This window comes from Ambystoma mexicanum, chromosome 2p, assembly GCF_040938575.1.
Source record: "Ambystoma mexicanum isolate Mex_15411 chromosome 2p, UKY_AmexF1_1, whole genome shotgun sequence".
NCBI classification, from domain to species: Eukaryota; Metazoa; Chordata; class Amphibia; order Caudata; family Ambystomatidae; genus Ambystoma; species Ambystoma mexicanum.
This window is the reverse complement of record NC_090923.1, coordinates 1,161,364,040-1,161,508,218: the sequence shown is the minus strand read 5'-3', so window position 1 is coordinate 1,161,508,218 and position 144,179 is coordinate 1,161,364,040. Positions and strand designations below refer to the sequence as shown.

The 144,179-nt window shown below is 46.3% G+C and overlaps 1 protein-coding gene across 1 annotated transcript; it reads right to left on the bottom strand.

The window, feature by feature from the left end:
- Nucleotides 1–35,708: 35,708 nt before the first annotated feature.
- Nucleotides 35,709–142,652, bottom strand: LOC138567266 (selenide, water dikinase 2-like). The gene is made up of 8 exons (XM_069645298.1): nt 142,333–142,652; nt 127,184–127,287; nt 126,997–127,104; nt 125,413–125,567; nt 124,959–125,049; nt 121,759–121,858; nt 87,865–88,077; nt 35,709–36,896 (listed from the first exon to the last, which is right to left on the bottom strand). The coding sequence occupies exons 2-8, from the start codon at nt 127,277–127,279 to the stop codon at nt 36,664–36,666; spliced, it is 996 nt and encodes a 331-aa protein (XP_069501399.1). The 5' UTR covers nt 127,280–127,287; nt 142,333–142,652; the 3' UTR covers nt 35,709–36,663.
- Nucleotides 142,653–144,179: the final 1,527 nt, after the last annotated feature.

Below are 144,179 nucleotides of genomic sequence, written 5' to 3'. Positions count from 1 at the left end.
CTATTACATTGCTACCGGCACCCTTTTTTCTGGACCGCCATACTTATAATGAGGTCCTATATCTAGTTCCAATTGAGCGGATCCTTTATCTGGAAGTGGGTTGGTTGTGCTTGAAAAACATTTGAGAGTAGATTTATCCCAGCCAACTCCCATCCAAGGACTTCTCATTTAGAATAACAAGTTACTTCCCAACTGTAACGTTCTTTTGACTGGATGTTCCTCCCACGTATTCCTCATCTTAGATATATTCGCCAGGCTGGTGCTTCTTTCAGAATTTTTTTTCACCAGAGGGCGCTGTGCTCGAGGCCGCGTAGCTTGGTCCCTCGAAGGCCGCCGTCGACGTCATCCATCGTATAAAGCGCTTAAGCCGCGCCCGTTGGTTCAGTTCTGTTTTTCGATGTTAAAGGCCACATCAGTTGTATTTTGTGCCGGCAGATGTCAGGCTCTTAAGGAAGTACAAGTGCAAAAAGTGTAAAAACTGAATGGAGGGGTAGGTTGGGAGGGTCGATGAGGAATACGTGGGAGGAACATCCAGTCAAAAGAACTTTAAAGTTGGTAAGTAACTTGTTCTTCGAATGGATTGTGTCCTCCCACGTAGTCCTCATCTTAGATACACTTGTAATTTGGTGGAGAGAGTACCATAGGTTTTTTTTATTTTTATTTTTTTATTTTTTTTTTATTATGCACTGACTGAAGGACAGCTTTTGCAAAAAGGCCTCCTTGGTAAGAGGTAGTGTCTAAATAATAATGTTTTGCAAAAGTGTCCATTGATGACCAAGTGGCCGCAGGACAAATGTCCTGCACTGGGACAACCCTCTGAAGAGCCGTGGAAGTTGCTATGCCCCTGGTTGAATGAGCCCTTAAACCATCTGGAGGCTCCTTGCCAGCCAATTTGTAACATTCAGATATTGCTAGGATAATCCATCTGGATAATTTTTGTTTGGACACACTAAGTCCCAATTTGTGTCCAGTGTAACCGACAAACAACTGATCTGTTTGTCTAAATTTTTCCAGTCTAGATATGTAGAAACTGTGAGCCCTTTTAGGGTCTAGTCTGTGGAATCTTTCCTCCTATTTACTAGCGTGCGGCGGAGGATAAAAGGACGGTAAAGCGATCTTCTGTGACAGATGGAAATCTGAAACTATTTTAGGTAGGAAAAAAGGTTTGACCTTTAAAACAACTTTATCGTTGTGGAAAATCGTGTGAGGAGGCTTACAAGAGAGCCCCTGCAACTCACTCACCCTGCGGGCTGGCTGAAGTTAGAGCTACTAGTAAAACAGTTTTTAAAGTTAGGAGCTTTAAAGGACAAAAATGTAAAGGCTCAAAAGGGGCACACAAGAAATTTTAAAACTAAATTTAAATCCCAAATGGGAACTTGTAAAGGTGTAATAGGGAACACATTTCCCCTTTAAGAAATGGGATAACTAAAAGGCATTTTGAAATGTGAAACTTCTTCTGAACGACGTTTGAAGACGGATAGCGCTGCCAAATATCCTTTAATAGCTCCAAGGTGGAGCCCCAAGTTGTCTAAATGTAATAGAAAGGAAAGCACCATGGGAGTGGTACATTGGAAAGGATCCACATTCTTATCCCTGCACCAGTTACTGAATTTCTTCCGACAACACTGGTATAAGGATTTTGTTGCTGGCCTTCTGACCATAACGGCATCCGGGAGGTCCCAATCCTTGTATCTCAACCTCTCAGAAGCTAAGCGTGAAGGTTGAGTGCCTTGACCTCTGGATGGAGAACCCAACCTTCCTCTTGCAAGAGAAGATCCTCTCTTTGTGGAAGACATATTTGAGGACAGATGGACATGTCCAGAAGGTCCGGACATGTCCAGAAGGTCCGGGTACCACGTCCTCCTGGCCCAGGCTGGGGCAAACAGGATCATGGTTCTACTGAACTTCCTCAACCTCCTGATTACTTGAGGAATCACAGGGACTGGAGGAAACGCATAAAGGAGTGGAAATATCCAGTCCACTACGAACGCATCCCTTAGAGCTCCTCTCGGGGGAAATTCCCTTGAGCAATACAGTTCGCACTTCCGGTTGGCACCAGTCGCAAACAGACCCACTTGAGGGGTTCCCCAAAGGGCGAAGATCTCTTGAAGGACTTCCTGAGCTAGCTCCCACTCATGGGAGACTGCTCTGAGCGTCCACCGCCGTGTCCAACTATCCAGCTAGGTGAACTGCCGATAGAGAGATTCCTTCTTGCATTGCCCAGAACCAGAGCTGCATCACCTCTCTGCACAGTGGGAGTGATCCTACGCCTCCTCTTTTGTTGAGGTAGTACATGGCCAGTGTGTTGTCCATCATTATCAGGACATTCTTTCCTGTAGAGAGGGCAGAAAGGGTTTCAGCGCTAGTCTGATTTCCCTCAGCTCCAAAAGGTTGATGTGTAGTTTGGACTCCGATGGAGACCAACGACCGCTGATTGTCAGATCGTTGGTGTGGGCTCCCCACCCTGTGAGTGAGGCATCCGTCACTACAGTTATCTCCCGCCATGGTTGCCAAAAAGGTTCTCCTCTGAGGATCTTCTCCTTGCGAGGCCACCATAGGAGATCTTGAGCCACCTTGGATGGGATTTGTAGAAGATCTGACATCTCCCCTGAAAACTGGGACCATTGAATTCTGAGGGCCCATCGCAGGGATCTCATCCTCAGTCGAGCCTCTGGCACCAGAAAAATGCAGGATTCCATGAGGCCTAGAAACCTTAGGAAGTCGAACGCCGGTAGATGCTGGGCATTCTGGAATTTTGTTACCATCTGCAGAATGTGGTAAGCTCTTTCCTCGGGAGGCAAGGCTTTCCCTGAGGTGGTGTCCAGGACCGCTCTGAGGAATTGGGGTCTTTGGCTCGGAATCATTTGTGACTTCTTGTAATTGAGGGAGAAGCCCAGTTTGTGTAGGAAGTGACAGGTCATGGCTAGATGTTCCTGGGCCCGTTCGGGTGAACCTGCCCTGATTAGCCAATCGTCCAGGTAAGGGTAGATGTGAATTCCCTCCCTCCTGATACTCGCTGCCACCACCGCAATTAGTTTGGTGAAGACCCTCGGGGCGGAGGTCAGCTCAAATGGTAGAACTCAAAACTGATAGGGAGATCCGCCAACTGCAAAAATCAGGTACTTCCTATGCTTGAGATGGATTGGCACATGAAAGTAAGCATCCTGAAGGTCCAATGAAACCAGCCAGTCCTGAAGCTGAAGAGCCTGAAGGATCTGAGAAAGGGTCACCATCTTGAACTTCCTGAGGAATTTGTTAAATGTTCTCAAGTCCAAGATGGGTCTCGATCCTCCGTCCTTTTTAGGAATGAGAAAATAAGGGGTGTACCAACCCTTGTTCCTCTCCGCTACAGGTACATGTTCTATTGCACCTTTCTCCAGCAGGGTTAAAATCTCCTGCAGAAGGAGCGGGTCTGGAATTTTGACAGAGTTGGCTCCCGGTGGATGATCTTGAGGTCTTTGATGAAAAGGAAGACAGTAACCATGGGGCACTATCTCTAGTGCCCAGATATCTGACATAATGCCTGCCATTCGTCCAGATATTGAGTGATTCTACCTCCCACCGGGGTCTTGTGGGTTAAGACCTCAAAGTGGCTTTGCAGTGGCTGAAGAGGTAGTAGCTGCTGCTGTGGCTGATCTAGCGCCTCTCCCTTTTCCACCACAAAAGGGTTTTCTTTGTTGTCCTCTCTGGCTGGCCTGCCCTCTCCCTTTTCCAAAACAGGAATAGAAGCGAAAAGGGCGATTCTTCCAGGAAGATGAGCCTGCGTAAGGGTGTTGCTGAGGTTGCCTTATAGTAGCGCTGAGCGATTTTGCTGCCGCTTTTGAGGTCTGCAGCTTTTCCAAGCTCTCGTCCGCCTTGCTGACAAACAACCTCAAACCGTCAAAGGGCATATTAAGTAATCTAGACTGTACATCAGATGCAAAGTCAGATTTCCTTAGCCATGCGAATCTACGAAAGACTGCAATAGATGCCATGGATCTGCTTATACTCTCTGCAGTATCCAGTCCTGACTTGAGGCATTCCTCCATAGCCTCCTTCCCATCCTTTACTATCACCAGGAAACCATCCCGCGCCTCACCCTCTGGGATGTGATCAGCCGCTGCATCTAAACAGTTCCACAGGGTGTAAGTAAACTTAGCTAATGTACACATTAGTAGATTTAAGGGCCATACTACCGGAAGTAAAAGCTTTCCTCGCCCAGGCATCAATCTTTTTGTCGTCCCTGTCAGGTGGCATGGAGGGATAAGCCGATTGTCTATTTGCAGTCGCAGCTTGAATAACCAAACTTTCAGGTGAAGGGTGTTTTGACAAATATTCTGGATCCGAGGGAGCAGGTCTATATTTTCCTACAAATTTCTTGTTTACAGCTGGTAAAGACTAAGGGGTCTCCCAATTTGTCATAACTCTCTTTTGAAGAACTTTGTGGAAGGGAAGGACTGGGTCTTTCTGAGGTCCTTCATCAATAATATCAGTTAAGTCGTCCCGGTCATATCTTGGAGACAGTGACTTCTACCCCATAAAATCCATCACTCTTCCCATAAGGTTCCTATACCCCGGTTCAGCATGGTCAGTGGGGTCAGGTCTTTCAAATTCTACCTCTGGTGAGGTATCTAGGCCACTGGCCAATTGTAGGCAGTAATAAAGGTCTGTCATTTTTTAATTAGTTTCTACTAGTTCCTCAGGAACCTCTCATGTCCCAAATCTAACACCAGCTGATGTAATCTCCTCATCAGAGGTTTGTTCCTCAAAAATAGCAGACATAGATTTAAATAATTCCCGCCTGGGTGGGAAAACGTTTCTGGTAAAGGTGGAATAGACCTAGTTTTAGTTCTAGTTGTCAGCAATGGAATCGACAATGGCTTCGATATGCTCAAAGGAATCCCCGAGGTCATCGAGGAGGGCTTCGATGTCAAGTAAGGTTTCGATGGCGAAGCCGAAGGTATCAATGCCATTTTTGGCTTCGACAAAGTCGTCAAAGGACGCGTCGAGTCGATAGCTGACGATGCCATTTTGTCCTCTGGCAACCTCGATTTATGCACCGAAGGTTTTTGTATAGTCTCATGAGGCACTGGAGAATCATTGTCCGAGGACGCCCTTGACTTTTTGTCGATTTAGTGCGAGACGTTTAAGATTTCCCTCCGTCACTTTTAGAGTGGACAGGGGCATGCTTTTCACGCAACTTTTTTGAGAGGGTCGGGGCTGCATTCTCAAAATGTTTTAACATTGAAGCCCTAAAGGTCTCCCATTTTTTAGGGGAATCATGTTTTGAAGGACAAGGAATTAACCTGTCGGGCGAGGAAGAAGAAGAGGACGAAGATCTATGACATCGCTTTTTTTTATTTTTTCGATGAAGAGGAAGAGGACTTCCTCAAGCGACTTTTCGACCTCAATTGCCTAGACTCATGATCAGATTTTTTTCTCGATTCTCCCGAGTCTTTTAGTCTTTTTGCAGACTTGAAACACTCTTCCCCCACCGCTAGCTTACCTTGGCGTTCCTTAAAAACCTTGTTTGACATCGCCTGACACGACCCGCACTCGTCGACTTGGTGATCAGGACTAAGGCACCAAAGACAGTTGCGGTGAGGATCCGTAATGGGACATCTTTCTTCCACATTTCAGACACTTTTTAAAACCAGTCTTGGGTGTTGTCAGAGTTGAGGAAGATGACATTTCTCGATGAGAAAACTGACGCGCTGTTTCGATACACGAAGCAGAAGCTCGGAAAAACAGAACTGAACCAACGGGCACAGCTCGAGCCCTTTATACGACGGATGACGTCGACGGCGACCTTCGAGGGACCAAGCTACGCGGCTTCAAGCACAGCACCCTCTGGCGAAAAAAAATTCCGAAAGAAGCAGCAAGCTGGAGAATATATCTAAGATGAGCAATACGTCGGAGGGCACAATCCATTCGAAGTGCACGTTTTAATCCTGAAACAAGCAAGTATTTTTCCAACTCAATTAGCAACTCTCATGGGGAAATCAATGGGTGTGAAACCAGGGTTAAGATGTCATCAGCAAACATCACTAACTTGTACTCCTTTCCTTCAAATGTAATCCTATGTATGCTGGGATTCTTCCTTACTCTCTGTGCAAACTGTTCCACAGTTGGAATAAACAAAAGGGTTGTACATGCCTGACCCCTTGCTCAATGGCAATCTCCACAGATAGACATTCATTTATCCTGGTTTTTGTAACTGTATTACCATAACACAACAGAACCCCACGTATAAACTTCTCCCCAAATCTAAACTTTTTCAGGATGAGTTCCAAGAAAGCTTCAAGTGTTAGCAGGGCATCTATGCTTTAATGCCCATTGCCTCCACCTGGGCAGGCTGGTTTTGGGGCCTGTATGCTCATCTTTGGGCACACTGGTGTTGTTGTTTGCGTTGTGACCTGAAAGCGTCCTTCCCTGCTTCTCAGTCCTGTGAGGTTGTCTTACTATGACAAAGCACAGTAAAAAACAAAAAAGCATGTCATAGCCTCATTGTAACAGTCAAAACATAGTAGCAAACCATGGGAAATGTGTGCCGTCTGTCACAGTACAGAAGGCCAGACAACTGGCCTTCTCTCCCTACCTATCCTGTTTGGTTGCATATACACCTCTGCATTTCAGAGCCATCACTTTGGTGACAGTATACGCACCCAAGAAAAACCAGAATACGTTTTTTCAAACTTTAAGGGAGGCATCAGCCCAATATAGTTATAAAGAGATGTGAATACCTTGATAGGGAGCTTGTGCTATATTTTCCCACTAAACTGCTACTGTATTGCACTCTTTGCAGGCAACTCATCACACAATATCCGGAAGATGCAGGTTATCCAGGAAAATGCCCTTTGAGCAGCACTTACTATTCCCAAACTTGAACATATCTCAGCCGCAAGAAGAGATGCCTACTGGCTGCCAGTTCGAGAACGGGTCATGTTCAAAACCTTGTCTATCAAATACAGATGCCACCCCAATGTTGCTCCACCCTACCCTTCACAGAAAATCACAGCATATTCCTCCAGGCCCAGCAGATCGGCCTACGCACACTGTCTCATCCAGCCAAAATGTAAACATACAATAGTTGGAGGCTCTGGTTTCCTGACTTTTGCAGCAAAACAATGGAATTACTTCCGCCTGCCTTGAGAGTCGAACAATCATACTGGGCCTTCCGGAGAGCCCTTAAAACTTGGCTGTTTGCATAAACACTGAGCCTGGAGCATCCCAATTATACTGACTTTTTTAGCACTGCCTGTGAGTGCCTCAATGCCCTTGGGGTTAGTGCGCACTATATTTGAAAAAATAAAATAAATAAAGGCGGCAAGTATTACTATACTTTGATATCCTGATTCCAAGTAAGGCACTTGTGTGCCTCGCAGCAATCTAAAGTATAGCACAACATATGGAACAAACTCAACCTTTTTGACATCAAGGTTTCAGGACATTTCCTTGCCTTTTGTTACCAACAACATTCACTTTTATAACAGTTGATCTGCAACCAGGCCCAATCTTGGCATTGGCTTGGCAATCGCAGAATTAACATTCTGGAGTTTGACATGAGGTACAAAGTATAGAGATGTCCAGGCAAAGAAGTGTGATAGATCAGAATCGTGAGGTAGACAACTTTGTGAAGGTTTTTCAAAAGATGCCCTTTTATTAACTCAAAAGGTTGGATAAACACTGCACTATCCCTACCCTAACGAGGATTACCCTGCCTATCAAAATAAACTAAAGGAAACACTATAACAAAAAGGTTTCTGTCCCTCACACCTTTACATATAACAACTTAAGAAGGTAATGTATGACAGTTTCAATATAACAGAAATAACAGTTATGTTCACAACCTGGTAACTGTTTCTCCTTATAATCTGGGGAATTCCCCTTCACCAGGTTCTAATAGGATCTTAATCGACAGTTCAAAAAGGATAAGAAAATCCTGTCTTGCAGTAAAGTTCCAATAAAGTTCTTTTGTACCAACTTGAATTTCACCAACAGTTCACAATGTTCAACAGTTTTTCACCGTTCTACTTAGTCTTGTCTTATGAGTAGAAGTTCCTTAGGATCAATGAAAATGTCTTTGTCAGGATGTTTCTGTTACAGTTCATAAAGTACAATAGCAGTTCTGCCACTTTTTCGTCAGTACTTTTAACCACACCACAGTACTTCAACCACTCATCTGCCAGGCCTATACTACAAGGTCCTTTTGTCCTGGTGTACTCCCCTGCCAGGACTAATGAAACTACTAAACTACAAGTACTTCTGTGGTAAAAGTCTGCTTACATTTTTTTGGCAAGGTCTCTAAATTTGTCTATAAGATAAAATGTGACCACTTCTTTATGGAAGACAAGAAACACATTGGTGCTGTTTATTATACACTTGTGAGCGCCACACGCAATGCAGGTTATGCTCCTCTCCTTCTGAATATCTCCTGTCAGAAGGGCAGCTTTCCTGCCACTCTTGTTTCCTCACTTATGTATTAACCAAATGCTGATAATGTTTTTCTCTCACTCTTAACTTCTTTGGCAATGTGGGTTTAGGCCAGTTGCTCTTATAGCCTCTTTTACACACTGGCTATGAGATTTAGAAACATGTGTATTCTTAATTGCCCTCTCTTGGCTTTGGCAACACTGGTTCTTTATAACTTGCCTGGATATTATTCTCTTTTGTCTTGGGCAATAGTTTATATTGGTATTGCGTAATATTGCCCTCTCCTGTTGCTGGCAATTATTCTGACCCACATAAATATAATCACACCTCTCTGGTATGCTTGGCAAGCTCTTATTGTGCCACCTGCTCCTTTTTGAGTTAGCTTGGTTTTCACAAGAATTATTACATCAGTTTGGTATTCAAATTAACGCTTATTTTGCCACTTCACTCGCTTCACATTAGTTATGAACTCAATGCACCCAGATTTGGCCAGCACTGCGGTGTCACAACACACTAGTGAACTCACCCGGTCTGGCTTCCAGAAGACTAAGGTCTGGATACCCCTGGCCATAATATACCACTCCACATTGAAGCCTATGCACTCAAATACTACTACAGTGCTGATTTGGTGTAATATAAACGCATATTAAATCATATTATCGAAGGTCTGGAGAAAAATGTACAAATCCCTACTGGTCAGAATCTAGAAGCAAAGGCATAATCGAATTAAAGTGGGATGTTAAAACATGTGTACATGATGTCACAAATGAGCAAATTACTTGAGGGCAATGAGGAATCTGTGGGAGGAACATCCATCAGAAAGAACATTACCAGGTGTAAGTAATATGTTCTTCTAATGGAGTGTGCCCTCCCACGGATCCCTCATCTTTCATAGTCTCCCAAAGCAGTTTGTAGATGGAGGCAGGATCAAAAATGTGCTATTGATTTACGCTGTGAAGGAAAGCTTTGCCAAATCTTCCTGACCTGACACAGAATCAAGGCAAAAATGTTTCATAAAAGTGTGCAGCGAAGACAAGGTTGCAGCATTACAAATATCCTGCACCGGTACCCTTCTTTGAAGGACTGAAGTTGTAGCAACTCCTCTTGTAGAATGTGCCCTTAATTTATCAGGGACATCCTGCCAGCTAAAGTGTAACACTCCGTTACATAAAATGATCCCTCGAGATACATTTCTGTTTGGTAACAGCCTGTCCCAAACTATCACCAGAATAACCAACAAAACGTTGATAATCTTGTCTAACTTTAGCCGGCCTGTTACTCTAAAAGCTTAACGCTCTCTTGGGATCTAGACAATGCAGTCTCTCTTCATCCTTGGAAGGATGATGAGGTGGATAAAAGCCAGGTAGAAATATTCTTTGTGTCAGCTGAAACTCTGACACCACTTTAGGAAGACATGAAAGGCAAACCCCCCAAAACAGCCTTTTCCTTATAAAAAGTGGTAAATGGTGGCTTGCATGACAAAGTGATCGCTATGAGAAAAATAGTCTTCAAAGTCAACACCCTAAGCGGACATGAATGAAGAGGCTCAAACGGAGCACCCATTAAAAAATGTAGTACTAAATTAAGATCCCAAGCCAGGACTAGGAAAGGTACTGGTGGAAAGATGTTAGTCGGTCCCTTAAGGAACTGAATAACAATGGGCTTCTTAAAATAAGGGCCTTGTTCAGGCGAGCTCTTGAAAATGGATAGCGCAGTCAGATATACTTTAGCAGTAGACACATGTAGCCCGATGGGCCAGATGTAACGAGAAATATAACACTAAGGAAGTGTCACAAGTGAAAGGGTCAATGATGGTCAGTGAAGGCCTGGAGTCCAAGCCCTTGGTTGGTGTCTCTGCCAGTCCCTTCCAACATCCAGGGACCGGCACATGCAGGCTGGCAAGATTCAAACATTGCTCTATCCCATCTACCGATGCAGAGATCCAGCAACTGCTAAAGATGGCCCAGACCGCGATTCTAGCCCCACTTGGTTCCCAGTCTGCCCTGCCGTGTGTTCACCGTGATTGAATGAGGCTCCCTGCACCTGGAGCCTTAGCCCCAAGTCGGGATGCACACCCAGCCCACAGCGCAGGCCTGCAGTCAAGGCCCTTGATTGGGGTCTCTGCCGGTGATGTGGCACAGCGACTACCCACCTCAGCTGGCCCACCTCTGGCCTTTATCATGGAACTTCTTCTCCAGGTAAGCACTGCTCGTCATTACCGACGTCGGCATCGGCTCTGAAATGTAATCGTGATTCTCCTTTTTGTTATCTGTCGTATTCTGCACATATTTACTACTGATGGTCGTCGGTCGATCTTTGATTATGCCCACCTCCCACTTCCGATCGTTGGCACCCATTCTGCTCCTCGTTGTGCACCATCACTACAGCTTTACCTATCTTGCTGTTTAATCTGACCCGATTTCACCTACCGCTGCGTGTTACTGATGTTTTCGATCTTGTATTCTACTTACCACACTTGACCTGTGGCCTGCTGCTGCTTTATGCACCTGATATTTGCCTGAAACACACGAGACTTAACACACAGCCTTGTGGGGTTCTTAACCCAACTTGCTTTCTCACATACGGATCTTGAGCCATAGCTTAGCACTGCATCTGTATTTTCACTTGCCTGTATCGTACCCAATTGATCCCGTAGCTTTATGCTATTTACTTAACCTAACATGGCTACAACATACTGGATTGGACTTGCAGCCTCTTGCTGTACCCTTAACTTATTATGTCTGCAACATACCGGATTGGACTTCCTGTCACCTAACATGACTCTTCCAGCCTTGCACAGATATGTGCCTTTAACCCACTTGATATGACTCTTTCAGCCCTGCGGAGTACATGTGCCTGTAACCCAGTCAATTTGACTTTAAGCACTACGAGTAACATGTTTTATAACAGCGCCTTGATGCCTGAGGGTTTAGTGTGCTTTACAAATGTAAAAATGAATAAATATCTTTAGCTCTGCATCAGATCAGCTGCAAAATTTGTTAAAAACGGCAGCGGTATAGAGCTTTCGTTGCTGGCCTTCTGACCGAAACAACACCTCCAACACACCTTCCAGAAGACCCCAATCTTTGTATCTTCACCTCTCAGAAACCATGCGTGAAGGTTCGGAGTTTTGATTTATGGATGGAGAAGACAGCCTTCCTCTTCCGAACGTCAGTCCACTCTCTCGGGAAGACGGTATGAAGGGCAGATGAACATGTCCAGAAGGTCTGGGTGCCACGTTCTCCTGGTCCAATCCGGAGAAATCAGGATCATTGACATCCCCGCACTTGCTCAACTTCTTGATGACATGAGGAATGACGGGGGCAAGCAGGGGTGAGGATGCGTACAAGAGTGGAAAATCCCAGTTTACCACACACGCATGCCCCAGAGCTCAACGCTTGAGGAAATTCCCTGGAGTAGAACATGTCACATTTCCTGTTGATACTGGACATGAACAGATCCACTATAGGGGATCCCCAAAGGACAACAATCTCTAAAAGGACTTCCTGAGCTCACTCATTCTCGTCTGAGACTGTGCTCTTCCTGCTCAGAGTGTCCGCCATCGTGTTCTGTTCTCCAGCTAGGTGAATGGCCGACTGAGAGAATCCCTCTTGAAGTGCCCAGAACCAGAGCTGCATTGCCTCCCTGCACAGAGGTAGTGACCCTACACCTCCTCCTTTGTTGAGGTAATGTATAGCCACTGTGTTGTCTGTCATTATCAGGAAATTCTTTCCTTGCAGAGAGGGGAAAAAAGGCCATCCGTACCAGTCTGATTGCCCTCCGCTCCAAAAGGTTGATGTGTCGTTTGGACTCTGACAAAGACCAACAACTGCTGATAGTCAGATCATCCATGTGAGCTCCCCATCCCACGAGGGAGTAGTCCACGACTATTGTCACCTCCAGCCATGGTTGCCAAAAAGGTTCCCCTTTCATCACAGTCTCCTTGCAGGCCCACCACAGATGATCTTGTGCGACCCTGCTCGGGATCTGAAGAAGGTCCGTCATCCTGCCGGAGAACTGTGACCATTGGGATCTAAGGGCCCACTGGAGGGATCTCACCCGAAGACAGGCCTATGGCACCAGGAAAATACAGGATTCCATAAAGCCGAGCAACCTCAGAAAATTGTAGGCTGTCAGATGTTGGGCATTCTGAAATGTTCCAACCGTCTGCAAAATATGCAGAGCGCTTACTCCGGGTGTGGCAAGTGGAAAGCTTCCCCGAGGAAGAGTGCAGGATCGCTCCAATAAATTGAAGCTTTTGAGAATGTGTCATGTGGGACTTCCTAAAATTGAGGGAGAAGCCCGGTTTGTGGAGGGAGTGGCAGGTACTGCTGAGATGTTCCAGAACCAGTTCAGAAGAAGGAGTCCTGATCAGCCAATCATCCAGATAGGGATATATGTGAATCCCTCCCCTTCTTAGATTTGCTGCCACCACCGCCATCAACTTGGTGAAAACCCTTGGGCGGAGGCGAGCCCAAATGGCAGAACCCAAAATTGAAAGGGAGAACTGCCAATGGCGAACCTCAGGTACTTCCTGTGCTTGGAATGTATAGACACATGGAAGTAACATCCTGAAGATCGAGTGACACCATCCAATCCTGGAACTACAGGTCCTGGAGCATCTGCAAAAGAGTGACCATCTTGAATCTGCCCTTTCTGAGGAACTTGTTCAAGTGTCTCAGGTGCAAAATGGGTCGCAGACCTCATTCCTTCTTGGGAATCAGAAAACAAGAGGAGTACCATCCTTGGTTCCTCTGCGCTACAGGTACTCTTTCTATCACACCTTTCTCCAGCAGGGAAATCATTTCCTGCAGAAGGAGCAGGTCTGGTTCCCATAAAGATTGTTTGTTTGGGGGACAATTCGTGGGCCTCTTTAAGAATGGGAGACACCGTTTGCAGTACCCAAGTATCCAAAGTAATGCTTCACCATTCATCTAAATGTTGTGTTAGTCTTCCTCCCACTACCATCTTGTGGACCAAGGACTTAGAGAGGTGTTGTTGCTATGACTGCACCAGAGGGTAAACAAGCAGAGGCTCATCTGCGAGACATCTGTCCTCTTGTTCTGCCAAATGAAGAATAGTACCGAAAGGAATGACCCCTCCAACTTTGAGAGGCTGAACGACTTTGTTGTGGTTGGTGAATCTCTGCTCCCAGTAACTTAGCAGCTGCCTTGGATACCTGCCGCTTCTCCAAACTCTCATCTGCTTTTGTACCAAATAATTGAAAGCCATCAAACGGCATGTCTAATAGCCTTGCCTGAACATCAGGGGAAAACCGCAACCTGCGCAGCCACGCAAGTCTTCTGGCAACAGTGCCCGCTGCCATACAGCGCCTGACAATTCGAGGAGTCTAATCCTGATTGCAACACATAGCGTCCTTCCCATCCTGTACGATGTTGAGAAATCCTTCTCCTTCCCCTTCAGGAATAGGCTTTGCCGCCTGGGCAACCACAACCCACAAAGCATAAGAGATAGTCAGAGCACACATAGCATTAATGGCCTTCAGGGCCATGCTTCCCATAGAAAACACCCTCTTTCCTAGGGCATCACATTTCTTATCATCCCCGTCAGGAGAGATCGTTGGGTAGGCCGCCGCCGCCGCAACCTTCGAGATAGACATGGCCACTTCACCACCAGACTCTCCGGCGAAGGATGTCTAGAAGGAAACTCTGGGTCCACTGCTGAAGGCCTGTACTTTCTTGTCAGCTCTTTATTAATGGCTGGGGTGGTGTCTGGCTTTTTCCAATTTTCAAGGATCCTGTTTTTTAAAGCAGTATGAAACAGCAAGACAGGATCCTTAGGGGTATCTAGGATGCCTTTATCTAGGATATCTGTCAGATCATCCTTTTCCATCTCTCTAATGGGACAACCCCAGCCCAGGTACTCATTCACCTTAGCTATGACAGACCGGTAGGCGGCATCAGCATAAACAGCTGAATCCGGGGAGGCAAACTCCACTTTGAAGGGCATGTGTCCTCCGACGTATTCCTTATCTTTGATGTTATCCAATCCAGCTTGCTGGCCTTGGAAAAAGTTTTCAGTAGAGGGCGCTGCGCGTTGACGTCCTTCGAGCCGGTGTCCCTCGACAGCCTCCGTATCGGCGCCGACATCATCACGAGTATAAATAGACTCACACACTTCCGTTCATCAGTTCTGTTTTTCCGCGCTTCAACGCTCGGTTCCTTTCTTCAGAAAAACCTTCTTATACTTCGAAGATTATTACCATTACAACGATGGCTTCTTCATCCGAACCATCAACTCCACGGTCCGGTTTCAAGAAATGTCGTGACTGTGGGAAGAAAAAATGTCGTTAACGGATCCTCACAGGATCTGTGTGTGGTGCCTGGGATCGGAGCATCACTGTTCGGAATTCGAGGATTGTATGTCCATGACGGCGAAAGCCTTGAAGGAGCGTAAGGGGAAGTTAGAAAGAGGTAAGGACTTTAAAACTCCTACTCCCTCGAAAGTTTCTTCGGCTGAGTCGAGACATTAGTCTCCTCGTCGACAAAAGAAACATTCCTGTTCAAGATCTTGAAGCGGTTCTTATCAGTCTTCGAGATCAAAACACTCTAAGAAGAGGCGTTGTAGATCTCCCTCTACATCCCCAGAAAGGGTCACCTGCCCCACGAAACACAGCTCCCCGGCTAAGTGGGAGGAATTCCGTAAAAAAATGCTTAGCGTCTTCGAGAAAGCCGCCTAGACCCCCTCGGAGACATCTAAAAGGTGATACCCTGGGTGAAAGACCCGAAAAATCAAAACGTTGCGAGTCGTTGAACCCGGCGAGAGAAAGTACTCAAGAGCGTCATGAACCCTCAAGTAAAAGCAATGAGACTGCATCATCGACGCCGTCGCGAAGGTTCCTTCTACACATAAATCGGTTTCATCGATGCCGTCTTCGACGCCACTGTCGACCCCGATAAAAGACAAACCTACAACTGTCACTATGTCACAGGCAAGCTCCAACCACAACGTCGAGGATACCATGACGCCGAGTAGGATTCCGATCCTCTCGAGTGCATCAAGGTCTTTTCAAACTTTTGACGTCCACGTCGACAACCTCGAAGTTTTCTCAGGCGGTGACAACATATTTAGCTCCTTCTGCTCAAAAAATGGGTTTTAAACCAAATCCTAGGTCTGACTATTTTAGAGCCTTGTCCTCTGTATATGAGGAAGGGGAGGATTCCGACAACGAGAGACCCTTTGGTTTGCAAAGGACTACAATACCCATGCCAGAGGAATTAATCTCTGAGGAGAACAGGTTAAAATACCTTCAAGAGTCTCTACATGAGGCAAGTGGTTCACATACTTCTCCAGAAGTAGAGTTTGCTAAACCAGACCCTGGAAAGCATGCTGAGACTCCTTATAGGATTCTGATGGCCAGAATAATTGAATTCATGGGGTGGACTACACCTTCTTTTCAGCAGGATGACCTTACTGATATTTTAGATAAAAAGGTCCACAGGAGGATCCCGTTGCTTTTCATACTGCTCTGCAAAGAAAAATATCTGCTATTTGGGAAACTCCTGAAGTTATCCCTGCAGTAAATAAAAAACTTTCTGCTAAATACAGAGTATCAGCTTCAGATCCTGAATATCTGAGCAAGCATCCAACTCCAGAGAGTTTTATTGTACAAGCAGCGACTTCCTCTAACAGTATGTCGGCATACCCTACTATTCCACACGACAGGGATGATAAAAGGTTTGATGCCATGTCAAAAAAAGTCTTTTCGGCATGTAGCTTGGCACTTAAGTCCATCAACGCCACTTGCACGCTAGCAAGATTCAGCCACACACTTTGGGAGTGTGCTTCATCTGCAGCTGACTGTCTCCCAGAAGGAGAAGAAAGGGATGCATTCTTAAACATCACCGGGGATGGAAAGGATGCAATGTGCGAGTCCCTCCAAACAGGCATTGATTCTGCTGACGGCATCAGCAGGGCCACGGCGGCAAGAACCACAAGCCGCAGATTCGCGTGGTTGCTGAAGTCTGGTTTTGCTCCAGATGTACAAGCCATACTTCTGAACATGCCCTTTGACGGTACTTCTTTATTTGGAAAGAAGGCGGATGACAGCCTGGAGAGATTACAAACTTCCAAGGCAGCAGCGAAATCTCTTAGGGCTGCAATCCGGCAGACTCCAAATCGCCCCTCAGGAGCTTCCTGGAGGGGTAGGTCCTTTGGCTTTTACTCCGCATTCGGAAGAGGCAGAGGACAGCCAGCTCAAAGGGGCCAGAAACGATTCACCCGTGGTGGACGGGTAAAAAGTACAAAATCTGCAGCAGCAGGTGCCACTTTACCCTCGGCATCTGCGTCAGCCACTTCTAAACCCCTCTGAGGTCTCCCCTCACAAAACACCAGTAAGGGGCAGGTTAACTCAACATCTGGCAGAATGGCAGGTTATTACGTCAGATGCTTGGGCATTGGAGACAGTTGCCCAAGGTTACTGCCTGCCCTTCCTACACACTCCTCAGAGTCATCCACCGGTGAACAACTCTTTGAAGCTTCCAGACCCACTCCTTATGCAGGAGATTTTAGACCTCCTAGAGAAGGGTGCCATAGAACCGGTACCCGTAGCGGAGAGGAACAAGGGTTGGTATTCCCCCTACTTCCTAGTACCAAAGGAGGACGGAGGACTGAGACCATCTTGGACTTGCGAGAATTGAACAAATTCCTCAGGAAAGACAAGTTCAAGATGGTAACCCTTTCTCAGATCCTTCAGGCCATCCAGCTTCAGGACTGGTTAGTATCTCTAGACTGTCAGGATGCTTATTTCCATGTGCCAATCCATCTCAAACACAGGAAATATCTGGGGTTCGCAAATGGCAACTCTCACTATCAATTTCGAGTTCTGCCATTTGGGCTGACCTCCGCCCAGAGGATCTTTACCAAGCTAATGTCGGTAGTGGCTGCAAGTCTAAGGAGGGAAGGGCTCAAACGTCTACCCCTACCTGGACGATTGGTTGATCAGAGCAGTATCTCCGGAACAAGCTCATATCCAGCTAGATTATTTCTGCCACTTCCTTCACAAGCTGGGCTTCTCCCTCAACTTAAAGAAGTCTCAGATGATACCATCACAGAGAATCCAGTTCATTGGAGCAGTCCTCGACACTTCCCTGGGAAAAGCCTCGCCACCAGCGGTGAGGGCTCAAGATATTCTACTGTTGGTCACCAAATTTCAAAATGCCCAACGTCTATCAGCCTTCGACTTTTTGAGGTTGCTAGGCCTCATGGCATCCTGCATCTTCCTAGTGCCAGAGGCTCACCTGAGAATGAGATCCCTCCAGTGGGCACTAAGAACCCAGTGGTTGCAATTCTCAGGAAGAATGTCAGATCTCCTACAAGTCCCAGACAGAGTAGCTTGAGACCTTCAGTGGTGGGCCTGTCGGGAGAACATCTTGAAAGGAGAACAGTTTTGGGACCCATGGCGGGAGATAACAGTAGTCGCGGATACCTCACTCACAGGGTCGGGAGCCTATGCCAACGGCTTGACCATCAGCGCTCGGTCTCTATCGAGACTACACATCAACCTGTTGGAGCGGATAGCAATCAGGCTAACGCTGAAAGCATTTCTGCCATCAGTACAGGGAAAGAATGTCCTGATAATGACGAACAACACTGTGCAGAGAGGCAATGCAGCTCTGGTTTTGGGCAATTCAATAAGGAATCTTTCCATCAGCAGTTCACCTAGCCAGAGAGAAGAACTTGATGGCAGACGCTCTGAGCAGGCAGAGCAGTCTCCCACAAGTGGGAGCTAGCTCAGGAAGTCCTTCAAGAGATCTTCACTCTCTGGGGAACCCCTCAAGTGGATCAGTTCGCCACCAGCATCAACAGGAAGTGCAATCAGTTTTGTTCAAGGGAATTTCCCCAGAGAGGAGCGCTAGGGGACGCATTCGTAGTGGACTGGGAGATTCCACTTCTGTAAGCATTTCCTCCAGTCCCTGTCATTCCTCAAATGATCAGGAGATTAGAAGATTCCGGAAAGCCATGATCCTAATTGCCCCAGATTGGGCCAGAAGAACGTGGTACCCGGACCTTCTAGACATGTGCATCTGTCCTTCGATTCGTCTTCCGCAGAGAGAGGATCTTCTCTCGCAGAAGGAAGGTCAGGTTCTCCATCCAGACATCAGAACCCTCAACCTTCACGCTTGGTTTCTGAAAGGTTGAGATACAAGGATTGGGATCTCCCGGATGACGTCATGGATGTGTTGCTTTCAGCTAGAAGGCCAGCAACAAAGACTTTATACCGCTGCCGTTGGAACACATTTTGCAGCTGGTGTAGAGAAAAAAATATTGAACCCTTTACATGCAATACACCAATGGTGTCATCTTTCTTGCTTTACTTAGCAAATTCAGGTCTGCAAATTGGTACGATCAAGGGCTACCTCGCACCGCTGTCTATCTTTAAGCGTACTGCTGAGGAGCCTTCATATTTCAAACTACCCGTAGTAATACAATTTCTGAGGATTAACAAATGTCTATCCACCAAAACCTTTTTAGTTTCCTTTGTGAGACCTAAATCTAGTCTTAAAGTTTCTAATGGGTACTCCTTTTGAACCACTTTATTCTTGTTCACTGAAATTTCTCACTCTTTTTCTAGTTTTTCTAGTGGCCTTAACTTCCGCTAGAAGAGTGAGCGAATTACAAGCTCTATCTTGCAAACCTCCTCATACAATCTTTCATAAAGACAAGGTTGTCTTACAAGTGAAGCCCAATTTTCTCCCAAAGGTGGTCTCTGAATTCCATATTACTCATAAAATAACCTTACTTTTGTTCTATCCTCCTCCCCGTCCAGGGAAAGAGGAAGAGAGATTACACAGGCTGGATCCAAGGCCTGCCTTGAGTTTTTATATTAGCAGACTTGCTAGGATAAGGCAAGCAGACCAATTGCTTGTAGGATATGAGGGCACAAATTATGATTGCCAATCACAAAACAGACCATTTCAAGATGGATCATTTTAACCATTCTAGAATGCTACAAATGGCAGGAAAAGAACCCCCTCAACATTTTAGTGCTCATTCAACCAGGCGTATAGCAGCCTCTTCGGCCCTCCAAAGAGGGATTCCAATTAAAGATATATGTGCGGCTGCCACATGGTCGTCCGCACATACTTTTACCAAATTTTACAGCCTGGATTCCTCCTCTAGCCCCTCCCATCCACCCCAGCAGTAAAACTTCCCTTGTAGTTGCAGCTTACGCTCCTTCAGGGTTACTAACCAATGAATGCAAAGCAAATCTGAACTTCAAAATGGAACTGAGCAACGGACGCTGCGCAAGTCTATTTATACTCATGATGACGTCAGCGCCGATACAGAGGCTGTCCAGGGACACCGACTCAAAGGATGTCGACGCGCATTGCCCTCTACTTAAAAATATTTCCGAGGCCAGCAAGCTGGAATGATAACATCAAAGATAAGGAATATGTCAGAGGAACATCCCATCAAAAGAACGTTACCAGTTTGGTAATTAACTTGTTCTTCTGGCAGTGTCCAAGCCACATATATCCTTTAAAGAAACAACTAGGTTAAGTAACCTAGAATAATCAGAAATTAGTTCTTGTGTTACATTTGGCCATAGACTTGAAAAAGTCCTTAGACCAGGGCTTAAAACTCTTCAAGGGTTCCGACGAAATCGGAGGCCTCGACATCGACTCCCTCGAAGGAGCCGAAGAGGAAGGACGTGGCTTCAACTTCCCTCAAGTTGCTGCATCCATCGACGCTTCCCAGACTCAAGGCCCGGGCTCTTAGGTGCGTTAGTAGCAGTCTTCAAGGACTCCCTGTCGGCCTTACAAGGCGCAATAGGATCAAAAGCCTTTTTAAGTTCCTTCAAAGAACATTTCAAGCATCTGGAGACAAAAGTCCTCCTAAGTTTTAGATGCCGATTTGCCTGGGAAACAAACCCCTTTTCTGTCAGATGAGAAGACAACGAATGTTCACTCCGCGATCTGTAGCGCTTAGATGTTTAGAGCACTTCTTAGCTCTCCGAGGTGAGATGCCGCTCAAGCTTTTTTCATCGGATGATCTCTTTTTTGATGGGGTGGTTGGAGATTTAGATGGTGGTCTACCTTGGGAAAGCTTCCCCCTGCCTCTCCTTTAAGGCTTTAACGGTCATCAACCTCGTGGCCCACCCCTAGACACCAGAGGCATATCCTGTGCAGATCTGTAATCAAGATTGTTTCGATCCACAGTGCACACACCCCGTGAATCCGATTTTCGGAGTAGACATATCTCGAGATTTTGAGAAAAACAGTTGAAAATCGCTGAGGCGATCGAACCGTTCAAAGCGGTGTGCCATGGAAAAACAGAATTGACGCAATGGGCGCGGTGCGTGCCATCTGTACCAGTGTCAACATCATGGCCAAGTGAGGGATGGAAGCAGCTAAGGGACAGAGTTGATGACGCACAGCACCCTCTGCTGTCGAAGTTTTTCTGAAACTGCAAGCATGATATTGGAAATATCAAAGATGAGGAATTCATGGGAGGACATGATCCATTAGAAAAGTAGTGCTATACGTTTGTAGAAGCTGCATAACTCTATTCTGCCCAACTTTCAGGATAAAACTCCCCAAAGTGTCTTTCATCTCTGTAATGGAGTTAGATTGTGAAAAGGCATTAAACAACCTTCTTAAGGTAACCACTAACCTGAAGGTTTTATAAAAATAGGCTGCAAGGCCGTCTCACAATGGATACTTCTGTTTCAGAGAGGTATAGCTTGCTCTTTCTTGATGTGCAGTTCCAATGCTCCTTCTGCTTCACGGTCAACATGGGGAGATCAGGCTTCTCTAGGTAATACATTTGGTTTGCCTGATTCACCTTTTGGCCTTCTATAATTCTGTATAAAACTCTAAATGCCTAGAGCACCTGGCCATTTTTAACTGTAGGCATAAAAGGCAGATGAGCTCTAGTTCTCATCATGCTGGCGAACATTGTATCTGGTCTGTTGCCTTTTGCGTAGAAAGAGCATTTTTGAATCAGAATAGCATACTTTGCTTTTTTAATTTGGAGCATTATTGATTCTGAACATCTTGTATTTTATCTATATGCTACCTCACATCCAGTTTGCTTATATTTAACCTCCAGGGCAGATAGTTGAGCTTGTAATACATTGGGCATCATCTTTCTTACTCTATCGAGGTGAACGGCTACTGCCAGCTGGCAACAGCAGATTTACAGTCCAAAGGCATGCCAGGCGACTTTTGGGGGACAGAGGGGAGAAAAGAGTATCAGATTGTGCCAATTTGTTAAGAAATCTCCTCCCTCACCACCTTATCTTTCAACACATAGCGAGGCAGTGACCAAGTGGGTCTCGGTATAAAGGATTTCATTATCTGATATGTTAGTGTGAGTGGGGGGGAAAAAAAGGGAATACTCAACGTTGTGTAATTTCTTGAGCATCTTATGCCAGGCACATAGCGGACTGCCCCAGCAGTCAAACATAACACAGCCATGGCCTGTAGAGGAAGTTCCATTAAGCACTCTTCTACCCACCGATTGCTTTCAGTAGCACTAGCCTGAGCCACTTTGAAAATTAGGTGGACGTAGCTTGACCCTTATGAAGGTGGCCATTAGCATTGGTGAGTGCCGAAACTACTTAGCCCTTCGTTCTACCATTGACTCATTTCGCCTTTATCTTTCAAGAAGATTAGGACTATACAATTTGTTATGTTGGGTCATTTTATGGTTGTGTCTCTTTTGACCACACAATGGTAATATATTTGTATAAAGTACTGGAGTGTGACTAGGATTTGATGAACGGCTCTACTTGCATTGCACTTGTTTGTTTGTATTTTCATTAAAAAAGTGACATTCTTTCCATGCCACTGTGAGCATATAAGTAATTGCCCCTTTAAGATACATTTTCTTTATTGCGACTTAATAAGCACATACTATACAGTTATTGGCATTTTGTATATTGTTACACTTAAGTATTCCACCCCGCCCTAATGTCCCCGCCCCCGATACTTGGGTTTATAGTGAGGGTTTTTCCTCCCTTTTGTTTGGAAAGTTAGTGCGAGTGGTCAGTAGTCGGACAATGTGTATGGTTCAATGACAATATTCTGAACATAAGGGATAATGGTAGCACTAAAAAGAAATTGATCAATCCAAGTGTACAATGTATGTCATCATGCTTGTCTAAGGTTTCATCTGGTGGCAGCACAGAGGTAAATAAAATCCCTCATTAGTGCCAGGAGATCAGTACCTTCTGTACCCGCCTTCAAAAAGGTCACTCCCAGCTTGTCGATATGGGAGAATTTATCAAAGTCATCACGCTAGTCTAATAAGTGACTAAGAGAAGGCTCGTTAAGCATTTTGGGCATCTTTTTGCTTAAATCTGTAAAAGCCTCTTATTCATATGAGCTCTCTTGCCCAGGGATTTGAGCTCTAGGTGTGACTTTACGAGCACTTCCTTCTTGCAATGATTACTGTTAGGAAGGAAAACAGCTAAAAGAAAATCTTTCTCTAGACCTCATTAGGACACAACTTTTTGCCAGTTTTTAACATATTCTGACTTCTGGAGGCCAGGAAGGGCTTTTTACTTCACTGGCCTTGCTATGCTCCTCGGTTTTCAGGGCACTGATAATTTCATATGGCTATGAGTGCAGGGGAGCTCTGTTCTCCATAGTACAATCCCGTTTATTGTTCCTGCACACCTTAGAGTGAAGCAGAGTATGGATACTATGTCCCTATAGCTTGGTTATCGGCAACTTTTTGGTTACTAACTTGATGTGTCCAATATGTGCTGGAAGCAGCTGATACTTTTTTTTTTACTGCTCTCTTCTGAATAGACCTGTGCACTTTCAAATGTTCCCGCTAATGCCATTTAGAGTACTATATACACTAAAAGGGGCGTGCCATGAGATTGCCTGTCTTTGACATCTTGTACTTTGGCCTTATTCCTGCTCTCCTACGGCTGGATTTTCCATATATATGAAGCAGGGAAGGTCCTTATGCACTTGGTGGGAGACAGGTGTAGGCGGGCACAGCAATATACTTTCTTACTGTTAAATATGTAACCCACCTCTTACCAGTCTTCAGCAACCCCTGCTTACCTGTGCCCAAGATCACTCTAGGTGCACCTATGTGAGAAGCAGACGTGGGCAGGAAAGGCAAAGGTTAGGATACCCAAATCCCAGAGGAAAGAAACGGACTATAACAATGCAAATCACACACACGGAAAGGCAGTCAAACGCTGGTGTACAGTTCCTTTAGTTGTTGTTTGCAATATACTTCCTTCTACCCAGTACACCAGCAGTTGTTTATAAAAAGAGCAGAGGCGACCTTCTTGCTCTTCCTTAGTCGTTGTGCTTTGGGTTTTCTCATCAGCGAGGGTACCGGACTCACAGCGGGACCCGGTGTGACCTGTGATCGGGTGACTGCTGCAGCAGTCATGGGTAGACCATCCACGATCATCCCCAATTCTACCAAATAATTTCTTACAAATGTTAGCAGGTACAGTGTCCTGAAACAGGACAGGAAGCTTTGCTGTCTTGTCTCCAATCGTAATGTTGACTAGGGCTACAGGCGATAATTTGGGAGGCCCACCTGCTATCCTCATAGTTCTCAGAGGAGCAACTACATAGTCCTCTGGCTTGAGCAGGGTCCTGTCCACCGCTGTCATGCTTGCCCCAGTGTCTCTCAAGCCAGTAGACAGCTGGCCATTCAAGAGGACACTTCTCAAAAACCTACGGGTGTTGTGGGGGATTGTCGCCAGTACCTCTGTGTACTGGTCCCAGGCCCTAAGGGACACTAGGGAAATCTCTACAGGAGCAGCGAATAAGATTCCTGTAGAGGAGGGGAGGACAGTGGCCTCCACCTCCGGTACAGAGTAGGGGTAGATCAGGCTGACAGCCTGGACTCAAAGTGCCTTACCCTTACACTTGGGGTCACCCCTTTTGTGGTCCAGAACCCCACAGTCCCAACAAGTGCCAGGAATACAGGGTACGGTACTGGAACGACTGGGAGCCTGCTTTGCAGCAGGTGGACCACTACTCTTACCCCCCCCACAAAAGACTTATCCCCACTATATTTTTGGGGTTTTAGGAGAGGAAGGTTTTGAGAGGTCCCCTTTTCTTTGTCCTTGTCCTTCCCACTGGAGTCCTTAGGGGACACCCGGTGGGAGACCCACTTGTCAGCCAGCCTGGCCAGCTTAAAGGGATGAAAAATGTTCTGGTCAGCAACATACTGATGCAGCTCCGGTGAACAGGCTTCCAAAAGTGCTCAAAAAACAATAGGTAAAACAATTCAACAAACTTTTTCACTTTGTAACCATCAATCCACACAATCATGTTCATGTGCACAGCACTCAACCAGTCAACCCAAGACACATTCTCTTGTTTCTTAAATTCCCTGAACCTTTTAAAGGTATTGGGTCGGTGTCTTGCCAAACCTGGCAATTAAAGCAGACTTTATGCACTCATAATGACTCCTTTATTCCACACTCCGTTTCAGAATACAGTCATATCCAGTCTGAGGCACTCTGCTTAACAAACACTTAGCCCAATCTCTCTTGTCAACATCATGGATTCCACAAGCCATCTCAGACGTGTCAATCCATTGGAGGATATCAGAACCCTCTGCATACACACCGACCAAATCTATTTCCAGCATCACAGTATCCTCGCTAAACGGCTGTCCCAGTTGCTCCCGACACTGATGATAGATTATTTATAACGCGCTTAATACCCAGAGGTTTCTATGCGCGGACACAGGGATCGAACCTGTGTTGCTCCGTGTCGTCTTGCGTCCAAGGCGAGCACATTGCCCCTAAGCTATCCTCCCGAGAACTGTGCCTTTTCTATCGCAATCAATGCAAATTTCTAGCCAGAACTTTGATAACACTAGGCATATATGATATTTGATTGAAAAGGCATTGCTAAAACAGATAACCACTGTATTGATATTGTTGGATGCCAAAAAGGCATTTGACTTGTGTCGAATGCCCATTCCTTTTCTACACCCTAGAACATACAGGAGTCCGTGCTAATTTCATACGGATGATACAATCTAACCATAACCCCCTGATATGACCATCAATTAATACTCCAATATCTAGATCCATCCCTATTCATAGAGAAACGAGGCAGGTATGTCCTCTGTCCAAGTTACTTTTTGCCCTGTACCTGGAGCCTTTACTCATCAGCATCCACTGTACATTCATCAGGGGTTGTACATTTTTGTCATGAGCACCGAGAAAGTCCCCAGAAAAGTCTCCAAGAAGACTTGGTCTTCTGCTCATCACATGGATTGTGTGTAGGCATTACAGTGTTATGGGACAGCTATGAGGTAGTCACTTCCTGACTATCCAACATGGCCACCCAATTGTTCTTCTGGCTGTTACAGTGCTGGTCTAGGCGTTTTTGCTCATTCCCTATTTAAGCCCCTACCCTTGTATGCTCTGTGTTTCACGTCATTCTGCTTTTGCAGTTAACATTTAGCGCAGGTCCGTTCTGGTCACAGTTTAATTCTAGTGTAATTATTCCTAACTGCTTCCCTTAGCGTTAGTTCCTGTCAGCTTTAGAAATCCTTATCTGAAGGAATTGTCCAGTTTCATTTCCAGTAGCTGAAGGCATATTCACGTCTCCTCAGATAGTGCCATTTTACGAGCAGTAATTCCTGTCAGTCTTCGTCCGCAGCAAGTATCATTTACATTTACTGCTGTCACTTCCGAGTTTGCCATACAGTTAGTTTCTGTTGTTGTGTCTCCGTGGTTTATTACCAGGACTTCTTGGTGCCGTTCACATTTCCTTTCAGCACTCAGTAAGCTGCTCCATAATACGGATGTTACAATAGCCTTCCTGGTGCATTTCTTTACTTGGCAGCACACAGAGCTACGCTCTCAGCCGTGTTTATTTTCCTTTGTTCAGGAACACATTCAGTCACGAACACGCCGCATCACACAGTAGGCTACTCCGTGTTACGGTTGTTATCATTCATGTCCTCCCAGTCATTCACACGTAGCACAGCACTGCGACAGAATTCTCTTCAGTAATTAGTTACCTTATTAAGGATTAGTGTCCAATTAGCAGGGTGTCATACCATCCAGTCGCAGCATGTTTTCACAGAATTAACTATTTGAGGTTAATACTCAGAACTTCATTTCATTCACACATTAGCCACAGCATAGCGCATGCACGCTTCCTGATAGGGCTCTTCCTCCCAGTTCTTAATAATGTTCTCCTGTATGTTAGTGTGCTAGTGTCACCGCCCTGCCAATTATACATATATTAAAGATAGAATCTTCCCATACTCACCATAAGAAGAGTTCCATCCGAATTAAGATCTTCAGAACAAGCGCTCCTGCGCAGAAGCAGGATGGAGAGCCCACCATAAAAGAACAGAAGGTAAAGAGTGAGAGTGTGTCTAAATTGAGAATCAGAAAATCCAGTTCACCATTGCAATAACTCAGAAAACTTGGAATCTCCTCACTGAGGACTTTTCTGTGCATCACTATAGAAAAATATCACAGTAGTAGAAGAGTCTTGAGAAGAAATACATCGCTAGCTAAGAAGAGTCCTTTTGAGAATAGTTCTGAAGTGGTGTTCCCGAAGAGTTCAGGTAAGCGTTACAGAACACGAAGCAGTGCTGGAAATACTTTGCCTGAACACCATGGGAACTCCTGAGGTTGATCAATTGGCACAAATGTTGGGGGAGCTAAAGGCTGAAGTCTATGCAGCTCGTTCAGAGACCAGTGCCCTTCGAAGAGAGGTAGTGGTGAACAGAGATCGAACGGAGGAACTAGCTCGCCAGTTCCTACAGACCCAAGCAGGTCAGGTTCCATTGCCTGCAAGTAATCCGCAGGTGGCAGCTCCTACAGCAGCACCAGTTCCTGTTCAAGTGGTAGTACCTGAAAATATTCCATTGGCGCCTCCGGAGCGTGTCACAGGAGATCCAAAGAAATTAGCCGTATTTTTAAATCAATGTAGATTACATTTTCTGTGCAGACCTGGAGTTTTTCCTACAGATCAATCTAAGGTGGCCTTTGTGTTATCTTACCTGGGCGGCTATGCGGCCGACTGGTCTGCTCCCCCTATCAATAGAGACGATCCTGTGTTGAGGAATTTTCAGTGAGAATTTGAAAAACTTTTCGCTAGCCACACTCAATGACAGGCACTAGACAATGAGTTGTTGTCACTTCAACGAGGCAATCAAGAATTACTGGCATATGTGGCGACCTTTAACAGGTTGGTGTCTAAAACCAACTGGCCAATGGAGAAACGAACAACCTTGTTTTATCACGGCTTACAGAGTGAGTTCAAGGATGTTTTAGCACAAGTGGTAAACCCGCCAGAGAGTATCACTGAATTCATAGACCGGACTATTCAGTTAGATCATCGTTTACAGGATTGTAGAACTGATCGTGCACGCCCACCAGAGTCAAGCATATTTTGTTCGCACAAAGGAACCAGTGGGAAGATTGGGAACAGAGACTCATCCTGAACCCATGCAGTTGGGTGGAATACGAGGCCCAATTTCTCAGGCGGAAAGAGACAAGAGAAGTCAACAGTTATGTTTATATTGTGGAAAGGCAGGTCACATCCTGAAGGATTGTCCAGTGAAACTATCAAGAAAACCTTTGGGAGGAGTCAATCAAGCCAAGAAGGAACAGAGTCCGGAAAACTCAGTGCCCGACAAGTATAGAGGTCAGCTTGTCGAGCGTGGAAAAGGTTTCTGTGACCTCACACTTTGTGTTTCCCCATCATCCTATTTAGTCATGAGCATCCCACGAGAAGATATGCGTTGAACGCTTACATAGACAGTGAGGCAATTGGCAACTATATGGATCTTCACCTGGCTAGCAAATTAGGATTCTCCTAGACAGAAAAGTTGGAAGCCAAGAATGTTTCTGGGGTGGATGGCACTCCATTAGTGTCAGGCCCTGTAACACAGTGCATAACCAATCTTATTATTCTCTGCCAGGAGGGACACAGGAAGAGGTTTCCCTTTGACCTTATTCGAGCCCCACAGTTTCAGATCATCTTAGGAATTTCCTGGTTGGAAAGGCACAACCCTGTTATTTGGCGTTCCAGAACTTTGACCTTTGCTTCGGATTGTGAGAACTCGTGCAGGCTAATGGAAGGTTTGGTGGAGATAGTGCAGCCCGAGCAGACTACAAAAATCACCTTAGGTGCCATAGGCTTGTTGCCATCTGAGTACCGGAAATTCTAGGATGTTTTTCAGGAGGAAAAGCAAGCTGTAGTTTTGCCCCCTCATAAATCATGATTGCCAAATTGATCTTGTTCCTGGAGCTCAGCTTCCTTGCAGTAGAATATATGCACTAACAGAAAAAGGAAAATATTCATCTGAAAACATCTCGATCAATACCTGGCCAATGGTTTCATCAGACCATCCAAGTCCCCGGCAGCTTCACCTCTTTTTTTTGTCCCCAAAAAAGAAGGAAATCTAAGAACCTGCATAGACTATCGAGCCTTGAATCAAATTACTGTGAAGAATCGATACCCACTTTCACTTGGTCAGTGAAACGGGCACAAATCTTCACAAAGCTTGATCTTAGAGGTGCCTATCACCTAATCCGCATCAAGGAAGGAGATGAATGGAAAACGGCTTTTCGAACACGGTATGGACTCTTTGAATTCCAAGTGATGCCTTTTGGGTTGTGCAATGCCCTGGCAGCCTTTCAATCCTTTATGAATGACATCTTCAGGAAACTATTGGATATCTGTGTGGTGGTCTACATGGATGATATTCTAATTTTTTCTGCTAATCCTCTGGAACATGTAAAGCACGCGATATCTGTTCTTCAGAGACTCAAGGAAAATTCTCTGTACGTGAAGTTGGAGAAATGCCATTTCCATGTTCCTGAAGTCGAATATTTGGGATTTATTTTATCGTCACAAGGAGTGAAGATAGACAACAAAAAGGTTGATGCAATCCTTACCTGGCCAGCACCCACATCTGTTAAGGGAGTTCAAAGTTTTCTGGGATTCGCAAACATCTATCAGCGATTTCTATCAGACTTTTCTCAGTTAGTTCATCCCATCACGTTTGCTCCGAAAAAAAACAAAACATTTAATTGGACTAAGGAGGCGGACAAGGCCTTCCAGAAGTTAAAGGAAAGATTTACTGAAGCCCCAATCTTACAACACCCGAGACCAGATCTTCCCTTCGTGGTTGAAACCGATGCGTTAAATGTGGCCATGGGTGCCAGCGCAATCCAGACTCTCAAGAGTTACATCCAGTGGCATTTTGGTCAAAATAATTCTCCACTGCAGAACTTAATTATACAGTCACAGATAAAGAGCTGTTGGCTATCAAATGTGCATTGAAAGAGTGGAGACATTATCTGCTGGGGGCTTTCTGAAGGTAAAGAGTGTCTAAATTGAGAATCAGAAAATACAGTTCACCATTGCAATAACACAGAAAACTTGGAATCTCCTCACTGAGGAATTTTCTGTGTATCACTATAGGAGAACATCACAGTAGTAGAAGAGTCTTGAGAAGAAATACATCGCTAGCTAAGCAGGGTCCTTTTGAGAATAGTTCTGAAGTGGTGTCCCCGCAGAGTTCAGGTAAGCGTTACAATTTTCTGTTGGTGCGTCATACTCATAGGCGATGTATTCCAAGCAAACACACCCCAGGTCCTTCCAATGTACCCTGAACAGTGCGTCTGTGGTCACTCTCCAAGGAACACCTGTAACCATCAATGCTGCTTAGGCTAAATTCATAGGCATCTACTTCTTACACTCATGCTAATCTTCAACTATATGATCAACTTCATAAATCTGGTTCTTAAAACCTTCGGCCTTCAATTGTCTGGACCCAGTAGTAATTGGCCATCTCTGTAGAGAGTCGAGTTCTATCAGGTCCTGGAACACTTCATTCGTAAGGTCCTGCCTGTGTGGGATTTTATATATATTAAATGCGCTGAACATCATTGGTTTCTGGCTTTTGAATTTTACCAAATACTATGAGGCGGCAGAATTAAGGGCGTTGAGGGAGTGGTTCTCCGACTTACTATAGGGCTGTATTACACAAGTCAATATAGTGGCTGAGCAGCCAGGATTATCTTTGGAGGGAGTTGTGAGCTGTAGAGCAGTACAAAGAAATCAGTTCATACAGGGATCCCAAAGAAATTCTTGAGGCTAGTTGGTCCCTCCAGCCCAAAGGAGGAATTCGACCTTGGCGGAGCATCCCTGTCGAGATGAAAACAGGGTCAGCACAGCTGTAGGACTTCACGGGTACTTAGAAGGTGCTGCTGGCGTCTCTGGAACACGGCATCTGAACCAGAAGGCGAGCAGTGGTCAACTCTGCCTGTAGTCCAAAAATCCTCGCCTTTTATGCTGGAACCCATTCATTCACTCCTATGGAGCCGTCAATCACCTGCGGGATGGCTGTCCTGCAGTACGGCCAGCCTCACAGTTAAAATTTGTTTTAGCCAGGCACACCTACATCCAGCTTTCCCTCCCAAAATACCTCCTGCCAGAGTCCTTCGGTCTTCTGGCGCCAACTCTTTACAGGTGAAACATTTCTAAAATCAGAGAGTGGGAGGTAAATCCCTTTTCTCGGCTGGCTCCTCCCCTCAAGACTTCAGCAGGATCCTCAAGTTCTAGAAACCTCTCAAGACTTGCCTTTTCTCGTCTTCCTTCCCTCTCCCCTGCCCCGTCCCATGCTAAACTCTCCATCTGCTGCTGCAACTGGGGCCTGGTCCCTTCAGAGCCATACAGGGGACAGACCCCCCCCCCCCCCCCCATCAGACCCCGAACATCCTGTGCCAGCACTGCCTTCGGGCTTCCTTTCCCATGCTAGCCTAACCTGGTCCTCCCTGTGCACTGCACTCACCCTCCACTTCCCCCCAACCCCCTCTTCCCCGGCACTTGCCACCTTGGCCCACCCAGCACTTGCCCTCCTCCACCCCTAGGGGTACCCCCACCCTGGCATTTCTCCCTCTACCACCTCCCCATGCACTTGCACGGTAGGATTGTCACAAGGCCAATATAACTTTTTGGTTGTTCTACTTTTTGATTTCCATGTCCCCCCTGACCCTTTGTCTTGTGGCACCTGGAAACACCTGTGTATAGGAGCCATACAAATGTCCTATAAAATAAAACAAAGGACAGTGAAGCTTCGGGACCCTCCCTCATTTCCTTCCTTCCAGACACTGGAGCCTGGGTGGGCGTCCGGTGTGAAGTGCGCCAAAGACAAAACTCACAAAGGACACAATCCTACATGAAATGATAGGAAAGCCCAGAAGGAACTGGCAAATTATAAATGGTGAAAAAAGAAGATGGGGGCCAGTTTGAGAAAATGGTCACACATGGGTGCTGTACTGCAGCAGAGAAATCAGCCCGCTAGTAACCTGCACAAAAGATAGAAAAAGTATCCATTTAAGTTAGTCAGTGTAGCAAACAGTTACATGAATAGTGGGAAAAGGAGTTGCAAGTTACCCCACATAGTGGTGTGTGCTGGACCCACAAAGGAAAAGTTAAGTACAATCAAGGTTGTCTTACTACTCTGGGGAACTGTAGTTCACACAAGAGAAGGGATTAAAACGGACTAAAAAAGGGACTTCCCAGGGACACTGCACAGAGTGCGCTGGGTGTCACAAAGTCAAAAACAGATGCCTGTCCTAAACATATGGAGGGAAGCATACTTCACAAAAGCAGTACAAATCAGAGAAAAAGAATGGAGTGGTTAAAAAGTTCCACTCACTCAGGAGATTAAAATCAAAAAGTGTTGGGGGTCTCTCGGGTTAAAGGGAATTAGCACAGAAAGTGAAAATTCTAACAGATACTATGGCTATGTAAATCGGACAGATCCCTGAATACTCGAGTGAGTCAAAGCATTGGTTTGTGACATCTGGGACGGACTATTGGATTGGGGGGCTTTTTCTTTGTTCCCCTTCCCCTTTACACCACTATTTGAGAACCCACATGCCTGGGATGGCACAGGGAACGTTTATGCAATGGCAGAAGGTGGGTTTTGTGAAATTAGGAGACATGAAGCAGGGGACACAAATTATCCTTTGATGCATGCAAACAGGCACTTGGAAAATATATGGGGGAACATTCCAAAGTTGACACGCTCAATACAACTTAGGGAAGCATGGTACAAGTTTATGATGCAGTGGCATTATACACCAGCAACACTACATAACATGTATTCTATGGCTTTGCAGGATGCTGGAGAGGCTGCCAGGGAAAAGGAGATTGGGCCGATATATCGTGAGAATTATATATGATACGTCATTTGTAACGCGCCTGTTGTGAGAAACTCATGGCGACAAGTGAGTCAGACACAAGTGATCACAGTTCAAGGGTATTTATTAAACAATGAAAAGATGTATCCTTGTTGGAAAAACGCCTAATCTAAACCGAAATCTAAGATGGGAGCAAACATCAACCATCAAATGAAAAATAAGGCAGTCCTAGTAGTGTTGTGTCAAAACAAAAGGAGCCTATACTAAGAAACCTATTGCCAAACCTCACAACTAATACAAAAAGGGGTGTGGGATAGTTCTCAAGAAAAGAAAGAAGTGTTCTCAAATAATATGTCAGGATACTGTAGTCTGGGTCTCCCTTCCCCACGTTTTGGACACAGGATAAGATGGAGCACAGTACGGTCTCTGGCCTTTCCAGCACGAGACGACAGTTCCAATGGCAGTTCTTAAGACACACTGTCGTGTTTGTCTAGCACGAGACAACAGTTCAACTTTAACCCTCAAGCTTTCCGTAAACAGGGCATTCGATGGCCAAGTCTCGTTTCACTTGAAAGTCTCTTGCCTTCGAGCACCCGACATGTTCAAACAAAACAAAAGCTCCTTTAACAAATGAAAGTTCTTTTCCAATGTCAATTGTATTCCAAAATTCAGATAGGGTGATGGTTTCACCCCTGCTCCTCCCCCCCTTCCGGTCTGACCCCTTTCAATTGCAATCCACACATTTTTATATCAGTTTCTTCTTGAAGCTTGGTTGATAGCTTCACCCCTGCATCTCCCTTTGCCAGGCTCGGACCCCTCTCATTTTTTAGACTCCCTTCACCCGGTTTACTGTGACTCTCAAACAGGATGACCATGGCTCAACCCCCTTTACTTTCAATGTTCACCTTTTTTTTTTTACAGTTCAAACGTTTTGGGAATTTCTTCCTTTTCTTTCACAGAGCTTGTAGATCAAAGTCTTTCGATTGTACAGGGATTTTGCTTGACCCTCTGTATGACCACTTTGACCTATTTCGCTGGCCTCCCTCTGTAACTGATGTCCCCTTCTCAATTTAGAGTTCAAAGTGCAATAGCTTTGGTTCGAAGCTTTCCACTCGTGCAATTGTCACTCAACACAGCCCGGTTCTTTTCGGTTCTCCCCTCGACGCGTGGCTTCTCTGGAGTCAAGGCTGGTACCGCGGGAGCTTCCCCCGCTCCTGCTCATCAGCATAGGCTTGCCCTGTGTACCGTTGACATCTGTTGCAGGACACTTGTGCTATTGTTCACGGTCTTAGGCTCTCTTCGAAGGTTCTGCAGGTCTGGGACGAAAAGGGCAAGCTTACTTCTTTCCTCGCCACCCTCTCAATTCCTGCCACCTTTCCCCTTCTTTTGAACTGCCGTGTGCTAGCTGTCTCGCTCGTACTGCGCTTCCTTTCTCCACCTTTTATCCCTGTGGAGAAGAGGAAGGGCTGTCAGAGGTGTGTGTGGTTCAAGTTAATCGTCTGACTTTGCACAACCCTCGGGTTGGGACAGGTCAGGTACACAGGGTTAACATTAGTCTGTTTGTGGTGTGCACAAGTGTTTGTGTTGGAAAAGGGAAAAGTTTGCATGTCAGAACATCCTACAGAGTCTGAAGGGAAAGAGGTGTTGTATGGGATCAAATCTTCCTATTTGAGGTGCTCTCAGAAGGGTAGGTTTTGGAGGGTTTGTTAAATGGGCGAGAATGACCGAGATGAAGAACAGAACATAGGGGATTGTGGTGATGAGCGTTATGTCATAGTAGGTCAGGTCTTTGGGAAATGACAATCAGGGGAGAGGGATTGGTAGGTTTTTCAGGGTAAGCGGGAATAGCTGGGTTTGTGACATTAACAAAGGGGATTGTGGGAATCGTAGTTTTTGTCTGATCAAGTAGGGACTGCAGGAATGATACTCAGAGGAACGGAAACAAGAAGGACATGGAGTATTCTAATGGCGACTGGTGAAACAGATTCTGGGAGTTATGCTTTTTGGATGTAACCGGGTTTGGGGGTCTTAGACGATTGATTACGTATGGAAGGGTTTTTGGATCTGGGCCAGAAAGATCCAACAGGAGAAAGGTAGGCAGATGAAATACAGCCTGTTTAAGCCTCAGATGTCTCGCCTTTCTCCCCTTCTCTGGGACAATACCGCATCTCACCTGGGGTATTCTTCCAAGCATAACCCACGGTTTCCCTATCCAGGGGATCCTCCCCCCACTGGTCCACCCCCAGGAACTGGATGCAACAGCAATGGTCTTGTCCTGGCCACCTGAATAAGGGATTCTCAAGGCTTTACTGGGAGAACACCCTCAGGTTTCACACACTGTAAACAAGCGTTTCTGCCAGGTGATCGCACAATTTTGGGCGATTATTATGTCTCAGATACAGACTTTGATCAATTTTGACATAATCCAGAGGATTTGTGGATTGTTTGATCCTTGAGTTAGGTTACTCACCAAGGCCCAGAAGAAAGCGTTCATGATTTTGCCGATAGCAGCCTGGCTTGTACTTGCGAGGCAGTGGAAGTAAAAACAGCCAACCACAGAGTTGGATTCGCTTCAGAAAATGTTAGCGATGAAATGGGTCACATACAGAATACATAGGGAGGATGCATGTTTTAAGCAAGAAGGGGGGGGGGGCTTTAACCGACCTACAAAGCAATTATATGCAACAATGGGGCTTGCACAACCTGCGAACATTGGATATATGTAAATTAGGAAAGGTTACGTGGATGGAGAAAGAGTAGTGGGAACAAAGCATACTGTGCTACTGTTGCTGGGGAGGGGGGAAGTTTGGTTGACAGTTTTTTTTTTCTTCACAAAATGCCTATGAAACCAATATGATTTTTTTTTTTAAATAGAGGCACTAAGCAATGACTGCCACCGAGAGGCTTTTTGGAATCAAAATGTGAAAACTAAAAAAAACCTAATGAAGGAAAAAAAAGGACACTTCAAAGAAGCTTTTTCAAAATGTTGCAGAGTTCTTCCCATCCTTGTTCCAGAAGATGCATCCCAGTGGTTGGTCAAATTCAAAGCACAAGTCTTCCGAAGATTCATCTTGGAAAAACAAAATTACCAGTTCAGCAGATCCGAACGGGCTAGCAATAATAATAGAAATAAAACAATCACATAAGATGCATTGGGACTGTAATTTTATTGATGCTTGTTGGAGATTCCATGCTACAACTTGTGTAGGTCCTGCTCCCCCTGAGCCATTCTCTGGTTAAAGACTCCACTGCTCCCCTCCCTTAAAAAAGGGTTTGAGGGGAGAAGCTTCATGAACAGAGCAAAGGCTCCTGGTGACAGCTGGACCCGTAGCACTGCTTCGGGGGGGGGGGACCTGTCCCCCACCTCACAGCAGGCTGCTCAACTCTGCTGCAAAGCCGGGATAGTCCCGAAAACCATGGGTACCACAACAGTCCCTGTTGCAAGGATAACTAAAAATGATATATACACTCTTATCGAAATAAACTTGCACAAGAATTTATATGTACATAATTGCATTGAATCTTATTCTCAGACAAATGTGCACTTCACAATCCATAAATATAGATTACCCCATGAGAGCATTAATCAAGCTCTTTAGCCAAAAATCTAGAAGCAAGCATGACAAGATTCTACCTGCCTCCTGAAAGCAAAAACTCTTCACAGTCCACTTTCAAAAGATCCATCAATTTCCTGTGTAAAATGTTATCACCATCTCCCTTGAGCAAGGACTTGCTGGCCTCAATGGAGGAAAGCCAAGAGATCTGCTGAATGCAGTGAATATGTGCTGTACTTCCTGTAACCCTGCTTGCTCTTAGGGAGGAGAGGAGACCGATGGTGAGGCGAGTGCTAGAAAAAGCAGAATCATGCAAAATAATAGCAGAATCCTGGGCCTTTAACTGCTTGCCGTAGGCCTGTGCCGAGACTAATCTGAGATGTGACCGTATTTTAGATTTATCTCCAAAGACATTTATTTCAGATGCGCTTTATATCCCACCCACCCTTCAAATTCTTACAGGACAGTTGATCCAATCATGGATTTTATTATTTACTTCTGATCTGCAAAATGCTACTAAAGGGCCAATATTGATGTGCTTGAGCCCCCTCATGAAATGGCATCTGGGCTGGCACTCATGTTATTAGTGTCGTGACTGCTACTGCTGGCTCCCCGTGGGGTCACTTCAATGATGCGAGGCTTGTCAATGATGCGGGCGGTGCGATTCCCTTTCTCCACAATGCCGATGATCCAGGCTTGATGGCCCTCACCATACTTTGGGGATTTGATTTCTGCACAAAAGCGGGCTGCCTGCTCCCTAGGAAGGCAGATGAGGAGGCCACCTATGAAAGGAACAAAGAGGGTATTTAGTTCCGCAATACATTTTCAGAACTCGGGAGGACAGACCCAAGCCAGGCGAACCCAACTTGTGATAAACCCACAGCCCAGGCACATTTTGGGGCACCTGTATATTTACCTAGGACTAGACTACTACTAGCTCCAAGGCAGGGATCAGCACATTGCTTATGTTCCATACCACGCGTGCACCACTGCAGACAGCCATGGTCACAGAATGTTATTTAACTAACCATCCTCTAGTGCCCCACCACACATGCACTTCAGATAAGCAATCAATCCCACCTTTCACAACGACTTTGGTGCCTAGTGTCATTGGTGTAGCGCTCGCAACCCGCCCCCACAAGAGTACAACCTTACCACTAAAGAGTGCATATATTTATTGTTCTAGACTGGAAAAACTGGTTCCTAAGGATAGGTTTTGCAATAGTTATTGTTGTATTTCGAAAATATGAAAGATTACCTTCATGGGGATTCAGGTTCTCTTAGTCCAGGCTCTCCCTCCTTCCCAACTGTCGGGGAACGCCTGCATCCGCAGGCAGGTCGTAAAAGCTGGCTGCAAAAGATAGCTGTCCCTTTTAAAAACTTTGAAGGGGTAGGGCCTATATTATGCGTATGCCCCTCTGCACGCCGGGCGCACACCTTACCCTTACGTCACCAACGTTCCACACCCAGTTGCTGTGGTTCTGCCGATGGCGGGAGGATAAGTATATGCTTACTGCAGGGGATGGCTGGGTGGGTGTTGTCAAGGAGGGAGAGCCTGGACTAAGAGAACCTGAATCGCCATGAAGGTAATTTTTCATTTCTTTCGTCCTGGCTCTCCCTCCTTCCCAAATGATTGGGACCAGACTAAAAAGCTTTAGAATAAGTAAGGGTGGAGGAGACAGCATGTACAGGATTCAGGCAAACAAGTTGAGGAGCACCTCTTGGCCGAATTTTGCATAATTTCTAGAAGATGTATCCATAGCATAGTGCTTGCAAAAGGCAAGCGGGTAGCACAGGTAACCGCTTTACACATTTCTATGATGGGAACATGCCTGGTAAAGGCTACAGAGGCTGCCTTGGCTCTAGTGGAATGAGCCAGAAGTCTCTGCAGAGCTGCGAGCCCTTTCATGTCGTAAGCCTTGGAGCTACAGGAGACAACCCATCTAGCAATGGAAGCTTTAGCAGCCTTATTGCCAGGAGACGGTAACAAGGAGCTGGTTTGCTTTTCTAAACGGTTTGGTCCTTTCTAGATAAAATGTTAAAGTTCTGACCACATCTAGGTTATGTAATGTTTCTTCGGCCTCAGAAGTATGCGGTCTAGGAAGAAAAACAGGAAGACATATTTCCTGGTTTAAATGAAATTCGGAGACCACCTTAGGTAGAAAGAAGGGGACCGTACGTAGGACAACCTTGTCCTTATGGAACACTATATAAGGTTCCTTTGAGGAGAGAGCCTTGAGTTCTTCAATCCTTCTAGCTGAAGTAATGGCTACTAAGAATGCCGTTTTCCAAGTTAAACATTTTCATTCACAGGCCTGGCCTGGCTTCCAGATGGACTCTTCTTCCCTCCGATTGTGTGTTTTGCCTTCCTTCCAGGAAAGGGTTAATTTGCTTTGCATTGGGGGGGTTTCAAAAGTACTTACCTGCTTGAGAATAATTGTGTGATCTCTTGTTTGATTCTAATAACCCTCGTCTTTGACATGCTCCCAAGTATTGCTCTAAATGCAACAGCAATATATTGATGTCCACAGTGTCCTAACAAGTCACCTGAGTGTGTAGGAACTGTCTGTGGGCCATCCCCAATGGGGGTTTGCTGATTTAGAGAAACTAAGTGTGTATTTTTGGAGTGTATTTGTGTGTTACTTTTATATTGCCCCTTCAGAAGAAGGCATATTCAAACTGACTTAAATAAATTAATATTGTTTAATCAAGAAACCTTGAGTTCAAGTGTTTATTTGGATACGTGTCACTGTGAATCTCCTGTAACTCCCCTACTGCTCACATTGACCCCTCTTGAGAGAAGCCTGGCTCTCAGCCACACTACCAGCCTATGTAGTACAGACTTCTACCAAAGGTTGGGTTCCTTTTGGCAGGAGGTCAAGGTTGTTGTAGTGCACCCAAAGGGTACTGCTCCAAATCCTGCCTAGCAGGACGCCAACAAGAAAATGTGATTTTGAATGGCCCAATACCAAATCTTCTGTGCTAGGAGACACAGGGGAAGGGAATGAGTACCCCCCCTCCTTGTTGATATAAAACATTGCAGTGGTATTGTCCGTTAGAATGTTCACCACCTTTCCTTGAAGTGAGAGAAGAAAGGATTTTAGAGTGACAAATATGGCTATATTTCCAGGCCATTTATGTGGTCCTTTTCCTGAAAGGACTAAAGACTGTGCACTGTTAGACTTTGACAATGGGCTCCCCAACCGTACTCTGAAGAGTCTGTTGTGACCATTTGGTGAGTAGGAGGTTGAAACGGAAACCCTATTAACAGGTTCTCTGTGGAGTTGCACAAGAGCAGAGGGTCCTGAACTTGTTTTGGAATTTGGATTTTCATTTCCTGGGAATCCAAGAGCTGGTTCTAGTTGGCAGCAAGATGCCACTGGAACATTCTCATATGGAGCCTCGCAAATAACTAGGTTTACGCATAAGGCACAAGAGCCTTTGAAACCACCAAGCTGTCAGGGTCTGGTGGGCATCGTACTTTACGATGGTTTGTTGAATAGCTTCCACCCTTTCCGGGGGTGGAAAGGCTCTGTGGAAAGGCTCTGTGAAGAGTAGCATCTATGAATGCTCCTAGGAATTGGATACTTTGCGAAGGATTGAGCTAGGAATTTGTCACATTTATGGAAGAACCCCAGGTTGAAAAAGAGTATGGCATGTTAATTGCATCTCCTGAAGCAATTTCTTTGGAGACTGGTTGAAAAGCCAGTCATCTAGGTAAAGGTATAGATGGGCTGTGCTTAACCCAAGGTAGGCTGCCAATGACCCCAGAACCTTTGTGAAAACCCTCGGAGCAGAATTTAGCCCAAAGGGAAGACATGTGAACTGGTAATGAGACCATCCTATTGTGAATCTCAGGAATTGACAGCGATGTTTGTAGACGGGGATGTGAACATAAGCATCCTGTATATCTACAGATGCCATCCAATCGTTTGGATGAAGAATCTGAGGCATGGTCACCATATGGAAGGTTTCGATTGACAGAAATTGGTTGAGGTCTGAAGGTCCAGAAATGGACAGATCCCTCCCGATTTCTTTGGGATCAGAAAATATAAAATCCAGGACCCATTTCCTCTTGAGGAACCAACTCTATCGCTGCTAAGAAAATTAGTTTTTGGATCTCTTCCAGGAGCTCCGGGGGTGATTTTTGGAGCTTTGGAGGAGGGGAAGGTGGAATGTGGAATAGCCGGAAAGGCAAGGCAGTAACCATGCTGAATAATATTCAGAACACATTCCTCTTGAGTAATGGTTTTCAAAAGGGGAGGAAGTTGGAAAGCCTTCCTGCTACCAGGGATGTATGCTCCTTGATAGGAGTGGAAGGTATGCACATGCCCGGAAGAAAGTCAAAAAGACTTCTTTTGCTCTGTTTTTAGAAGAGCAGTAAGACTTAGCAGAAGTGGCAGAACCACAGTTTCCTTGAGGACACGGTTTAAATGATTTAAATTATGGAGATATGGCCGATTTACCGTAATTGAGCTAAGGGTTTCAGCAGCTCTGACACTGGCCTTACATTTCTGGAGGACCTCATCTGTGGATGGATCGAACAGTGTTTTGTCACTGAATGCAAGGTCGAGCACTTTCTTGGTGAAGGGAAATGTGGCTGACAAATGTGTGCCTATGCATGCAGACTGCACTAGTGATCGCTCTTGCTGTTGTGTCTGAGGTCTTTGACTAATTGAAGCTGTTGGATTGCAGCTTCTCTACCCTCTGAAATCCAGAGCAAAAATGTGTCCTCGGCCTCCTGAGGGAGCATGTCAGCAAAGCGTTCAAGATTCTCCCAATTAAGGATATTAAATCCTACCATAACTGTAGCAGTGTTAACCAGCCTAAGTTGTAAGGTAGAGTTGGTATCAGACTTTTTACCTTGAGGGCAGCCATGCTTTTACGTTTTTATCTAGATCTGTGTGCCGAGGGCAGATGAGGCTACCGCAAATTGAGCCGGAAGATTGCCACGAGTATGAAGGGTTCATCCTTAGACACCTTGTACTTGTCATCTAGGGCCTTGGAGATGTGTGGATCGGAATGAGGCTTTCCCCAAAGAGCTAGAGCTTGTTCTAGAACAGACAATTCCATGGACGTGGAACCTTTGACTGCTGAGATGGTAGTTTCCCAAAAACACCAGCTGTTTCAGGCTTATCCTTAGGGAGGATTTCTAATGCCAGCATGGCTTCAGTGACGATGTCATGAAACATCTTACACAGTGACTTAGTGGTGTCGTCCAATCTGAGTCAGAGTCCTTTGACATTTTCTGCTTCTTGGGTGGGGGAGCAGAGTACTCGTTGTCCACCGATACCATGATTTTCTCAGGAATAGGATCAATGGGTACTGATCCCTGAGGTAAAGTAGGTGACATTTTGCCTTAGATGCGTTGGGACAAAACCTCGAGTAAGGGCTCACAAAGCATGGTTTCCAGCACTGTATTGGTGATGTCGTTCACCATTTGGCAAGTGCTAGGTTGAGGGTCTTCTAGTTTGATAGGAGAAGTTGAAGAGCCAGCCCTGTTAGGTGGTTGGTTAGGGTTGTAGTTATTACAATCCACAGGTCTAGGCACCTGGCTATTGGTTAGAACCAGCTGTGGTCCAGGTTGTGCCGTTACCCGAGTAGGTTGACCCAAATTGTCTTAGGAGAAAATTGTGGTAAAATGTGAGTGGACTGAGCTCTCACAGGAGTACTGAATAACTGTTCCGGTGGAACTGTATAAAATGTGGAAGTGTCAAAGTGTTCAGAGTCAGAAAATAGAGTAGAATTATCCTTTGGACTCTCCGGTATCGAGCCCAAGACAGATGCCACGGGAGATTTTTCGTTTGTGCTTTTTTGGAGAATTTGATACTGGACTAGATCTCGAATGAGTGATTATGTCTCTTGTGAGAGGACTTATGCCATTTTCTCAGTACCGAGGAGCTTGAAAGCTCAACTGCGGTAGTAGAGGTTAAAATGTGTTATTTCGGTACCAAAGTACCAGAAGTTTCAAATGCGGAAGCCGACTTGGCTTTATCTGGTACAGGGGAATCGGAATGGACCAAATAAACCACAAAAGTGCAGGCCTCTTTGCATGCACCCTTGCCCGTTTGGCTTACCGTGGCAATAGAAGGTTTTCCTGGTACCATTATGTTTGGTGTAATAACTCTTCCGGTACCGGGTGGGTCTTCTGAGACCCTTTCGCACCGGAATATTTCCCACCAGGAGGTACTAGTGCTTTCCCACCCAGAGGTACTTTCAGATGACTAGGCTGGGGATTTCCCCCTGAACAGTCCCCGAAGACTCTGTAACTGAGGAAGCAGTCTTCCCCTGGGTACCAACGGCCGGTGGCGAAATTTGTACCTCACCTGAAGGTATAGTCCCCCTCTTACCGATGTCAGCCTCCCTCCTGTTCCAAACAAAGTCTTCAGTCGTCTTCGGTACCGGTCCCAGCTGTGACATGGAAAGAAGACTAGTCTGCAGAGACCTCAGATGAATCCCACACCAAAAGACACAGGTACTCACCGGGTAATGTATACCCAAACAGCGGATGCAGGCATGATGGGGATCAGCCGCAGAGAAATGCTTCCAGAAACGGATGCACTCCTTGAAACCTGCCGCATACGGCATGCGTAGAGGGAGGCACCACAAATTGAAAGAAAAAAAAAAATTTAAAAAAAAAACACAATCACCAAGAAAAAGGGATGGACAGCCAAAAAACAAACGCTCCGAAAAAAGGTGGGAGTCGCAGCACAGCAAAAAATTCCAACCTGCCTAGTAGGCAGAAAAACAGAACTGGGTATGGACCGTTGGTGGCGTTCCATACCCAGCATGGTGTGGGCCCGACGCACGTGTCATGTAGGCCCTACTCCTTCAGAGTTCTTAAAGAGACAGCCATCTTTTGCAACCAGCTTTTCCAGCCCGCTTGAGCATGCACGCGTTACCAGCCAGTTGGGAAGGAGGGAGAAAGAGGAAACCCTTGTATCAGTTGCAGTAGTACCATCAAACCAATAAATAACGCACCTGTGAAAGCCATACAAGTCAACAAAAAATATGCATTCTGGAGACAAAACGACAGTACAGTCTCCAGAATGCACATTTTCTGTTCATTTAGATGTTACTTTATGTATATTCTTTCCATATATTTCACTCACACTCTAGTCCCTGCCACCTTTGCCCAAAGGTACACTGGTGTTCTCTGCACAAATTCCTGTAAAGACCCAAGGGTGATATTTCTCCCTATATAAATCCGACCTCCACAGGACCTTTACAATTAGATGCCAGTCTCGCTTGATCATTATATGCCATCAAGCCGAACAGACAGCGCTTCATCTCTATGTGTCTCCAGACCTGGCTGTCGAGCACCCCAAGAGCCTTTCCCAGCCTCCCAAAATGGCCATTATCCCCAGACCAAACTTCACTTCTCCCCTATTATTGCTGCATTGTTCCAAAAATATGTATTGCATGTACTCCAGGGAGGAAACTACATTTAGTGAGGTATCCGCCAGACCAGTTTGTTTAGTTGGATTATTGGTGCATGTAATGTTGGTTTACCATACAATCATGCTCTACTTTGAATACCGCACCTTTCAATTCCAGAATGACTGCAGCTTGCTTACCCTGTTATTTAGCATAAATGCCATCTAGATAGCAGGTGCAACTGGTAGTACACCTTCATATTGGGAACTCCATACCTCTGGTGGGGCATACATTTTAAGTGTCAGCTTCCAGCCTCAGGATCTACAGGTTTTTAATTGGTTTAAGATCACTTCCATCAGGTCCTTTGGCATAGTCAGTGGTATCATGCCAAATATCGCTAGCACTGTAATCTATGCACCATGTAAGACCCTGCATGGGGCGCTCCACTGCCAGAGATTTTCACACTTTTTACTGTGCAAGCTTCCTCTTGGTTCCCCTCATTTTGTTTGTTTTCTTCCCATTCGCCCAGTCCCTCCACCACCACCACCACCACCTTCCTTCCTTCCTTCCTTCCTCCCTCCCTCCCTCCCTCTCGGTCGGTCCCCCCATTGGTGGGAGCTTCACCCACGTGTCCAGGGTGAGCAGGTGAGTGCTTTCAGCCACTGTTGCCCGCATTGGAGCTTCACCTTTTTAATTTAGTAATTTACTGCGTATTTGATTTCCACCTCAGAGTTAGTGTGCACCCCTTCTACCTGCCTTCCTGGCCTTTCGTTGCCCTCCGGCACCCAGCCTGCTTCAAACCACTAATGGGGCCCGCATATTCCACTTAAGTGACCTATCAGGGCAGCCCCGGCCTGAGCAGCCCTTGGCTAAGGGCAGCTCATGAAGAATAAGCTCCATTCCATGTTTGCCCATGTTCACCTGGGAAGCCTGCTGAGGTCAACCAGCAGCGAATGATAAGTTAAGTGTGGTCTGGGCGGGGAGTACAGCCATTACTGTACTCCGGTAAAACCCCACCACCATTACCTACTATAACATCATTTGCGTTAGTCACCCTATCGTGCATTCAAGCCCACCTATGTTAGATGTATTTGTTGGGGGTGGGAGGTGTACAGCACTTCGATGGATTGTTGCGAACATTAACACGTCACACTTCGATGGATTGTTGAGGGGGTGGGGGTAGGAAATGTACTGCTAACTAATCACACTAACAATTTACCATTCTGCATGCTCACCCTCAAACTCTGAACTAAACAAACCATACCTATACCGTAGCACAAATCGCACTCACTTCACAACACCCAACATGAAACCAAACCATATACAATCTCACCTCAACACCACATGAAGGCTACCGATCGAAAAAACACACCAACGCTCAGTGACCCGTTTCTCTGAACTGAAGCGGCCAACAGCACCTCAAAGCTCTCTTGCCCTTTCTCCCGCTCAATCCAACTAACAAACCTTGCCTCCCTCCTTGCATTGCAGATTTGCCAGAGCGCCAAGAGACCATGAAGGTGGCAACAGTGGGTGGTACAAGAACCTTTAACATATATGTAGGTGAGTTGAGGTGCTGCTATCATTAAGGCTGAAATCACTCCTTACACCCACTGTGACGTGCAGTTTGTTTCAGCTCAGCAGAGAACACCATTTTACACAACAGTCATGTTATCTAATGCTATTTATGTTGAACCCCTCAAATATTTCAAACTTTTTTTGCCAACCATAAGTTTTATTTTATTAGACAGTTTTTTTTTCTCATCTACAGCAAAACTACCCATGTTGAGGACATCACTAGGTTGTCTCCACTTCAGAGCAAGTTTAGTTTGTGTGTATGGCCTTCATTTCTAGTGGGAAGCCTTTGCTTGCATTGGAACCTTTAATTAAACATCAGATGTAGTTGCAGGTACCCCCCGCTTTGTTACAAAGCCTCAGTTGCTTACATGCGTTAGATTGTTGTACAATGGCTTAACAAGGTCAGTGAAACGTTTTCCCAACCCAAAATCTTTCCAGGCGCTCCCAACTGGCCAATCAAATGGCCCCTCCATACACATGGAGAATGGCATTTACATACCACTCCCCTCAGTGATCTTTTGAACTGCCAGAATATGTGCAAACAAATCCAACCGGAAAAGCATACATTATTGATGCCATTTTCCTTAAGACCATTTGGCAATACTAAAAGCGGATGTTAAAATATGTGCCATGTATATGGGTCCGTAGTTTCCACCTTTTTGATATCAATTGGTTGCCATTTTCTTGACAATGTTTTTTTTCAAACTAGGAATTACCTTGTACACTGCCTCACACTAGATGGAACAAAGTTGTTTGCTCTCCTTTCTAGACAAAGGATGGAACCCTCCGACTCCTCACACAGCCTTAGATGGCTGTTGACCTGAATATCGCCTTCATCAGAAGTTAGTCAAGTGAATAAATACAATAAAAGCCCTAAAGACATACTGCAGTACCCACCTGTCCGACGACATGCTCACCCTCCCTAGCCTGGATGAAAATATTGTACAACTACATCCCATCAAGGGGAGATGTGCAAGGGGATATTGAAAGCATGGCCGTAATTATAGGGGGTAGGGGGTGGTGGACAGGGGTGTTTTTGTCTACCCCCCCGCCTCATCTTTTGGAGGGAGGGCAGGGGGCAGCATTATGTAATTGTACAGCGCGAGCCCGGCTGGGGTGCCCAGCAAGGCTTGCACTCTATCATTACATAATGCTGAGATGCCTGGCAGGCGCGCTGCAACACATTCAGGGCCGGGAAGCCCTGCGTGGCTCAGTCCCTCACCCTGGCTGCCCTGACTCAGTCAGCAGCCAGGGTGCTGAACTGGGTGTTGCAGGGCCTGGCGCCTGTGCTGCCACGCTAGCAGCAGCACATCCAGGGGCCGCGGCGCAGAGATTCGCTTTCCGGCTTTGTGTTCGTGCAACACACAGACAGCAACTAGGAAGCTCATTCAGCTTGCTGGTTTCCGTCTGGAGGTGTGGGAAGAGGTTATGTTGGTGCAACATGAGACGTGGATCGGGTGGCATTTGAAAGCAGAACAGAGGGGATTTAAAAAAAAAATAATGCTTAATTGTGTTTGTGTATGTTTGTTGAGGCTTTGGGCTGACCCTACCGAGGGCACATTCACATTTGGACAATGTGAGCAGAGCTCACAGTACACATCAAGGCCTGAGGTATGAAGACACTAACAATAACAAATGGTGCATTCTGTGGCAAGCCACAACTCTGCAACGCCTCTAAAATTAGTCTTGCCACCTTTCAGATGCTACTAAAGCACCATCATCCTAATTTCAAAATGAAGTTGGCGGAAGGTGCGCCTTCCCCAAGTAGAGTGGAAAGCGTCATGCTGAGAAAACCTGTGACCAAAACGGTCGTCTTCTGCAAATTGTGAAATTAATTTGAGTGCTATACACCTTCCAAACACGGTGAACTTTTGTTAAGCAGTTTTTGCTCTAGGTGCGCAAAAGGAACCATATGGGGTTTTTGTTTAGGCAAAGTTTGTATACAGTACCATCTGGGAACACTACAAACAACTCTGACTACAGGTATAGGAAACCCAATCTTTGGTATACACCGTTTTTGGTAGCGGGATGAGCAGCCAGGTTCATCTGAAGAGGGGTCAATGTGAGCTGTAGGGGACTTACACAGAGGTTCACAGTGACACGTATTCAAATAAACTCACACTCAAGGTTTCTGAATGAACAATTATGAATTTATCAGTTAGAATAAGCCTTCTTCAGAAGGGAGCAATGCAACACACACATACATACACTTATACTGTACACACTTAGTTTCAAAATCAGTAAAGACCATTTTGGGATGGCCCACAGACAACCTACACCCTCAGGTGACTTCAGTAGCTAGGGTGCTGGGGACATTAATATCGTACGGTTTGCATTTAGAACACGGTAATAAGTTGGTCAAAGGAAAAGGTTATTAGAACAACAAGAGACCACAAATATTCTTAAGCAGGCAAATACGTTTGGATCCCCCACAGCAGAGTCATTCAGTATAACAGGCTAGGCCAAAGTCAGTGTGTAAAAGTCTTATATAGGATGAAGCACTTCTGGTAGTTAAGTAGAAAAGTCTTTGCTCAGTGTTTTAGAAGTCTTTGAAGAAAAGAAGAATCAAATGTAGGGCCACTGTGAGTGGTAGAAGATGCAAGCAACTCTACAGCAAGAGGCAAGTTCTCTCAGACTTTGTACAGTATCTTTGAATTGAAGAGGACTTCTGTTCCTGTGTATCTCTGCAGATCTCACTGTTCCTGGGCCTCCGTCGTGGGTACAAGAGGGAGGACTTCTGGGGACTCTTGCACTGCAATGGAACGGTCACCGCTCGCAATCGGCAATCTTCAAATCAGTGGCTGTTCAGTGTTTCAGCTCCTCGCGTCTACTGCAAATAGCAACACCGCGGTTCATGGCTGTCGAGATGGACTTTCCTTGCTTCTGGGGTCCTGCACTCTGTTGAGGGGGCACAGGCTTGGTCTGTCCTGCTTCCTGGGAGTTCAGAGGATCTTCCTGAAGCTCTAGGGCAGCTTAAAAGCAACACACACAATCTGGTATTCCTCTCCCTGGCTATACGGTTTCCAGCAGCAACTCTTGTGTAAATTTAACCAGCTCCAAGAAGGATGTACAGGTGGCTTACTTTGGAGTTGATTGGTCCCACCAACTCAAGGGGAGAAGTCGTCCTTGCAGGGGCTTCTCGGTCAACAAGAATTTGGAGTTTCAGCACAACAGCAGGGCTTCAACGGGCAAACCAACGGCGCAGAAGTTGCAGCAGGCGTCTTCAAGTTCTTCTTCGGTTCCTTCGTCCAGTGGTCGACTCTGCCTTCCAAGCCAAAAGTCACGACTTTTAGTCCGTTCACTCCCATTCATTCCAGCCTAGCTGTCAAGTCACCCAGCAGAGTGGCTGTCCTTGCCGGACAGTCAGTCGGCCAATCACTACAGAGCACATTTGGGTCTCCTAGGAGACTAAGCACAGGGAGTTTCGGGCACCTCCCTCACTTCCTACCTACCCCAGACACCCTGGAGCCAGAGGGGGGCTTCACTTGTGAATCCCACCAAAGACAAAGCGATCAATGGGACCAAACCCGATTTGGCGCGCAGAGTAAATCTCAAGAAGGACGTTTCCACAAAGAAATGGCGAAAAAAGAAGACCGGGCCATTTTTCAAAATGGCACCCTTGGGTGCTTTACTGCAGCTGCGAACGCAGTCCGCGATAATTGCACACCACAGTAGTTAACAAAACCACTGCCACCAGCCATTCAGTGAGGAAAGGGTAGCATAAAAATGTTACATGAGAAGCTAGACAAAAGGGGATTCTAGGTAACTCCTCCAGCACCCTATTGTAAGATAGTGTGTGCTGGGTCTAGAAAGTTACAAATGCAAGTAAAGTCAATTTCACTTCACTCCTCTGGGAAACAGTAGTTTATCCCAGAGAAGGTATTTAAACTTTGGGGAAATCTAACAGACTTCCCTGTGCCACTGAAGGTGCTGTGTGACACAATGTAAAAAAGATGATGCCTATGGAGTTTGTCAGACTCAACAGACAAAAGAAACACAAAGCTCAGAAATCACATTAAAATACATGTGTGAAAAAGGGTCTCTCTCGCCAGGTTAAAAAAAGTCAAGTCCTCAAAATCCAGCAAAGTTGCAAGCCGTCTCTAAGGTGGAGAAAATTAGCACATTTCTGAGAATTCTCCCTAGCAATTGTGTGTTAAAAGCACACTTTTAGGAGCCCTGTTTAACTTTTCCCCCTGCCGCCAAAAATAATCTTCACCAAACTGGCAAAAAGTATTTCGAGTTTTGCAGACACTTTTCCAGGACGGTTTGGTGCAAACTAGTAAATGGGTGTCAAGTTCCAAATGAAAGGCCACCAAAACTGCTTCACTTGCCAAACTAAGCAGGGGAGTACCCAGCATTGTAAGAGTGTGGGAGGTGGAGAGGTCTCATTGGCGCCCCCAAACCACCCACCCCTGCCCCAATCACATTTTTTGGTAACATTAGTGGAAGATTACATTTCAACACACAACAAAAAAACTGCAGGATCATTCCAGATTCAGGAAACTCATTTATTAGAGCTCTGTCCAAGCCCTCCGAGGTAAAATACATGCAACCTTCCTAATTATTATATGGATTGCACCAACAGAAGTGACTTCACAGAAAAGGACATTGCAAGGCGCATCATAAATAAGCCAAGTGACAAATAACTGGTGCAAAATACCTAAATTGCACTATTGTTATATGTGGAGCAACTCTGCTTTTCCATTATAATACCATGACACATTAACATAAGAGTTTAAGTGAATCAGAGTCACTTGCATAGCTAAAGATAAGGCACAATGCAATTAAATGATTTGCTCAGGATGACACACTTGGTTAAATGGTGAAACTGGGATGTGGACAATTTAAGTGACCACGCACATCTTTCCAGGTTTAGTTGATATGACATGCATTACTCACCGTAATAGCATTTCTCATGATTGTATCTGCTTAGATTCACATGCTGTGCATATGGTCCGACATCCAGTGATAACCGCAGAGTATTGCATTTGGTCTTTCGGGGACCGAAAGGGGGCGCGGCGTAGGCGTGTCTGTAACACCATCCCTATCGTGACGTGTAGTGTACCCAAAATCCCTCATCCGCAGAGGTCCCGCCGATTGTATTTTTTTTGCCATGAGGGAGCCCAAGGCTATTGTGAGTGAGTGTATATAAAAAGAGAAAGTAGTAAGGCGTCTATGTTCCTTCCACCCGAGCGGGGAGGCAGGGTGGGTGCATGTGAATCTAAGCAGCTACTATCATCAGAAATGCTATTACGGTGAGTAATGCATGTCTTGTGATGCTTGTTAATCTGCTTAGAATCACATGCTGTGCATAGACTTGCGAGCAGTACCCGGAGTTGGAGGTGGATTGTGAGAAGGAACAGTAGTGAAAAGATGTCTTAATACTGCTTGTCCCACCTGAGAATCAGATCTAGAATGAGAGTCTAGTCAATAGTGTTTTGTAAAGGTGTGTACAGAACTCCAGGTTGCCGCTTTGCAAATGGACTCAAGGGGAAAACATTTGCAATGAATGCTATGGAAGCCCCAGTGCCCCGAGGAGTGTGCTCTAGGCTTGAAGGGCAGTTCTCTCTTAGCAAGAGTATAACAGTGTGATGCATTTGACAATCCACCTTGAGATAGCCGATTTAGAGACAGGATCCCCTTCACTACCAGCTGCCACTGAAAGGAAGAACTGGTTTGTCTTCCACGGTGGTTTTGTTCTTTCCAGGTAAAACATGATTGCCCTGCGCACATCTAGTGTGTGTAGGCTCCTTTCGGCCATGCTAGTGGGATTCTGGAAGAAAGTGGGTAGTTCAATTGATTGGTTCACATGAAACTTCAAAATGAATTTAGGCGCAAACCGGGGATGAGTGCGCAGAACCACCTTATCCCTGTGGACTGTAACAAAAGGGTCTACAACTGAAAGGGCCTATAGTTCACTAACCCTTCTAAAAGAAGTGATAGCCACTAGGAAGGCCGTCTTATAAGTAAGGTCTTTTAGACCTGCTTTATGCATTGGTTCAAAGAGAGACCCCACGAGTCTGGTCAATACCACATTTAGATCCCATCCGGAGCTGGGTTAGAAACAGGGGATGCATTGTCTTAACCCCTTCCATAAAGGCCTTAATAACAGGTATTTTCCACCACAACACCTTCTGTTGTGATGTAGTGTAGGCTGAGAATGCTGCTAGGTGAACCTTTAGGGAATTAAAAACCAGTCCCGAGTCTAACAAGTGGGTCAGGTACAACACAATGTGGGTAGGTTGAGCAGTCAATCGGGTTGATGCCCTTGGTATTGCACCAGATGACAAAGTGTTTCCACTTACTGGAATAGCAATACTATTAGGGTGTTAGGTTTCCTAGCTTCCCTAAGTATATCCATGCATCTCTGAGGGAGTTGAAGGTGTCCGAACTCTGACCTCAGGAGCCAGGCCACTAAGTTCAGAGTTTGTGGGCATGGGTGTAGTGTTTTCCCCCTCTGTCCTGAGGCAACATGTTGTACGGGCAGGGCAACTTCATCGGAGGGGAGAGCACATCTCCATCAGATGAGAACCAGGGTTGGCGGGCCCACATGGGAGCCACAAATATTGCAACCGGTTCCTGATGGATCTTGTGCACTATCTTGTGGAGTAGGGAGGTCGGGGGAAACGTGTAAACAAATTTCCCTGACCATGTTATCCAGAGCCCATTCCCCTTGAAGCGGTTCTGGGGGTACCTGGAGGTGTAGTCTTGGCATTGGGCGTTCTCCTGAGTGGCGAACAAGTCTATCTCTGCGAAGTCCCATTCTGCGAAGACGTTGGGGACAATGTCTTCGTGTAGATGCCAATCGTATTCTATGGGTAGTGGGAAATCTCTGCTGAGCACGTCCGCCAGAAGGTTGAGTTTGCCGGGAACGTGTTGAGACATCAGGAACATCTTGTGTTTGAGAGCCCACATCCAAATGTTCTGGGACAGCTTGGATAGCCCTGGAGAGTGTGTGCCTCCCTGTTTGTTCAGGTAATACATTGCTGTGGTGCTGTCTGTCAAGATCAGGACTGTCTTCCCCTGTAGTTGTGTCCGAAAGGCCTTCAGTGCTTCGAATACTGCCAATAGCTCTAACAGGTTTATGTGGTTAGATGCCACTTGTGGATACCACACTCCATGCGCTGTCTATTGTAGCAGATGAGGCTCCCCACCCCGTGAGAGATGAGTCTGTCGTGAGAGCTGCTTGTACTGCAGGGGTGGTGAAGGTCTTCCCCTTCAACAGGTTTTCCCTCGACCACCACTGCAGGGAGAGAACGAGGGCTGGAGAGACCACTATTAGATCTTCCCATTGTCCGCTGGCCTGACACGACTGGCCGTTGAGCCACTCTTGCATGGGACGCATATGCAACCGCGCGTGAGGAACTAAATAAAATGCATGACACCATCATTCCTAGCAGTCGCATGGCCTTGCGTACCGTCACTTCCTGACTGGCTACATATTGAGTGATCTGAAACAGCATGTTCTGAACCCTCTCGTTGGAGGGGAAGACAAGGCCGTCTTTGGTCCGGATTAGAGAACCCAGAAACTGTTTGACTTGACTGGGGTCTAAGCTGGATTTCTTCTCGTTGATCGAGAATCCCAGACTAAACAAGAGGTCTAGTGTTCAATAGGCATGTTTCGCAAGAGTCCCCTTTTATGTCAGTCGTCGAGGTAAGGGTAAACCGGGATGGATAGTCTGCGCAGGTGTGCTGCTGCTACTGCCAGAAACTTTGTAAACACCTGTGGCGCCGAATTGCTAGTGCTGGTCCTCTATCATGAAACAGATATTTTCTGTGCGCTAGCAACACTGAAATATGAAAGTATGCATCTTTCATGTCCAATGTCGCCATGTAATCCCGCTGTTTCAACAGTGGGATTACCTCCTGCAGAGTTACCACATTTGAGGTTTGACAAATTTGTTCCCTTTTTGGGTACAAGGAAGTACACTGAATAAATACCCTTGTTTACCTGAAGAATAGGGACGGCTTCGATGGTGTCCTTTTCCAGAAGTGGTTCCAACTCTTGTATCAGGATTCGCAGATGGTCTGGCCTCCTCTTAACGGAATTCAGAAGAGGTATGGCTTGGCTGCAGGTGGGCTTTTCTTTGAGGATATCTTCCACAAAGTCCTGTTCAGGCAAAGCCTCCTGGGTGGCTATTTGAAAATATTCAGCAGCCTTGCTCAAGATGTCATTGAACGCCATCTGATCTTCCACTGGGGAAGCCTGGCGGGCCAGAGAGGAAGGAGGGGAATCCAAACATAGGACATCAGGGTCCTGGTCGTGAGTAGGGAGCGCCCATGGTTTTGCTTCAACCTGGTGACTGTCCTCCCAGTTTCCCGTGGGATCCACCTGGTCATCTACAGTGTAGTTTTGTAGGAAGTTAGTATCCTCTTCCTCCTCATCATCATCATCATCATCATCATCATAAATGTCCTGATCCATGTCTATCTGGATCTTGTCTTCGGGGTGGATGGAAGTGTAATCCTCCTGAGAAGGTTCTAGATTTCTTAGAAAATTAGAAGCAGGCACAGAGGGAGGGTCCTGCCGAGGTCTCTTGGGGAAAGGTTGCTCTGAAAATGAGACCAACTTCTCCAACCTGTCCATACACCCTGCATTTTTCTCTGGTCCATCTAGATCAGGGGCCTCCAACCTTTACGTTAGCTAGAGCTACTTGTAGTGGAGGTCGACAGTGGAGAGCTACTAGCGGGCGATATTGGGGTGGGGATATTTATAAACCTCTGATTTTTTTTATCAATACTTTTTTGCCCCAATTATTTCCTCTCTATAAACAGATGGAACAACATATGACTTCAAGATTATATTAAGAACTTCAAAAACCTCTTTGTTGCATTATTATTTATTAGTAGCTGTCTCAAAAAGACAGATATTTGTTGGACTACCACACAAATATCCTGTAATTTTTGTGCCCTTTCTTTGCGTTTTATACAGGCTTTCTACATGCTAGGCACACTATTGTTTTCAAAATGTGCATTTCACACTTCCATTAAAAAAAAATAATGTAAAAGTAATTTCCAATTTGAAAAATGCTGCTTGCGTTCACTAGTTTGTTGACATTTTTTTTTGGGCAGACACCACACATACTCGTGTGCCCCTCTGTGTTCTAGCACAGGGTATATTTATAAAGATGTCATATGCTTGTCAAACTGGTTAATCACAAATAAATGCTTCTGTTGTGCTGACAGCAGTTTTTAGGAAATGAAACTGGGTTCATGGGTGCCAACTTTTGATTTTCACTATAGGGACAGAAATATCTCCACCTCCGTCCTGAATATAAGCAAGCAAGCAAGCAGCCCAACCCATACCCTGGCCAAAAACATTTTATAGAACTTTCTCTATGCTTCCAGTGCTATGCGGACGACACTCCGCTCATTTTCAGGCTACCATCAGCCACCACTTCTCCCTCCCTCATCTCGGACTGCCTGTCCTCCACCCAGGAGTGATGTGCCGCCAATGATCTCTGCCTTAATGTCAGTAAGACCAAGATTCTCCTCATTGGAACACCTGCTCCCTCCTTTCCTCTCACACTCTGGGTGGCCTCCCTTGGCCCTCCTCATGCTCCCACCTGTGGGGCTAAAAACTTCAGAGTCATCTTCGACTCCACACTCTCCTTCTCTCCTCACATCTCCGACATCTCCAAGTCACACTACCAGCTGCACCTCCTCAGAGGCATTCTTCCATCTTCTCCTTGCCCCAGAACTCTGGTTCTCTCTAGGCTGGACTATTGCAACAGCCCCTTTCTAAATCTGCCTGCTTCTACCCTCCGCCCCGTGCAACTCATCCAGAACAGGACTGCAAGACTTGTCCTTGGCCTCAAGGCCAGGGAACGTATCTCTCCAGGACTGAAATCTCTGCACTGGCTGCGAGGATTAAGTTCAAAACCCCCTGTATTGTCCACAAGGCCTTCTGGGGCCTGGGGCCTCAATAGCTTCAGCTCTCTTCCAAAATATCTTCCTTCTCGAGCTCTTCACTCATCCACCTCCAACTCCCTCAGGGTCATTCGCTTCTCCAAGCAACGAGTTGGTGGTAGATCTCATTCCTCGGCTGGGGCCTCCCTCTGGAACAGCCTCCTGCCTCCCTGAAACTTGAGGATAATCCTCTCTGGTTCCGGTAGCACCTCAAAACTTTTCTCTTTGCTTCTGCTTTTTCTCCTCCTCTCCCCTGCTGACTTCCTGGCAGATACTGAAACTGCACTGGTCACCTGGCAACCCCCCCCCCTCCTGCTCTCAAGCCCAACCCCCCCCCCCCCCCCGTTGCACACCTGCACTGCCTTCCTGGCAACCCCCCGCACTAGGGACTGTTCTGTACCCCTACAGTTCCACCACTAGCACTTGACACCGGATGTCTGCACTACCCTTGCACTTGCCACCAGCTGGCCAGACGCTACTTATTGCCACCAGCTGGCCGGACACTACTTGTTATTTATTATCCCACGTACTGCACTGTCCCCTTCCCCCTCGCACTTTCCTCCTTCCCCCTTCCCATGCACTTGTGCTAAATGAATGACACCTGGCCTAGTAGGATCATTGTCTCTGTTCCCCCTCCCTTGCCTCATCGCACCTTGAAACACTTATATGATACAGCATTTAGTTTTGAATATATAACATCTCAGCATCGATCTGTCAACCTGCTGAGCTACCCTGGTAGGCTTCTACTGTACAGCGTGTCTATGGATCGCTTAATGTACTATTAAGTGGGTGTACCTGTGTCATGGAAGTGATATAAAGTAGAAATGTACAGTGTGGAGTTTGGAAAGAAGCCGCATGAAAGAAATCGCACCATTTTTAAAATATTATTTTGAACATTTCCAGGCGAGCGGCAGTGCTACTGTGATATTTTCATTGCGTGGTCACAATGTTCCTGATCCTGCTCCAGCCCCTTTGACATCTCTGGCAAACAAGAGCAGCTTGCTTAAGCAAGCCAGTGTCGGGGGCGCACAAGCCCAACTCTGGTATTACAGGCAGCCTCCAGAAGCAAAATGCGATACTGGCATCTGTCAAGAATTTACAAGCCGCAGCAGCCAAGCTCCCCGCCCGCAATTGGGACTAGGGTTCAGATCCTGATCAAGGAAAATAGCCGCAAAACACAGCAATGACTAATTTAACGTAAGTGTTTATTTTTCAGTATTTCCAGTGCGGGCGACTGAAGAGGCTCAGGCGAGCTTCTAGTCGGCCGCGATCGACCGTTGCTTAGTCGTCTCTTTAGACCTGTTTGGCGAAGCGGGGTGATGTGCCGGTTGACTAGGACGGCCTGATGTGTTTTGAAGGTAGCTCCCATTGGTTTAGAAGGCCCAGTCGCAAGACGCTGCTGCAGATGCGGGGAAGGCTGTTGATCTTGAAGATCAGAGGATCCAGTCGAAATTTTCAGTGGTCCTGTTGGCACTTTGGCCTGTTTCTACGGTACCGTCGAAACCAGGGTTGGAGTTGTGTGTTTAGTGTGGCTTCGATCTTGTACGCCCCTGTGGCCGGGTGTTATCCCCATAGCGTGACTCACGTCAGGCCTAGAAGGGTCAGGGACGGGCGTGGCAGACCTAGGAGTGTCCGTTGTGAGGTTGGTGGCATGCGACACGGATGCCTGCTCATCACTAGTACCCCCGTCACTTTCAGCAGGTGTGGCAAGAAGACCCAGCCCATGACATGCCGTAGGCCGCCCACCGCTTTACGCGGCGCTCCTTAGGCGTTTTAGGGTGCATGCATTTACAGGCCGTGCACCACGCTACGTCGTGGTCAAGGGGTAGACAATTATTGAACTTAGCATTCTCCTCCCAAGGATATCTGGCCCTGCAAGAGGGGCAAAACCTAAATGGTGTCCTTTCCATAGCGAAAGGCAATAAAGGCAATGACCAGACCTAGAGGGCAAAGGGGGTGGGGGGGGGGGGGGAAGAGGAGAGACATAGCTGAAAGGATATGGCCACCCCGACCCCATTCTCGCTACTGTGTAGGCCGGCCAGAGGACACGTGCACGGCTCCGCCGCCGGATCATAGGCGTCGAAAGTCCACCGCAAACTTCGGCGTAGTACAGTAACGACAGTCAAAATGACTAAGGGAATAATCGACAAAGTCGATAACAAGATGATAACAATGTCTCTTATGAAAGAGCTTCGCAATAGGGCGACCAGAAATCTGGGCGGAAAAAAACTATCTGAGGGATCTCGACGTGTGAGGGATTTTGGGTACACCGCACGTCATGATAGGGATAGTGTACAGACACGCCTATGACGACGTCCCCTTTAAGTCCCCGAAAGACAAGATGCAATACTCTGCGGTTACCAATGGACGTCGGACCATATGCACAGCATGTGATTCTAATCAGATTAACAAGCATCAGAAAGATATCTATTAAGGTGTTGCTTTACTTTTCATGTGCTTAAATAATTTATAGCAATGGCTTGGAAGCAAACCACATTATATAATAAACTGTCATGATGCCTACCTCCAAGGAGCCAGGTCCAACCCAGCAACCCCAGAGGCAGGCATCATCATTCTCCCCCCCCCCCCCCTCCTCGCAGCTGGACGCTCACCGTGTCAGCTCCTGATCTGGACTTCAGCCACGCCCGTCAGCATCCTGGGTCGCCTGCAAAGGGAGATAAGAGAGAATTGGCGAGAAAGGCCACCTTACCTGCTAAAGCTGCATCACGGAGACATCACACCGACAATCTGAAGGGGAAGACATCATTTTAAAAGCATTTCCCTTCGATCGCTGCAGCGCTGCATTTCACTCACCTTTCCTGGGCGCCTCCATCTTCAGCAGCGATCATCCGGATCCGCACTTACCTGTTGGGTCATTCCCATTTCATTTCGGGTCCTGCCGCTTCCTGGCATTCCGGACCCCAGCCCCTATGGGGAAAAAAAGACATACATTGAATGAGCGAATGCAAAGACATTACCTGAACGCTCATCCAGAACTTGCCTGTCATTTACTGGAACTGCACGTTTCACTTCGGGTCGGCGCCATATCTCCGGCATTCCGAACCCCGGCCCCTAAGGGAAAAAAGACATAAGCATTAGCGCTTGCTGCAATAAGACAATGAACATTATTATTAAGCTTGAACTTTTGAACTTGCAACAGAACTCTTACAGCGCCTCACCTGAATAGTCAAGCTTATTTTGAACTCCCGTCAAACCTCAATCCAGTGAAGTAACTGGGTTTCAACGCGCCCCTGCATCAGAAGCAGGATGGAGAACTCATCCTTCCAGACCCTAAGGTGAGACTTCACGGGGAATCGTGGAAGGGTATCGTGGAGGGTTGGAAGGGAGTGGGAGGCTTGAGCATTATTCCGTCAGTAGGTAATACTCCCTTTTCACGCACAGGGGAATATTCCTGCGAGCCAGAAAAGCCAGAGTAGAGGGGCCCTTCCTGTCCATCTTCAGAGTCCTGCGCTTCACCATTGAAGAAGCATCAGCACTCGAAGCCAGACCTGCGCCTCCGTGGGAATCAGGTGAGCATGACATAAACTAGCCATTCATAGTAAACTAACTATACACTATATACATTGTCATAGAAATACGTTGAGCAAAGGGAATATGGCCTTAGTTGTATTCTCCCCTGCATGCAAAGTCACAATAGCATCATGTAAATTCATGCGAGCCTAACAAATCCCACTTAGTTTTTAAAGCCATAGTCATCATTTCATAAAGCATGCAACATTATGCACCCTCCTCACTTCTGATCACTCCCTCCCATTCACATTTTAAAGGGACAGAAGTCCCTGCTAATAGTACCCCCCCCCCCCCTGCCCCCCTTCCATCAGGGCCTAATGGCTCAGATTGTAATGCTCTTTTGATACAGAGCAATGCGAGGACCCTCTGCTGCCCAGAGCTCCTTAAGACATTGTCCCGACAGCGGGACACCTCTACCATTCGGGAACGGGTAAGGTGTCCTGCTGCCAGGACAATGAGCGTGATGAGCAGGAAGTGCATGGCAAGCCGGCTGAAGATGTGTGGGGGCCCAATTGAATTTTAAAGATACACCACCAGTCTTATGAAAGTTATAACAGAGCGTCAGCAATGGACTCTTGTGGTGGAGTAGTCTAGTGTCATCTCAGGTTGTTTGACCGAGGTACAAAATCACAGCGGAATTAACCGTAGTCATTTTTGCTGCAAATACGAATATGTTTTTACCTCGGTACATAAAACCAAACGCAGGTTCATTCCCCCCCCCACCCCAAACCGCCAGTGCACCCATAAACCTCCCCCACCCCCCACTTACCTTTTCTCCATCCACCGCCTCTCCTGTACCCTGCAGTGTCAGATCCATCCATCTAACGCGGGTCGGATCTGACACTGCAGGGTCCTTTTTTTTTCGCTGGGTCCCCTGCCACCAATGCTGAGGAAGCGGGGGACACCCCTGCAACCACCAAAGCCAAAAATACTGAACATGGGAAGCGGGGGACACCCCTGCAACTCCAGCTCTTCATGTTCGGTATCTGCGGCTTCGAACTAATGGTGGTGACCGAATTCAGTCAAATCAACCATTCGACCACATTTTTTTGATCAATTTGGCGAAAGGATCCCCAAGAGCCACCATACGCCCTCCCTCCACCCCACCTCTCCGTCCCCCCTAACATTTTCAGCAAAGTTACTCCACTGATTTAAAGGACTGATTGTTTTTGCATTGATAGCTCAAGAGGGTAAGGATGCATAGGGAGAAGATTAGTCTCAGATTTTCTTTCCTTCTTTAATGGCGGTATCTCTGATGCGAAGGCACAGAGGTTTGGTGCTAGCCGGTGATAGGTGAATAATGGCCAATGCCAAGTCACTCAGGAAAAACATGAAGGCAGCTCCTTTGGCCTAATTTTATAGAGCAAACCTCTAAGTCTTGACGCATTACAGCTCCTCATTCACATGTGTTGCAAAGAAGGCAAAGCCTGAAATGAAAGATGTAGTGTGTGACTGCCCACTAGGTTGCAACTCTGCTAACCTGGCGTATGAAGGGAGTCTGCACCAAACAATGAGCAGCGAAGTCTGATAAATCTGGAGATGAGTATTTGAGTTTGATACAAAAGGGCCTGCCTATCAAATCATGTATGTTTCCCTCATCTGCTCAATAGGGAGAAAGCCAATAGCTTTTGGACGTTGCCATTAATCTGCCAAGAATCGCAGTGCATTTGCGGTCCTGAAAATGGCTCGAGATTAGACCCTCTTAGAGACTTGTTAGGAAAGATTTTTTTTGCAGCTTTCTCTCCATTGACAAAGGAACAACCCCCCCTGACCCCTCCTCCCCCATCATTTTGCTATGAATGGACCCCCGTCTTGAATTTTGGTCATTTTTGCTTTGCCTTCCTTGTTCAACTCATCTTTTGGGGGGCACTGGTCGGCTCTCATGGCTACTAGGGGAGGGGAGCCTGTTCCCATTGCGAGACTCCTTTTGTTGTTTTACTGTAGCACACATTACATTAAAGTGAAGTTGTAGTTGTTACATTTCTTTATGTGTCCAAGACTGGTTTGTGGCAGCAGATATTTTTCTACCTTTTTTTTCATTTTTACCATGTTTTATTTTTATTCTTTACCAAACAATATGGGTCATTAGGAGTTTGCTGGTTCAGGAATAGTGACGGTAACTGTTACGCCACTTTTCTCGCACTGCCAAACTACAAGTTCGCTGGTGTCAAAATGTCTGCATGACTTGTGAGTTATTACCATCATACCTCTGGCGATGCAAAGCCATTGGAAGCAAACAAGAGAACAACTGTATCCCTTGTGCTCTAGGATATGGTGCAGAAATTCAAAAACTGATTCTACCTCTCCCATTTTCAACCTGGAAACTCGCGGTAACAATTCTAGTAATTCACGGTTAGCGTTGGACTTAAACCATATCCGAGGCAGTACATAAGCTTGACCCTTAGTATGAGGCTGTACCACCTGCAGATGTTTGTAGCATGGACAGAGTAGGCTTATCTTAGGAGGGAGAGAGGGCTGTAGATAGGTACAAATTGTAGCATACATATGGTCCAAATAAACCCTGATACACTATGTATTATAAAAAGAATGGTTTAGGTTAAATACAAGTAGGCCAAGATAAATCTTGGGGAGGTAAGCACTATCACATAGGTCATAAACACATTTATAAAAACCAACTCAATACTTATGGTATACAAACCAAAGTATAACCTTATTAAGAATAGCAATAAGCAGTTCAAGGTGAGTAAAACCTAATGTAACACATTCAGAATGGCATTCAGCTATTCTTGAGGCGTAAAACCAAAGTAGTTTGACTTTTAGAATACAATAAGTAGCTCAAGGGCAGCAGACCCTATTGTCATAACATCCAGTGTTATTCACTTTTAGAATCGCTTAGTTATACCAACACTTGTTACAAGTATAACTCTTGCAACATATGTAACTTTCTTCTGTTAGGAACGGATACAGTTACACCACCAGAGTTACCCTTAAGAACACAGTTCAGAGATACTTTTCAGAGGGGCATTCAGCTACTCATGGACAAGTAAGAACCTACCAAACTATTTTAGAAGTGCACTAAAGCAATTCAGGAAATGCACAATCCAGGTACAGTTTTAGAAGAGCAGCAGACATTCAACACAAGTATACCTTTTTGGTATCTAAACTAGTACACTATTTCTATTACAGGAATGGACAGTTTAATCAAGGATACTTCTCAGAAGTGTAGGATACAATTCTACGGCAAGTAAGAACTCTAGCAGACTTTTTAAGACAGGCAATCAGCAGTTCAAGTAAGGACCTATATACTTTTCATAGGGGCATTAAGCAACTCTTGGACAAGTAATAAAAGACTGTTTTAGAAATGCACTAAGCAGATCAGGGGAAGCAAACCTTTAACACTTTAAGGACATGGTAGGTAAACCCCATTGGTAAGCTTTTACTCATTCCAAAAGTACCAACACAGCGTGAAACACATCAAAATAAGCAAATCAATTTGCATACTTTTGAAAGGAGTAACAAGCAGATTAAAAAGGTAAGTAATAACTTAACACTTTGCAACTCATTCTATTATAGCGACAATTGCCACACTAACTTCTTGAGCAAGTAAGTACTTTTCACACGTTATAATTTCAAGACAGAAAGCCTCATCTTTTAAAATCCTTCCCTAGTCTAGAGCACAAGCTATCTTGGAGGCAGAAGAGGGACGCTAGTGCTCTAGGAGCCAGCTGTATGCAGGTCAGGATAGGGTTCATATTCAGGAAAGTCAGAGAATCAAAGGATATCTCCTCGAATAAGTATTACTTTTAGAGTAAGTTGAGAGTGGTTAGGGACTTCACAGAAAGCTGCCTATAGGCGTTCCAGCATTACGCATTGGCGAACTGTGTGGGCGAACTCCCAAACACAGGAGCGACACAAGACCTAAGGTAAGTATTACCCAAGCCAACACAACACCTCAGCAGAAAAGAAGAGCTTCTGGATGGAGGTCTTCACACTTCACATCGCAGCAGCACAAGACCCGGTTCCTGAAACCTCAATCTGGTGACAAAAGAAACGGACACTGGATGGGAACTTGCAGCAGCAGTCAACAGAAGAGGCTCCCAAAAATGATTCTTCAAGGCTTCTCATGGCTGTGGTTTTGGCACCCTTTTATAGGAACCAGATAAGGAACGAATATTGCTGGTCAGATTCTCTACAACTCTCTCGGTCCAGCACTCTGGTGTGGGGACTTCAGGGATTCGAATCATCCAAAGTTTTAGCAGGAATCTGACTTCGGGAGATGTTGCACTGGGCTCGAGGTCCCCTGGTATTGGCGTTTTGCAGCCGAACAAGGTCCCAGCATATCGAGGGATGGCTCATTTTGCAGGTCTTCTTAAGACTAGTGAGTCTCCCCAGTCTCTTGGTAGGAGTCATCTTCGGAACCCCCAGGTTGATTGTAAGGAAGGGTAACATCAGGCTCTGGTTACACAGCAGGCTCCATGTTCAGTGGAATCAGTAAGTCGTTTCTTCATCTTCCTCTTCGGATTCAGGTCCTGTGGTCAACTTGTCAGCAGCTTCCAGAATCAGACTCGTTATCAGGAACCCAAGCACAACTTCTGGAAACTCTCCCTGCAGTTTGCAGAAAGGAGTGGTTGGCTGCCTAATCAGGACAGACAGCTCCCCAGTAGGGATGTAACGGTATAAAGGTATACCCTTAAAGATACCGTGAACCACTTAATTGAACAATAATAACCGTCACATTGTTCATACCGGTATACCGTTTATACCGTTAAGTGTGCTTTTCAATCTGATTTGTAAAGGCTGCAATAAGCAAGTTCTGCGCAGTCTTGGTCTTGCACTGTTGGATGTGCCATCTGCCAAATAGTTTCAGTTGGAGCAGTTTTTAATGCCATTCCATAAACCACACGTGCCTGACACAAAATCAATGTTAGCAGTAGGAAGAATAAATACAGTGCCAAGAAGGATAAGGGTTTACTTTGGGGTTTTTATATTTATAATGGATAATGTTAGCTAAACATATGACAATGGGGGATTTCCCTGGCTCTATCATTGAATTTACATATAAGTGACACTGCGAAGTGTGTGTGTGTGATGCGTGTGATGCGTGTGATGCGTGTGATGCAAGACAATAATTAGCAATAGTTGGCAACCCAAGTACTGTGTTTTTGTGTCTAGGTTTTCTTCCACAACAGATACAATTCTTGATTAGGTCTTGGATACATTTTAAATCTGATTTGGGGACAGTTTTGAGATTCTTTTTGCAAATCTTTCCTCCCTGTCCAGAGTCTCCCAGCGGTACTGCTGGAGTCAGTGGAATTCTTTCATTGACTTTGAAGATGAGCAAGACTAACTCACTAACCTCCCCCATTCACTTTGTTATGGAGGGCAATGGACTCTCCGTTAAGGGATTCAATGAAGGGAGACCTCTCCCCTCTTTTTTGGCATCCATGCTTTCCAATGGCAGCACCGCACACCCTACGTGGTGTCCTGCGAGGGGTCATTAGACCCCTTTACCTATGTAGTTTTAGTTGCACTGGTTAGCCAATGTGTCTACCAGTACAGGAGTAGTAATCTCCTTTTTATGACATGTGTTTTGACCATTGCAGCATAAGCCATCTTATATGGTGTGTTGTTGGGACGCTGTTCCCTTTGATTCTTACGAAGTAAACCTTTGGTTACTTTCCAGGCATCTCCTGAACAGGCTGGTGGCAGTCGTTACATTTGTGCAAACTAACAAGGGGGTCCTGGGAGTCTCTCTGCCAGACATTAGTTCTGGTTACGAGAGCATTACCCAGATACTTTAGCTCACTATCTTTCACAGAGGAGAAATATCCAAAACATACCAGTCTTCGTCCAGCCCTGGGGCAGTCTAGCACCGAAATGCTAGGCAATTCCCCTCTGAACAAGAGTACCAACAGCAACACCAGACACGTGTATCGTTCTGGTTGTATCTCATCAGTAGGGTGGAGCTGAGCCTCTCCAAGAAGAGTGGGCAAGGGGACTGATATTTAGTGGAAATTTCTCTTCTGTGAAAGGATGGTGAGCTAAAGCTCTAACCCGGGATATAGGCCGGTAGTAGAGAAACTCCCAGAACCCCTCCCCCCCCGTTTTTGCAGTCATTACATTTAGACCCTTTTATGCGGGTGCACTATCACGCTCTGCCTTTTTAGCCGCGATCATGCATAATGAGGACCATATACTCAAAAATTCATTCTCAGTGCGTTTTAAGCCCTGTTCAAGATGGTCAGTCTTTTGATGGGCCGTCCTACATTGCCATGTGGGGGTGTCCCCTTTCTTAATGCACCTTAGAAAGCTTCTTGCAGAAAGCCTGCAACAGTGTTCCTGTGCATGTGGGCTGGCAGAGAATGCTGAACGAGGCAGGGAGGGTTTTCTGCCATCAATCCACATTACTTTAGGGGAATAGGTTCTGCTGGACAGATCCTGGGAGGCTGTCTGTCCACCCAAACAGGGCCTACAACTAGAACCTTGATGGTAAATCGGCTCCAGGAACCCCAGTGCTGGAATGGGGTGCCCCTTTCCTTCTTACAGATATTACAAGATGTAATGCGTTGAACAGGAGCACTTCTTGTCAACAGTGTGAACCATTTCCACTGTGTGTGGATTTTCAAGTTTCTTTTTTTTCCACGTCAGTGTTACCGACGGTGGGGTCACACCAATAATGGCATTGTACCATATTAGGGATGGGACAGAAACCAAGTTTTTGTCTGCACCATGAACCACTTCCAAACTATGTGGATCTTCAAGAGGCTCATCTACCTCGATGTTAGCTGGAGGTAGGGTCACAACAGTGACCTCCGGCTTTATGGGCTTAGGGGTGTGGTCCCGATTTAAACCTATGGGTTTTCCACTCAAGTGCCCTTCAGTGTGGTAGGTTATGCCTTTGGTCCCCAAGGAGGTGGTCCCCCAAGGTGAGCTCTCTAGTTTCCAGTTTAAAGAGCCTCAACCTTTTTACAAGGTGGCTCGGCTGAGTCCAAGACCGCTTTTCTGCTACACTCGCTGCTAACAGACCCTACAAGGTACCCAGAGATGGGATGTTTAGACCCATCTTTTGTCCTGTTCCCTTAAGGAGTTTAGATATGGGGAAGGTTTCTTCTCTTATCTAGTTATCAGAGCTTGTCTCACCCTACTATAGTTGACTCTCTCAACTTCATTCATATCCACAATCACATGGTAGTCATTCTTGGGAAGCCATTCTCAGAGATAGTTACCACACTAACACTTTCAGCAAGTAAGTACCTTTTACACTTGTTATACTTCAAGACATAAGCCTATTCTAATCTAGTCCTTCCCTAGTCTATTGCATGAGTTCTCCAAGGCAGAGGAGGAACCCTAGTGGGTCTAGGTGCCAGCTGTAGGCAGGTTGAGATAGGGTTCAGTTACAGGTGTGCACGTAGATTTACAGAATGACTAGCCTGGATGTTTGGAGGTTTTGGGGGCCAACCAGATTGTCTGGCTGCCAAAAAAACAGTAAAAATGTTGGGGGAGGCATAGAGGTCTATGGAGTTTGGGGGGGGGGGGGTGACCCTACCTTTAGTTAGCACTGAGGTGATTGAACCCTCTGAAAACCCACATCCTGTGGAGTTGGTTCACAATTAGATTTTTTTTAAACGGTTTGTCAAACCAATAACAGGGTGTAATGCCACTATTCCAGTCACCGATGTGACTGCCTGCAGCTGAGGCAGAAAGTCCCTCTGAAACCTCACAGGCAGCTGAAATGGTCTTGAATCTCAAAACCTGGACTCTCGACCACATGCTGTGGAGGCAATTCCTAGGGTTGACAAGAACCTTATTGTTCCTGTCACACACCCTGTGTGGTGTATGCCCTTTAGAATAAAAGCACCTTCAGGCTGAACCTCCTGAAAATCCACATACTGTGGAGGTGGTTCATAATACTCTAAAACCAGATACTCCTGAAAATCCACTTGCAGTGGAGGCTATCCAGAACGTAGGCATTCTTGGCCAACCCGAATAGGTAGGCATTTAGTTCTCCTTTATTAGTTCAGAGTGGCCAGAAGGAAGCTTCCAGGCGTGAAAAACTGAAAACCAAAAAGTTAAAGATGTCTAAACATAGCTTCCTTACTAGGCCTTCTAATACAAAGCATGTGACTCCAACTAGTCCTACAGAAGAGATGGATAGGTGTTCTGAAAGGGCTAGGGTCTCTGTTCCAAGAGAGAACTAAATCTGTGGGATGCTCTAAAGAGGACCCCACGTTAGTAGGGCAACCTATAACAAAGGCAAATCAAAAAGTTGAATTATAGGGAAATGGGAGCCTAAACCATGCTCTATCATTTCAGTTCCAAATATAAAGCCTTTGACCCACACTGCTTCTGAGGAAGAGGTGGATAGGTCAATTAGAGACCTCTCTAGGACTTTGAGCACTGGTAGTTCTCAAAGCTGGTGGAAACCCAGAAAACCTAAGTCTACGGCGAAATACCTTGAGACTGTTGGATCTGCTACTAGAGACCCAATAATAAATCTTAGTGTTAGGAGAGAGCCCTCTAACCAAGGCAAGAGCCCTCTAACCAAGGCAAAAGGTATAAAGAGTAGTGGAAGCATGTACCGTGCTTTGCCACAACTACTCCTAAGATACAGTAGACCCAACCTACCCCAGAGGGAGAGGAGTGGAGGAAGAGACCCCACTAGGTCCATGGGACTTCTATATAAGAATCCCCTTAAAAAGCCCATTACAGATTCAGGAACCGAAACCTCTCCTGAGGGACTATTAACTCAGACCCCTTCTCTTAAAAAGAGAAAATTGCCTAGCAACAATTTCAGGTCCCATAGTTTAAGGATGAAAAACATTCCAATTCATAGTTGATGGACTCCACAGTAGGCTTAACCGAGTGAGACACGAGATCCATTTAGGAGAGGATTAGATCCTCCTGTCCTAGTCCAGAAGGGACAAGTGTTAGGTAAGATTTTCATATTAGTGATAAATCTTCCTGACCCGAGTCTGGGACTTGGGGATTATTTCTCCTTGTCCCTAGGTGAGGGAGGATCTTTTTCCCCCTCTTACCTAGTCTTTTACTCTTTCTGTGACCTTTTTATGTCTCCATAGTATATTTGGGCTTAGGCTGGGGTGCCCGTTTGAGCTCCCCTGTTAATTTCTCTTTCGTGTACTTGGATGAACTACTGTTCCCATCTAGGATGAACTACTGTTCCCATATAGTAGAGATTTTCATCCCCTTTACATTTTATATACGTAAGAGAGCACGCCCCACCTTATGGGGAGTGCTGGGGCAGGGGGTGCGGGGGGAGATACCCTGTATCCCCTTTCTTACTTACCTGGTAAAATATTTGTTACAACTGCGAGTTTACTTGACTGGCTGGTGGCAGTGGTTTTTACCTTTATGACTATTACTTGCAGGCTGTTAATTCAGCCTCAGTAATGCACAGAAGAACCACCATTTTACTTAAATGGTTGGCTCGTTCTTTATTTGCCATTTCTGAGGTCTTCCTCTGCCATTCAACGACCTCAGTGGAAGTTTTGTCGTCGGGAGGAATCCTTTGGATTCCCCGACCAGGCTCCAGAGTGTCCGAGAAGGCAGGAAGCGAGGGAGGAGTCCAGATCTCTGCAGCCCCTTTCTTTTACCTTGCCTGAAAGTAACCAACTCCCAGTGGGGGGCTGACTGTCCCAATTGGTCAGCCAGACCACCCCTTGCTGTAAAATGCAGGGAAAGATTGTAGAAGTTGTGCTGTAGTTCTTGATAAATACTCCGTTCCAGGAAGCTGCTGACAAGTCGACCACTGGAGCTGAAAACGAAGAGTAATATTAAGAAAAGATGGCCGTCGCGATTTCCAGCGACTTGAGAGCCTGCAGTGTAACCAGTGCCTGCTGCAACCCTTTCTTCCAATCAACCTGGGGGATGCAATGACGACTACTACCCAAAGGCTGGTGAGATCGACTAGTCTGACCATTTTGAGCCATCCCACGACCTTACTCGGCTACCCCAATACCGTGGGACCTCAAGCCATTGTGCAGTGCAGGGTCTTCCGAAGTCCGAATCCGTCCGAAACTGGCCTCATACTGGAACTCCAGAGACACGATTTGAATCCCCGAAGTCTCCTCACCAGACTGCAGGGCCGAGAGAGTGAAGGGAATCTGACCGGCAATATCAGTTCTTCATCTGGCTGCTGCTGTTAAAAGGCGCCAAATCCACAGAGCCGCGAGAATCCATGAAATACCCGTTGCTGGAAGACTCCTCGGATACTGCTGCAAATTCCCATCCAGTGTCCAGTTCTTTCATCTCCACACCAAGAATCCAGAGACCAGGTCCTGTGCTGGTGCATCCTGAAGGCATCCACCCAGATGCTCTTTTCATCATGTCAGCAGGGGAAGCCAATAAAGCCAGCAGCGGACAGACACCAACAAAACTGTAAGTGTGGCATGGGTGGGGTGTAGAGCAATTACTCTACTCCAGAAAGCCCCTGCCACTCTACCTTACCTTCCCATAACGTGAACTGCCAAATAATTACACCATGCACACCTAGAGAGATCCGAGCACCAACCTAATTCAAGGCTGGACTGTAAATGTTGTCCTGCATAACATTCTACCATACTTGCATTACTAACAAGTGCCACTTCGAGACAATAGTGTAAATTAGCCATCCTCACATTGAGACGGGTGTAACAATGTTAGCATCTCCCACTCTTAGCTTGAATTGTGAATAATAGCATGCATCACACTTAGATGAAATTGTGAAAAATAGCATGTGCAACACCTAGGTGGAATTGCAAATGTTAGCATATGCCTCTCCTAGATAGACTGGTAGCACATCCCTAGCATATCCCTCACATAGGTGCACTGTGAATGATAGCATGTCCCACTCCTAGTTGGAATTGTGAATGTTAGCACATGTTCCCTAATAGCGTCACTGTGTTAAAGTTGAATCTAGAAAGTATGCCCTAATAGCGTCACTGTGTTAAAGTTGAATTTAGAGGGTACTCCCAACATCACTGAGTGTGCCGTAATAGCATCACTGTGATAACGTTGAACTTGTGTGCCCGAATAGCGTCACTGTGCTAATATTGAATTTAGACGGTATTCCCAATATCACTGAGTGTGCCCAATAGAGTCGGTTGAATTAAGAAAGTGTGCCTAAAGAGTCACTGTGTTAATATAGAATCTAGAAAGGATGCCCTAATAGCGTCACTGTGTTAATGTTAAATCTACAAAATGTGCCCCAATAGCGTCACTGTATTCGAGTTAAATTAAGATGGTATTCCCAACATCATTGAGTGTGCCCTAATAGTGTCACTGTTAAAAGTTGAATTTAGAAGGTATTCCCAACATCAAGTTTGCCTGGTCACATACACTTTACTGATTACCACTATATCACACTAGTACGCTTACTCTCTCCTATAAACCACCATTCAACTAGAACACAGCAGTACTATGACACATTTGGTAAAGCTGTTCTCATACTAACATGACTCATCAAACTACCCATCATCCTAATTAAAAACACAGCTAGCTAGCACATACCGGCTATCTTAGGCGTCTCCTCAGGCTTAACGCAGCCAGAACTCAGTCTGGATGTCCACCCTCCAGACTGAACACATTCAACTGATCTCAGCACCACACCTACCGCTAAGAAGCAGCTATCATGCAACAACCACACCAGCTGCATATATATATGACAATGCATTACTTACTGTAAAAGCATTTCTGATGGTTGTATCTGCTTAGATTCACATGCTGTGCATAGGTCCGACATCCAGTGGTCACTGCGGAGTATTGCATTTTGTTTTTCGTAGTCGAAAAGGGACATCGACAAGGCGTGTCTGAAATACTATCCCTATAGTGACGTGCGTTGTACCCACAATCCCTCACGCGTCGAGGTCCCTCTGTTTGTATTTTTCTGCCCTGAGGGAGCCTTCTGGACATGAGGGAGTACAGAAAAGAGAGATATAAAAAGGAAGTCTATGTTCCTTCCATCCGAGCGGGGAGGAAGGGTGGGCGCATGTGAATCTAAGCAGATACAACCATCAGAAATGCTTTTACGGTAAGTAATGCATTGTCTTCTGATGTTTGTTAATCTGCTTAGAATCACATGCTGTGCATAGACTAGCGAGCAGTACCCGGAGTTGGCGGTGGGTTATGAGAAGGAACAGTAGAGAAAAGATGTCTTAATACTGCCTGTCCCACCTGGGAGTCAGATCTCGAGTGTGCATCTAGACAGTAGTGTTTTGTAAAGGTGTGCACAGAACTCCAGGTAGCCGCTTTGCAGATGGACTCAAGGGGAACATTTGCAATGAATGCTATGGACGCCCCCGTGCCTCGAGTAGAGTGTGCTCTAGGCTTAAAGGGCAGTTCTCTCTTAGCAAGAGTATAGCAGAGAGTGATGCATTGAACAATCCATCTAGAAATAGTGGACTTTGAAACTGCATCCCCTTCTCTTCCTGCTGCCACCGAGACGAAGAACTGATTAGTCTTCCTCAGTGGTCTGGTTCTTTCCATGTAGAACATGACCGCTCTGCGCACATCTAGTGTGTGCAGAGTTTTTTTCTCCCAAGTTGGAAGGATTTTGAAAGAACGTTGGCAGTTCTATAGACTGGTTTACGTGGAATTTCGATATGAATTTCGGAGCAAACCTTGGGTGCGTGCGTAGAACCACTTTATCTCTGAACTGTAACGAAGGGGTCTAGAACAGAAAGAGCCTGTAGTTCACTTACTCTCCTGATGGAGGTGATAGCTATAAGAAAAGCAGTCTTAAGAGTGAGGTGTTTAAGAGATGCTTTGTGCATGGGCTCGAATGGTGAGCCCATGAGTCTGGTAAGTACCACGTTAAGGTCCCATCCGGGAGCTGGGTCAGCTATCGGGGGGTGTATTTTTTACTCCCTCCATGAAGGCCTTTATAACAGGGATCTTCCACCATGACACTTTGAGTTGGGCAGAAGTGTATGCAGAAAGTGCCGCTAGGTGGACTTAAATGGAATTGAACACTAGACCTGAATCCAATAAGTGGGTCAGGTATAGAACAATATGTGTGGGAGAGCAGTCAATCGGGTTAATGCTTCTTCCCCTGCACCAGATGACAAATCTCTTCCACTTGCTAGAATAGCAGTGGCGAGTGTTAGGTTTTCTGGCTTCCCTGAGGATGTCCATGCATCTCTGCGGGAGCTGTAGATGTCCGAATTCTATGATCTCAGGAGCCAAGCTGCTAAGTTCATGTTCTGGGGGCATGGATGCAGAGTCCTGCCCTTGTCTTGTGACAGCATGTTGTACGGGCAGGGGAGTTCACTGGGGGAGATAGAGACATCTCCATCAAGTGAGCGAACCATGGCTGTCGGGCCCACATTGGGGCCACCAGTATCATGGTCACTTGTTCCTGGTGTATCTTGTGCACCACCTTGTTGAGAAGGGGAGTCGGGGGAAAAGCGTAAACAAATTTCCCTGACCATTGTTTCGACAGACCGTTCCCCTTGGATTGGTTCTGGGGGTACCTGGAGGCGTAACTTTGGCATTGTGAGTTCTCCAGGGTTGCGAACAGGTCTATTTCTGGGAATCCCCATTGTGTGAAGACGATGTCTTCGTGTAGTCGCCATTCGTACTCTTCGGGCAGGGGGAAATCTCTGCTGAGTTTGTCTGCCAGCAGATTGAGTTCCCCTGGTACATGTTGTGACAGTAGGAACATGTTTTGTTTGAGAGCCCACTTCCATATATTTTGGGCCAGTTTGGACAGTCCTGGAGAGTGGGTGCCCCCCTGCTTGTTGATGTAGTACATGGCTGTGGTGCTGTCTGTAAGGACCATCACAGTCTTGCCTTGTAGGTGTTTCTGGAAGGCTTTTAGCGCCTTGAACACAGCTAGTAGCTCCAGTAGATTTATGTGTTTGGATGCTACGTTCGGAGTCCACACTCCGTGAGCAGTCTGATGGGATAGGTGAGCCCCCCATCCTGTGAGGGATGCGTCTGTGGTTAGAGTGGCTTCCGCCGCGGGTGTGGCAAAGGGTTTCCCCTCTTCCCAGGTTTTCCTTTGTCCACCACCGTAGCGAGAGAACCAAGGCCTGCAAGACCACCACTAGATCGTCCCATAGTCCGCTGGCCTGACACCACTGGCTGTTGAGCCACTCTTGCATAGGGCGCATGCGCAGGCGCGCGTGAGGTACCAAATAAATACACGACGCAATCATGCCTAGCAAGCGCATTGCTTTGCGTACCGTCACCTCGCCCGGTCACATATTGAGGGATCTGAAACAGCATGTTTTGGACCCTCTCGTTGGAGGGGAAGACGAGGCCGTCCCTTGTTTGAATTAGAGCCCCTAGGAATTGTTTGATTTGGCTGGGGTCTAGGCTGGACTTCTTTTCGTTGATGGAGAAGCCCAACAGTCTTTTGGGTATTGGAGAAGCATGTTTCGTAAGAATCCAGTTATGAGCCAGTCGTCGAGGTAAGGGTAAACTGGGATGGACAACCTGCGCAGGTGGGCCGCTGCCACTGCCAGTACCTTTGTGAATACCCTTGGTGCCGATGCTATGCCGAAGGGTAGGACTCTTAACTGGTAGTGTTTGCCCTCTATCATGAACCTGAGGTATCTTCTGTGCGCTGGCAACATTAAAATATGAAAGTATGCATCTTTCATGTCCAATGTTGTCATGTAATCTCCTTGTGATAGCAGTGGGATCACTTCCTGTAAGGTCACCATACGAAACTTGTGGTTTGATAAACTTGTTCGCTGGGCGCAGATCTAATACAGGGCGCATGGTTAGATCCTTTTTGGGTACAAGGAAGTACACTGAATAAATACCTTCCGTTACCTGAGATAGAGGCACGACCTCTATGGCTCCTTTTTCCAGCAGTTGTTGTACTTCTTGGAGAAGGATGGCAAGGTGTTCCGGTGTCATGCGTCGTCCCCTCGGGGGTCTGTATGTTGGGGAACTGTTAAATTCGATGCAGTATCCGTGGGTTACGGTGGAAAGTACCCAGCGGTCTGACGTTATGCCCTCCCATGCTGGAAGAAAGGATGTTATCCGGCCCCCGACCGGTGTTGCATGGGAGGGGACGCGAATCTTCGCGTCACTTGGTGTTGTTGGGGGCTTGGGAGCCTATGGGGGTGGACCCCCGACCTCTCCCTTTGCCCCGGCGCTGGCCTCTTTGGCTGTACTGCCCACTATTGGTCTGGAAATTGGAGGCAGGGTACTGTTGCTGCTGATTCTGCTGTTGGCGTTGGCCACGAAAAAAGCGTTTGTTGCCATAGCCGCATCTGGTAGTGGGCTTAGAGATTTGGTCAAGAGTTTTGATAGTATCGAACTCTTTTTTAGCCATCTCCAGAGTCTCATCCACCGCTTTCCCGAAGAGGTTAGAGTCTTCAACAGGTTTATTTATTAAAGACGCCTGAGTCTCCGGTTTGAACCCCGAGTTGCGCAGCCATACATGGCGTTTTAGGAGTATTCCCTGAACCAGGGAACGTCCCGCTGTCTCTGCAGCATCCAGAGAGTTCTTTACAATACTCTGGTTGACCTGGGTTCCTTCGCCAATAGTTGATAGCAGGCGTGTACGTAGTGGTTCCGGCGCCTCTTCGGCGTCTTTTCGAGTTTGGCCCACTGCGCGTCCGCGTAGCTAGCTAGCAAAGAATTGTTGTTCGCAATTCTTGCCGAAAAGGCAGCCGAGGATGTGACTCTCTTAGCAAGGGCATATAACCTCTTGCCCTCCTTGTCAGGTGGTGCCTCGCTGGTGGACAGCGGAACCCCTGCCCTCTTCCTTGCGTTAGATACCACAAGGGAATCCGGAATGGAATGTCCCCTGATGTACAGCGGGTCTGAGGGTGAAGGAGTGAAGAGTTTTTCAATTCTTGGATTAACTCCTCTGATTAGTGCGGGTGTGGAAAGCGAAGGGATGATTCTTCTCTTCACTGAAGCGAGGAGGGGAATGGTCTGGCTGACCGGGGGTTTCTCCTTAATTACTCTTTCCACAAAGTCTATTTCAGGAGAGACCTCCCCAGTGTCCAGTTCGAAATGTGCTGCTGCTCTGCGCAACAGGGCATTAAATGTGGGCTGATCGTCAATGGGAGACGTGTTTCTCACAGGTGAATTGTCAGGAGGATTTAGGTTTAAGACATCAGTGTCCGAATATACTGATGGGGATTGCCAGGGAGGAGAAGGTCCTTCTTCTGGATTTTCTCCGAAGCCTTCTTCTACCATGTCTGGGCTGTCTTCCAGACCTTCCTCCTGGTTCTGTCCCTCTTCATCGTCCACAAATTCATCTTCCTCCTCCAAGTATTGTTCCTCACCAGTGAGGTCATACACATTCTGGAAATCTGAGGCTGTGTCTTTGGGATTGAAAAGTCTCGGATATTTGGCCCTGGGGTCCTCCTGAGGCCCTCCTCTTGTTCTCTTGGAGTTGGAGGGTTCTGGGTCTTCATAAACCTCTCCATTCTCTCCATGCAGAGATGGAGCCTTTCCATGGTTTCATGGGGTACCCCTGAGCGGTCTAGCGGGGGAAAATTAATGTCGTCTAGCTGAAAACGGCTCGACCTCTCCCATAACGTCGAGGAAAGTGTCCCGTCGCCTTCCGAAAAGCCTTCCGGTGTGCTGAGGTCCCCCCGACTGAAGGGGGTAGTCCCTGTCTTTCTTCGGCGTGTCTTTCGACCTTTGCGTAACGCTCGACGAGTCCTTCGGCGTACGCTTCTGGGCGTCGGCTACAACGATCCTCGCCAAGCTCTCTGTGACTTGTTTGTCAGCGGAGGGCTGTGGTTTCGACGTTACGGGTGTCCATCGTTCTACGGCGGCGTGCGCTCTCTGCTGGTGCGTGCTGGCTGATGGTTTGGGGGCGGCGCACTTATTTGCCGAAAGCCCAGTCGCTGGTCGCGGCTGCGGTTGCGAGAGGGGCTCCGAACCCGAACGGTCCGAGGAGGCCGCCGGTGGAACCTGCGTCTCCTTGGGCGCTGATGCTCTCTTCGTTTTAGACGAAGAAGAGCCATGGGTTGTGTGCTTACGTGTGGTATCGTGAGTGTCAGTGTCGCCGGGGTGTCCATCCCCATAAGCAGGGCGTGAGCCGAGCCCGTCGGGGCCGGGGACAGACGACGAAGAGCGGGAGCGCTCCTTGGAGGGGTTTACGACTTCCGTAGCGGAGGTCGTGTTATCACGTTCCTCGTCACTGTCGGTGGTAGCAGCAGCGGCGGGTGAAGAATCGGCCTTCGACATCGCGTAGGCCGCCCACCTCTTGACCCTACGGTCTTTTAGAGTCTTTGGCTTAAGAAGCCGACAAGCCGTGCAACCCTCCTCTTTGTGATCGAGGGGCAAGCACCGGTTACACCGTGAATGCTTGTCCTTCCAAGTAAACTTGCCCTTGCAACGCGGGCAAAACCTAAAGGGTGTCCTCTCCATAATAACGACCCCAAGGGAAAGGAAGGGGAAAAGGAAAGGCATTCTCAGAAAAGAACCAGAGATGTCCCCCGACCCCACTCTCCTTACTGTATTTGGCCTGCGTCCTCCGTCGAAGATTTTGCTCGGCGGAGACAGCTTCACACTGCGTCGAGGGAGGGATCGATATGTTATATTTTAACTAGTAAAACGACCAACGGTCGAGAAGATGAAATCTGCAATGTCTCTCGAGGAGCTCCGCGTAAAGGCGACCAGTAGCTGGGCGGAAAAAAACAATCTGAGGGACCTCGACGCGTGAGGGATTGTGGGTACAACGAACGTCACTATAGGGATAGTATTTCAGACACGCCTTGTCGACGTCCCTTTTCGACTACGAAAAACAAAATGCAATACTCCGCAGTGACCACTGGATGTCGGACCTATGCACAGCATGTGATTCTAAGCAGATTAACAAACATCATATATATATATATATATATATATATATTTTCTCTCTTTACTTGAACTGCAGTTCCCTGAGGGCGTTCAACCTACCAGCGCTTTGAGATCATACCAATGATACATAAGGCGCTATACAAATGCAAAATAACATCTAAGGTACTGTGTGCACTTAGGTATTACTTACCTTAAGTCTGGTGTGCATCCTGTGAGGCCGAGTGGGTGCTTGGGAGTTTGCCCATGCCACTTGCTCAGGACTACTCCTGGAACACACACATAGGGAGCCTTCTCAGAAATCCCTGAACACTTTGGGTTGTATCCCATTAGTATTGAGTTGGTTTTTATAATTCTGTTTATATATAAGGTGATGGTACTTATTTACCCAATATTTACCTTCGTCTACTTGTATTTAAATACAACTTTATTTTTTACAATACATAGGGCCCCATTACAACTCCGCCAGAGTTGCATTTTTACTGGCACCCAAGAAATGGGCAAGAACCGGGTCATGCAGAGTTCGGCGGACCCAGCAATTGCCCATTTGCGGGTGCCGACAAGAAGGGACTCCCTATCCCCATTCGGCCCCAAAGGGCTGAATGAGACGTTGGATGCACCGGCACCATACATAATGATGCCGGTGCATCCAAGATGCTGTGCTCGCAGGTGCCGCTCTACCCGCCAGGCTGAGAGGCACCCACGAGCACAGCTCGTAGTATGGTGGTCTGCCTTAAATATTAGCTGCCACCAGCCTACCCCTAAAATCAGTATAGAGTGAAGCAAAAATGGGGTGCGTGGGACTGGATGCCTTCTGGGCAACCCCATACCGTATAGCTTGGGTCTAGTGGCAGGGGGCGTCAGCAGAGGTTCATCTGACCACCAAAATAAATTAGAAACAAAAAATGAAGAGGAAAAAGCAAAGAGTAATGGTCCCATAACATTAGACTGCAGAAACCCCCAAAATGGAATTCTGCCCCAACGATAATGTTCTTTCTTTGGGATTAGTCCTTCCTCATTTTAGGTACTCTCCTGAGCATGATCTGACTTCAGAAACACTTTCAGCAGCAGAGGGCACAGAACGGCTCAGTTGCATGACTGATTATGTGATGGTGGTGCTAGTTTATAAGGAGTCACCCATGACATCAGTTGATTAGATCTTCTGAAAGAGATGAAACTGACACATCCATGGGCAGTCACTCTCAAAGTCACCTATTCCCTGGAGAACACACATTTAACAGACAGAGCCTGGAGTATATTCACCAGTCTTGCAAAGTGATGGCCAACAGTACTATCACCTTAAAAGGTAGGCAGTCTTGTGGAACATGAAATGCAGGGGCTCAAGCAGTGGTCAACATCAGACAAGCCAAACCTAAAGTCGAATACCAGAGAGAAAAACAAACTGGTGCAGGGGAGAAACTGGCTACACAAACCCTGCATAACATTAGGGACGGCTATGAAAGTGTCCAGATATCCTTTCACAGTGCCACCCTGCAGGCCAACCATCATAAAATTCAGTAAATAGCAAGTTGGACAGATGAAAGAGCCTAGACCTTTCTCCCAGCACAAAGTCAAGAACTTTGACTATCTGCAGGCAGAGATGGACCGAGTTGCAGGTCATCCAAGAAGTCCCACTACTTATACCTTAGCCTCTCAGCAGCCAGGCATGAAGGTTCAAGATGGAGGGCCCGCCCTCCCCCTCGTGAGAGAGAGAAGGTCCACCCTCATCAAGAAGCAAAAGGAAGGGCAAATGGACACGACCAGAAATCTGGGTACATCATCATCATCATCTGGCCCAGTCCCGACCGATCAGAATAAACATGGATCTCAAACCTTCACCCGTCTCCTAAGAATTAGTGAAATGACAAGAATTAAAAGTTCCATTTCACATCCAAGGAGTCTCCCCCCACCTCCCCAGAGCTGCCTGCGATGGAAATTCTCTGAAGCAAAAACCCTTGCAGCTCTGGTTCATACTGGAAACAAAGAGGTCCACTCGAGGTGTCCCTCAGAAGGTGACAATCTCAAGTATAACGTATTGGCAGAACTCCCACTCGTGGGAGACTAAAGTCTGCCTGCTCAAAGCATCTGTAAGGACATCCTCTGTTCTGGCAAGGTGGGCTGCTGTCAGTGCCCAGCCATTCTCCAGAGCCTGGAACCACTCTCAATGCCTTCCTGCATAGTCTCACCCTCCCCAGGCCCTAATTGATGTAGAAGACAGCAACCATGTGGTCTGCAAGATCAACATTTACTTGCCTTACAAGGAGGGGAGGAAGGCAATCAGGGCCTGCCCGATAGCCCACTGCATCACCAACTTTGTGTGTTCCTGAGTTTTCATTGGGAAACCGAGTCCTCTCACCAAAAGATCATACAGGTGCACACCCCAGCCTTTTCAAAGAGGCATCTGAACACTGCCATTTGGGGCCAATGTTGATGAAGCAATATCCCTCTCAGGATGTTGTACCTCCGGGCCATCACAGGAGAACCAAGACCTACAAGACGTCCAACATGTTGCCCTGGAACTGAACCTCACAACTCCCAATTAGCCACAGGAGCGACCACATGCTTAACCTGGGCTTCCGCCACCACCAGAATACAGGCGGCAATGAGGCCCAGAAAGTCAGAGAACAGAAAAATATCTGAGACTAAAAGATTTGCACGATTGAACAGACGCTCGCCACCAGATTCTCAGGTGGGGAAAACCCTGCCCAGGCGACAGCCCAGATAAACCAGAGGGACTGGGACAGCGAAACAATCGACTTCAGTTCAAGGACAAGCCCAAATTGCAATAGGTTGCATGTGCAGTACAACTGCTAACATGAGGCCCGGGCTCAAATGAGCCAGTCGCCAGGTAGGGTAATGCGCGAATCTTCTCGTTCCTGGGAGAAGCTGCCACCAGTAGTAGTAGTAGTAGTAGTAGTAGTTTGGTGAAGACCCTGGGTGCAGAGCAAAGACTGGACTGCAGAACTCTAAATTGGTAATGGGTGTTTCCAAACACAAACCTCGGGTTCTTCCTGTGCTGGAGATGAACACAAGGAATCAGGAAACCTGGAGGTCCAGAGATACCAGTCATGCAGCTCAAAAGCCTAGAGGATCTGGGCCATGGTGACCATCTTTAACTTGTCCTTGCAAAAGGTACAGGTTCAAGTGTATCAGATCCATGATGGGATGCAGGGCCCATTTTTCTACAAAACCAGAAATTAAATGGAGTACCAGCCCTTCCTTCGCTTTGAATCTGGCACCAGCTCTATGTTGCAATTCTTAAGAACATGACAAGCAACCTCGAACAGGAAAGGTTCAGAGGGAACAAAGGACACGAAAGAAGGTGGTTGATATAACACCGAAGAAAAGGGGCAAGCATCAGAAGTGGTGCAATACCACAGGGACAACTGTTCTCACACAGGAGTCACATGGACAAAGTCAATTTCGCAGTGGGTGTTTACATGACGACAGCGTAGGCAGTGAAACCATCTCTATGGGAGTCTCTGCTGCTTCATTGGTGTAGAAGGCGACGTTGCAGCTGCTTGGAGGGTATCTGACCCCTGCAACTGTGGGTGAAAGAGGGTCAAAATGAATATGTGATAGGTTACATATAATGCGCTTAATACCCAGCAGGTTTCTAAGCGCGGACAGGGGGAAATCGAACCTGTGTTGCTCTGTCTTGCTTTCCAGGAGAGCGTGTTGCCCCTGACCTATCCTCCCATGACAAAAAGGCTTTAGAATGTCGTGACTAATGTAGCCAATTCGTCCCTTCGTCCCAGGGGGAAGCCACCCCCTTTTGAAGCTAGGGTGGTGAGCCCACCAAGCAAAACCCTCCAAGGGGTTTAGGAAAGCGTGAGCTCAGTGGGAGCGACTCCCAACACTCTTTTCCCTGGGTAACAAGTAAATTCCCGTGTGGAACTTGCTATAAAAAGGAAATAATGTCTGAATACATGGGAATTCAAGAAGACATTTCCTCTAATCATGGGACTCAAAATATTCTTAATGATGGGTACAGACGTTTGCCTTAAGGCAATGATGGTTACCAGGAGAACGCGACAGCTGATCCTGTCGAACACACCCCTCTTGGTCACGGGATACAGATAAGAAGGCAGTCTGCCTTGAATGGATGAAGCGATCCATGGGGGTGAGCCTCTGATGTACGCACATCAGGTGGAGGTGTGGCTATGCTTCTCAGCGGAAGAAGCCGTTACGTAGAGCAATGTTGGTGAAGGCAAATGCTGCCGCCGAGCAGGAGCAGATGAACCGCAACGCTGTGGTGAACCCAGGACTGTGAAAGCCCAGTCCCGGCTGGAGGCACAACCACAAAGATGACGTGGTGGTCAAGGAGCACAGGCAATGACACCGATACTAGCCTGCAACTGAGGTAAGACTCCTCCCTTGAAGCCGTGAAGGAGCCGGTGAGGAAGGAAACGCTGAGCAAACCTTGGAAGGGCGCTGTAGAGCGGAAGACGGCAAGAAGTGAAGCGAGTGAAAACCACCTCACTGGAGCGAACCCTGGTCAGAGAAGGTACACTAGGTGCTCATGGTGGAAGGGGTGACAGACCAGAGAGGAACAAAGGAAGTGGAAAGGATTGACCCAATCACAGGTCACCGGCGTACAGGCCCCAACGAAAAGAACATTTTCTTGAAGAGAACAATTGTGAAAGGGCAGGAGGGCAAGAATAACGAATCAAATGGACTACAGACATTGCACCAAACCGTAAGAAGTGCATCTAAAAAAAAGGGGGTTATCAACCCCAGGAGATCAATAAGAGTGTGAGATGGAAGGGGGTGGGTGGGAATCAGTTGAACTTGAAGACTACAAAGAGATACAACAAGTTGACAAAAAGTCAGTGACAAGAGTGAAAAAGGAAGAAATACCAAACCAGATGGTGGCTAGGGATTAAGGGGCTAACCCTTCGTCTATACAAATCCAAAGTTTAATACTGTCAGGAACTTGAGACTTTTTTTCAGCTCTGCCTTTACGGTCAGCACCACCAAGTTCTTTGGTGAGGTGTGTGAGGAGATCCAGTCTGTCAGGTCATACTGGATCCTTGGCTTTGTAGGAAGAGATACACCAGAGGTCTCCACAATCTTAGCAATTGCCCTCTGAAATGAGCAGTGGGGTTTGCCAGGGATAGGCGCTGGAAGGATATCCAGCACTGAGGCACGTGCTCTGGAGATCTGTCCAAACCACTGGCCTCATGTACGAGTGTAGCCAGGTCCAGTAGTTCATATGCCACAGCATAGAACTCCCTCTGGGAATCTTTAGCCACACTGAGTAAAGTGGTTCCTGACTACATGCGATACAGCTTCTCCCTCCTTAAAGATCTCATATTTGAAAGGAATTCTCCCCTCCAAACCCTGAAAGAGGCGCATATTCCCAGCACTGGCATAACAGAGAAGAAATGAGTCTGAGCCAAAGTTTTGGCACTCAAAGCAGGGCTGAACAGAGAAGGGCCAAAGCCACAGACGCCAGGGGCCTTGACAACTAAGTCAAGCATCCGTTACCAGAAGTTTCCGCTGTTTATGATTTAGTGATGAAAGGCAGCTTAGGCGTAGGTTGCGATTCCTCAAGACTTATCCCTGGAGCGTGACCTCGCTGGAGGACTAAGAGTGAAATCATGTATCACCAGAAAAGCAGGACTTCTTCCTATGCTGCTGCTTGTTCTTCCTGACCGGAGAATGTTCTGTTAATCTAACCACACCAGTCTTCGGCTCCGAACCTAGGGACCTTTTCATGGTTGTGAAAGCAAAGTGTCTTGCAGGACGCTCACCAAGGTACTGAGTGCATGTACTGGCAGGATCCGCAATCCTGTGTTTTGGTCCTCCCAAAGGACAAAGCACACCCTGTGGGGTTCTGACAGACATGTTCCTCTTGCAGTTGGAGCAGGGCTTGGAGTCAGTGGCCTTAGAAAGGTTAGACATGATGCATGAACAACAATCTAAATGACATTGGAGGGTGGACCCATATCATGGGGGATGGCAACTCCATACATACTGGCCTGCGGTCATGTCCAGAGCAGATACTGGGTTGCCCTGCACCTGCCTGAAAATGCTTCCAAGTCAGCTGGAGAGAGGGAGAGGGATAGTCTAAGAAGAGGAATCTGTGCGAGGAAGAAATTGTGACGAATCCCGAGATGTTATCACTGCTTCCTAAGGGTGCGCCTCTTCCCATGAGGCCAGGGAGGTGAGGCCGCTACCAGATAGTCCCACTGTCAATCTGGAAAAGTGAATACCCTTTCATTTGAATGACAGAGGTAACTTGATGGCCGAAGGCCAACAGTCTTATGCACCAAATTATAGAAATACAGACTGCTATGCTTGACCAACAAGCGGCCATTTTAAACGTAGCAAGAATCTCCATTTTGCTTGTTAACCATTGCTGATTGCTTTCGGTCTAAAACTGCTTTGCAGCTTGCAATTCTCGCGAATTCTGCTTACTCTGCTCAACTGTTAACATTGTTGTCTGAATATGAAAGGGAAAGGTTGCGGGACTGAGGAGTTCGTTGAAACTCCTCATGAGTAGCCCAGTAAAGAATGCCCACGCTCCCTCTCTGTAGCCTTGAGGGAGAGCTGCAGGGCATTTAATCATTTCACAGCTGCCAGCCAGTCTCGTACTGTGGTAGAATATGTGAGAATAAAGCAGCTAAAGGCTTGAATTATGCTCTTCTTACGGTCCCCCTTCGCAAAACCCTTTAGAGCGTGTCGGCTCCCAGGACACGAATAGTACCTCATAGATAGCAAAGCTTGGAATGTGACACTCCCCCCCCCCCCCCTGCACCACGTGTGCAGCTTGCTTCCAATAACATAACCATCGTGTTCTGTTCAACAACTGGAAGATGCCTCCGCACTTTCTAATTGCACATTGTTACTAGAATAGACATCGAAAGTGTCATAATTGTCATACCCGTTGGAAATGTCCATCGTCATCCCGAGTTCAAAGAAACTTAATAAAGGGGGGTGTTAAACATGACATAGCAGATTGTATAATATGCATTTTGTATATATGTAACTGATGTACGTAATTCGCTCTCTTGCGTCCCTTGAGGTCTAGAAAACTCACGTCGCGGGGCGTGAGACCACAGTTGGCAAATTGGGACTATTTTTGCTTGCAATAAACCCTAGCATTGGGAATTTGAACCTCGTGTCTGGCGCATCCTTTCGTGTATGGTTATTGCCTTGTTTCCATATCGCGAGGGACCCCTAGAGGCCCCTTTCACCACTGTGGGCGATACTCAGCAGGTGGATCTCATGGGATGGGAAACCCCCTTTAGGACCAGTGAAGACCACATCAGTAAAACGCGATATCCCATAACTCCCCCACATCTTCACCTCCTCCCTCTCAACCCCTACCTATGCCATGCATCTCTGCAAGGCATAAAATAAGCAGTATCTCATCCCGGTTTGCGATACAATACTCCCGATTTGCTTTTTATTTCAATAATCATGTCGTGCACACAGCAACACGATTTCTAGAATGAGGGTTACATGTTTAGTTAGCCTGGCCTGTACTTGTGGTGCAGAGCACACAGGCGAGGCAGAGGCTCCCTGGCTGGACTGACACATATCAATTTTTCATGTGCCCAGCCCAGCACGGTCTCAGAAAGACATGCGCAGAGGAACGAGCCCATGTGCAGAGGCCAATGCACAGAAGGGACAGCTTCATTGCCCAGCCATTGTGGATGCCGTGGGTAAGTACTTGTTAATTAAGATCCCAGGGCATATGCCTGCAGGCTGTGTGATCAGTGCAGGGGGCTGCACTGATACAACTTCCTGCAGGCATATTGCCTTCTTAATGTTCTTTGAAGCACAGTCATTTGCTGCTGTCCCGCGTTTCAAAAACATTTAGAAAGCCTTGGGATCCCACAGCACTGATAACACTGCCAGTATGCATGGGTGCCAAGTTTTGATTTTCATTACAGGGGCAGAAACAAATTTCACGATGAGGAGCAGAAATTCCCATACTGCGAAGCGAGGAGGCCGGATACATCCACCTTTTTAAAACCCATTTAACAGCAAGAATTGGGGCGGGGGCAGGTCTAAACCTATAACAACTCTGCAGCACTCGCCTAAACTGCTGGGCTGTCTTTGCAGTATTCTGCTTTTGTAAATCCTACTTCCCCGACAGCTTGGTCACAAACAGTTTGGTCCCTCCACCACCTACCGCTAATCAAGGCTGACCACAATAAGGCAGTCACCTCTTTGAAGTGAAAGTGAGCTGCACTTGCTAATTTTGCAAGATGCACGAACACTTCACTAAGCCACAGCCAACAGGAGAGGAGGCCAGCCGGAGGGATTTAGAATAGCAGTCAATCAATCCGGATTCTTTATGGTTGCAAAATGCCACGCCTGCCCCCATTGTTCAAAGAGAACGGAAGGGGGGGGCACAAGAGCCCCTCTGCCTGAAGGCATTGCCTTCTTAATGTTCTTTGAAACGTGGGACTACTGTGATCCATTTGCACACTGTGCTTCAAACAACATTTACAAGGTCATATGCCTGCAGGCAGACCTGCCTACATTTGAAAATCAAAAACCCTGTGATTTCTGCAGCATGGCTTAGATAATTACTATAAACTCTGTCCTCGTCTTTCCCTATATTGAAAAAGGGGACAACTAAATAAGACACAGAATCGGGCAAGATTAGGCAGGTCTGACTGCAGGTTGTATTATCAAGAGGTTGTGTGTCTGGAAATATTGCTCCTGCCCAATGATTGGTAGAAGATACATTCTTCCTAAACATTTGCTAATGGCATCCCAGCACTGAAAACACAACCTACAGTCATGAGGCCTTCTAAATGTCTGTAGAGCCAGACTGCAGCAGGGCCAGCTGAAGATTTGCCATGTGCAGGCCCATTTCAATCTGAAGTTTGCAGGTGCTTCTCCGTCGATACGAATTTGGAGTTTCAGCACAGCAACAGGGCTTCACCGGGCAAACCAACGGTCCAGGAGTTGCAGCAGGCATCCTCTTAAAGTTCTTCTTCTGTTCCCTAATCGATTGGCTTAGAAGGCAGCGTCGACCAAAAACCCTCACCTTTTATGCAGATTTCTCCCATCCACTCCAGCCTAGCTGCCACTCATCCCGCAGGGTGGCTGCCCCCTTGCCGGACAGTCAGCCAGCCAATCACCACAGAGTGCATTTGGGTCTCCTAGGAGCCTAAGCACAGGGAGTTTCGGGCACCTCCCTCACTCCCTGCCCCCACCAGACACCCTGGAGCCAGAGGCGGGCTTCACTCGTGAATCCCGCCCAAGGCAAAGTGAACAAAGGGACCAAAATGGACCTTTCCAAGAAGAAATGGCAAACAAAGATGACACTGGGCCATTTTGACAAAAATTGCACCCTAGGGTGCTTTACTGCAGCTGCGAACGCAGCCGCAGTAAATGCACACCACAGTAGTTTAAAGTAAGCCACTGCCACCAGTCATTATCGAGGAAAGGGTAACATAAAAATGTTATATGAGAAGCTAGACACAGGGGATACTAAGTAACCCCTACAGCACCTTATTGTAAAATAGTGTGTGCTGGGTCTAGAAAGTTCCAAGGTAAGTAAAGTCAATTTCACTTTACTGCTCTTGGAAACCGTAGTTTATCCAAGAGAAGGTATTCAAACCTTTGAAAGACTTCCCTGTGCCACTGCACTGAAGGTGCTGTGTGACACAAGGCAACAGATGATGCCTATGAAGTTTGTCAGACTTCATAATCAAAATAAATACAGAGTCCAAGAATCACATAAAAATACAAGTGGGAAAAAGGGTCTCACTCTCACCAGGTTAAAAAAAAAAAATCAAGTCCTCAAAATCCAGAAAAGTTGCTGCTGAGGGTCTCTAAGGTGGAGGGAATTAGCACATTTCTGAGAATTCTCCCCAACAATTAGGCCTTCGAAACGTTGCTCGAATACCCACATGATAAATGAATGTTGCCTGCGCTGCACGGTTACAAAGGCCCAGAGATAACCTCTAAAACATTTTGTAAGCTGCAACTGCGCCTTATTTAGGCAATTGCCATGTTGCAATTAACGGCTCATCCCTTTAAAAATAAAGATCACAAATTGCTAATCATTTGTTTTTTTACTTAGCAATTTCAGCTAATCAATTTTGCAAAACTAATTTATGCCTGGCTCTGTGAAACAGAGCTAGAAAGTACTGAGACAAGGATGATATCTAGTGAGTTACAAGATCCAAACGCAATCCTTACTGGGACGAGGAGATGGATCAGAGCAATGCAGAGTACCACGTCTACCAGAACCACGTTGCCCATTCTAGTGGTTGGCAACAGCCAACTGGAAGAAGATGCGTTAAAAACAAAGAAGGACTTCACTAGGTGTCAATCCGCCGTGGAGGAACAGCAAGACAGTTTGCTTCAGGAAGAAAGGAGGCAGGCCGGGGAGCCGAGCAAAAAGGAGACGGCTGTCAAGCTGCTCCGGTGTGCAGGGACCACACAGTGAACAACAGGGAAGACCCCCAAAGGTTGGCAGCCATGGTGGAGGAGTGGTCACAGGCCAGCAAGGATGTAGGTACAACAGAGTCGCTGGCCGACCGAAGGAAGCATAGGAAGCCCCCCCTGCAGATGGCAGGTGCACTGGACATCAGACCACAAAATAAGGTACGCTGATGAGCAGGGAAGTGCCACAGGCCCTGTAAAGTGGCAGAGACAGTGGTTACAGGCAGAGAAGCCTGAAGAGCCACATTAATAGGTCTGGGATGCTGTACCCATGTAAAAAGAATACTACTTGGAAAAACTGTACACCAAGTTCGACGGGATACCACAGGAAACCCACTGTGCGGGTTTCGGACCCACAAACATATAAAGTTACCTGTGAGTGAGACTTACAAGAAATACAGTATTTGGCAGGTGGTTAAACCAAGTCTGTAGGACACGCCACAGCTTGGGGAGTGCATCCCAAACTATCTTTCTCAGTTGCAGTATCTGGTGGGAGGAACCAGGTCTGCCAGCCAGGGTCAAGGACCCACCACAGCTTGGGGAGTGCACCCCAAGCTATTCTTCGTCCCAGTGCCCAGTGGGAGGAACCAGGTCTGCCAACCAGGGTCAGGGACCCAGAGACATAATAGGAAGCGTGAGAAAGGCCCAACAAACAACAGTTTCCCCCAGCAATTGGTTGAACTTTGCAAAGGACCTCCCCGAAGGGAGATATTCTGCAATACTTCAGGATTTAAAGATTTCAGAACTGTCTTTTGCCCAGGGGAAGGGAGCCGCACCCCAATTGCCCTAGAAAGACTTAGAAAGACCCTCTTCATTTTAGTTTCAACTAAGAATGTGAGAGGCCGAATTAGGATTGGGACATTTGCTTTGGACATTCAGACACTAGTTATTTCATTTGAAGCAGAAAATCCCCTCCTAGAGTTAGGGCGAGATAGGGTTTGCTTTTCCTTTTTGCACTTGAATAAATCACCACTCTGCATCATTGTCTTACTTCTGCACACTTACAGAATCCATTAGAAAGAGGAAAACACATGGATAGCAAAGCGCTGTCGATTGTTCCAGCTAGTAAAGAACATGAAAGTTCCTACAATGTAATATGAATTGTTTGGGAGCAACTTGGATAGTAGGCATTTATGGTGAAGCAGATAGAGTGCGATTTCAATATCATGTTGTGCTCTATGCGGACCCCTATTGTCATGTACTCACCAGACGTTTCAGGTGAGGTGCCATGAAGAAGCTTGAATCTGTTTCCACATGCTTTAGTGATGGCTGCCATTTTTGCAATGATGGGCAGGTTGTGGATGACAAAGGAAACATCGTTGTGCTGTTGCTTGGCCAGGTTTTGCGCATGTCCCAGAATTCCAAAGCCTGTGATGTCTGTGGCAGCATGGGCATTGAATGTGTGCATAAGACCTGCAGCTGAAACAGAAGAAAGCATAAAACGGTCATGTGGCATAAATACAACCAACGTGGAAGATCCCTTGAATACTAATATTGTGTACCAACAGAGGTACAGAGGCACATACAATGTGGTAGGCCAAGCAATGATACACAAGAGACACATTTTTCAAACCCGTTACAGTTTTATTCCACCACTCACTCTGGTAAGAGTTGAACACCTATGAGACCCAGGGACATGAACTACAAATGATCAAGGTTTCTCTAAGGTAAATAGTGTACAGGACGGAACAACATAAGGTGGGGTGCTCTTTAGATGTCATACACTGTAGGTAATGCAGTCTCCGTAGTGTTTGTTATCCGTATGCTTGAAACAGTCTCCGTCTATCATACAAATGTCTCCAACAGACACCCAATTAAGTGTTCAAAAACGTTCAAAATCCAATCTTAGCAAGTACATAGCCCTCCAGCTACTCTAGTCGATAAACAAAATGTTTCCAGGATTAGCCGAACAGAATGTTCAAAACCTAATCTTTGCCCAGCCCTTTTCAAAAACCATCAATATTGTGTTCACTTGAGTGAGCTATTCTCTCAATTACACAGTCTGGTCACTGCTCTTGGTCCCTCTGGTTTTACTGTGATTGAGCGTTTCTGGTTCTATCCTTCTCCTCCCCAACGCCTGGTAGCTTCTTCTGGTTATTAACTCCTATTGTTAGGATTAATCCGTTCCTCGCCCTAGAGCGTGTAATGCTTAAAACTGACCTATACTAGGTCGGGATCATTTTGAATTCTCAGTCAGCGCCATCCTGGAGATGGTTTCTCTATAAAGCATTCTCTGGGTCCCAGAATTTCCTACAGTCTGTCCTGGACGTAGGGTATCAGGATTTCCAGGTGATCCTCTATGGACCTTAGATTTCCAGATTCACAGGTGTGCTTTCCTGGACTTTGGAATCAGGATTCTCGTCCTGCTTGAACGGATATTTCTCCACACTCGACTCTGGATGCTTTTCAGGCAGACAATATTGTACTTGCCCTCCTACCAACGGCTGTCCTCCTCCTGACTAGGGGATGCTGGTGGTTGACCTTCAGGTCTGGGCCTTCCAGGTCTCGAAAAGGGGCGGGAGTGCCTTAACAAAAAAAAAAAAACATAAATAATGAGACCCTTGCCAAGTAGCCCTTCCAATGTGTCCAGGCATGCAGTGCGGTTGGAGAAATTCAGCTGGGTGGCCATCTCCTAGGCAGTAGTTCCTTCAAGTGGCTTCCTTGCAGGTTCCTCCAGTGTTGGGCATGGAGTGTCAATAAGAACATCTGCCTTCTCCAGGAAGCTCTCACTCTGACATTACCCAGCCTCTTATCTCTATAGGCCAGGGTGTAGTTTCCAGTGTAACTTCCAATAGGTTATGCATCATTCTAATTAGAGTTTCTGATTGGCTATTTCCCCCCACTAGTTTTCAGCATGCCTGATTAAGAAATTATTAGTGATGTTTTCAGATTGGCCAATTAACTGGTGAGGGGTTTTGTGCAGAAGTTATACTTTCAATGGTAATGACACCCAGTACAGTCTCATGTGTAATGTTCCTATTTGTTGCCAATTTGGCCCCTTGGCCTTTTGTTAATCTACAGCCTTTCCACCCAACTACTCCTGCAGGCTGCGTCCACCCAGCTCACATTTAGCAGCAGCTGTCTCTGACACAGTTTTAGCAAGTCGAGACCTTTTAAGGTGAGCGCCTGGTTATCCTTCTTCTACCTTATCTAATGGTGGGTCATTGCGGTTTCTTTTTGGCTAAACTTTCGTATTGACCCATACAGATTTGGGAACCAATTGGGACAGAAGTTCAAATGTCAAAGGGCGGACATCCAATCCCGCCGTTCCTGCATACCAGGTTGGCATGGGTTTAAAATCGTTCATTTCTCTTTGCTAATCTTGCACTCTTGGAGACTCATCTTGGTGAGGCCGCCCCACTAGCACTCAGCACAGCGCCTTCTTTTTGGGTCTCACTAGCCCTGCGCTCTGCGTTTCAACTCTGGGGTTTAGGGATGTCATTATATTAATTAGACCATGGTACATTAGGCATCTTTTTATCAATTATGTTTTTCCATTTTTAAGTTTAATTAAATTCAGTATGCAGTCAGTCTTTTGTTGATGAGAATTTTATATTGTCATATTTAGTCATCTTTTTGTTTTTTCAGTATGGTTACTCTGGAATAGACAGTAAAAGGGAAATGGCCTTGCAGGTACTGTGCTTGGGTGTCCACCTGCCTCCTGATGAAGACGTTTGTTTAAATTAACATTCCACGTCGAAACCAGTCGAGGAAAAAAAAAAAAAAAAAAAAAAAACACTTAAGGGATGTTATCTGTGTACTTCTTTGTTGTGATCCACCTGTATTCTATTGTGTTTTGTATAAATTCCAAAATAATGAATGCTCTCTGGGGAGGAATCATGAATTGCGCTCCCCATACGTTTACAATTGTTCCTGTTTAACAATTTTGTATGAATGTCACTGATTGTTGAGGTTTGTTTCAATGTCGCACTATGAATGGAAAGTGTGTGTGAGTTTTATCAGCCTTTTTTAGGTAAAATAATGTTGCTGCTCTGCTGTGTTTGTTTAATTGTATAGTGTCTATTAATTTGTGATTGATAGACTTTTTCCAATTTATGTATCAATTAAAAAATACATTTTGATATACCTTTTGTAAACATTCTTCTCTGGACAACTGTTCTGGTCTTGTTGGTATAATAATACTCTGGTCCAGAGGTTAGAGTTTCCTGTGTTTTCAGTTTTCACACGCTGGACACCATGCTGATATTTTTATCTCCCACTCAAGGTTGCATGGTGTTGCACCTTGTTCCCACCACATGGAAGCCGGCGGTGCATTTGGACACCCGAAGCACAGTACATGCAAGGCCATTTCCCTTTTACCGTCTATTCCAGAGTAATCCTCAACTCCATGAGTTCATAGACTTTGGTTCTTTCAAGCATCTCTGAATTTGTGTCGGTTCCCTGCATTGTAAGTATCGGCTGCAAGATATCTTGTAGTCCTGCAGCTCATTCCCCCTCCCAGTTAGGTAGATGTTCGCTTTTGAGTGAAATTCTCCCCACTTTGCGCGTCCCCCAGCATTTCTGCTTGACTATTGGATTTTTTTGACTGATTCTGAGTGAGTGGGAACCTTTTTCCGCATTCACTCTATTCTCTGGCCACGGGAACCCTTTTCTCTTTTGGTACTTTTTATACTTTCTTCCAACTTTTCTGGCATCCATCTTTTCCTATTGCAGCACATTGCACTGTGTAGTGATGCTGGGAGTTCCTAGAGCTTCCACTTTTATTTTACCTGTGATGATACATGTTACCAGGTCAGGGAGACAGTTTTAGTCACACCCTTATTTTATTTTGCGAAATCAGCACACCCCACCTGAAGTGGAGTGCTAAGGGGAAACTATGTCTACCTTTTCTCGCCTCTCCAGTATCATTTTGGTTACTGTGACAAGATCATCTGACAGGCTGGCAGCAGTGTACCTTTTTACCTAACGTTTTGTGGGCTTGTGTCACAAGCCGACTGCGCAGATGCAGTAAGGGGCACAAGGGCCACCATTTACCTAAAATGGGCTGGACATTTTTAAGCCCTGTTCTCAATGACTTGTCCTTTGTTGAGCCTTCTACCTAGCTGGGTGGGGGAGGTCTTCATGGATCTTTTGTCTTTGGTGCGCTTCCCTTGTAAACCCTGCAAAGAGTGCCTGAAAGGACATGAAGCAGCAGAGGTGACCAAAACTCTTCTCGTGTTTGTCCTGCAGAGTGCCTGCCTGACACCAGTTTGCACTGGGAGGCTGGCTGTTTCAATTGCACAGCTGCCCCCTGCCGCCAGCAGCCATGTCCGCAGCCACTTCCAGCAACCGCCAGAGCAGTCTGAGTAATCGCTGCTGTCCCATCCTCAACTTGTGTGAGACAGGGAAGCCCCAAAGAGGACAATTTCCTCTTTTGGACTAGTGGGCCTAACCAGTCCCAATACAAACTGCATTTTGCACCCTACCTGGAAGATATGCAAGCTCCACGGCCCACAATTTGCCAATGCCGGGGCCTGTGCCATTTTGTGGTGCAACGTCTTCCGAAGCACAGTTTCATCTGAAACTTTGTGGGCATCCGTCTGTAACTACAGAAACTGGAGCCTGCTCCTGAAAGTCCCCTCAGTCGAGACGAGGAGCGAGAACTGCAGCAAAATGTAACGCATGACAACTGTACTTCACCAGAACCTTGAAAAGGGCACCAACGAGCCAGTGCCTCAGGGTCCCCTCTGACATTGAGGCTCACCTAAGACGGGGTTGGACTTTCTACGATAACTTAAGTTATCAAAGTTTCCATAAATTTGCATATATGTTTCAGGAGGTTTGATTATGTAATTTGTTACCTTTATTGCTATTATGAAGTATCCAACTCTGAATATTGCAACTGTTATATTATATTATTGTGTGATAGTACTTAACTTACGTTAAAGGGCTTTCTTTTGCTCCAAGTGCTGGTACTGATTTTGTTCATTTTCAAATTGATTAGTATACATTCTTGAGAAAATTAAAAAAGTTCTTTGCAAGAGGTAAGAACATTTGTTTCCAAACCTACATTTGACCCCCTTAGCAGATACACCATATCTGATATCACCAATGTTGAGACCCTTATCTCTTTAAACCAAGAGACAAGTGCTGATCTGGATACGATTTGTAAAGACCTAGAGAACAAGGCTAGACATTTAGACATTAAGGAACTGAAACCCATCTCAAAATTCACTGCTCAATTTACAGCTGAAAATGGGATTGAAAATTCAGAAAGCAATTACCAAAGATATCTATACTTACCTGGATACATTGAACAAAAGCAAGAAAAAAAAGAGATCGAACCTCAGTAAAGAGGAACGCAGGGCTTTGGAAGATCTTTCCAATGATAAAAGTATTACCAACACGGAGTCAGACAAGGGAGGAAATACAGTTATTCGCAATACATCAGAGTATATTACAATGGGGATGAAACATCTTGCCACTCCAAACTGCTACACTGCACTCAAATCAAATCCAACCAAACTAGTTGCGGCAGACTTACAAGACCTAATACATGAATGGTATGTTAAAGGCTGTCAGTCAGATGATGAGAAAGGATTTCTAAACATAACAGAACCCACCATGCCCACCTTGTATTCTTTACCTAAAATACACAAGCTATATGACCAACTCCCTGAAGTTAGACTAATTATGAATGGTATTAATTGGGCTACGGAAGGACTATCGAAATATCTAGATGAGGCCCTGAAACCGTTTGTTTTGAAAATTAAGTATTACAGAAGAGACAGTACTCACGTTCTTCAGTTCCTACAAACTATACAATGGCAACCAGATTACTTATTGGCCACTATAGACATAGTATCATAGTATACCAGTATTCATCATGACTTGACAGTAACGACTATAGATTACACCTTTCGTGACTCCTGTGCTTCATACCTGAAACATGTTGATATGCTGAAAAGTTTTTTGAGATTTGCTTTATTTAACAATGTAGATCTATTTAATGACCAATATTGTGTACAATTGAAAGGGGTTGCTATGGGTGCGAAAAGTCACACCATCTTTAGCCAACTCCTTTATGTCACAATATGAATAAACACATTCTCAACCATGAGTCATTTGTCCACAATCTAATGGCCTGGTGACGATTTAGAGGATATTCTAATATTTGGAAAGGCTCACAAGAATCCTTCAGAACATTTTTGGACCATACTAACAATACCACCTTTGGCATCAAGCTCACTGGCAACTAGAGTCCATCTGAAATTGACTTTCTAGATTTACATATCTCTTTATTGTAGATGGTACGGTACAAACAAGAACTTATTGCAAACACACAGAAGTCAACTCTGTACTCTCTGCCCAAAGTAGTCATCAACGAGCTATTATTAGTAACACAGCAGGTGGTGAATTCCACAGGGCAAGAATGAAATTTAGTTGTACTACTGATTATGTTAAGGAATGCGATAAACTTAACCTCTGTTCAAAAAACGTTGGGTATCGACCTGATATCATCAATAAAGCGTCTGCAAAATTTGCTATGACAAAACAATTTGATCTCTTGGTGGAAAAGAGGAAGTCAAGGGATCAACCCCGGTACATTTCTATCATTACGCGTTTCTCAAAAGATTCTTCAATCTTATACAAATAAGTCCTGAAACACTGGCATATCCTCAGACTGGACAAAGATCTACCTTTTTTGTCCGACAAACCCAAATTAACCTTCACTAAAGCACTCACAATTAACCGCAAAGTAAGTCCATCCATTCTTGAGATTAATGATGACAGCTCGAACAAAAATTGGTATAAGACAACCAATGGTTTTTTCCAAATGTGGTCATTGCAATCTATGCAAACATGCTTAAGACAACTGTCAATCCTTCACTGACAATTTTGGTACGTTGATCAAGATCTAAAGATTTTATTTACTGCAAGTCATGTTTAATTTTGTTTACGCCATAATATGTCTCTGTGGTATGGTGTATGTCGAAGTACCACTCGACAATTGAGAGTAAGGATCAGAGACCATCTAGCAAGTCTGAGGACTGAACCTAAAAATCACCTTTGGTTTTAAATTGGCAGCTTGAACATCAGTTACATAGTAAAGCAGACCTTAGATTCATTGGACTCATGGAAGCTAAGAGGGGGAAAAGAGGTGGAAACATTCAACTCAAATTGAGACAGTTGGAATCCAAAATTAATTTGTTTTCTAAGATGCACCACTAGGGGTTTGAACACTGATCATGAAATGGATGTGTTTTTGTCACGACCCTCGCTCAAAACCCCCTCTGGCAAACCCATTGGCCAGGTGGAGTCAGGACTCGGGCCTCTAGAGCCTGGCATCCTCTTCAAAAGCCTTCATGGGTCCAGGCTCATACACCATGAAAAACAATGTGCTTGGGAACTACTTTATTGTATTGTCAGCCAACATGGAGGCATCCACATAGCTTTGCTCCTAAGAACCAAGCTATGCGGTCTAGTGTTTTGGGTGTTATAGCCCAGGTACTACTTCACCTGGACTATTTTGTTGGGGCTATTTAAACCACACCCGAGCAAGACAACACGCTTCGCGTTACTTTGCAGCTTGCAACGAGACGCTCACCGTGTCCAGCTATTTCCTCGAACATCGGGGAAGCAGAACCTACAAGGAGACAAAAGGAACATTATTAGCAGCAGCATCAGCATCATCTTACCTGCAGTCTTCATCTTTAAACACTCGCAGCTACTGAGAACAGCTTCCTCGAATCTGCATGCCTCCCGGACAGAACTACCTGAAAGAGGAAGATAGAGGCAACATTAAAGAAAGCAGTAGAGACATTTACAAATTACGAACTGCTCAAAAGGCTTACCTGGCTGTTCGCCTCTCGGCTGGCACCACTCCAGACATTCCACTCGCGCTGAATAACACAGCGACCCACAAGGAAGGAAAACACAGGTTAGCAAAGGCAAGACTTCGCAGCGCTGCGAATAGCGCTTACTTACCGCATCATAGCGCTCTTAATGCCCCATCATTTACCAGTGGGGCTCAACCAAGCCAGTTCGACACGCTTCCCTGCAGATCACATCAGGGCAAAGCTGAGAAGCATACCAGCGAGTAACCCGGCTGGGTGGTGTCCCTGTGGACACCAGGTGAGCGTAACAGAACGCGAAGCCTACCACAACAAATCCACCTGGGCACCATGGAGACATCAGAAATGGACCAATTGGCCCAATTACTAGGAGAGCTTCGTGCGGAGGTTCATTCTGCCCGACAAGAGACTAATGCCCTCCGGAAAGAAATAATAGTGACCAAAGAACGCACTGAAGAGATTAGCAGGCAATACTTGCAATCACAGGCAGGACAGACACCTCTACCTGGAAGCAATCCAACGATGCAAAACCCCACCATACCACTCACTCCGGTACAGATCACGTTACCTGGAACGGTGCCCCTGGCACCAGCACAAAGGTTCTCAGGCGACCCACGGAAGTATGCAGCATTCATCAATCAGTGCCGCCTTCGTTTTCTTTGTAGGCCTGGAGCATTTCCAAACGACCAAGCTCAGGTAGCTTTTGTCTCATCATACCCGAGTGGTAGTGCAGCAGATTGGTCGGTGCTATTGGTAACCCATGACAATCCTCGATTACATGACTTTGGGGGGTTCCAGAGAGAAATGGAAAAACTTTTTGCTCACCATACCCAGGAACAAGCAGTAGACAATGAACTCTTGTCCCTCCGACAGGGGAATCAGGACTTGTTAACGTGCATTGCCACCTTCAACAGACTGGTTGCCGAAGCTAGGTGGCCAGAAAACAAAAAGAACCACGTTATTCCATCGAGGCTTATGAGGCGAATTAAAGCACGTCTTAGCCCAGGTGGTTGATCCACCCAGAAACTGTGCAGAATTCATAAATCTGGTCGTGCAGCTAGACCACCGGTTGCAGGACCGAAAGGCAGACCAGTCTAAGACAGACCCTCGGACCGTGTGTGTTCGACCAAGGGAAAACAAACCCTGTGTACCTGAAAATGCTGTAGAACCCATGCAGATTGGAGGCATACGGCCTCCATTAACAAAACAAGAGCGGGACAAAAGAAGAAAACAGCTTTGTTTGTATTGTGGGAAACCAGGACATTTGCCTGAAGGACTGTCCAGTAAAAGCCCCAAGAAGAACAGTCGGGCCACAGAGAAGGATGAAGCTAAGGAATCGGAAAACTACCAAGCTCGACAAACGTAGAGGTCAGTTTGTCGAGTGAGAAGAAAGAGTTGCTGACCTTGCACTTTGCAATACCAGTGATCTTAATTAACCACCAACAGTCGTCAAGAATGCATGCCGTTGAAGCATACATCGATAGCGGAGCAGTTGGAAATTATATTGATCAAGAACTGGCAGCAGAGATGGAGCTTCCTTTGTGTTCTAAGCCAACTATGGACAAGGTAACCACCGTGGATGGGACAGAAATCGCTTCCGGACCAGTAACCCAGTACACAGCCAGGGTAACCTTGCTGTGCCAGGACGGACATCCGGAGTCTATTTCATTTGATCTCATCAAGGCACCTCAGTTCAGGCTAATACTAGGGATGCCATGGTTGGTTGCTCACAACCATTTGATAGACTGGCGGGCACGAAAATTAACCTTCCACGGTGACTGCTCCCCTGCCTGCTATTACCAAGACAAGAAACCCGACGTCTGTATCCCCCATGACTCCCGGAGCAACAGTATCACCCCTGGGAGCAACTAATACCTTGCCAAGTGAATACCATGATTTCCAGGATGTTTTCCGAAAGGACCAAGCCTATACATTGCCGCCACACAGGCCCTATGACTATCAGATCGACCTTGTTCCTGGTGCACAAATCCCTTGCGGCAGGATCTACGCTCTCACAGAACCAGAAAACCTTCATTTGAAATCCTATTTAGACCAGTACCTTGCAAACAGATTTATCCGTCCTTCGAAGCCCCTGCAGCCAGTCCTTTATTCCTCATACCGAAAAAGGAAGGAGACTTGAGAACCTGTATTGACTACGGCGCATTGAACCAGATCACCGTGAAGAACCGCTACCCCTTGCCACTTATCCCCGTGTAACGCTCACCTGATTCCCACGGAGGCGCGGGTCTTGGCAGGAAGCTGTCTGACTCGAAAAGTGATGTGCAGGACTCGATTGGCTTCTGGGGTCGAACCTCTTCGCACTGTGTGTCGGACTCGAAGAGTGAGGTTTCTGCAGGTGAAAGAATATGGGGGTTAATGGTCTGGGTAGTTGAATGTCCCTCTCTCTCTCGCTCTCTTCCCTGCTTTTTCGTAGCGCCCCCAGGTCAACGTGCTCCCCTTATATAGGTGAATGCTGGGCTCTCCATCTGCGTCTGGTGCAGGGTGCCGTTGCCAGTTCCTTCACTGGTGAAACATAGGCCTCTTGAATTCAGAGGATGGTTACCGTCGTTGTCTGCACGAGCGGTGAGTTTCTGGACACCTTTTGTCTTTATAGTCTTTAAATGCGTGGCACGTTTATATGCAGACTCTATATAATGCTTTTCCCTTATGTATTGCAGGGCTCTTGAGATGGAAGATGAAGTGAAGCGCTTGGAAGTTCGTAAGTATGGCAATCGCTCTAATTGTCTCTTTCCTTGCAGCTTAGTTCGTGTTAAAGAGACGCCGGAGTATTTGCAGGCGTTTTATTGCGACGAGCGTGATGGACGTAAGTAAATACCTGCTTAATGTCTTTTCTTTTGCCTTTCAGATGTTGGTTTGCAGCGCCGGAGTCCGCGGAATGCCAGTAGGTTGTTAACGATACTTTGTCTTTACAGGCGGCGACGCAGAACGAAGAAATCCGGAATCCACAGCGTGCCGGTAAGTATGCAATGCTTTTGCCTTTGCAGGTGGAGATGCGGCGTGAAGAAGCGGCCGCAGCCGATGGATCAGGTGAGTAAGTACTGCGTGTAAAGTTCGCCTTGCTAACCTGTTGTTTCTGTTCTTTGCAGGTGCTGATGATGTCTGGATACTGAAATGGTAAGTAGGATTCTTGCAGGTCCAGGATCAGAAGAAGAAAAGCCGGAGCAGACTCGGTGAGCGTTCTGCTGCAGATGCAGAATAACGCGAAGCACGCTTCATCTATCGGGTGTGGTTTAAATAGCCTTGGAGTGATGAGGCATCTTCTTCCACGGCCCCGCCTAGGTAAGAAAAGAGTTCCAGTTTCCACAAGAGTTCCAGTGCTGTATCCAGGGAGTGGAGCTGCCCCACCCAGGTAAGAAAGTAGTTCCTGTTCTTACATAGCTTCCAAGTGGCTGGTAAGTAAGCAGCATGGTCTGCTGCAGGTAAGTCCACCCAAGCATCCTCACACCTATTATGAGCCCGGCGCTTCCAGTGCCGGGACCAATGGTTTTGATGAGCCTGGTGCCACCGGCGCCAGGACAAGGTCCAAAAGGTCCCAGTGGGGACCGGCTGGTGCCTAGGATTAGGGTTAGGGGCCTGCTTCCAAGGACGTTGGGCTGGTCCTGGCTTCTTGGAAGCAGTGATCATGACAATACCCCCCCCTCAAGGCCCCTCCTAAGCGTGTCTTCTCCGGGGGTTTCGGCTTGTCGGGGTGATTCAGATGGAATTTTTTGACCAGACGAGGTGCGTGGACGTATTCTGAAGGTTCCCAAGACCTTTCCTGGGGGCCGTAACCTTTCCAATCAACCAGATAATATAACTTAGATTTGGAGATTTTGGAGTCTAGGATGTTCTTTACTTCGAATTCAAGTTCTCCATCTACTAAAACCGGTTCTGGGAGTTCAGTCAATCGGTTTTCTGGTTGCACAGGTTTTAATAAGGAGACATGGAATACTGGGTGTATTTTCATATGCGTAGGTAACTCCAATTTGACAGCCACCGGATTAATTATGGCAGATATGAGATAGGGTCCAAGGTATCTCGGGATGAAGGTGCGGGGTCCCTTTAGAGGCAGGTGCTTAGTGGATAGCCAGACTTGATCTCCTACAGCGTAATGAGGAGCCTCTTTACGGTGTCGATCTGCTCCTCTTTTGAATTGAGCTTTAGCTCTTTGCAGATGGGCCGAGGCTTCCTTAAAAGCACGGGTGATCTCCGAGTGCAAGTGATCCACAGCAGGTGCTTCGAATTCTTGGGGAGGATCCAGGTTAGAGGTTCTAGGATGGTGTCCGTATAGTAAGAAGAAGGGAGTCTTCCCTGTTCCAGAATGAATCGAATTATTGTAAGCGTATTCAGCGATCCAAAGAATATCCTTCCAGGGGTTTTCAGTTTGTTGGAGCATGCAACGTAGATATTGCTCTAGAGTTTGATTTGTCCTTTTGGTTTGTCCGTCAGTTTGAGGACGGTGACTAGTTGAAAGTCTTACATCAATTTGGGCTAGACGACAGCAACTGCGCCAGAAGTGAGAGATGAATTGACTTCCCCTATCGGAGACTAAAACCGAGGGAAAACCGTGTAGCCGAACGATGTTTTCTAAGAATTCTCGGGCCAATACTGAGGCTGATGGTAGATCCTTTAGGGGAATGAAGTGAGCCATCTTGGAGAATAGATCCACGACTACTAAAATGGTAGTATACCCCGAGCATGGAGGTAAATCCGTGATAAAATCCATGGACAGGGTATGCCATGGACAGGGAGGGATGTCTAGTGGCTGTAGTAGGCCGGTTGGTTTTTCCTTCTGACTTTTATTCTGGGCACACACACCGCAGGAGATTACATAGTCTCTAATATCCTTTTTCCATGACGGCCACCAGAAATGTCTTTTAATCTTTTCCATGGTTTTGGTAATGCCAGGGTGACCCTCCATTAGAGAGTCGTGATAACAGGAGATTACTTGTTTTTGTATTTTCTCACAGGGTAAATGCAATCGTCCTCGGAAATATGGTAGGTCTTGATCCACTGAAAATTCTTTCCCCTTTAATTGCCAATCTTGTAAATCGCCCGGAGTTAGGAGTGATTTAACCATGGTCTTGATGTCTTCAAAAGATTGAGCGCTGACCAAACCCAAAATTCTTTGTTCTGGAATTATGGGTATTGGTTCTGGATTGGTCAAATGTTCATCTACCCCCATCCGGGAGAGGGCATCTGCTTTTCCGTTTTTACTGCCTGGTCGATAAGTAATTATAAAGTCAAATTCTGCTAGAAACAGAGCCCAGCGAAGCTGTCTGGAAGATTGAGCTTTGGCTGTCTTTAGATATTGTAAATTGCGGTGGTCAGTCATTACGGTGACTGTGTGTCTGGCTCCTAGAAGATAATGCCGCCAGGCTTTAAAGGCCGATCTGATGGCCAAAAGTTCCTTGTCTGTAATTGAATAGTTGATCTCGGGAGGCGAAAACTTGCGGGACCAAAAGGCAACAGGATGTAGTTGGTGTGTGACCGGATCTCTTTGTGATAACATTGCCCCCATAGCAAGACTAGAAGCATCCGTTTCCACGATGTAAGGAAGTTCTGGGCGAGGATGTTTTAAAAACAGGTGCAGAAATGAATTTAGCTTTTAAGTCCTGAAAAGCTTGTTCTGCTTCAGAAGACCACTCAAAATGTTTGTTCTTTTTCAACAGAGCGGTGATGGGCTGGACTATCCGAGAAAATTCAGGAATGAATCTGCGGTAAAAGTTAGCGAATCCTAACATGCTTTGAACTCCTTTTACAGAGGTTGGTGATGGCCACTTGATAATTGCATCAACTTTCTTTGAATCCATATGGACTCCGTTAGGTGACAATATGAATCCCAGGAACTCGACTTCCGTTACGTTGAAAACGCATTTCTCAAGCTTAGCAAAAAGATTATGTTGACGCAATCTCTCGAGAACCTTTTTAACGTGTCTCTGATGTTCTTCTTCAGATGATGAATAGACGAGGATGTCGTCAATGTAGACAACAACACACACGTCTATGAGTTCTCTAAGGACATCGTTCATAAAATATTGGAAAGCAGCAGGAGCATTACACAGTCCAAAGGGCATCACTTGATATTCGAATAGCCCGTACTTGGTGCGGAAGGCCGTTTTCCATTCATCGCCCTCTTTTATCCGTACCAAGTGGTAGGCTCCTCTGAGATCCAGCTTTGTGTATATACATGCATCTTTGACTTGGTCCAGGAGTTCAGGGATCAAAGGTAACGGGTATCTGTTTTTAACGGTGATCTGATTCAGGGCGTGGTAATCTATGCAAGTCCTAAGGTCTCCTTCCTTTTCTCCTTCCTTTTTCGGAACGAAGAACAAAGCCGATGAAGCTGGAGATTTTGAAGGACGGATAAACCCGTTAGCTAGGTATTGGTCCAGGTACTGTCTGAGGTGAAGGTTCTCTGGCTCGGTGAGGGCATAAATCCTGCTGCAAGGAGGAGTTGTTCCAGGTATCAGATCTATTTGACAGTCGTAAGACCTATGAGGAGGCAGGGTGTTAGCTTGATCCTTCCGGAAGAAGTGTTGGAATTCCTGGTATTCAGGAGGTAATTTGGGAACCTCCTCAGAAGAGATTGCCGCCAGTGAAACATCAGACCGAGGATAACAAGTGGTAAAACACTCTGGAAACTGAACCGTCCTTGCTCGCCAATCGATCTGAGGATTGTGCTTCTCTAACCAAGGGATTCCCAGAATGATCTGGAACTGAGGGGCCTTGATTACATCGAACACGATTCTCTCCCGGTGTCCATCTTGACTCACTAGCGTCACTTCTTGGGTGGCATGCGTTACTGGTCCGGAGGCTATCTCCGTGCCATCCACAGTAGTGATGACGTCTTTTACTGCCTTAGGGACAAGGGGTAGATTCATCCTTGATACCATTTCACGGTCCACATAGTTACCGATTGCTCCGCTGTCAAGGTAAGTTTCAATTGCATGCAAACGATCCGGACGTTCAGGACTAATGAGGACCATGGGTATCACGAAATGCGAGGTCACGGGACAGATCTTAACGCTCGGCAAGAGGACCTCTACTCTTGTCGGGCGAGGTCGTTTCCCTGCTCAGACTTTGTGGTACAGGTATCCGCGGCTCCTACAGTCTTCTTAGCTGGTTTCACTGGACAGTTCCGAAGAAAGTGTCCTGAGTTTCCGCAATAGAGGCATAATTGCAGCTGCCTTCTTCTTTCCCGCTCTTTCTGGGTTAAAGGTAATTCATGCACCCTATTTGCATGGGTTCCACAGTGTCAGCTCCCTTATTCGAGGTCTGTGGTTTAGAAAACACTCGGGTATCAAATCTGGAACGATCTGCCTTCCTGTTCTGTAGTCTATGGTCCAATTGGACAACTAAGTCAATATAGTCAGAACATTCTTGTGGAGGATTCACAACTTGCGCTAACACATCCTTGAGCTCTCCACGCAGGCCTCTGTAGAAAAGCGTTATTCTCTTGTCCTCGGGCCATTGTGTTTCCACTATGAGTCTATTGAAGGAGGCTATATAAGTCAAGAGGTCTTGATTACCCTGTCGTAATGAGAGAAGTTCATTGTCCAAGGCCTGCCCATGTGCATGTCTTGCGAACAGTTTCTCCATGCTGGACTGGAAGGCCTGAAAATCATGTAAAACCGGATCATCCTGGGTGACTAAAGGGATCGACCAATCTGCAGCGCTGCCACTGAGATAAGAAAGCACGAAAGCCACCTTGGTCTGGTCTGTTGGGAATGCAGCTGGTCGACATAAGAAGTGTAGGCGGCACTGGTTGATGAACACTGCAAATTTCTTTGGATCACCAGAAAAGCGTTCGGGCGGAGCCAAGGGCACATTACCGGGCAGATTGATTTGCACTGGATTTGAAGCTGATGCAGAAGGATAACTCCCTCCTGGAACGGGCAAAGGTGTCTGTCCTGCCTGCGTTTGTAACAACTGCCTAGCAAGGTCCTCTGTTCGCTCCTTGGAAATTATCAGTTCTCTTCTTAGAGAGTTCGTTTCCTGACGAGCTGCATGTACTTCTGCTCTTGATTCCCCGAGCAACTGGGCTAGTTGATAAGTGTCTGAGGTTTCCATTGCGCCTGGGTAGGAGTTTTGTGGTGGGCTTCGCGTTCTGTAACGCTCACCTGAATCCCACGGAGGCGCGGGTCTTGGCAGGAAGCTGTCTGTGACTCGAAAAAGTGATGTGCAGGACTCGATTGGCTTCTGGGGTCGAACCTCTTCGCACTGTGTGTCGGACTCAAAGAGTGAGGTTTCTGCAGGTGAAGGAATATGGGGTTAATGGTCTGGGTAGTTGAATGTCCCTCCCTCTCTCTCTCTCTCTCTCTCTCTCTCTCTCTCTCTCTCTCTCTCTCTCTCTCTTCCCTGCTTTTTCGTAGAGCCCCCAGGTCAACGTGCTCACCTTATATAGGTGAATGCTGGGCTCTCCATCTGCGTCTGGTGCAGGGTGCCGTTGCCAGTTCCTTCACTGGTGAAACATAGGCCTCTTGAATTCAGAGGATGGTTACCGTCGTTGTCTGCACGAGCGGTGAGTTTCTGGACACCTTTTGTCTTTATAGTCTTTAAATGCGTGGCACGTTTATATGCAGACTCTATATAATGCTTTTCCCTTATGTATTGCAGGGCTCTTGAGATGGAAGATGAAGTGAAGCGCCTGGAAGTTCGTAAGTATGGCAAGCGCTCTAATTGTCTCTTTCCTTGCAGCTTAGTTCGTGTTAAAGAGACGCCGGAGTATTTGCAGGCGTTTTATTGCGACGAGCGTGATGGACGTAAGTAAATACCTGCTTAATGTCTTTTCTTTTGCCTTTCAGATGTTGGGTTGCAGCGCCGGAGTCCGCGGAATGCCAGTAAGTTGTTAACGATACTTTGTCTTTACAGGCGGCGACGCAGAACGAAGAAATCCGGAATCCACAGCGTGCCGTTAAGTATGGCAATGCTTTTGCCTTTGCAGGTGGAGATGCGGCGTGAAGAAGCGGCCGCAGCCGATGGATCAGGTGAGTAAGTACTGCCTGTAAAGTTCACCTTGCTAACCTGTTGTTTCTGTTCTTTGCAGGTGCTGATGATGTCTGGATACTGAAATGGTAAGTAGGATTCTTGCAGGTCCAGGATCAGAAGAAGAAAAGCCGGAGCAGACTCAGTGAGCGTTCTGCTGCAGATGCAGAATAACGCGAAGCACGCTTCATCTATCGGGTGTGGTTTAAATAGCCTTGGAGTGATGAGGCGTCTTCTTCCACGGCCCCGCCTAGGTAAGAAAAGAGTTCCAGTTTCCAGAAGAGTTCCAGTGCTGTATCCAGGGAGTGGAGCTGCCCCACCCAGGTAAGAAAGCAGTTCCTGTTCTTAGATAGATTCTAAGTGGCTGGTAGGTAAGCAGCATGGTCTGCTGCAGGTAAGTCCACCCAAGCATCCTCACACCTATTATGAGCCCGGCGCTTCCAGTGCCGGGACCAATGGTTTTGATGAGCCTGGTGCCACCGGCGCCAGGACAAGGTCCAAAAGGTCCCAGTGGGGACCGGCTGGTGCCTAGGATTAGGGTTAGGGGCCTGCTTCCAAGGACGTTGGGCTGGTCCTGGCTCCTTGGAAGCAGTGATCATGACACCCCGAGATGCTAGACCAAGTTAAAGCTGCCCAGATTTATACCAAATTGGACCTTCGAGGAGCGTCAGAAAAGGAGAGGAATGGAAAACCGCCTTCCGTACTAAGTACGGCTTGTTTGAATATCAACTCATGCCCTTCGGGTTATGCAACGCTCCTGCGGCATTCCAGTATTTCATGAATGACGTCTTATGGGAGTCAATTGATGTGTGCACCTTAGTGTACATAGACGACATCTTAGTATACTCAGCCTCGGAACAAGATCATGTCAGGCACGTTTGTTCAGTCCTCACCAAGCTCCGTCAACATTGCTTGTTTGCAAAGCTTGAAAAATGCTTTTTTCATGTCACTGAAGTAGAATTTCTTTGTTTTATCCTTACTCCAGGAGGCATCAGAATGGACGTGCACAAGGTAGATGCCATTCTGAAATGGCCTTCACAACTTCTCTGAAAGGGGTACAAAGCATGCTGGGCTTTGCGAACTTCTACCACCGGTTCATCCCAGACTTCCCTCAGGTTGTGCACCCAATCACAGTACTATTACGAAAAAACAAAAAGTTTGCTTGGACCGAAGAAGCAGAAGCCGCCTTTCAGGAACTTAAACAAAGTTTTACCTCTGCTCCAATCCTGCGACATCCTCGTCCAGACCTCCCTTAGGTCATTGAAACTGATGCGTCCAGTCTCGCAATGGGGGCTGTCCTTTCACAGCGAGACCCGGAAACCGGCCAGCTACCTCCTGCGGCCTTCTGGTCGAAAAAGTTCTCACCTCCAGAGATTAATTATGCCATTACGGACAAGGAACTCCTGGCTATGAAATCCGCCTTTAAAGCCTGGAGGCACTACCTTCTGGGGGCCAGACACACCATTACAGTCATCACAGACCACCGAAACCTGCAATATCTCAAAACAGCCAAGGCCCAGTCCTCGCGCCAATTACAGTGGGCCCTTTTCTTCGCCGAATAGGATTATGTAATCACATTTCGACCAGGAGTCAGAAACGGAAAGGTGGATGCCTTATCTCACATGGGCATAGATGAAATAGCATATACAACTCCAGACCCAGTACCCATTGTACCTGAAGACAAACTCTTGGGTATCACGACAGCCTTAACACAAGCAGCACTACGAAAAGAAATCCAACAGACAATGAATCCTGATGCCTACCTCGCATGGCAAACTCAAGGAGAACAATATACCATCAAGGACCATCTACCCTTTTTTAGGGATCGCCTATATGTACCCAAGAAGGAATTACAACAGCATATTATTTCAAACTTTCATGATTCACTGATCGAAGGGCATCCTGGGATCGCCAAAACCCTAGCTAAGGTGAAAGAGAACTTATGGTGGCCTACCTGGCGTAAGGACATCATTCAGTATATGCAGTCCTGCGGTGTCTGCGCACAAAATAAATCACAGAAACAAAAACCATCTGGTCTCCTACAACCACTGAACATTCGTCCAGTTCCATGGCACACTTCCCCTGGACTTCATCACTGATCTACCTCCAAGCCAAGGGTTCAACACCATCCTTGTAGTTGTGGACTTATTCTCGAAGATGGCCCATTTTATTCCTCTCAAAGGCCTCCCAGACGCAGCCACTTTAGCAAAAGTGTTCCTGGAGGGTGTGGTTAAGCTACATGGCTTCCCTTCGGTTCTGGTCTCTGATCGAGGCAGCCAGTTTGTTTCAAACTTCTGGAAAAAATGTTGTGCAATGGCGCAGATCGACGTTCGGCTATCTACCAGTCACCATCCCCAAACGGACGGCCAAACCGAGAGAACCAATCAGACACTCGAGCAATATTTACGGTGCATGCTGCACCACGAACAAAGGAATTGGAAAGACCTACTATGGATAGCCGAATATGCATATAACAATTCTTTGCATTCAAGGACGGGACAAATGCCCTTCTATACCTTTTATGGAAGGCATCCACGTACCTCTGAACTAGACCTTCCAGCCAGCTATGAAATGCCAGCGGTAAAGAGTCTACACACACCCATTACTCAGGCTTTCAAAAGGGCAAAGGAACACCTTATTCATGCCAAAGAAAAACAAAAGAGGTTCGCCGACCAACACCGGAAAAAGGTCTCTGATTATCAAGTAGGAGACAAAGTTTGGTTAGCCGCTAAATTTGTACCCATCAAGGGAACCCGGACCTTTCATCACAGATTCTTAGGACCCTATACCATTAAGGCAATTATTAACCCAGCAGCCGTGAAACTGGATTTACCACTTAATCTACACATCCACCCGGTATTCCATGTGTCCCACCTGAAACCAATGCAACCCAGCACATGGATTGGGACACCACCTAAGCCCATACTTCTTGACGGAGAACCAGAATTCAAAGTCAAAGATATCTTGGACTCTAAATACTCTAGGACCAAGCTATGTTATCTCGTCAATTGGAAAGGATTTGGACCACAAGATAGAGCCTGGGAGCCCAGTGAGAATATCCACGCACCACGTCTAATCAGGAAATTCCATCGGTCAGTCTTGAACACAGTCCTCCTACATTTTCAGGCAGAACCTTCCCTGCAGACCACATCAGGGAAAAGCTGAGACGCATACCAGCGAGTAACCCGGCTGGGTGGCGTCCCTGTGGATACCAGGTGAGCGTAACGGTTTTTATTATTTCTGACCTTGGGCACCACATACCATGTTGACTTGCTTGCCAATTTCACCCACCAATCACATTTCTCATTAGGAGCATTAGAATATTAAATGATATCTTTACTGATTATATTAATCAGCATAGGTCGCTCTGTCCAATCTCCAAGAGAGACCAGAATGAAGTTGCATAATTGACTTTATTTAGTTTCAGACTGCATTAACTCTATACTAGAGATTCACAGGTTTCTGGCTTATTGGCCTTTTAGCATTCGAGGTTCGTTTGAATATTCTTTGAAATGTACGAATGTGAATTTATTTCTTGGAATAATGAAATGGAATAATTAAATACATTTGCAGCATCAGTACAAGTTCACTCTACAATGCACACTTTACATATCTATTTGTGTGTTCTTTCATTAAAATTGTTTGCCCTACACTCTTCTCCGTTAAATTACATACTATTCACTATTGGGGCATGACCACAGTACCTAGTCCAGCATGTACAATTTTCTATTATTAGGAGCAGATCTTTTGGCTGCAACAGTATCTTTACCAACTAAAAAGATACAGAACCGCAATATATCAAATCACGATTCAGCTGCAATGTTTACTTCTGACATCATACGCTATTACGCATGACGTCATCGCACCGTGATGCGTTTGTAGGCTGATAACGTTGTGTAATGGTGGTCATTCAATTTTGGATTTTAGACGCGACATTCAGATCTCAGGGATTGGGCCCCATAGTTGTTTCTTTACCGATTATGGGTGAGGAATGGGTAGAAGGAGAGCTTTAGATGAACGGAGTATTTACTTTAAATAGTATCAGAGATCTAACAGAATCGTTGCTCTTTGGTTTTAAACTACATTATTTGGCAACTACTCAACTCTGCTCCCATTTGAAGGGCTACAAGTGTGTGCTACCACTTTGTGCGATTAATGAAGGCTTTCTGATCACTGTGCCCAGGTGTAATTTCACCAGGTCTCAGGTATGATCCTTTACATTAGTTATGCATAAATATTTAGTGAAATTCAGGGTTTTATTGTAGATTCAACGTAATTTTGAAATTCTTATCTTTGGAATTTACCAGACATTTAGAAAAGACAGTCTACTTTCAGAGGACTGGCTTGTCCTTACAGGTATGTTTTACATACCCAATCTAATTGTTACTTCCGTTTAATTTTTATATTAGTAACTTCCATGGAATACAATACTTTTTCTCAAAAGGTTATTTTACTTCTTTCAGAAGCATGTACTTTGAATCAAAGATTTAAGGTAAGGTCGTTTAACATCATCCACTGGTCTTTTTGGATTCACCTTTTGATTAGAGGAGTTGTCAAACCTAAGAGATCATATGAGGGATTTTATGACATTATCAATAAAATTGGTTAAACTCACATGGGTGATACTCTGCATGTTTAAATTTTAAGTAAAACGTTGACAGTGATGAGCCCCACATTATTGGAACGTTGGGTGATCCTGGTGGCAAGTTATTTTGGCCCGGTGCCCCATATCATGGTGTAATACGTACCAAACTTCACAAATTAAATGCTGAACATATATATGATGCATTTTTCATGTATATGAAAACTCAATTCTTTTTTATTGTCTTTTCCTTCTCTCTTTCTTTTCTGTTGATTTTATGTTCAAATTGATTGACTCCTCAACATACAACGTGAAATGTGGTACGTTTGGTCTTCATGATTACTAATGTTGGTTTGTCATATTGTTTTCTAATTCTACCATAACAATGCTTTATGTTGTTTTTTACAAACGTGATTATGTTGCGGTTACAACGGCTCGATTGGACGGTTCATTTGCTTTGAATTCATGCGCCATAATTATCTGTAACGTTGGATAACCACAGCCTTGAAAACGACCAGTGGGTCGAAACACGTGTCGGCTATTCACAACTTGGAATAAATACCATACTATACTGAAATTATTCATCCCGGCATATCATAATTCAGATGAAAAGCAGAACCACAATTTAATTTTCCGTGGGCGCGACTCACCTTCCCATACCCATAATCTTTTGTACTTACCTTACGTGTATGCTAGACACCTTAGTGTATATAAATACATATTTTTTTTATATAACTCCAAGAGTTTCCTTGAACTAAATATATGCTCTAAGTTGCGAGTGCCTCACTACAGCCATCTTCCCTCCTAGACTAAGCCTTACTTGCTCGTCCACAACTACCAAATCTTTGGTTAGTTCAGGCTACACCTAAGGGGTGCAACCCTTTCATCCAAGGTGGGCTTTAAGTCTTGTCACAGACTGTCAAAACACCCCATCAAGGGACTGCTCTCTGGAGCAGTAGCAGGCCAACAGAAACCCGGGTGGCACATAGGGTAGCCAACAGACCCAGTCCCTAGTGGCCCACTACCCCATGTTAATGTAGTGGGGTGCACAGGGAACACCAAGCAGCATTAGAGGAAGTACATCAGAACATGGATCGAAATTGCAAGGAACAATTTACCTACTGCTTGTAGCCTCAAAGCACCTAGTTAGTGAAACCAATGTCTCCCAGGTGCTACTTTTGATTCAACAAACCGGTTGTATGCGTTTTAAACAAGGTCGCTTTGCCCATTTGCACATTAACCATGCATTTTTTCGGCAGGGTTGTTTGAGGCATTTTTCTTTAAATGGCGGCGGGGGGGTTCTTTTAGGATAACCCCCAAACTCTCCCATCTAATCCACATCCCACCACCTCTCACTCCCACCCCCTCCACGCCCCAATCGCCTACTACCTCCTACCCCCCCCGACCCCCCCCAACTATGCGTGCAATATATATATATATATATATATATATATATATATATATATATATATATATGTATTGATCCAAAAACGACCAGTTAAAAGTGCATGATTAATGTGCAAACGGTGAAAGTGAACTGTTAAACATGGTACACAACCAAATCCAATTGGTGAAATACAAACATACCTAACTGAGAAGAACGGTCTAGAACGGTGTATGAAAGAAGCAGTAGGATATGTGTAGAGGACGTTCAGATAATTAGTGGACAGAAATGCATAGTTTGCAGGTCATTTAGGCACACCATGTAATGGCTCCTTGTTCTCCAGGGATCGCTCCAGGTTACTGATTTGTGGGATACACACAAGTTGCTTTTAGCTCCTGCTTATGGTTTTATTGCCTGGTGAACAATAGTCTTAGCTTAACATATAGTTCTCTGGGCAGGGGCGGGGGTTGGGGCAGTGATGAGGGCTCAAAACCCAGGGACCTTTGGGGTGGGGAGGGGAGAGCCATTCTGCCCCAACCCCCTAGGAAATGTTCAAGATGCTGGCTGGTGTCCACACTAAATGTAGCTTTGACGCAATAAAAGGCGTTCATGAAAATGTTGACTATAGTACATGTCATCAATTCCATAGGCTTTTATGGTGCCAATGTCCTCAGTAGGTAAGCACAGACACAATATGTCTGCATTGTCAGTTTAAATAATTTTCATGATGCTGGTGCCCATAATATGTGCCCACACTGGTACCCAATTATTATTGATTTATTGTGTTGGAGCCGATTTATGGCTTTTCACATAAAAGAGAGAACATTTTAGTTTTACAAAAATACAAACTCTTAAAATATATACATTACATAGCATTAAAACATACGCCAAAACTGAACAAAAAATGACTTGAATGTGATAAAAACCCAAAATTCGAATTATCTTTAGAACTTCAATTGCAAGAAGTCTCTCGTATCCCACAATCATTCTTGTACCCCTGCATACTACCACAGATTGTGCAACATCGTTACCACAAAAACTGCACCCAATTGGTCCCAATACAAGCCTACCAAATTAAGCCGTAAGCTCAAAAATGTGGTTCTTCCGATTGGGAAACTGGTTTCCAGATTTCCCCTTTCCATACGTGCCCAATTAAATGTCTGGGAAAAAGCGGTTACTTCCAAACCATAAAACAGAGATGGAATTACCTTTGCTTTGTAATAGTTTATCAATGCACATATTGAGAGTTTTCAGAAGGAACAAGTTACTTACCTGTAACTTTTCTTCTCCAGCATGGGTCTGGCATGGATGCACATGCTCATTAATATTCCCAGTCGTCAGGCTGGGAATCCTCAGTAAAAGAAAAAACAGTTTCACTTTCACTTACAAACTGCCTTTCTCCTTTAAGCCAATCACTGTCCTCTGGGTCATACTATACCCCATCCAATGATAGTCCTCTCCCTAAACCCCTCCTCTGGCAGGCATCTTCAGATTTGGCACGTAAAGTGGCAGTGAGACCAAGAAAAGCCGCAGAGGGGAGAGGGGGGGAGGGGGAGGGGTTGCATGTGAATCCATGCCAGGCCCATGCAGGAGAACAATGTTAGGGAGAATTCTCATAAATGTGCCAATTCCCTCCACCTTAGAGACCCCCAGCAACTTTGCTGGATTTTGAGGACTTGAATGTTTTACCTGGAAAGAGTGCAAGCCTTTTTTCCCCCCCACTCTTTCATATATTTTGATGTGTGTTTTGCTCGTGTTCCTTGATTGTGGAGTTTTAAGATAACTCCATAGGCATCATTTCATGTGTGTTACACAGCACCCTCAGTGCAGTGACACAGGGATGTCTTTTTAGACTTCCCAATCGTTTAAATGCCTTCTCTGGGATAAACTACCGTTTCCCCAGGGAATGTAAGGTTAAATTGGCTTTACTAGTCTTTTTAAATTCCTAGACCCAGCACACACCATCTTCCTATAGAGTGCTGGAGGGGTTACCTAGTATCCCCTGTGTCTAGGAACTCATGTAGCAGTCAAATGCTACCCTTTTCTATCGAACTGGCTGGTGGCAGTGGTTTTACAACGAACTACCATGATTTTTCCCAGACCGTGAACACCGGTAGCTAAAAATCGCGGGAGCCACGTTTTTCAAGATGGCGCCTTAAACCCCTTTGTTTAAACAGGTCCCGGTCGTCTTTTTTCGCCATTTCGTTTTGGAAAGGTCCGTCTAGCGTTTGTCTCTGTGCGCCAAACTAGGTTTGGTCCCTTCGTTTCTATGCCTCTTGTGTCTGGGTGTCTGGGGAGGGCAGGAAGTGAGGGAGGGGCCCGAAACTCCCTGTGCTTAGTCTCCTAGGAGACCCAAACGCACTCTGGTGTGATTGGCTGGCTGGCTGACTGACTGACTGTCCAGCAAGGACAGCCACCCTGCTGGGTGAGTGGCAGCTAGGCTGGAATGAAAGGGAGAAAACTGTTTAAAAGGCGAGTCTCTTGGACTGGAAAGCAGAGTCGACCACTGAAACGAAAGAGCTGAAGATGAGCTGGAAGAGGGCAGCTGCTGCAACTCCTGGACCGTTGGTTTGCCCGGTGAAGCCCTGCTGCAGGTCCGAATTGCCAAGTTCATCTCAACAGAAAAGCCCCTTCAAGGACGACTTCTTCCTTTGAGTTGGTGGGACCAATGAACTCGTAAGCCATCTGGATACCATTCTCGGAGCTGGTTAGGATTAACCGGGGGGGGGGGGGGGGGGGGGAGGGTGAGGACACCAGCTTATGTGCTTGATGACAGCTACTCTAACTGAAGTGACTCAATTTTGTCCGCGTTTTTCAACGATCCCGTGCAGGAGTCCCCCGACGACCTCTTGTCGCCACGACTGAGGCTCCGGAACAGTGAGATCTGCAGGAACTGCCAGGAACCAACATCTTCTGCTGCATCTTGTTCCTCATATTAAGGTACTGTGCCAACCTGATTGAGAGAACTTACCTCTCACGGTGAAAGTTCGTGGAACTGCTTGTGACCCAACATATGATTCTGTTTCGTACAAACTACTTCTGAGAACATTGGCAAATACTTTACCGTTTACTACAAGAACTGCTCTTTCCTATCCAAGACACTAGCCCATTGACTTTGACCTATAACTATTGAACTGAATGGAGTCCTCTAGTGAACTAAAACTATTTGCACTATAAGAAAGTATTTGTGATCTATTCTGTCAACTTGTGCCTTTTTACTCCCATTAGAAGTAACTGAAATGCCATTTTGCTTCCATTTCAGGGGAGCCTAAATTACTCAAACTTTTGGTTTGGTATTGAAGTGCGTTTGTGTAAAATATTAAGTTGCCTCCTTCTAGTGGATGTTTTCTAAATGATTGTGTAATAAATTAATACGTTTTTTACCAAGAAACCTTGAGTGTAAGTGTCTACTTGAACCACTGTGATTGTAAGACCACTGTGTAACCTCTTTTATTGCTCACATTCCCTCTTGAGATAAGCCTGGCTTCTCAGCTCGCTACCACAAAATGTGTAGTACAGACTTATACCAAAGATTGGTTTTGCTTACACCTGTAGTCCTAATTGTATGTGGTGGTCTCAAAGGGTACTGCATGCAATTCTGCCTAACAAACAATAATAACAAGTAAGTAATTTGTTCATCTCCATTATGGGGGTCTACCATGGATTCACATGCTCATGAATAAAGAATAGCAGCATAACAACATTACGCAACCACAGCAGGTGGCAAGGCTCAACAGAAGAAACTACTCTTACCTCTGGAACAGACTCACCATAAGCGCTGCATAGCACTGCTTGGTTGACTCTGGAGTGAAATCCCTGTCGACGCAGTATAACTTCGTCAAGGCGTGCATGGACCTCCACGTAGCAGCCCTGCAGATCTGCAGATGTCCAGCTGGGGCACACCAGACAGGAACGCCATCGTCGATTGGCCGAGTAGCGGTCGGTTCGCCAACCGATGACAATGCATGATGCAGCCAGAGGGCCACCTTCAGATGGAAGCCTTGGATAGGGCCTTCCCCTGGTTCACGGGACCAAAGTACACAAACGCTTGTGAAGTCTTCCGAAAACTCACATAGAACTTTAAGGCACGAGCAACATCCAGCGAGTGCAAGGCCCTTCAGCCGGCGACGATGGTTACGGAAAAAAACACGCCAACACCAAGGGCTCATTGAGGTGGAATTCCGACGGAACTGTCGGCATGAAAGAGGGGTGCGTCCGCAGCAGCATCATCATCATCATCATCGATTCGTGGAAAGTCAATTATGGTTGCTTCCAGGATAGGGCCTGGATCTCACCCACCCTCCTGGCAGATGTGATGGCCCCAAAGAAAGTAGTTTTTCACGAGAGGGGCCTGAAGCATAGGCTAGAAAGGGGGCCCCTATGAGCCTCGTCAGAACCACGTTGAGTTCCAACACAGGAGCAGGAGCCTTCACCGGCGGGAAAGATCGGAAAAGTCCTGATGAGTCAATGAGACCAGAGGGACGACCTTCATGGGGACCTGGTGTAGCGAGAAATAGCCGACAGATGCACCTTGATAGAAGTGTGCTAGGTCGGCTTTGGCCGAGGAGAGCAAGTATGGAAGAACTTGCAGAGCCGTGACCCTCAGCAGGGTAATCTTCTGTGACCGGCACCACTTAGCGAAACGCTTCCACTTGTGACCGTAGCACTTTAAAGTCGACGACGAAGATAGATCTGCCACCGTAGGCCTTCCCGAGTCGTGGATCTGGAAGGCTGATGTTACGATGACAGGAAACATTGGGAAGACCCGTTTGACTTTACTCTGGAGTATCGAAAGGAAGAGCGGTGCTGCTGAAGGGTGCCCAGGGAACGGGCTGTCTCTGTATCCGCCTTGATGGCCTTGTAGGGACTCGTCGACTACTTTCCCAAATAGATTATCTCCATTGAAGGGCATGTCCAGTATCTTCGCTTGGACCTCCTGGTGGAAATTCGTGGCCTTCATCCAGCCTTGGCGATTAAGGCAGACACTGTTCCCCATTTGCCGGAACCCTGTGTCGTCAACGTCCAACGGCACTGTGATGGCGTGATCCGAAGCTACCTCCGCTTCCTGGAAGAGAGCGATTGCCTCCATCTTCTTAGCGTCATGGAGGAACTCCAAAATCTGATCCAGTTTGTACCACAGCTCCCAGTCGTACCTGGCTAGGATCGCCAGCGTGTTTGCTACCTTGATGGTGGACGCCGCAGTGTAAATCACCTTCCTTCCCATGGGGTCCAGACAGTTTTTCTGAAGTCCAAATAAGGGCTTAGCAAAACCATTCAACTGAGGGAGTACAAGACTCGACTCTTAGTACAATGCTGTACCACCTGAGTTCATGGTAGCGTAGACAGAGCAGCCAGGCTCATCTTAGGAGGGAGAGAGGGCTGTAGAATCAGTACAGGTCAAATTGTAATACAAATGATCCAAAGAAACACTGAAACACTTTGTATTGTAAAAATAAGGATTTATTTAAATACAGGTAGGCCCAGATAAATCTAGGGGGTAAATAAGTACTAACACATTATATGAAATCACAATATAAAAACACAACACTATACTTGAAAGTACACAGACCCAAGTATAGACCTTATTTGAAGTACCTAACAGTAGTTCTAGGAAAGTCAAAACCGTCATACACATTCAGTATAGGTCAAGCCTATTCTTGCGGAGTAAAAACCAATGGTTACTTTTTACAATTACATACAGTAATGCAAGGGCATTAGACCCTTCCAGTTGTATAACGATTCTTAGTATAAATCACTTAATCAGTCAACTGGACAATGGACTTGGTGAATAGTGGAACACTTATTCTAGGTGCAGTAAAAACCTATAACTACTTTTAACAGTTATAATAGGCGAGTAAAACCTAAGGATGTAATATACAATTACAGGTGCTTTTGAAACCAGGGAACCCCAGATTGAGTTAAGCAGTAACTCTTGTAACTTATTTTTGGGATGGCACACAGCTAACACAAGATAAGTAAAACCTGCATACTTTTTTTTCACCTCACAATGAAGGGGAAAGTAAAACCCAATGTCACGCTTACTGAATGACTCAATATTATTCTAGGTAGGCAACAACCTAATGTAGACTTATTCTGGACAGGCTAGAAAAAAAGTCAGGGGAGGCAAGACCCAGTTGGGGTACACTCATAATTATCCTCAAAGGACTAATCTGGTGATACCAACACTTTACTTTTGGGAAGAGGCACAACCTAATCCTAACCTAAAGAAGTAAAATACCTTCACATCTACTTTTCGATTAGACTTGCAAAACAGTTGCTATGGAAGAAAAGATGTTAACCATACTTTTAAGAATAGTGCTTCACACATTCAAGATCAGTAAGAACTTTTGTAACTGTTCACTCTTAGAATTACAGTTACCAACCAACTCTTTACAAGTAAGTAACTTTTAAACACTTCTTTTCTAGGCAGAAGTCCCAATCCCTTGAAAGTCTTCCCCTTATTCTGTTCTCAGTGGCAGAGGGCAGGGGGGGAGGGGGTCACTAGAACTAGTGACCAACAGGCAGTGTCAGAATAGGTTCTTTAGTAGCAAAAGTCAGAGTTCCTTAGGAAAACTGGGCAAACAGTTAAGTACTTCACTTTAGAGTTAGAAGAGGGTCCAGGGGCTTCGCAGAAGACACCCTAGCAGGGTTCTAGCAGTGGAACTGGGTGTACTGGATGAGAGGCCTCCCCCATCACAGAAAACAACCCACCACTACACAGAAATACTAACAGGCTTAAAGTACATACCCAAGCCAACACAGTACTTCAGCATTGAAGATTTTGCAGCAGGAGCACGGTCTGCAGCCAAGTAACGGTCAGTGGATTCCTTGGTGACTGAAACAAGACCTCAGAAGGAACTTTGCAGCAGGGATCGATGAAGGCGGCTTTAGGCAAGGTTTCCCTCATGGCTGAATGCGGTTCTGCTAATTTGGCGCCTTTTCAAGGAGCACAGAAGACGACAAATAAATCACTGTTGAATTCTCGTCATTTTAAAGGTCCAGCACTCTGGTGAGGGGACTTTTCGGACTCGATTTGTGTCTATGGAGCTCCACCAGGATGCTCACGAAGTTTCAGCGAGATTCGGAAGACTGTGCACTGCACAATGGCTTGAGGTCCCAGGGTATTGGAACAACGCACAGTCGCAGCAACGCGTGGGAGATCTTCTGGGGTCTAGTGGGTCTCGCCAGGCTCTGGGTCGGGATCGTTGTTTTCGAAGTCCCCAGGTCGACTGGAAGGAAGGGCTCCAGCAGGCTCCGGTTACACAGCAGGCTCTCCGGTCACTGAAAATCGTCTCAAGATGCTTTTCCTTCATATTCCTCTTCGGTTTCTGTTCCAGTGGTCGACTTTTCCTTCAGGTTCGCAGTATTAGTCAGGAACTACAGCACAACCTCTGCATTTTATCCCTGCATTTTACAAGAAGGGGCGGTCAGGTTGTCCAATCAGGACAGGCACTGGGATTTGTCCCCATTTAAGCAAGGCGTAAGACAAAGGGCTGGGGAGTTTTGGACTCCTCCCTCACAGACAAGACTGGAGCCTGTTCCCATGAGAAGGGTCCCTCATAGTACCGAGCACACATACATAGATCACTCAGTAAAAAAAAAAAAAGATGCTCACAGCACCCACAACTAATACCACGCACTTAACTGGCTCATGATTTAAAATGTTTTGTATGTAACTAGAGATCTTGACTTGTACGTGTAGATAGGCTGCAGTGTACACCGTCATCAGCACAACATTTTACACAGAAAAACAGCACACAGGAGACTCCATAAAGAATCAGTCAGATATGACTCAAACAAGTAACGCCACACCAAAACACCCCAGAATAAACACGCATGTGCTTGTTTTGTTGCAACTTGTAGCTCCACAAAAATAAATACATTTTTAAAAAAAGGTCCAGACCCACATTATCATCACCTAGGTCTTCACAGTTGACACGATTCAGTCATGTAAGGGTACCTGCCATGCTTCGTAATATTATATTTACACCTGGAGAGGGACGTCACAATATCACTTTAATGCACCAGTCAGCTAGAGCAGGGGCTACAAGACATACTTGCAACAGTCATGTACTCCCCTTCCCTCCCTTCAGTGAGCAGGGGCATCTTTATGATATTTCAATCTGCATAGAGTAATTATAGTGAGTCACCGATGTTGATATGAATTTCCAAAATCAACTGGGAGGCCAGCCACCCTATTATGAACAGTGAGACACTGTGAATTTGACCGAACTAAATCAGGTAAGGTAGCAAAACGGCATCGCTTAGTCTTACAAGGGCTGAGAGAGTGATCTAGGGCTACAGAAGGTCCACACTGTACACCGACAGTTCCATTTGGACAGGTAAGCACAAACCTATACAATTATTTATTAGGCCTATGAAATACACACCAAGCAATTAAAAAACGTTAATCTAAAATTGTTGCACCAACACTATAAAACAAACATATACATTCACCCTTATGAGATATGAAAGCATTTGATTCAAAAACCAGTGCAACACAGATAGGTTTTCAGTGGCATAAGAATTAGAAAATACACTTTAGAATAACCTTCCATAGCATTTATGAAGTCCAACCCCAAGATTGTTTTGGGGACTTCTGCCCAAGTCATCAGTTCCAAATTTCCAGTTATCAGGTAGGTTTAAGATATTGATGAAGTCAGTGGTTATGATTTACTCATAAATTCCAGTCACTAGGATAGGCCTAGGAAAGGATCCTTGAACAGGCCTCCGACCAAAGTCAGAAAAGAGTGATTTAGGGACAGGACTTAACACCCATGTAACCCTCGGGAGAACAGGGGGTGGGGTGACAGAAACAGCCATCTTAACCTACGACCCCACCCCCGAAACTTCCCCCTCACTCAAGCAACCACTGCGGAGGTTCCGGATCCATCGGGCACAGAGTCTTCTGCGATTGGTCCCAGCCAAGGGGCCCAGGGGATGAGGTTGCAGATTTCACTTTCAGGCGCAGGATTTTGTTTGGGTAGGTCACAGTGCTTAGCAATCTGTTCCAGACACCTTCCAGAAGAACACCCAAGTGAAGAAAAGATGAAGACTTGTGCGGAGCAAGCTACCTTCATGGAGCGATGATTAGTTGCAAAGGGAGGCACCATGGTCAGGCAGCGACAGGCGATCACCAATAGATAAACAAAGGAGCAGGCCAAGCAAAGCTTCTGTTGATACAAGAAGCCTGGTAATGCAGGAGCAGCATCTTGTTACAGAAGTTGAAGATCTCCCAAGTTCCAAGGATGCACTCAGAATGGCGTCTGTTACAGCGAGGTAGCCTAAGAGAAAGCTGGTCACTTCACTGGTTGATCCAGAGACACTTCTGAATACTCAGATCCTCGAGCAGGGGGGGGGGGGAGGGGGGGGGGAGGTCAAGACTGTTTGGTCTCACCGGTCCAGGGATCGAAGCACAGACAAGGGTCTTCTTGCGATCAGGAACAGCAGGGATTCACAAGGTCTTCACTGGAGTTGGTGCTTAGTTGCCGGGTTCATCAACTGGTTTTTCTTTGTAGAGGCATTGGCTCCAACGATGATCTGAAGATTGGCTGCAGGAGAAGTCCTTTTATCCAAGATTTGGGCTGGACGCTTGCACAAGCCCATCAATGGTACGGAACTGCACCATTCAAACTGGAAGTGGCTATCAATCATGGATAGCCACAACATATGCCCAGCAACAGACATTCCGACACCTCACGGTTACTGGGACCAGACAGTCCCAGCCTCCACATCCAGGCGCACACACAAACCACCCCATTGCCTGCAAAAGCAGTAGATTTTCCAGAAAGGGCATTCCACTTAAGACATTTCCTGAACTGAGAAGGCTAAAGGAAAAGTGAAAAACGTGTTTCGCGGCACAGTGTAAAAGTAACCAAAAAGCCATTACAGAAAAGGTTATTACCTGAACTGCACTTCACTTTAGGGTTGTGTGCGCAATTGTAACAAGACAAGAAACTCACAAAGAGACAGTCTCTCAGTACTGATGGTCTTAAGGACTGATCAGTTTCACCATACAAATGAGCAATTGGACTAAGAAAGTAAAGCAGAAGGCTTTACATACCTTTAAAAAGTCAGGTCAAAGGTCCAAACAAAGCCAAAAGAAAAAGGTGATGCATTAAATTCTATGCGAGGAAAGCAGCAAAAAAAAATTCTTTCCTAACAACCATGCATTACGACTCCACGGTACCACCAGGGAGTTCTAGTGACAATGGTCAACCACAAAGCCAAAGAAGAGATTATTAAATGTTACGGGACCCAGAGAATACATTAGAACAGCAAAATAAAGGCCATTTTATGGCTTAAATGTCACAGGTATACAAGACATGTATTTACACATAAAGGTTCACACACAAAAACACACTTGTGCAGTGTGACCGCTCATTATGCAGACGCCCCACTGGCCTTGGAGGTTGTTAATCAACAAGAGGCTCCATTCAAGAGCACCATACTAACACTCTTTGCTTTATCTCGCAATTAACACACGCCTTGAAAAAGACCCATGTCGGGTCAAAACATGCGTCAGTTGACCTGTATGAATAAAATCACCACGATATAAAACAAGACACTTCTGAAATTCTTACAGATATAGCTAAGAATATCCAGTGAAAATTCCTCACTGACCAAGCGCACGTGTGACAAAGGTTCTCACCCATCCCTGTACCCTCACTCCGTTGCAAATACGCATATTAGGTATATACAGAAAATGTTGCATAGGAGACACACACAAGACACCCCTCCATGTATAGACAACAAAAGTGCTTATTTGAACTTCGTGTAACACCTATAATAATAATAATAATATGTATATATTTTTTCTGTGCAGGGTAATCGTTTGTGTTATTGAAGACCAACTGTACCTATCCAGCAACATTCCTTCAGTAAAGCTAAACAGCTTGGCTGCCATTGCTACCCCAGGAAGTGATCGTGGTCCATCATTTAGTTGGAACCCGGTCTTACCCTTTGGATTGATGGTTTTACCCTCAGGGATGGAGAACATTCCCTTACAAAAAAGTGAAACTAAAAGACAAGCAACAATCACAAAATAGCAACAAAACATACATCAAGTGAACCAAAATAGCAACAAAACAAACATCAAGTGAATCTCTGAGCGGACAAATGTCCAAATTAAAAATAAACTGAAATGTTCATCAGAAGCAAACTGCCAAGAGTGAAGAGGCTCATCAACACAAAAGGAAATTACAGCGGATGTTGTCATGGGTCCACATAAAATGTGCAGACCAAGAACTTTAGGGATGGACAACAAATCTTAATTTGCTTGGCAAGAGGTGTGCATGTGTACACACAAAATCCAACACCACCAAGGAACGTACTGCTATGTCCTCACTTACCAGTCCGGTTCAGAGTGGCCATACTGTACATGGCCTCCTGGTAGGCCAATTCCACTTCCTCCTCAGAGACAACCAGCTTAATCTTGTTCCATCGCTCAGGCTACAAAAGAAAACAGATTTTGCATCATCAGCAGGGCTGGGGTGAATTCACCCGCTCCTCGATACTTCCTGCACACCCCATGACCGCTACACATGTTTCCCTTATCCCCTGCGCATAACTTCACAGTAACATGAACAAAGCCCAAAGAAGTAACAAGGAGTACAGTAACGGGGCAGGCCCCCAAGCAACATTTGCGCTACAAAGTAGCATGTTCTTAAGGGCACATGCAGGTATTTATGCATTTTTTCCCAGCAATCTAAACCCCCATTTCCCCCTGCCAACCCCCCAAGTAGAACATCTGCTTTACAAGCTACCTTAAAGCAGTACCTACTAAGGCATTTCATGACATCTACAGCCAGAGGTTTTAAACACAGGGTTGCAATTTCACAGGCAATTGTGACGAATCAGAGGATGTCGTCCATTCTCCCCCAGTGGAATACCTTTCCCATGCGGCCAGGGAGGTGCGTCCACAGTACAATAGTCTCCCTGGGGGTGGTGCACCGGAGGAGGATCACACGGGGAAGGAATTGCTCTACCCGATTAGGGATGACCATCACCAGAGAACACAGTATCACCGCTAGAATACCTCCAACCCCTTTTCCAACTATAAAGCCTCTTTCGCCCTCCCTGGACATAGCCGATATAGAACTCGGTCCACATAACAAAATATCATGCATATAGCTTTAAGGGTGGCACTGGGATGAAGAAGATGGCTGCGAGTCCAGAGATCATTAGTGAAAAGCAGAGCAAGCTCAAAGAGAGAAAAACACAGAAAGGAAGAGTTGCACAGAAGCAACTAATGCGAGCCACAAGGGATACCCCAAGTGGGCGAAAGAGAACCCAGGCATGGTCCGTTGCAAGAGGACTACTCAGGTTGCAAGTGAGGCCTCTCTGCCTCCCACGCCCCTGCAAAGCATGGGAGAGACAAAGCGTGCAGCCGGGTAAAGGCATCAGTCTGCAGAGCTGCTGCAGACCTCGCAGGATGCCAGAAAGCTACTGGGGCCTCCAGTAGGGATGCAGCTGCCCAGGAACCGCTGGTACCTCCGAGAAGGAAGGAAACAAACAAGTATGCATGTTGCCTGGGAACTGGTAGAGGTCCGGGTGAGCTCAGGAACTGAAACTAGAAAACAAGTCTGGGACCTGCACCCGAAAATAAGAGGGTCTGGGGCCTTAAAGCAAATGAGAGAAAGTTGGATACTTGGAAGGAGAGTGAACCAAGCAAACACTGCAGCAGTGCGAGTCTGAGACCTGCACCCAAATAACAGAAAAATAACAAAAAGGGTCTGGGACCCAGAGGATAAAAGAAGTAAAGAAGGAAGAGGTATATGCTTGGCAAGTAAGTAACCAAGCAAGCATTACGCTGCAGTGTGAGTCGGCACCTGCACCCATGTGAGAAACCAACGTTTAAGTGAATCTGGGACCCTTTGAGGTAAGGAGACAGTTTAGTACAAGCCAATACTGGCTTGAAAGGGGAGTGAACAAGCCATGGCAAATCTGGGACTCGCACCCATAAGATTAGGTGGAGAAGCAAAAAGGGTGAAGAGGCCCATTACTGACCGAAGGAACCCTGTGCTTGGTAGCAGACTGTGCCAAGTCGATAGGATAAAGTAGTATGATCTCAAAACGCATTCCCTCCTGGATTGTTCAGAGACATTGGGCGTCATTACGAGTTTGGAGGCAGCCCGGGTCCGGGTTCACATTTAGAAAAACATTCCCCATTCCCATTCGAGCCCCCATAGGGCTCAATGGGGAAAGAGCCATTATCTGCGGGCCCGTTATTAGCTCCATGGTCTCTTAACGGGTCCCGCTAAGACAGGCTGGTAAAAACAGCCGGTCCTGCTGGGACCCGCTAAGGGACCTCGTGATAGGGCGGTAGGGGGTTAACAGCACTGGCATCCTTACCAGTGCCGTTAACCTCCTACCGCCAGGGTCATAATGACCCCCCCCATTGTGTAAAAAAGGGGAGCAGAACTAAGCCTAAGGGAACAGAAATGGGATAAGAAGCAGACTAGGGGAAAGGAACACAACGCTAAGATTGGGATCGTATGCTTGGTAGCGGAGCGTGCCAAGCTGGTAACAGAAGAAATGTGAAATCAAGAAAAAGTTATTTGCGAGTTATCCAGTGACTTAAGAGAAGAAGTCTAGGGGAGAGCAGCACAACCCTAGCATTGGAGTCCTGCATTTTGGAACATTACTTTGCATCACTTTATTACCAGCAAACTGGGAACTTTTGTGTTAATTGAAAACACCAAGAACACCATTTACTTTGAGAAGAGCTCATCCTTGCACAGTTATCTTACATTATTAGTGTAAGGGACAGAAGTTGGTTTTGGAACACAGACTTTTTAGTTTCGGACTTCCTGCCAATTTCACTAGTTTCTTTGGAGGTGGGGAACACCCTCTTAGCTTTAGGGATAGAGAGGCCTTTTCCAACATTTTATTTAATAAACGTCTTAACACAAAAACATGTCACCATTGTGTCAGCCTTACTTCTGCACCTTTAAACAATTCACAGCCAAACTAACTACCCTAGGCAGCACACAGAGGGGTGGGGGCGCAGAGGTCACACATGGGTTTAGTCATTGATGCCAACTCCTTAAGAGCACAGAGTGATGCTAAAAGGATGCTGGCTATCACACCATTTCAAGGATGGACGCTTTGGAAAGTCCTGGTCAGACCAGAATCAGTGCTGGGCTGGAGGTCACGTCGCACAAAGTTTATTTCAGGATCCCAAAGCTGGATACTGTTTTCAGAGACTTCTCAGCTAGGCTAAGATCTCCTTTGAACAGATTTCCTTTAAAAGCAAACTTCTCTCCTCAAACAAGCTCAACGGAGGTGACATCTCCAAGGGGAAGTGTGCTCTGTACGGCGTACCCTCGATTAGAAGAATGTATAGATCGATTAACTGAATTGCCTTCAGTCTCTTGATTATAGGCATCAATAAAGTCTGTGGCATTTATTTTATTGGCCGCGACAAGATGAAAGTTTAAACCACAGACATGAAAGTGACTAAGCGCTTCCCCACCCCCTCATGAGACAAACGTAACAATGATATTGTTTACATACAGCAGAATTCAGCCACATCAATGGAATTACTCACATTATCAAGCCACTGATGGGCATTAACTGCCACCTGCGTACCGAGTGGCTTCGTCAGCACCAGCACATCGCCAGGGACTGCATTTTCAGGCCTAGAGAGATAAGGGTTGGAGAGGTAAGTTGCCCCAGTCTCCACAAAGTTTACACATTGGGGCACAGTAAAGAACCACAAAGGGCTGCCTCGCATGCAGAGTCCATGTGCATACACTGGTTAAAAAGAGGACACAAGACTCCATCCCTGAATAGATAGGGATGCGAGACAGTGATCCCGATAACACAAGACTCCTGCCCAAGTGTGTACAGGGCTCAAGCAGACAGCAAGGGTGTGATCGAGGGCAATGTATGTGCAGAGGGCAAGTGAGTGTCACTGTTGCCATCCCAGGCATACATGCACAAGCGGATAACATGGGCATCAATGAAGTCCAAACATTCTCTGTGGTAAAGAGTTTGCTTACATTATGAATTCACTAGGCTGACATACTACAGTAGCAACTCCACCAATGATGATCCATGGGTTGTACACAGTTTGTCCACCAGTGACTGAGGTACCGCCTTCCTCTGCAGCATCCCGGAAACCCTTCACCATTAACGGCATGATCTTATCCCGCTCCTGGAAGAACAATGAAATGTTAAATGAGGCAACAAGGCCCACAAATACAACCAAGGAACCCTCAACCAGAGATCAGGCTTCAAGACCAAGGAAGCAAGTAACATGGCGAGAGACCACAGAACACTGCAAAGACAGTCATCCAGAAAAAGGATCAAGGAGAATAAAGGGCAAAAATATCAATGAGTCTTAAAAATCCATTAGTTGGTACAGCTCAGAAAAACACGTTTCCATCATTAAAGAGGAATTGCAGCATTGGGTATTGGTATTACAAACTTTTCCATAAACAGAAAACATGCAGCACAAGCAGCTCTCACTACATAGAAAAGAACTTGGTAGCTGCAGTACACGCATCATTCCCGAACAGAACATGCAACTGTGGAAAACATAGCTGCTTGTGTGACAGCATGCGTCCAGCTGCATTAGATGTAAAACCTAAATGCAGGTGCACATTAGTTACAACAGTTTGATGTGTGGAAAAAAAACGCGTCTGCGTGCGCTAGTGGCAGCCAATGAAGAATAGGGCAGACAAAGGTCTACGCTGATAGTTTATCTGGTCAAGGACCAATGCTCCATACGGACCATTGTGGGCGGAATGTCCTACAACTGCCTGTGTTGATATCGGTGTGGTATTGAGGGCGAAACGACCATATTGTGAGATCACTCTGGTTTGAGTGAAAGCGGGAGTGGCTTTAGGGAGCTTTTGTCAGAGAACATGGCCAATCGGGAAGTTTTTCCCCAATATGCTGTTTAGCCTGGGTTTACTTTATGGTGGACCAGACTTTTCTATCCCCTTTGGGGTGCCGGAGCCAGTAAGACCCTCACACTAATTCCTGTGAAAAATCGACAACTAAGTTTGAATTCTAGCTGCAGCAGAGCCACCTTACATAAACAGAGTAGTACCCATGAATTAAAAGGAGAATTTTTTCTATCATACAATGGTCTTCACATATGGCAGCACTACGGCAGAGGTCCTCTATGTGGAAGGTATGCCACACCTAAACATAGGAGCCGTGTGGGTGGCACAAAAAATGCAAACACATGCACACATGTCGCACCCTATTTTTATGTTTTGGGAGTATTGCCGTGCTGTTAGGGAGTAAAATGGGTACATACACTGCATATTTGGAACCCTGGAAGGTGGGGTCACAGACTCCAACCTGCCAACAGGACGATGGGAACATTACAAAGGAAAGACGAATGACAGAGCAGGCTTCAGAAACGAATAGTGCCATAGTGCTACCCTATGTGAATGTATGATACAAAAAAAATGCTCCTTTTAATTTAGAATCAAGAAACGTGCAACCTGAGCAAGAGGACTTTAAACACACGGTTCAGCACATGCAGCAGGCACCGATTCATCACAGAGAGCAGGGAACAGGCATGCTCAGTCCATAGCACACCTTTTTGTGCCTTCTTGTGCCAAGCTCACCTCTTCACTCATCTTCTGGCTGACACTGAGCAGCATAAGCATGTTGTCACATTCTGTGATGCCCATGGCATACAGGTCACTCAGTACGTTGGCACAAGCGATGCGACCCTGGAAAGAAAGGAAGGAGACATGAGACAGAACAAGTTGCTGTGGCCCCCAATACCCCATTGTAGGGGCCATACCGTACCTGCATGTAGGGGTCCTCAACAGAAGGATAAAAGAAATCTGTAGTCTGGACAAGAGAGAGGCCCCCATGCCTCAAAGGAAGGACACAGGAATCCATGCCAATACCTGTGGAGAAATTTAACATTAATGAGCCAATAAATACCATAAAGAAAACATCTCTTCAAAGAACATCTGAAGGACCAAGGATTCGCGTAACCACCCTGTATCCACCTTTGCCTCCCTACACTGATCTCCTGCTTGTAACCACCTGGAGCCCTACATATCCATCCAACTATACCCGTAATGTGCTATTGTTCCAATTGTATCCCTGCTGTGATCAGCACGGACGATGGCTGCCTTCTCAAATGAGGCACTATGTTCAGTCATGAAATAATTCTTCCTGTATATGGCTCACGACTTATCCCATCTATGTCTTTGATCCATCCCAGGACCTCATCCCAGAATACCTTAACCCGGGGACAACCCCACCACATTTGCCAATAGTCGGCTCTCTTGCTGCATTGCCGCCAGCAAAGGGGACTTGCAGATTGGAACATCTTGGACAAACTAGGAGGGTCATATTGCCATCTATGGAGGAGCTTGATGGCATGTAGTTTGTACTGGCACACTATGGATGTCTGGAAGACCCCCTTACATAACCTTGCCCACAACTCAGGGTCTATTGTCTGGTTCAGATCCCTCGCCCATTTATCCTTCAAGTTGTTAGTGGACCCTTTTCCAGCATCTATGAGCGCTTTGTACATGATTGAGATCAGGCCTTTGGTCTCCGTCATGGTATTCAGAAGCTTCTCAAAAAGGGGTTAGGTCTCTCTGCACCTTCTCAATCCATTAATTTCTCGAGAGGATACCTTTGAGTTGGAGAAAGGGGAAGACTGGTAGGGGCCTTATCCCCAATGCCTCCGAGTTCTGTTATCGTGATGAATGTACCCTCCCTCCATAATTGACCCACCCTCTCCAGACCCCCTCAAACCATGTTTGAAATTTCGCATGATCGGGGAGGTCTTCTCTAATACCCAGTGCCCAAATGCGGCTCAAAAGGTGACAGCCACATGGTGATCCCTTTCATGTTTGGTCCCTCCCACCAGATCTCCCAGATTGTGCCCAATATAGGATGGTTTTGGAGCCTCTGGCACAGTTTGTTTTTCAGTACCCATAGTCATTCCGAGATTGTGGCCGGGGCCAGGTTTTGGTTGTCAAGGTGTATCCACTGCGGTTCTTTCTGCTCTCTCAAATGGGGGACCAATACCCTTAACTGTACCACTTCATAATATGATCAGGTAAGCAGACGCCGCCTTTGTCTTTGGGCAGTTAAAACCTCATACGCTATTCTAGCCTTCTTCCCCTGCCATAGGAATCTCAGTGTGACCCTCTTTACCTCTCCGAAGAAGAGTTTTGGAAGCTCGATTGGGAGCATTTGAAATGGGTATAAGAATCTAGGAAGACACACCATCTTCATCGCGTTAAATCTCCCTATCCAGGAAGTTGTTTGTTTTTGCCACTTTGTTAGGTCAGTGTGAAAGCTGGAGAGAAGCGAGGGGAAGTTGGCCGGATATAGAGCATCCAGGTTCCGTGTGAGGTTTATCACCAGGTAGTGTAGAGTGGCTCCTCCAAGGGTGAGGCCCAGTGTGGAATATCTATCAATGTCTTTCTGAGTGGGTTAATTCAGTGGGAATAGGATGGACTTAGCCCTATTAATTTTAAAGCCAGAGAGCGCACCGTATTGTTCTATCGATTGTATGGCATGCGGGATGGATGTCATGGGGTCCCTCATATGCAGCAATAAATCGGCATTCAGTGCCACCTTGTATTTTATCGAGCCCACCTCCAGCCCCTTCAACTGGTGGTCCGCCCTCAATTTTTGCGCAAGGGGTTCGAGCGAAAGGGCGAAAAGTATTGCGGACAAGGGGCAACCCTGCCTTGTTCCCCTACCCAGGCCAAACCATCTCGAATAGTCGGAGTTGACCGATACGGATGCCTTGGGTGATGTGTAAACTGCTTTAACACCTCTCCTAAATCTATCACCTAAGTGAACTTTGCTCAGGACCGCTTCCAGGAAGCTCCACTCTGCCCGGTCGAATGCTTTCTCTGCGTCGACAGATAGGGGGGCAGGGTCTCCCGTCATTTGTTTTTATTCATGGAAGTGCAGTGTTTTACGCATCGTATCCACTCCCTACCTCCCCACAATAAAACCGACCTGATCCTAATATATCTTTGTCCTGTCCTTTGGCCATCTTGCCCCTTCACCTTCCCCAGGTCGAGTCGACCCAGGTCAGTCCTTATTTGGTCATGCACTTTCCCGCGAATCCCAATGCTTTCACAGGCTTCTGCATGCCTTTTGTGTGTGCCTCCAGGATGTGGGCTGGGATGTCTGATGTGCCAGACAGTCTGGAAAGCCCTGAATGCCTGGGACCACCGTGGTCTGCGATTGGTCCATGTATGGAGTGTGCGTTTGTGAGCAGATCTCCCATTGGGTCCTCTCCGTTTTGGCACGAAGGGAACTTTGGATAAGAGGAGGCTGAAAACACCAGTACCATGTCGATCTCCTGAGTTCACACCGAACAAAGGATAGGAGGCAAGTATTCTGCAATAAGAAGCCGAGTTAAGGAACTGCTGGAAGGTTTGGCACCCTGAGCCCGCTGTCGTACCATGGGACCCCTCTGCATCTGATCATCCTAGAAGGTCTGCAAAGACGCTTCGACCCCTTGTAATAGTGGCACCAACTATTCTCGGCACCTTCATCAAATCCTGCAAGTAAGCCTTCTCTGAAGTGTCCCTGGGCCAACCAGTGGGCTGACCAGCTTACACAGGACCTTTGCGTTGTCACCACCACCATTTTGAGGAGGCCCTCGAAACTTGGCATACTGCTAGCTCTGTGTCCACGGCACCCTCACACCAAATTTCGTACACTTGGTAGCCCCAGGTCTGAAGTGAGACGAGTGCGCCAGGACCGGAGTAAACGCGGTTACCGCGTTGCCCTGCCGCGGCAACGACCTATGCAAGCTCGCTGCATTTGTGACCCTCTTGCCCCTGAAGCCTGCTGCAGTGACACTGGGTCGATTCCTCCTCCCAGAGCGGAGAAATCACCACTGTCCCATTTGGGAATCATCGCTGTATCTTGGGAACTACAAGGTGCCGAGACGTCCTTTTTGCCGCATTCAAACCTGCCAGCGAAGTGGCCTGTACTGGCGAAGTTTGAGTCTGCCTGCGTCGGGGACCGGTGAGTAGTCCTTACCCCAACTGGTGGCCCCTAGTGCAGGAGACCATTTTTTTTTTTTTTTTAAACGCACAAGTGGCCCCTGAGGGCCCCTTTCCATGCCAGAGCTATTGCGAAATAGCGACTCTCATCCCACACTCTCAAACTGCATCTGCCCTCAAGTGGAGGTCCTTCTTGAATAGTGGAAACTTGTTCTGCATCGCCTCATCCACCTTCCTGAGCTGCTAGACACCCTTGAAGAGACCTATCCTGCCCATTGGCACAAGCGCGTTCATGTACAATAGTACAAGGCTCCTTTCTTCGTAGGGCTTGGACTGCCTCTCAATTAGGTGTTTTATTGATGTGGAACTGGGTCTAAAGATTACCTGCACTGCCTGTTTTCTTCCCTATAGGTTGTCAACATATTTTGTGCGTTTAACCCTTTAGACCCCATTGGTCTTGTATATATATTGTTTGGAGTCTGATGTATTGGTTTACTTAGTGTTACTGTGATTCTTTGCTATGGTCTATGTTACAAAGGCCTTGTAATAAATGTGTCTATATTTTTAAAATAACACCTGTCTGGAGTAATTTGTAAGTGTCCTTGCTATGTATGCTTATTGAGGTCTTTCAGTCACCCTCACCCCTCCTGAGACTTAGGCTTGACTGCCTGCCCTAGCTACCCCGATTGGTCTGGCTTGTCCAGAGGTTACCCTCTTCCAAGAAACTAGGCTGCCCTTCTTAACCTCTGCTCCTCCAGAATAGAGTCCAGAAATCCGTTTTAACACCCTCTAAGACCTACTTCCACCATATACTACAAACAGCAGTCGTCGGGGACAGGTGGGAATTCCTGTAGCCCCACTCCCAGGACAAGTAATTTGTTGTCAGGGACAAGAAAATGTCAAACAGTGTCCCCTGGGCAAGTAGATATTAGGTGAAGTCTACATACTTGAAAATATGTTTAACCATTGTGTAATTGGCAGCATCATGGCTACGAACTGTGTGTTGGTGACTCAGCTGCACATTTCCAATAACTGTTGGTAGCATTGTGGTTGGAGAATCGTATTGCAGGATTGGGTGACCACGTTATACCTCGGGTCCACAACTGCAGTTGTCGGCAGTAAAAGCAAATTCCCGGTCAGACCATTACAGCCAGGATAAAGAAAAAGAAAATCTGCATGTCCCATTAATCTTGAACAAAATCCTGACTGGATCCAGGGAGGGGATGGACCATAAAGAAGACTCAACCCTTCCACCCCCCTCCAACAGAGGAAAAGCACTGACAGGACTAGCAAAATGCACTTCATGAACAGGAAGATAATGGGGAAGACAGGAACACACTCGCACATTCGATATCCAAAGTGGCAGCAGAAGCCCAGTGCTCACACAGAGACAAGAGCCCAACTTCCTCCTCACACTACCGGGAACAATTGAGTGGAGTGAACTCACGTTTCCCTCACAATTGCCTCAACAAGGTAGACACACACACACCTGCAGCCTCCATCATAAGCAAGGCAAAGGCCACCAGCACTTAACCAAAGGAGAAACATTTCTAAACAACCTCCCCCGCTTCCCACACACAGAGGAGTAATGAACGGAATTCACAGAAGGGAAAGAAACCAGCAGCTCTTTCCCAGCCAGCAACAAACAGTGAAGTTGGATCCAAGATGGCAGCTTCTTCATTTAAAGACTTCCCCGACAAGAACTCAGGACTACAAAAGCATCCCAGCCATGGAGCATGCCCAGTGTGGGCATGTGACCCCTCTCGCCAATCATTGGGAAGCTAGGCAGTCCAAGCACATTATATATATATATATATATATATATATATACATATACATATTAGGGCCAGCTCCCATGCTAAGAAGCTGCCAAATGACAGAAAATTACCACTTTACATTACCTGCCTTTCTTTGGCATGAAGTACCAACACGTTATTGGCTATTAAGGAACTCCACTGGCTCAGAGGGTCATTTCTAGCGGTGGGCAAAGTGGGCAGCTGCCCGAGCAAACAGTGTAAAGGACACTGCAATGGATATTGATAACACACACACACACACACACACGTTTTTCAAAGCGCTTCAAAGCAAGGGAAAATACAATGACATTCTTTCAAGGCCTTGAAACATTAAGAATGTGAAATTAACCATCGTACTAGGCCTGACAACATTTCAGATAGTGCAAGAGCTTTGACAATGATAAGGAGGGGAGGGAGGGGGGTCCGAATCAATCCCGAAGCTAATGTTTTACCAAATTAACATAGGTTTTTGAAATAAGGATTTGATACGGGAGCTAAAAGTAGCTCGAGCAGCCTGCATCATCCAGTAAGAAGGAGCCAACTCTAGAAACCAGGAGCTATTGTATAGCATGCTGCAAACTACTGTCAATTCTATAGGACTTATTATGCTTTAAAATGTCGTTCTGAATGGGTATGAATGCTAACTTCTATATATTCATAAACGCACAGAGTTCGAGCAGAGTTGAGCAGTCATTGCAGGAGACCCTAGGCTGCCTCTCTCTCTGTGCTCCACTCAGCTGCCTACCATTTTGTGGGAGGATCCACAAAACCTACCCAGCACCGCGAAGCGGTCGCAGAGTTGAGCAGCCATTGCAGTCCTTGTCAGGACTGAAAGGCTGCTAGGAAATGGATCTGCAACGTTTGCCGGTGAAACCAGCAAAGGACGCTGAAAAAAAAAAAAAAAAAAAAAAAAAAAAGACACCTAAGAAGCCTGCGTCCAACATCTCAAACATCCCAAACAATCAGCCACCTGCCCCCAAAACAAACTACCAGATCACGCCTGCCAGGCCTATCTCAAACTGGCTTGAAATCTCCCCTCACAAAGCCCACCTTACTAAGTGGGAACATATACAACATCGCTAGCATGGAAAGAATGGATAAAGAACAAGCAGCCCGGAAGGCAAAATTCAGAACCAGCCCGGAAGGCAAAATTGCAAAAATACGCCACTCAGGTGAAAAGTGAAACACGCTGCGACCCAGCACCACAGGACCCGAAAGAAGAACTAGCCTTGCGACATTGGCCACCTGTTAGCAGCAGCCCAGTGCAGCATGTCGAAGGACAGGCTGCGAGGGTTCTCGCTCTAGCGGGTGAAGCAAATGCCTGCGAGCCGACCCACAGCAAAAATCAAAGCTCCAGAGACGCTAAAGTTACTTTACCTGAAAGAAGCAGCCCCGCACAGCCAGCAAGGGCGTCTCCCCAAGCCGACGCGGAGCTCCATCGTATAGGAAAGTTGACAGGCCAACCTTGCGACTGTGACTGGGAGGAGCTGGAGTGGGAGCAGCAACCGAGGACCTCGTGGGTCCCGTTGGTCATGGAGGGGCCGGTTAGCCGTGGGGCTGCATGCAACACTGTTGTTGCTCAGGTCCATGCGGCGGAAAGCAAAGGGGAGGCGGTGCCCGGCGAAGGATGGGCCGAGCACAACCCGCCTTCCCCGCTCCTGAGTCCCGGTCACCAGGAAGAGCGCCCCTAGCGGTGCTCGAAGTAACACACCTGACCAGTGACTGAGAGGAATCGCCTACAGGCAATAAAAGGTGTTCAGGAAACAATGCCTGAGGAAAGAAAAAATATTGACGGAACCCAACAGACAAAAAATGTTTCTGGGCCATATTGGATTAAAATCCAACAAAATGACGTCTACAAACGGCCCGCTAGAAAAAAGAAAATCCCAAAACAACAAAAACAACGCAAACTGAAACAGGTCAAGCAAGATCCAACAAAGGAAGCCCTGCTAAAAACAACATTCTGCAATTCTCTGAAAGACCTTTTCGAGGAAAGGCAAAAGGAAACATGAAGTCCTCAATGAATGAACTGATGATGACATACTGTAGGCAATGATAGACCCCGTACCAGCACCGAAAGCACGCAAAACGGTCTTCAAAAACACTGAACTCGTAAAAAAAAACTTTTAAAAACGACCGCCAGCACAAAGCTGGGCAACCATCTCAGACAAACTCCAACAAATCCCCTTCTGAAACATCTGTGCCAACTGACATAACCCATCTGGACTTGTCAGTATCGCAAGACTTGATTCCAGCAGCCCAAAACCCGCCCATCACCGGCCCTCCACCCCAAGAAGAATTCACGACACCCCTGGAGGTGACATCGCCTCCTCATGCAGAGATAAAAGTCAGAGAAAGAGCAATTCGCCATTCCACAAAACCAGTCCCGTTGGCTCCCACACTTAAGGAAGATTTACGAAAGGAAAATGACCAACCCCATGGCCACCCTGTTCTTGAAGCAGAAGATGACTGGGAGAGCCGGACAATGCCAAGGCCCTCGGGAACAAGCTCCTCAACGCGGGTCCAAAGAGAAAGCCACCTAGCACACAACCAGTCCTCAGAAAGATTAAGACTAGAACAAACCCAAACCACGCCGGCAAGACATGGCCGGAAAAAGTCACCCAACAACAATTGAAACCCCTTCAAGAAAACCCGACATTAAGACCATAATGTCGGCCATAACAACAGCCTTAGCGCCTTTCGGAAAACTATACGAGGCACTCAACGACAAAGGACCACACTACCCTAATTGCACTAATGCACACGAAATTAATCTACTTAGAATGTTTCATCATGGCGAAAGAACAAGAGATAAAATCCAAAGGCCATACCCCCAGAGTAGAAAGGGGAGAACAAAAACATCAGTCAACCGCAGAAACTCAAACAGAGCAGTCGACAAGCCCTCCGCTCTTCAGTTTCTGCAGCAAACCACAAGATGGACCAACAACAAAGAAAAACCCAGGAACCAAAGAAAAAGAAACACATAAGAATCAACAAACGGCCAACCAAGATTGCATAACAATAGGATCACCGCCAAAGATCGGCTCCTCACAGGCCCCACCAGGCCCAAAAGAACATCCCAGTTGTACAAAAAAACAAATTAACCAAAGAGACTGAAGGCCAACTGCAGGGAAGGCAGGCTCAACAAAGATTCAACTCAGCAACCCGTTCTCTTTCGCCCACCAACGACCAAGCCCACTGCCAACTCAACAGGCGCCACAACACCAAACACAAAAATTCCCACGATCAACAGAAGACTTCATGGCCGACAAAAACTCAAATGAATCTTACCACGCATTCGACACCTGACCCAGATGCAAAAAAGGATACAGTAATTAACATAGAATCCATGCCACCAAAATCGAACTGGAAAATGTCAAAAAAAAAAAAAAAAAAAAAGACGAAACAGTTCAACACTGCAACTTCGAAACTCAAGAGCGTGCTTGAGATACCCTAAAGGGCCTACCACCTCGAATCAACAAGAAACAGGCACTCCAGCACATCAACAAAGACAAGCAGCACACCCAGACAACAGACTGGACACCAAAAACAAAGAAAACTATTGCCGTGAAAGAAACACTTCAAAAAGATCAAAAGGAAAGAGTGCCCACTCGCAGACCTGCAAACCGTTCCCAATCAAGAAAAACAGCCTTTTGGGGCAAGCCCAGAAAAAGGTGGACCTCTCGTACAAAAGAAGAAATGTGACCAAACAAAAAAATAGAACAAACAGACCAAAACTCTGAAGCAGTAATTCTAAACAGAGGAGTAAGTAAACATGGTAGTCGTTTGGGCATAAAACATGTAACAAGAATTGTCAAAGCCAACCGTTTTGGCTTCTGTAAGAAGGCAACAGCTGGCAAATGGTGCTTGTGTCCGGCTATATCATGACAGCAATATCAACATACACCAATATGTAGCTATCACACAGCTTTATCTAAAGATCAAGTTTATCAATAACATCCATTGTCTCAAGAACTTTCTGTCCCACATCCAAGCCTAGGAGTCAAGTGACTACTGAAAGCTCAAGCAGACAAAGACTAAATTAATTCTCCTGCAAAACCCCAACAGGTATGTCGAATACCAAAATTGGCTACCTAACATGAAGCTCAATGTACTCGCATAAAACTCTCACCTAGTGCCACGTTTCTCACCATGAAGACCCAAGCAGCCTAGTACCCGTTTTAACTCCTCCCCAAGTCAAGCCTTTCATCCCTGCCCTGAGTTTCAGAACAGTTGTCAAAGCCCTGGTTACCTCCCATCTAGACAGTGGCAATACCCTACTCGCAAAGGTCCCAGATGTCACCTCATTCCCTCTAAAAGCCAGCTGCCATGCTGCAACACATCTCATCAAAGGACTGAGAAATGTAGCCGGTAAAATAGCTCAGCGGGTTGAGCACCCGCTTCTGTGATCTGCAGGTCGCAGGTTTAAATTCTGGCAAGGACAACTCAGTCTTTCATTCTTCCAAGGTCGATTAATGAGTACTAACTCTGGGCGATATTGTATGTGTATATGCTCTATGTAAAGCGCTTAGGCGTAAGCGCTATATATAATAACACATCATTTTCACGAAACCACAGCACCTCAATCAGCAAGGAGATAGATGCACTAGCTACCTAACAGCGCATATGTTAAAAAAGTCACAACCAAAACATTACTGGTAGAGAAACTCACCATCTCAGGAAGCCAGCACACCATCAGAAACCACAACACTGCCAGAGGGAACAAACCAGGAAGCATTCCTTTTCCTGCTATGCCCATGGAACAAGTTAGCCAATGAAGATAAGAATGGCACCCTCCATCCTACATTTTAGGAAGCACCTGAAGATCCTACTCTTCAAAGAACAATCGCTGATTCCCCTCAGCCCTAAGTCTCCCCCACTGGTGCCTAGCTCCCCACTTATCAATCCCTGCCGTTCTGCTGCCCTGGGCGCAGAGGGCTAGCTCAGAGATGGGTGGGAAAGTCCATGGGGATTTGCAAGGCACTGGGCAGTAAACAAGTGGATAAAATGCCAAACACACATTACTCCAAATGTATCATTGCTATGCATGTGAGACCCAACCAGTCCTGTCTTTTTCTTTGACTTATTGGACTTTTTCTCGTTATAAATTTAGGAAAACTACAAGTCCCAGGCTGTCTCTCTCCTCACACCACCCACCACAACGAAGGCTCACACCAACAAAGGCTTTCTTCCCTGCCTGTCCCGAGCCCGTCACTTGCCGTCAGGCCGTCGGCCAGAACCCCTGCTTGTCCTGCCCAAGGTAACTTAACAACCTCGACATGTGATACCATCGTAACATTACCCCAACCTCCCTAACTCTTACGTCCAACGCCCCCACCTGGCCTCGTAACTTCCAAGGCGCCAAAGAACACTTGATCTTATCTTAGGTATTGTCCGCCTCTGTAGCTTTCCCACATATCTCTGTATTGTTCCATCTTAAATGTCCTATTGGTTTATGTACTCAGCTGCAGCAATTGCCTTGTGTTGGTAATCTGACTACCTTGTGCCTTACGGCATCTATCGGAGTCGCACCACCATCCTCCCAGCATATATGTGCTATTTCATATCATTGTGCCCTTGTACTATATTCACCGCTGCATACCAGTTTATTCCAGCTACATTATTGCACTATAGCCAATTGGGTCTTTGATTTTAGCTGCTACCCCTATTGCATTGTAGCCAAATTGTGCCTTTACTCTAGCCGTTACCTTTATTGCATCTTAGTTAAATTGTGTCCTTGAAGCTAGATGCCACTTTCACTGCACCTTAGCCCAATTGTGTCTTGAATTTAGCTGCTACCCCTATTGATTTTAGCCAAATTGTGCCTTTGAATATAGATGCCTCCCTCATTGCATTGTAGCCAAACTGTGTTTACTGAATCTAGATGCTAGCTCCCCGCTTCCTAGTCAATCTTTGCTACTTGATACCTAGGAACCCCTGCGCTGCACCTCACCCATAAGCCTTTTCCCCTCCTGACTTAGGAAGATTCTAACTCAACACTGGCCAAGGCCTGAGCCTTGGTCCCACAGCTAGATTAATTATTACCACTTCTAAACATCTTTTCAAACCATTTATCATGTGGCCCTTGAATACGAGCCTGTTTGCCTGCCTCCTGCTCGGCTTAAAGACCGTAGAACTTCCTAGTAAGTTACCTCAATTACCTACCAATATGTATCTGACTTCCACCAACATCAAGCCCCATGGCTACGCTCTTCCACTTACCGGTGACATACAGTCACCATTACATATCAGCCTCCCCGGCTCCACCTCTGACAGGAATTCAGGATTTAGAGCCAGATTAGCCAAAATCTACAAGCCCCTTGCCCGTTCTATGACCACACCACTCAGAACTAAGAGTGCTCGGCATATTCCACCTGCGCTCAAACCTAATTCAGCCCAGAACCCTAACCCGGCACCCAAAAACACAACCATTACTACTAATACATCCCCACAAATTAAGGGAGCCTTGATTAATGCTAGATCGCTAGTAGCTCATGCAACAGAAATTGCAGATCTTATCCTCAATGAAGACCTTGACCTCCTGGCCGTCACAGAGACTTGGCTACATCTGGCAGCTGGCCCAATGCTTATGCTTGCCATCCCAGATAATTACACTATCCTGAGACACGACAGACCCAACTCTAGAGGAGGGGGCATTGCTATTATACACAAATGCAACCACTGTTAATCTCACCTCCTGTGAACTACTCTCTGTCAAAGTCCCTCTTACCGCATCCCAAACTCTCAACATACACCTGATATACCGTCCCGCAGGCCCAATAGGTACCTTTGATGAAGATATCAACACTATACTCCTGCAACCTCAAAAGTTCTACCCAAGTACTCACCCTTGGAGACTTCAACCTGGGATATAATGACCCAGCTGACCAAAGTGCCAACTCCACACGTAGTACTCTCTCCGATTTAGGATTCACCCAAAGATGCACGGAACCCACACATGTTAAGGTAGAATACTTGACTGGGTGGCCGACTACAATTGCATAGCTAATATCACCGACATCTCACCTCTAGTATGGACCGACCACTATTTGGTATCATTCACTCTCTCTACTAACCGACCCCCACCCCAACCCCCACCCACTAGCAAGGCCCCACCAACACTCTCAAGAAATAAAGAGCATTACTGTGGAAAGGCTCATCCCGAACTTACTTCCCACACTAAACACACTCCCCGACAACCTGGACCCTGAGACCTTGGTTGACGAATATAATACAATCATGTCCACCTCACTGGATTTAATCGCTCCCCTGAAACTCAGATCAACTGTGAAGCCACCTGGAAAAAATACCCTTCAGCACCCAACAAACTTACTAACCAAACTAGCAACCCTCTACAAAAAAGAAATTTACCTGGCCAAACGATCCTCCTATGACTCCCGTATAAACCAAGCCAATTCTAACACAAAGGAATTATTCGCTATCTTGAAAGTAGAAACTCCTAATGCACCACCGGATACCTGTATTAAAGATAAAAACTGGTGCTCAGAAATCCAAAAGGCCTTAGACAACAAGATCACTACACTACAAAATAAAATCTCCTGCAAAAAAGCCTCCCTGAATGACATTCCCATATCTAAATCACCTGAGAAGCCCACCTCTAGGGAAAACACTCGCTTTAAATTCTCTAAAGTCACTGTACTGGAAGTTGAAAAGATTATCCTGTCACTAAAACCATCCAATTGTCGGGGCGATCTGTGCCCTGCACAGCTCATTAAAGATGCGGCCCGTGACCTCTTCCCGTTCATCATGAAATGAATCAATGCCTCCTTCTCAACTGGCTCCATCCCCACTAACCTAAAACAATCCTGGGTGTTGCCATTACTAAAAAAAAAAGCCTACACTCGACCCAGACATGCCTACAAACTATAGGCCTATAACGACTGTGCCTTTTCTCTTAAAAATATTGGACAAGGTCGCATACGTGCAAATTCAGAAGTACCTGGAAGAACACCACCTACTCAGAGCCAGGCAATCAAGCTTCCGTCCCCTACATGGAACTGAGACTGCCCTCATCGACCTTAAAGCCCAGATCGACAAGCTGAGAGATAATGGCCAAGCTTCCCTACTCCTCCTATTAGACCTCTCCGCAGCTTTCGACCTAGTCGACCACTCCGTCTTATGTTCCCACTTACATACATCAGCCCATTTCTCTGCTGAGGCCATTACATGGATCAGATCATTCCTCAACGGCAGAACAATGAGGGTCTTTTCACCTACAGCTGCAGCAGACTCCATTCCCATTACTTGTGGCGTGCCACAGGGCTCCTGCGTCTCCCCCACCTTGTACAACATATTTACCAAGCCCCTTTTCGATGATTTGGATCATCTCGTTATCACCTACAGGAATTACGCGGATGATACCCAGATCCTCCTTCCACTTTCTGGAGATTATGGAAAGGATTTGGCCTTGGTGAATAGAGTGTACATCATCATCATCCAGGCATGGATGGCCACACATGGACTATGCCTGAATGATGATAAAACTGAACTCATAATTCTAGGCACTACCACTAGCTTGAAGAAACTGGACTCTGACTACCGTTCCTTTATGATTGATGGCAACTGCATTAAGGTGGGACAAGAGGTTAAAACCCTAGGTTTTTACCTGGACTCCACCCTCTCCTTCCACAGACAGGTGAAATCCCTAGCCTCATCATCAGCCTACACCTGTAAATTGATCCGTGCAGCCAAACCCTCCCTGTCTGACTCTAGATGCTTGACCCTGGCCAGAGCCCTTATACTATCCCGCCTGGACTACTGCAACGCTCTCCATCTTGGGTCTACCAAAGCCGTTACCAGTAAACTCCAAACCCTCCAGAGCAACGCTCTTAGGGCGGCTCTAGGCATCTCTAGAAGAGAGCATATTTCAGCACATAGTCAACAGAGTAACTGGCTCACTGTCAACAACAAAATCCTCCTCAAGACTGCCCCACTTACACACAAATCACTCAACAATGATGCCCCTATCTATCTCATAGACAGACCTCTCTGAGACCAACAAGAATACCATATAAAAGACTGACTCTCTGTCCCAAACTTTAAACGCTCCACCATAGGCGGTAACAGTTTCCCAGTCAAAGCAGCACAACTGTGGAACTCCCTTCCACCACCCTTCAGAATGGACCTGCACTATCAGAACTTCCAAGCGAAGGTCATCTCATGGCTGAAAACGTAGGCCCCCCACTACAGCTAGCCGCCTAATCCTCTCAGACTCATCTTTATTGCACCTAATGATGCCCGCTTGCACATTTGTATATACTCCTGCTGTTGTATTTTGTTCTTTTGTCGTAACTAAGCCTCGCAATCTCTTGTAAATGCTGCGCACCGTTACCCTAGGGTATGGATTGCACATTACAAATAACAAACAAACACCCCATCTCTTTATAACCGCACTTTACATTGCAATAATATTGGCATACAGACAGTGCCACCCAATAGCTCAAACTAAAAAGGCAATTTGAAACCACGGATAGTTGTACCCTCGTTATTGGTGCTTTACGATGATCATCATGATAGGTTGTTAGATCTATCACCAAGATCATCTGAAAAGTCAATCGGGAGTCAGCTTTAAGTAACGGATACTCTGAACAATCGCGTTTCCCAGCCATGGCCATGCGTGAGAAGGCGACCCAGCACTTTCTGAGTTGTGGAACTTGATATCTTTTTTATTTCCCCATTTGAAAGTTTAAGAAAACTACAAGTCCCATAATTCAAAGGCAGCAGCATGGCTGCATTGCTTTATTGCTTTCACACGCAAGTCGCACGGGAAACGTGAGAGCTCTGGGATACCTTATGATCACCAAGGAACCAGCAGGGCTCTATGGCTATCAGAGACTCAAGCACCACGCCAGTTGCTGCCATGTGACAATCATCTCACCAAGAAACCCGCTTGACTCGAGTGTTGTCGTGACGTCATGAGGCACCATGTCACTCTCAAGCACCAAGCCTGCTACCTCCATGTAACGATCTACACATTACAAGATCTAACTTCTTGGATATAAAACGACTCCGAAAGCCGTGTGACGTCACGAGCCCCCTCTTTCCGTAGAGGGCGCTAGCCATACACGTGACCATGTGTCCAATCAGGGGGCCGCACCTCCACCCGCCCCATCAAGGAAGACCCTCGGCGCACGCTCACCTAGTGTCGGGGCGGAGAAGCCCCCTCCTCCAGGGTCTTCGTCCGTCGTTGGTTGGGGCTGCAGTCCCGCCAGGAGCCCGAGCAGCGTCTCCTGGGGGACCTTGCAGCCTCAGCCCTTGAGCTCCGAGAAAGAAGTGAGACGGAAGGAGGCGGGCAACCCTACCAAAGTCGGGGACCAGGGCTGCCGTGCCCCGCCGACAGGGACCCCCTCGTATAGCCGCAGGCCTGCTAGCGACATGGCTGGTGATAGAGAGCGTAAGGTACAGACTGTGCACTGGAACGGGGGTTGAGACGGCCTACTCACAACCGATTGGATGAGAACAGAAGACTGTTCACAGTGGATTGGCTTAGAATGGGTGCATTGGATTGGCTCTCAGTCTAAAACCTGTAAGAAGAGATTGGTTGACAAAGAGAACTCGTTCTTACAGGGACCAGTGCGCGTGTTCCGTTTGGTTGGGTTAGCAAACATGCAGTATACGACTTTGATAGTCCGCCTCCCTGTTCATGGGCAGATAAAAGGAAGAGGCAGCGAGTCCAACGGTCGCACCACTGCGCTAACCTTGTGAATCGAACTCCACTATGGCAAAATAAAAAAGACGAAGCAGCACACCAAACCAATGACTGCATATTCAGCTGGAGTAATGAGGCTCAGCTAGGTAACCAAAAATGTTGCTGTTGTGTCAAAGTAGTCGTTTAGCACACTGTGAAAATGTGCAATGCACCCATAGCTCTAGCACGCTTTTGGCGATTGTCACCCTCCCAGTAAGTGGCACAACACCTTTGAGCTGACTGGGATTCAGCCCCCCCCTTGAACTTTTGGGCTATGCTGATTCGACCTGGCTGACCTACAGAGCCGTGGCCGGATAGAGCAGGGCACAGGTATTAATGGGCACCTGGGCTTCGCTGTTAACAAAGGCCCAGCAATTACTAACATAAAGCATAGCAGGGCAACCCCCATACTTTAGCCCACAGACCCTATGCATTTACAAAAAAGACCACATAGATAGTAATATTTTTTGGACAAATCGATCACAGGCAGTAGCTCCCACGCCCTTGCATGGAGCGAATAACCCAGAGTCCACTGTAGACTCAACTGTCCATTTTAGTGCCCATCTAACCCCGAACCTGGCTGGTGCGGCAAGTGGTAACACTCGCGGAAGGAACCGCAGTGACACTCCTCCCCAGATAGGAGCGCCCAGTAACTCTGTCATGCTTCGGTGGTGCCCCCCACCGCCCTCCAATGCCCCCCACCTACTAAAGACCATATACTCATGCACCTTTCTCCTTTCTTCCCACCTCTCGCTCTTCCCCGCAGGTCAAGCTGACTCCAGCACTGCCGCCTACCTTCTCAGTCATCCGACCCATGAAGCGTGTGGCAGTTGAGGCTTTTGCTGCTACTTTCTCTCCTCCTCCTGCACCTTTGGCTGACTCACACCTTAACACAGCTCTCTCTAACCTTCATCTCTCTTTCTCTCACACTCTGGATGTCCTTGCCCCTGTCATAAGGATCCGCTTGAAGCCCAAATCTGAGTGTAACTCTTGGTACGATTCCGACCTCGTTGCCCTTAAACGCAAGTGTAGGGCGGCAGATAGGAAGTGGAGGGCCTCGGGTGTACCCCCTGACAAACTGGTCTGCCGCCTGCTCCAAAGGCAGTGCAGACTCTCTGTCCTCTCCAGGCCCGCTTTGCTGCGGCATCTAAAAACTCAGCCAAACCTTTCAAAATCTGCAAGGAGCTGGCCAAACCTGCAGTCTCTACCTCTCGTGTTCCCTCCCAGCCCCTCTGCACGTCCTTGGCCTCTCATTTCACTACTAAAACTCAGGACATCCTGTTCCCCCCTCTCTTCCT

Coding starts and splice junctions, on each gene's coding strand:
- LOC138567266 (XM_069645298.1), bottom strand. CDS start 127,279: ATGGATTCCTGTGTCCTTCCTTTGAGGCATGGGGGCCTCTCTCTTGTC. Junction 127,105..127,183: donor TTGAGGACCCCTACATGCAG/GTACGGTATGGC, acceptor CTTTCTTTCCAG/GGTCGCATCGCTTGTGCCAA. Junction 125,568..126,996: donor GCCAGAAGATGAGTGAAGAG/GTGAGCTTGGCA, acceptor TTGTTCTTCCAG/GAGCGGGATAAGATCATGCC.